Consider the following 121,896-nt stretch of genomic DNA (forward strand, 5'->3'; position numbering starts at 1 on the left):
ACACAACTCAGGAGGACAGGGCAGGGAGATCTCTGAGTATGAGGCCAGCCTGATCTTCAGAGTGAGTCTAAGACCGTCAGGACAACACAAAGAGACCCTGTCTAGAAAAACAACAATAACAGAAAAGTATATTGGTTAAGATTCTCTACAGTAACAGAACTTATTAATATATATGGGATTTATTAGAATTACTTACCCATTTATACTAGCTGGCTGTGAACAGAAAGATAATCCAGTAGTTGCTCGGTCCAGCATGCTGGATGTCTCCGCTGGTCTTCAGTAGATGCCAGAATCCCAAAGAAGTAGGCACCAAATGCCAGTGAAAGAGTGGATTTGCTAGGAAGAACAGAGTAAGGAAGAAAAAACAAAAGGGTCCTTCTTCCACGAGCTCCCACAGGCTTCTAGTGGGAGGCGTGGCCCAGATTCGATCTGAATTAAAAATTTGTCTTCCTGCCTCAAAGATCCGGATTAAAGGGGGCTGGAGAGATGGCTCAGTGGTTAAGAGCACTGGCTGCTCTTCCAGAGGTCCTGAGCTCAATTCCCAGCAACCACATGGTGGCTGACAACCATCTGTAATGAGATCTGGCGCCCTCCTCTGGTGTACATCCGTACATGGAGGCAGAATGTTGTATACATAATAGATAGATAGATAGATAGATAGATAGATAGATAGATAGATAGATAGAGATAGATCGATCGATCCGGATTAAACTAGATCTTCCCACCTCAAATTAAGCAGAAATCCCTCACACGTGTGCCTTCCATTTTTGGGTTTTAGTTAATTCCACATATATTCGAGTTGACAACCAAGAATATCCATGCCAGAAAGAATGAAAAGAAGAAAAGGAAGAGGAAGAAGAAGGGGGAGGGCCTAGGGGGTGGTTTGGGTTATGTGAACAGCCTTGGAGTGTAGAAGACAGCGGGACCCTAGGCCTTCTTCCTCCCTTTGCTCCTGGCCACGAAGTGGGCATTTTTGCCTCACTACCTGCTCTTGCATGATGAGCCCCATCACCATGGGTTCACAAACAAAAGGGTCACTGGTCATGAACTGGAACCTCAGGAAGTATGGGCTGGCTCAGCAGATAAGACCAGAGTTCAAATCCTTAGCACTGATGTAAAGAGCCAGGGCTAGGTCTGGCTGTGCCTATAATTGCAGCATTGTCGAGGGTAGAGACAGGAGGATCACCGGAGCTTGCCGGCTACCAGTCCAGCTCCAGGTTCAGCGAGGGACCCTGTGTCAAAAGAACAAACCTGGCGGTGGTGATGCATGCCTTTAATCCCAGCACTCAGGAGGCAGAGACAGGCAGATGTCTGTGAGTTCGAGGCCAACCTGGTCTACTGAGCTAGTTCCATGATAGGCTCCAAAGCTACAGAGAAACTTTGTCTTGAAAAGCAAACAAACAAAAAACCCAAAACAAACAAACAAAAAGAATAAGGTGAAAAATGACAAAGCTAGACACTGGACATCCTCCACTGGCCTCTGCACACATGTGTGGACATGCATACCTGTGCACACACTTGTGAGCACACCACACACATACATTACATTATGTATATGTATACATTACATATACAAACATCTCCTTTCTTCCTCTTCCACATCTCTTGTTACCCAGACTGTCCTCGGACTTGACACGTTGACAAGATGACCTTGAACTTCTGAGCCTCCTGCCTTTACTTCCTCAGAGCTGGGATTAGAGACGTGTATCTTGGTGTTCAGTTGTTTGCAGTGTATGGGATCGAGTCCAGGCTGAACATGTTAACCATCACTACATCCCTAGACCTTTTTTAAAGCATGGAGAACAGTTGCCTTGTGCACACCACACACTCTAATTTGGACAGGAACAAGTCACCCTTTCATCTCTCCCTTTTCCAAACCATCCTGGAAGTTCCGGTGATATTTATAGACTCAGACACTAACATGTCTTCACGATGATCAAGTTGAGGACACCCTGGCTTTTGTCACCTTGGCTTCCTTTAAAAACAAGCTCTGGGGGGTTGGAGAGATGGCTCAGCGGTTAAGAGAACTGGCTGCTCTTCCAGGGGCTCTGAGTTCAATTCCCAGCAACCACAGGGCGGCTCACAACCATCTAGAGTGGGATCTGATGCCCTCTTCTGGAGTGCAGGTGTACATGCAGACAGAACACTCATACGTGAAGCTGGAGCCAGGAGCAGTGCCCTTGCACTCACGGTTCCAAGTATTCAGGAAATGGAGTCCAGAAGCCCCAGGCTGGTCTGAGCCACACGGTGAGACCTCATTTCAAATGATGATGATGAAGGTGATGTGGTGGTGATAAGCGGGAACAATGCCCTTGCGTGATTCGTAGCATTGATAACGTCTATAAAACAGCCAATACAGAGAAAGGATAGATAAATGCAAAATATACTTTGATTTGTAACCTCCATCTCCGTAGTCTCTCCCCCCCCCCCCCCCCCGGTGCTTTCTTAGAGCCAAGGAACTCTCCAGAACATGCTAATACTCGGGTATCGAAGAGGCACCCCCTCGGTGAGATTCATGTTCCGGTCTGTTTTGGAAAAGTGTGTTTTTTGAGCTGCAGCTCAGGACACCAGGAGGTATGGGTGCGGTGGGTCATCCCTGATAGAGGTGACTCATCACTTCCAGGCTGAAGAATTCTGCTTCATGGTGGCAGCTTCTCCTAGCAGGCAGCATTGTCCTTGTTGCCCCCACAGAGCCACCATTCAGGCTCCGTGCCCAGCTCTGCCAAGCTCCCAGAGAGCACTGGATCCCCTTCACCAGTCTTCAATGCCAACCGTGTGAAAAGAGGCTACTTTACATCTGGTACAAAGCGTCGACCGGTCTCATTCACGGTGCCCGGAACATACCAAGCTCCGGACGTAGGGCTGCAAAGCACTTAAGCACAAAGTCCTTTTCCTGCCCCTGGCTGGCTGGTTCTCACACACCGAGACCAACACACAGAGGCCTGTGTTTCTCACCCCGTGTCTCCCCAGATGTCAGCTCGTGTCGTTCCGGGAGAACGGCTTGAGAAAAGCCCTATTCTCTTCTCTCCTCACCTGCCAAAAATGCTCTGTTCTGCAGGTGCCTGGCGGAGGCCTCGAGAGACCGGGCGGCATCTGCCATTCAGAGCATTTGAGAAGCGGCCTCCTAAGAGCCAAGTCCCAAGCTTGGCAGTTCTGTTGCAGGGTCTTGTTCTCTTTAGCAGTCATGTCTGCCTGCCCGGGTCTCAAGTCTCATGTCCCACCCCACAGTGTTTTCATATAGATGCAGGTGATCCTGGAACCAAAACCTCCCTTGGGGTTCATGGATCTTCTCACGAAGTCCCATGAGAGGCACTGTGCCTTAGACAGTCAGAGAAAGAGCAAAGCCAATTAGGAAGTTCCCACCCAATGTGCTCCCAGTATGTATGGAGAGACTCTGGTGGGGCTGGGGGTGGGATGTCTCAGGGAGGAACATCTGGACTCAAACAGGGCAGGGACCTGGAGGCAGGAGCTGATACAGAGGCCATGGAGAGGTGTTACTTACCGGCTTGCTCACATGGCTTGTTTAGAAACCGGTACTGCCAGCCCAGAGATGGCACCACCCACCACGAGCTGGGCCCTCCCCTACCAATCACTTATTGAGAAGATGCCTTACAGCTGGATCTCATGGAGGCGTTTCCTCAACTGGGGTTCTTGCCTCTCAGATGACTCTAGCTTGTGTCAAGTTGACATAAAACCAGACAGCACACCCTTGCTGGGAGAAGTATGTGACCAGAGGCAGGTTTTGAGGCTGCTAAGGACTCCTGTGATTTAGAGTTTGTTCTGATTCCTGTTTGTAGTCTAAGATGTGTGCTCTTGATTGCTGCTCCACCCACCTGCCAGCTGCTCCCTCTGACTCACCATCACGGATACTAACCCTCTGCAACCCGTAAGCCCCAAATAAACCTTTTTCTATAAGTCACATTGGTCATGGTGTGCTATCGCAGTAATAAAAAAGTAATTGAGACAGCTTTCTGTTCTCTCGCTCTTTCCTTTTACGGTGTGTGTGAGTGTGTGTGTGTGTGTGTGTGTGTGTGTGTGTGTGTGTCTGAATCTCACGATGCACCCTAGGCTGGCCTCATCTCTCAATCCTCCTGGCCCTTGGGTGCTGGGATTACAGGCATACGGCACTTTTCCCAGCATTAAAGTATGCTTTCCGGGGTTCTGAGTCTTTTTTTTTTTTTCCTGCAACAGAATTTTCCTGCTTTATATAAACCCTAAGGATGAGACCGCTGACCACAGGGTGCCTTTGACTTGTTTGCCTAAGTAACTCCAGATTATTCTCTAGAATTGCTGCACCGGCCGCCAGGGCACCAGCTCTGCTTAGAGGATCCACTGAGCCTACAATTCAGGCTACACGGGCTGATCCCGCTTTCTGGCTCCCCCAGATTCCCAGTAGGGAAGTTTTAGCCTTTCCTTTTCCTCCTCATCTGCCTGTTGGTCCCAGCGAGCTCTGAGGGCTTCCATGGGCCTAGCATCTGAGCCACCTTCCTCTAGGGTTCTCTGGAAGCAAGAAGTGTACACTACTAGCCAGGTTCACCGTGTCAGTGGGCGGTAGAAAGAGCCCATGATGCCGCAGCCTGCAGTTTAGGTTCTCCTTGCCCTTCCTCCAGCTTCCTGTTTTCCAGGATGTTCAAAGCCATCCTCACCTTCAGGGCGTGGACTCCTAAGTTTGCCTCTGCTTGTGCTCCTCTCCCTTGGGTTTCTGTGCCATGCTGTCTCGTCAGTGACCTCTGTCTCTAAGGCATCATTCTGAGGAGGTTCCCCTCTTCAGCTTTCTTCTGAATACTTTCTGTTAGCATCCAGGATCCCAGCATCCCCCCAACTACTGTTACGTGCTTACTGGTTTCCCTATTAAATATCTCTTTCCACGGTGCTTCAGAAGGGCAATCCGTTTACAGCTAGATTCTGAGTGCTTCAAAGGCTGCCGGGCACATAGCAGTTGTTCAATAATCATTCATTAGATTAAACACATTTGAACATTCATCAATTTCCTAAGGAACGATTTTAGATTCTTAAAGTGTGGAGGGTAATGCAAGGAGAGGCATTGTATACTGAGCTCAGAAAACAACCACAGAAAGTCTCCTCCATTAAAACTGTGTCTTGGGGGCTGCTGGCTACGATAGCACAAGCCTTTAATCCCAGCACTTGGATCTCTGTGAGTTCAAGGCCACTCTGGTCTACATAGTGAGTTCCAGTACAACTAAGGCTATGTAGAAAGACCCTGTTTCAAAAACAAAACAAAAACACAACACAACAAAACCAAAAAAAAACCAACCCAAAACAACAACAATAAAATCTTCTAGGGCTAAAGAGATAGCTCAATGGTTAAGAGTTCCCACTGCTCTTGAGAACCAGAGTTTGGTTTCCAGCAGCCACATTGAGTAACAACTTCACAACCTCTGTAAGGTGATCAGACACCCTCTTCTAGTCACCTAGAGGGCCCGTACCCGCGTAGACACACCCACACATAGATAAACCAGAGTACCTGCTTCCGTGTGCACACACCCATACACAGATACACAAGGGTACCCACATCCATGTGCACACACCCACATACAGATACACGAGAGCACCTGCATCCATGAGCACACCCACACACAGGTACACGGAGGCACCTGCACACATATCCACACACAGATACCCAAGATACACACAATTAAAAATAAATAAATCCGGGCTGGAGAGATGGCTCAGCGGTTAAGAGCATTGCCTGCTCTTCCAGAGGTCCTGAGTTCAATTCCCAGCATCCACATGGTGGCTCACAACCATCTGTAATGAGGTCTGGTGCCCTCTTCTGGCCTACAGGCAGAAGCATACAAAATAAATAAATAAATAAATATTAAAAATAAATAAATCCTTAAAAATTATTATTTCTGAGCTGAGTGTGGTAGTTTATGCCTGTGATCCCGATACCTGGGAGGCTGAGGCAGGAGCATCACCGTGATCTCAATGCCAACATGGGCTGTACAGTGTGTTCCCGATCAGCCTGGACTGTGCCGTGAGACCCTGCCTCAAATAAACAACAAAACGGCTCATTTACAAGAACCCATTTCATTACAACTGCCTTGTCTATCCTGTGTGGCTTGCTGTCTTTAGGCATAAATGCTAATTATTTTCTTATTTACAAAGATCTTTCTGTAAAAAGCAGTCGGTTGTAGGCTTACAATTTCAGCCTGCAGGAATGGCAGGCAGTTTGGCTAGTACCTATTCACAGCTGTTTCTATAAAACCTAGCTCCACTTGCTTCTTTAAAACTTCAGGGTGGGGGGAATACGTTGTTAGGAAACACTGGGTCTAGAATTCAGCAGTTTCTTTCAAAAAAAAAAAAAATTCGGCCGGATTGCCAGTTGTATTGGCAGTGTCCTTTGTTTAAAAAGAAAAAAAAAAAAAGAAGTTTTAACTCCACAGTGGAAAAACTAACATTGTCACTAGGATATGACGAAACCATGGAGAAAAACCTGAGACCGCGGGGCTCAGCAGAATGGCCGGCGGCATCTGGTCCCAGGGCCTTTATCCGCGGCCTTGTATGGTCTATTCAGGACTCTCAGGACGATTGTTGGCGTGATGTAGACAAATTGACGCAAATTAGTTTAGCACGAGTTAGGCAAAGTTTAAGCTTGTTGAGCAACACACGTGGACCACATAGCAACAGCGATGCAAAACGTACTGGGTGCAAAGCTGGCCTGGACCCTGCCCAGCCAGACTGAAAACAGTATTGCGAACCGCGGTGGAAGCGGGAGCCCCCTCACTGACCCTGAAGACCAGGGTGGGTTGAGAAAAAAAACGGTCTCCTGAAAGTGCCGATAGCCATGCCTAACCCCGGCCACCGGTTATTTCAGCCACAAATCCTCAAAGGTCTGGCCCCAAAGATTAAGGGGATCTTGCCACTTTGCTCTTTACTTTGGGTTCAAATATCTCAAGACAATTCCTTTGGGGCTGGTGTCACACAGACCACCTAGCGGGACCTTCTAATTGTATTTACAGTAATTTAATTACAGCGGGGACAGCTTCAGAAGGCAGGATTTACCAAGATGGTTCTGTGGGTGCCTCTGCTAGGGTTTCAATCTGTTAGATCAACAGGAAGAAGAAGAAAACAAACCACTTCAGAGTTCGGAAACCTTTACAGATTCCCGTTCTGGGAGCAAGGCTGGGTGGGCGAAGGAGACATTTTCCTGGCGTCCACAGATTTCCCGCTTTTGTTCAGATTACTCTGTAGTCTGTGCATGCGTTCAGCCCACCTGATTTCCCACACACTCGCGCACACAGACACTGCATCAATTGTCAGCATGAACTTAATTCAGGTATCTCTGGGTGAAATAGTCAGGGACTTGGTCGATTCTCTCCTGGGACGGGAACCGAGGGGGCAGCTGGGTCGATTCTCTCCTGGGACGGGAACCGAAGGGGCAGCTGGAGGGACCCTTACTTTTTTTTTTTTTTAATCATTTTTTTTTTAAGATTTATTCATTTATTATGTATACAGTATTCTCAGTACTCTGCCTGCAGGCCAGAAGAGGGCACCAGATCTCATTACAGATGGTTGTGAGCCACCATGTGGTTGCTGGGAATTGAACTCAGGACCTTTGGAAGAGCAGGCAGTGCTCTTAACCACTGAGCCATCTCTTGGACCCTTACTTTTTTAAGTCATTTGTATCAACTCTCAGTTTTATAAAATGTTTTTACACAAAATATTTTAAAATCGTTTTTTTAAAATGTACCCATAAGGAAAAAATGCTGCAAGTATTAAATCAGAAAAAGTAGATGGTCTATATGCAATCCTGCTTTTAAGTTGCCTAACTGGCATGCAAACTCAATGATTGCCGTTCCTTTGGGGGCTGCAACCTTCCTGTTTGAAATCAGAGAGAAGATTACCTTCTGCAGTTGTGAGATGCAGCCGGAACTCTAAAAGCAGCATGTACCTCTACTGCCATCTAGCGGTCTATCTGGGTTTGTGCGCGTCTAGATTCACGGAGGCATTCGGAAGAATTCGGGGGACGACCGAATCACAAACTTCGCTAGATACGTGGACGTCTTCCAGGCTCTTACATTCTGAGCAACAAAAAAACCTAAATATCCAAACAAATGCTTAGACACTGAAAAAACAGTCATGAAGATGATGTATATAACATTAAAATAAAGAGACTGGAAGTAAAGAGGAGAATGGGAGTCCTGGGGAGGAAAGAGCAGGAATAAATACGGTCAAAGTACACGATACACCTAGACGATACTATTTATGAAACCTGTATCTGTGTAGAATGAATAAAAATTACATTAAAATAATATTAGGGAACATTAAGAAGAATAGTTAAATTATATGGAATTTGGTTGGGAAGTAGTGCTATCATAAATGAATGGCTGACCTGCACTCGAATTCATAAGATAGTCCTTGTCCCTGATTGTGGAGACTCAGTACCACAACAAGGGACCCTGCTTCTATCAAATGGAGACCACTGTAAAGGGGGGCAGGAGGTCTCCACATTCTGAGGGTCGTAGCATTTACTGTGTGTGACCATGGGGTGTGTTCTTTGTCCCACAAACTGAAACCTCCATCCACGCTAACAAGTGTTTTCTGTTGTGTGTTTGACATTTCCTTGAGCAGCTGACTTCGAGACCTTGGACATAATTCAGATTAAGTGTGTCTCCCTGCCTCCTTCCCCACTGTCCTGTGCTGTTTGCATTTACGTCACCTCCAGGTTTCCATACATCCTCGTTAAAGGCAGTGAAGCAAACGCTAGTGCAAATCCCAAGAGTTGCTGTTGTAAAGAAGCACGAGATACTGCCACCTGCTGGTGATGCCATGAATTATTTGCATTCTAAACCAAACAGCTTCAGCATTCAAATCCAAATTCAAATTTCCAAGTTCAGCTGTGGTCTCCTAATGAATTTATATGGTGTTGACTCTTTCTATTTAAAACCCTGTTCGTCAGCTGGGCAGCGGTGCCGCACGCCTTTAATCCCAGCCCGAGGCGGAAGCAAGCAGATCTCTGTGAATTCAAGGTCAGCCTGGTTTACAAGAGCGAGTTTCAGGACTGGCTGCAAAGCTACAGAGGAACCCTGTCTCGAAAAAAAAACCAAACCAAAGCAAAACAAAAAAACCTTTAGGTCTCTCTGTTTGCTAGGGTCCTCTGAGCGGTTTCTCTATAGCTAGTTCTGAATTTGGACAGTTGAGTCAGGAGGAATCGAAATTCAAGGCCATTCTTAGCCTCATAGTGTGCCGACCTGGGCTAGATGAGACCGTGTGTGCATGTGTGTGTGTCGTGGTGGAGTGCTCCGCTTCTTGGTCATGAGACATAAGCTGCTCTGCTCTGCTGTGCCCTTCTGCCATGATATTCTGTCTCATCACAGCCCAGAAACATGAACCCAGATTACCACGGCTTAAAACATCTTAAAGTAACAAAATAAATCACCCCTCTCCTTAGAAATACAGTTGCTACAGTGTTCCTCTCTGGACACGGTACTATTCTTCCTGTCACTCCTTCATTGCCTCGTTTTGTTTACACTACTGGAAATGGATTACTCAGACCACCTGTTGCTCTGGTAGGTGAAGGCTGACACTGTTTCCCGTTTACCCACATCGCTTCTTGTTTGTAGCCATTTTCCTGTCCATTCTCTGAGCTCCCTGAGTTACAGTTACTAGTGATGCCGAATGTGTGAATGGTACTTCATTTTCATCTCATGTTTAATTTTGTTTCCTTGTATTTACATCCCTCTTGAGTTTGATGGTCATCTTTGACTCTTTTGTAACTTTGGTGTGACACTTCCAGGAAACATGAAGTTGGGAGCTGTAAAGTCGGAGTTCTTAGTTGCTGTTGTTTTGAAATACATATGTTGTCTCTGTGTGTGTGTGTGTGTGTGTGTGTGTGCGCGCGCATGCACACACGGATGCGTATGAGTGTGCTAACCATGTCAAAAAAAGAGTACTCCAATTTTATTGGCTTTTAAAAACAAGAATGATGGGCTTGCAGTATAATTCACTTGGTAAATGCTTGCCAGCATTTGTGAAGCCCTGAGTTTGCTTCTCAGCACAACATAACCCAGGCACGGGGCACAAGCCTATAAGCTCAGCGCTCTGGAGGTACAGACATGACGGGAGATACAGATCAGTTAAAAGAACTTGCTCTAATCATGAGGACCAGAATTCAAGCATTTACACCCACATTACAAGCCAGGCGTCCTGAAAATACCTGTAGCTCTACCTGTGAGAGATCCAACTCCTTTTTCTGGCTTCCTCTTGTGGACATGTGCTCACACACACATGCACAAATAAAATACATATTTTCAAATTTATTTCTTTCTACTTTGTGTGCATTGGTGTTTTGCCTGCATGTGTGTTTATGTGAGTGTGTCAGATTCCCTGGAACTGGAGTTATGGACAGTTGTGTGTTGGCGGAGGTCACTAGTTCATTTCCCCACTGCCCTGACTCTAAATAATCACACAGAAACTATATTATTTAAATCACTGTTTAGCCAATCACTTAAGCATATTGCTAGCTAACTCTTATAACTTAAATTAACCTGTTTCTATTATTTTATATTTTACCATGAGGTTCCTGGCCCACGGGCAAGGCTCCAGCTGGCAGCTTGCCTCTTCCTCCTCTGAGGCTCCATGGCTCTTCCTACCTTCTCTCTATATCTTTTCCAGCCTGGCTATATTCTGTTAAGCCATTGGCTGATAGCAGTGTCTTTATTCATTAACCAATAAAAACAACACACATACAGAAGGATTTCCCAGGTCCTCTGGAAGTTGAGCCAATGCTCTTAACCATTAAACTATCCGGTCTCAAACAAAATAAACCTTAAAAGAAAGTTCAAGGTCATACTCAGCTACATATCAGGTTCAAGGACATTCTGGGACGTGTGAGACCTTGTTTCAAAAACAAAAGACAGACAACCATGGCAAACCCCAAAATTGTTCTTTATCCAGGGCGTACTATTTTGAATGTGCTGATATTATTTTATTTGGAATTTTCACTGATATTTATAAAATACTGACCTGTACTTTTCTTTTTTTACTCAGGTTTTGATGATGATATATTCGCTTCTTGAAAATAATCAGAATGCTTTCCTCTTTTTCTAGGCTCTACGACAGTTAAATGTATTATAATTCTTCAAGGATGTTAGATCTATCTTGTAAAGTTATTTTGGCCTTGAGCTTTAAGAGGAAGGAAGCCTGTCTCAATTAAATATTTTTGTTATTTCTTCCATGAAAAGTAGTTGGTTTAGATTTGTTTATGCTAAAGTAGAATTCCATATTTCTATAATTAAAATAATTTTAAACCTAGGCCTTCAAACTCATTAGCATAAACTTGGTCAAACGTCTCTATTTAAACAATGTTATGTTCCTGTTACTTCCCTTCTGAATTTTATTCTGTATTTTTAATTTCCCCTTGTTTTCAGCTTATATACACTGCATTGCATGGGTTAATATCAGCTGCCCTAGACTGACCATCCTTTCCTACCGAGCTCCTGACCCTTTGTAACCACTGGAATTTACTAACAGAAGATAAATAATATTCTATCATTAAGGACTCTGGGTTGTTCCAGAGTGAATGTATAAGCCCGTCAGCATTGATTAGTAATAACAATTATGTTTCAGTGGGTGGGTAAGCGCTGGATACAGTATCTGTGCCCCTGGAAGGCAGAAGCAAATGGGTCGGGAGTTCAAGGCCAGGCTTGGCTACAAATCCAGTTTAAGGCAATCCTGGGTTATAGGAAACCCTGGAAACAAAAATGTATCTATCTGTTGGGAGCAGATCCTGAATTTCTTGTAAACAACTTGTTTTCCTCTGCTCTGATACAGCCTGCAGCTGCTCTGAGTACGAGGCCCTCAGGAGTTCCTGATGGCAGAGGAGTGGTTTCTGATGCGTTTGGCTGGGGCGTGGCTATCAGTTAAGGATCCCTATTTAAGATGCCCCTGGACACAAAAAAGGGGGCATTCCTGTTTCAAGGATGACCTGTGTCTCTGTCTCTCTGTCTGTATGTCTTTGTGTGTTTCAATCTCCAGCCCCTTGCCCGGCTCAGGAACTGTGTGGTAGCGCATAGAGCGCAGAGGGGCGTGGTATGCTACATTTATCAGACAATCAGAATATAAGGCTCACTAGAAGCTGGCTTTGAGTTCCTGGATCTAAGATGCTCCCTTCCTGACATTTAGAGATGGTTGAAGAACCAGACACCTATTATTATCTTGTGTGATTGGATCCTTCCACAGGAGAACCAAGACACCTGTGCCCAAGACCTCTGGATGCTGTTGAACATACGTCCTTCTGTTTCAGCCTGTGTCTCTTCAGCGGACACACTGAATCTTAGCGATGGGACCCTTAACTGACTAGTGTGCTAATACTGATTTGTCTCATTTGTCAAGTTTGTACCTGATGAGGATTTTACAAAGACACCATCGGTTCATCTTTTCGTCTTTTTTTTTCAGTAGAGTGTGGTTCAGTCATAGACTGCTTACCTAGCATGGCTGGTTGAACCCCCAGCACTGTAAAAACTAAACTAAAAACTAAACTAAACAAAAAACCAAACAGTTAATGATCTGTTTCCTCTCTACTAATACCTGTAATTCTACTTTCCTTTAGATCAGTTGTTCCTCCTCCAACTTCTTAAAAAAAAAAACACCCAACAACTTTATTTCATGCACATTGATAGAACGATGTCAGATTCTCTTGAATTGGAGTTACAGACAGCTGCGAGCTGCCATGTGGATGCTGGGAATTGAACCTGGGTCCTCTGGAGGAGCAGTCAGTGCTCTTAACCACTGAGCCATCTCACCAGCCCCCCTCCTCCAACTTCTATTCTTTTTTTTTTTTTTTTTTGAGACAGTGTGTCTCTGTGTACCAGCTCTGGCTATCCTGGAACTTGTTCTAGTAGACCTGACTGGCCTCAAACTCACAGAGATCTGCCTGCATCTGCTTTCCAAGTGCTGAGATTAAAGGCGTGCCCAGCTCTTATTATAAGTCTTTACAATAATAATAAGAGTTTAACCCTTACACATTTCTCTTTTTTTTTTTGTTAGTCTTTTCTTATTCTGTCTTTATTAGATGGGTGTTTTGTTCCATGGTTTCTGTCTCCTTTTTGGTTTTCTAGTCTTTGCAGCCTGGATTTCTGTCCATGTTGGGGGCTGGCTTTCTGGAGGTTAGCTTGGCCTTTGGGGCAATAGGGGGTCTCTGTTCTGATTGGTGTGGCCTGCACCTGGTCTTCTGACTCATTTATTCTTCTGTAAAATCTATTTAGAGGTCTGAGAGATGGCTCAGCAGTCGAGAACACTGGCTGCTCTTCTAGAGGACCTGAGGTCAATTCCTAGCACCTACATGCAAGCTCACACCTGTCTGCAACTCTAATTTTAGGGTATCTGACACCCTCACACAGACTTTATGCAGGCAAAGCACCAATGCACATAAAATTAAAAATAAATAAATTACTGAAAAATTTTAATGTACAATCTTTATGAATTTATAGCATGATTAATAAAAACCCAGAGACAGAAATTGGGGTTCAACCTGAAGGTCAGGAAAGCAAAACAGCCAGCCACTGGCTCTTACCTCTACCTTAGTCTGAAATGGTGATCCTACCTCCAGGAATCTCAGAATGAGACTGAGCCTGAGAGCTGTCTCCTCCTGTCTTATATTCCTCTCCAGTGCTGGGATTAAAGGTGTGCACCACTACTGCCCGGTTTCTATGGCAAACTAGTGTGGCTACTGGGATTTAAGGTGTGTGTCACCACTGCCTGGTCTGTAAGGCTGATCAGTGTGACTGTTTTACTCTCTGAACTTCAGGCAAGTTTTATTTATTATAATACAAATGAAATATCACTACAAATCTTTTATAAAGAGTGTATCTTACGTGCATTTTGTTTTTGAAAAGAACATATTTACCTTTTATAATGCCATATTATAAACCTTGAAAACATTTTTTTTTCTAAATGAAAGAAACCAGATACAACTGGCCATAAGATTCTACTCATATGTACTTTCTAGACTAACAAACTCAAACAGAAAACCAGTTTATGGCTGCCTGGGGCTGAAAATATATATAAAAAAATGGGAACGGGGTTAAAGTGGTTATGGTTAGTGGACACAGGGTTTCATTTTGAGGCGATGAAAATGTTCTAAAAATAGATAATGAATAGGATTGCACCACTCTGAGTATATATATAGAACTAAATTGTACACTTCAAATGGGTACAATCAGTGTGTGAACTGTATCCCAACAAAGCTGTGACTAAAACCATTTTCAGACTCTGTGGTGCTGCCACCAGCTCTACTTCCCTGGAACACAGTCCTCTCAGCTCCGCTATGGAGTCTCGTGAAGGCTAGAGCCTTGCCAGAAAGATAATCCGGGGAATTTCTGTAGCAGATTCGCGTTCCCTACCCAGGCCACTGCTGTGAGCAGGACACAGCCTGTAGAAGCTTCTTCAGGCCTAGGGAGGACACGAGTGCTCTGCCTGCGGTGCTGTGTGGTGTCCCATCAAGTACAGCGCTCTTCTGGACAGTCTCTCTAGGACTGCATCCCTCTGGGCCCTCCACTGCAGCTCAGCGCTAGGACTGCATCCCTCTCTGCCTTCCACTGGAGCTCAGCCGCTAGGACTGCATCCCTCTGCGTCTTCCACTGGAACTCAGCGCTAGGACTGCATCCCTCCGCGCCTTCCACTGGAGTTCAGCCGCTAAGACTGCATCCCTCTGTGCCCTCCACTGCAGCTCAGCGCTAGGACTGCATCCCTCTGCGTCTTCCACTGGAGCTCACAGCACCACCCCCCCCCCCCCCTCCAGTTCTGAACTAACCATGCTTACAGTCCTTGACCTCATGTATCGTATCTCCTACCAATTATGTCCTTTCCAGATCTTCCCAAACCACATGGTGCTCTCACAAGGATCCAGCTAAAAGTGCTGTTTCAGATTCGGGGAGATCCTTATTTGTGAATCACGGACTCTGGGAACTGCAGGTGAATCTATGAGCAGCTACAGGGCCATATCTTGTCCCCACAAGCATCAGGACAGCATCACTTGTTCTAAGGGATCTCTGTCCCACCTGGCCCCTGGAGACCATCATTACAATGTGTTTCCCAGAAGATGGTACCCACACCAACCTCTGTTCTACTGATAATTCTTGTCAAGAGCCTTTGAGACTTCCCGCTTACAGGCTCTAACAATGAAGAAATGACATTTTGCTTTTGAAAATGTGTGTGTGTGTAAATACATGTGTAAAATTGACTGGTTTTCCTCTTTTCCTTCCCTTCTTTCTTGTTTTCATCTATGTTTTTCCTTTTCTTGTTTATTCTTCTATCATATACCTCAATCACATCCTCTCCTCCCTCCATTCCTCCTAATCCCCCAAGCCCCTACCCCACAGATCCACTGCCCCCCGCATTTCCCTTCAGAAAAGAGCTGTCTTCCCAGGGATAGCAACCCAACATGGCATAACAAAGTGCAATAAGATTAGGTGCAAACCCTCATATCAAGGCTGGATGAGGCAACCCAGTAGGAGGAAAAGGGTCCCAATAGCTGGGCTTGGAACTCTCTGGGTAGAGCAGGCTTCTCTCAGTCTCCTGAATTTTAGGATTAAAGGCAAGTGCTGTCATGCCTGACCTTAAGAGTTTTTTGTTATTATTTTGTTTGTTTGTTTAAGACAGGGTTTCTCTGTGTTGCCTTGGCTTTCCCGAACTAGTTCTGTGGACTGGGCTGGCCTTGAACTCCCAGAGATCTGTCTGCCTCTGCCTCCTGAGTGTTGGGATTAAAGTCGTGCACCACCACTGCCTGGATATAAGACTTTTTTTATATAATTATTATTTCCATAAAAATATCTTTTGGGGAAAAAATAGATAGGCCTTATCTAGATAGTTGTTTAATAAATATTTTTTTAGATTACATTTTGAAATAAACACTTGAGAATATTCATTATTGTTACATGTTGTGCTTATTAGACAGTATTCATTTAAATTCTTGAGATTTGGTTAGTAAACTGTTCTTTTTGATTTTCACCCATGTTGCCTTATTTTTAGACACTCTGGGTCACCGAGTTCTTAAAGCCCTCTATTTTTGGAAGCTAACGTTCACATCAAAATCCAGGGCAATACATATGTAAAATGTGGCTGTCCTATATGGAGACAGGTTGTTCTGCCTACAGGGGTGGAATTTAAAGGAGACATGGAGCTGCCTTACCCACACCTTCTCTAAATACAGCGCTTATGGAGAGGAAAAAAGAACTTACATCACCTCAGTACTTTAGGTAAACAAATTTCTTATAAGAAATGTGACGTCTAACCCATGTTTATAATGTTTCTTTTTAAATTTAGTATTTGAGTCATTATCCTGTTGAAATTGTGGGTTTTAACTAGCATTTTAATGACAAATTTGATGTCTTTGTCTATGTATTTTAAATTAAAATGCCCAAGACAGGACTTAAGCATCCAAGCTTGCATAAAGAGCAAGCAAGCAAGCTGAGAGGTTAGGGGTTTGTCACTAGCTGTGTTTGTAAACAAAGACAAATGTTTCATGAAGAAGTAACTACGATTCTTTTTAATTGAACATAGTTTTTTATTTATTCTTTGGGAATTTCACACCACGCACCCCAGTCCCACTTATTTCCCAGGTCCTCCATATCTACCCTTCACCTTGTAGCATCCACTCCCAAAGAAAATTTAAAAAGGAATTAAGACGAAATAAAAATAAAGACATTAGTTTAACAAAAACATTAGTTAAACAAAAACAAAAAAACAACGCAAAACAAAACAATAAGAACAAAAAGCAAAACAAAAACAAATGAAAAAAATTACTTTGCTCCTCCGCCTTCCCCGTCTCTCCATCCCTCTGCGTTCGTCTTAGCGGCAATGGGAGTCTCGCTGTGTCACGCAGTAGGGCCCTCAGCTTTGCTTCCAAAAGTTCATTGCAATGAGTTGTTGGTCTGGTCCAAGGCCTCCAGCTGCTGGCACGCCGTCTATATTGGACCAAAACTCCTCTAGAATATCCTGCTGTTGCCCTGAGTCATGGAAATCCTGCCACCACGGTTCTGTATGATCAGACCCTCTGCACACTCCAGCAGGCCATAGATGGGGTAAATGTTGGATTGGGCCATCTCAAAGCCCTGGATGTGGGTCAGGGTGGTAGCTGATTTGGTCAGTCCAGGCTGCTGCGCTCTGTCCTCAGGTGCCGGGCAGAGACGGCTTTTCCACAACTGTGGTTGAGGGGTGGGTCCAGCTTTCCCCAGTGTGGAGGCCAGCTCTTCTGTTCTGGGGTCACTGGGACCAGCTCTTCTGTGAGGGGTGGGGCCAGTGAGGGGCGGAGCTGACTCAGCATGGCCCTTGGACTTCAACATGCAGGTTGCAGGTTCACCTGCCCCCCCCCTCCCCTGTGTTAACACAGACAACAGACATCAACCCAGACTTCAGCTGCAGTAGGACCACGGACCCAGACATGGTCCTCAGCAACAGCTTGGGCCTGGATGTCACCATGGATCTGGGTAGCAGATTTTAAGATTTTAAGACTTAGAATGACTTGGCCAGATTAATGGAAAGATTTACGATTTTAGAACCACAGGTCACCATAAAGCTGAAGGAAGCTCAGGAACTAATGCAGAGCCAGACGGTGGTGGTGCAGGCCTTTTATCCCAGTGCTCAGGAGGCAGAGGCAGGAGGATCTCTGAGTTCGAGGCCAGCCTGGTCTACAGAGCGAGTTCCAGGACAGCTAAGGCTGCACGGAGAAACCCTGTCTCAGAAAAAAGTGACTATAGTTTAGTATAGATTATGGATATAGTGTTTGATATTTTAAAGTATGAACTTGTTTGTATATTTGTTAAGAACGTATTTTAGCCGCCCCCCCCCATTGCTAAGTTCCTTCTTCTCTCTTTTTTCTTTCTCCCCATTTGTTCCTCTTTCCTTCTCTTTGTGCAAAGCTCAGTCTAAGACCCTTAAGGTCACATTCCATGGCCACTCTGAAATCCTGAATCACACACGCACAATTCCCAACCCTGCCTTCCTGCCCTGTTTGTCACTTCCTCTGTCACGTCCATGGCGCTAAGGCAAAGGGGACAGGAGGGTTGTCCATGCAGAGGAGAAGGCAGAGAGCTATTGTTTAGAGTGGGATTGGTTACATGAGTGCATTAAAAGTGATAGTAACCAGGTGGGCCACTGTCACAGCAAGGCACCCAGTGTGGAAAGGCAGGGAACAAAAATGAGCCATGTGGTGATGATTCAGAACCAGAGATGTGGACTCCTGGTTGTCCATATGGGGAGAAATATTACACACCTTTCTATGCGCCCATGTATAATAAAGAGTTCTGTCGACCTGAATGGACTCTCACTGTTCAGGTCTAGGCTTAGATGAGCATCAAATAACAACAGTAGTGGATACAAAATATCAAACAGAATATAAAGCCAAGAGTCTGTATTCATTTAAATATAAGAAAACAAATCAATTGAGAATTAGATGATTTACAAAGTCTCACACTGTATCTGAAAAAAACTAAACTTATTGTAATAATGAAAGACTAGCATTATGGGATACTGGATTAAATAAGCTATTGAGGGGGGTATGCTGAGACAGACGGGGCTGGAACACGGTACCGCTCTGGCCTGCTGTTGCCCTACGGTTGTCTCTTGATGGCTAACAAGTTACTCCAAATATGTAAGAGAAAACACAACTGTCTACCATGCTCATTTTTTTTTTATCGTAGCAATAGAAACCCTAAGATATGGTCTCTCCAGATGGTTTTGTGCTTTTCACAGGTTGGTACTGAGTTCTGAGACACAGCATCCATGTGGAAGAGAGAGAGTTCAATAGGCATCTGAAGGAGCCACCAGACTTTTATAAGCTCGCACTGAAAGACACACACCTTCACTTCTGCCTCATTCTGATGGCCATGAGGATAGCTAACGTCCACTCCTTCCTTCCTTCCTTCCTTCCTTCCTCCCTCCCTCCCTCCCTCCCTCCCTTCCTCCCTCCCTCTCCCCTTTCTTTCTTCTTTCCTCTTCGCTTTGCTTTTTTTGAGACAGGGTTTCTCTTTGTAGCCTTGGCTGTCCTGGAACTAGCTCTGTAGACCAGGCTGGCCTCGAACTCACAGAGATCCGCCTGCCTCTGCCTCCCTAATGTGCCACCACCACCCGGCTTCCACTATTTTTATAGTCCAGGCTGGCCTTGAACTTGGGATCCTGAGTGCTGGGATGACAGGCTTGGGTCATCTTGCTTGGCTTGAGGCCCCGTGTTTTATTAACAGAGTGGTAGCCGGGCAGTGGAGGCCCACGTCTTTAATCCCAGCACTCGGGAGGCAGAGGCAGGCGGATCTCTGTGATATTAACAGAGGGGTAAAGCCACACTGCAAAAGATCATGGAATGAGATGAGAAACTAACGAAAAACTCATTCTTTCTCCTCCTACAAGTGGGTTAAGGTTTTCTGTGTGGCTACTCAAATATTTCCTCTTTTTAAATCAACAGCTTTAATGAACGAAATTTATATAATTCCTGTCTGTTGTTTTTTATGTACAACACAATAAACTTTACTAAATTTAAATAGCTTGGAATCATTTTGTCAAAATTTACTATGAGAAAATTTTCATCCCCCTGACAAGGTCCTCATGCCCCTCTGTGGTCAGTCTTTAGCGCCCCCTCCCCGTCCCAGATAACTGTGGATCTGCTTTCTGTCACTCTAGGTTTGCCTTTTCTGGACATTTCATACAAATGAAAAAATACAATATGCAGTCCTTAGCATCTGGGTTCTTTCACAGGTAGGACACCACTCATTAATATTTTACTGGAGAAAGTTCAAGCATGTGAATTAAACACCAGCTAACAATGGCGGGGAGCCAAGGGCAGAACATCAGGTCAAGCCCAATAATTGTAGAAACCAGGACACCAGAGTGTTGTAAAAGGAGTGGTGGGCTGGCTGCTTCCGACCGCCTGGCTCACGGCTAGTTTACACCAGAAACAATTACACAGAAACTGTATCCATTTAAACATTGCCTGGCCCATTAGTTCTAGCCTCTTATTGGCTAACTCTCACATATTGATTCAACCCATTTCTAATAATCTGTATCGCCACTTGACTGTAGCTTACCGGCATGAGTCTAACCAGCTCCCGTCTGGGGGAAAGAGCCATGGTGTGCCTCACTTCCCTTCTTCCCAGCATTCTGTTCTGTCTACTCCACCTATCTAAATTCTGCCCTATCAAAAAGCCAAGGCAGTCTCTTCTTTTGACCAATGAAAACAACACATAGAAAAAAGACCCTCCCACGCCACCAGAGCAAGCTGGGTGAGAATCAGGAGATTTTGAATCAGCTCACTGGGATTGCTAACACGTGTTGACAAGGTTTAGTTCTGTCTACTAAACATGAATTAGATGGGACAACAGGAGTTTTGATTTCAGAAAAAGTGAGCTCAAAATCCACTATCATTTTGTATTCCCTTGAGCGTTATGCATTCTGGTATTTGTTTTTTATTCTGGTATTTTGATCAGTAATACAGTTATGTAATCCTGCATATTTATGAACTGGAATGTTCCACTGAGTCTCAACTTCTCATTTCTCCTCCATGAGTAACATACGGTTTTTGAAATTTGTATACAGTGTACTGCACATGAGAAATGCTTCTTTGTATGGATACACAGTTAATTACCTTTATTTTTGTCATTCCTGAGGTTGCTGTGAATACTGAATTATCAAATGCTATCCCAGAGGGAATATAAAATTAAATTCCTGTCACATGCTGAAGCTGGTGGTTTTGTTACTGTTGTTTAAAGACTTCCTGTTTAAGGTGAGCTGGGTGAACACAGCGAACAGCACTTTTGAGGCACTGTCCAAAATGACAGTTTACACCCCCACCTCCTGTGTCTTCAGAGTACATTTCTCCACATCCTCACCAAGCTTTATTACTGAGTTTCTGCTGTGAAATATTATTTTAAGATGTGTTACATTTGTTTATGTTGTGGAACATTTGTTTTAATGATGCAAAAATGTGTTGCATTCTTTTATATTGCATTTTTTTTAACTCTGTGTTTGGGCAGTAAACCCACCCTAGTCCACGTATCCTGCAGGAGCAGAAGGATGCTTGAATCCTTTGACCTTCAGTCAGGGTGAAGTGGATCTACCTCTGGCCCATCCTAGAGTCTAAATCACCAAGTAATCACAGCGTAGGTCAGGGTGTGTAGCCACACTTGTTTTTAACAACTTTGAAAAGGCAAAAATAAGGGGGCTGGAGAGATGGCTCAGAGGTTAAGAGCACTGGCTGCTCTTCCAGAGGTCCTGAGTTCAATTCCCAGCAACCACATGGTGGCTCACAGCCATCTGTACTGAAATCTGGTGTCTTCCTCTGGCATGCGGGCATACATCAAGGCAGAATGTTGTATACATAATAAATAAATCTTTAAAAAAAGGCAAAAATAAGTCCAAACTCTCTGACCTTCAGACAAGGTGGAATAGGTTCACACTTTTGGGTCTGCACACATTTGGAGTTTGTTTCCATGCCTAATCATGTTACCGTGTTTCATCCTCTCAAGGTTCCAGAACTCTTGAGAGGCGACCAAAGGAGTTGACGCTAAAATATTTTCTAAAATATTAAGAGCTGATCCATATATTCTTGTTGGATTTTGTTGTTTCTATAATCCACCCTTCTATGAAACAATGGCTGTGTGACTGGTGCGTTCTGGGGCCGTTAACTAGCACAGCACAGAGGTGCTGAGAAGCGAATTGCTCTCTTGGAAAAGAAATGATTCGGCTCATATAAGGGTGTGCCCTGAAGGAAGGAAGGAAAGTGGGCCAAGTAGTCACTGATACAAATTTCAGCTTGAAGATATTAATGTTGACTTTGTCATACCCATATAAGGACTGGTTGCTATTTCCTTCACACTTCAATGTGAATGTGAAGACAGACTTTAAAAATACCCTAAGAAAGAGTTCCTATCATCCTTAGACTCATTTGAATCTGCAGACTGATTGATATTTGTGTTTCAGATTGGTGGGAATCCATCTCCACTGTCTAGGCCTGATGCAAGATGCCAGCCATGCTTGGCTTCTATCTGTGAAAGGAAGACCATTTTAGAGTGCGGACTTCAATGCCTGAATGAGATGATAGGCAATTGCTCATACGTAGAAGCCAAACCAAAAAGATCTCTTACTTGAAGTTCACTTGGGAGTTTTCATGATGTGGGATAACATGAAAAAAATGTAGACTCACTTCTCAAGGTGACCATGCCTGCGCCTTCTTTACAACTAGCTACTGCTCGTGGCACCAAAGACTCTGAGGGCTAGTTCTGAAAGACTATTGTTTTTTTAAATAAAGCTCCATCTTCCTGGTTTTCACCAATGTCCATTTAGCTCTTTACCTTTTGTACTTGGTGATTTTATTTCAACTTGACACGAATTAAAGTCACAAGAGAGGAAGGAGCCTCTGTTGAGAAAATACCTCCATAAGATTCAGCTGTAAGGCGTTTTCTTAATTAGTGATCAGTGGGGGAGGGTCCAGAAAATTTTGAGTGGTACCATTGCCAGGCTAGTGGTCCTGGCTTTATAAGAAGGCAGGCTGAGCAAGCCATGTGGAGCAAGCCGATAAGCAACATTCCTCCATGGCCTTTGCATCAACTCCTGCCTCTAGCTTCTTGCCTTGCTTGAGTTCCTGTCCTGACTTCCCATCAGTGATGAACAGTGATATGGAAGTGTAAGCTGAATAAACCCTTTCCTCCTTGTGGTAATTTGAAAGAAAATGGACTCCATAGGAAGTGCCATTATTTGTTGGAGTGGGTATGGCCTAGTTGGAGGAAGTGTGTCACTGTGGGGGTGGATTTGGGGGTCTCCTATACTTAAGCTTTATTTCCAGGGACACAGTTCACTTCCTTTTGCCTGCAGACCAAGATGTAGAACTCTCAGCCCTTCCTGTTCCAGCATTCTCTGTCCTGGGGCATGTTTACTTTTAGAGGAGCCTTTATATTCGTGGTGCCAAATGGCCTCACCTCATTTCATTCCATTTCAACATTTTTTTCTATTTTATATCAAGCTTACTGAAGTATCAGTTATAAATTAAAAATTTGTTAGCATAGTTTTGACAGATACATTGTATACCCATATCACAATCTACAGAATTCCACTGCTTCTCCCAAATCCCTCAAGCCCCTTAGATAACCACTCCTACTTCCTAGTCAATGTTTTCTATGTTTTTTTGTCTTCTCCATATGGGCTCATACTGGACGTATACTTTCCAGTCTTAAGTCTTTCACTGAGAATGGTACCTATTCATTTTGTGTAGTTTTGTTTCCAGGTGGATTCCACTGAGCATATGTACTAACATCTGTGTATAGTTTCACTAACTATAGGGTATTAGTGTTTCTAATTTTAAGTAGTTATGATTTATTTTTGTATATGTGTGTATCTGCTTGGGTTGATATCTAGTGGAATATCTGGGTCATAATGTATTATTTTGTAAGTAAATGGACTCTCAAGCCACTCTCCAAGTGTTTGCTCAATTTCTACTAAGTGTTTCGGCTTCTCTCCCTTAAAGTTTAGATAAAAAAAAATTAACCAGGTAGATGTTTACTGAGGGGCATGTATGTGTGAGTGTATGCACATATGTGCATGAACACAGGTAGAGGCCACAGATCTACTTCTGGCCTCTCCCTGGATTGCTCTTCATGGATTGGCTAGGTTGGCAGGTCAGTGAGCCCTAGGGATCTGCCTGTCTTTGATGCCAGCCCTGGGGTCACAGAAGCATACCACCAGTAGAGCTGTCCATCTTCTGGTGCTAGACAGCCTTTTGCAGGGGTGCTCAAAATGTTTGCATGGCAAGCAAGCATCAAATGAACCATATCCACACCCCCTCGCTATCACTTTGGCTTCCATTTCCTTCCCTATCACTACACCGTTCACATTTTGCAGAAGTTATATGGAGCAATCAAATATTAGTATGTGGAGAAGATTAGCTGAGGATTACAGCTAAATTCAAAATGTTTATTTTGTGTAGTTTTGTTTTCAAAGCAGGGTTTCTTGTGTAACCCTGGCTGTCCTGGAACTGTTTCTGCAGACCCGCCTGCCTCTGCCTCCCTAGTAGCGGGATCAAGGTGTGCGCCAACACCGCCAGGCTCAAAATGTTTATTTTCTGTTAATTCGTGTACTGTGAAAGCACAAGTGTTGATGAAGAAGTTAATCATGCAATCTGGAAAGTTCTCTGTTCACAGAAGAGGGTAAGAGGTGAGTTGGAGCAATTGCTACAACTCTTGCATGTTGTGTGACTACACAGAGGAACCCAGCTGAGCCTGGGATATCTCAGTAGAGGCATTACCGCTAATGCTTCTTGCTTAAATCATGTGGTTACATGGTTAGTGCAACAGAGAAATGATTTTTGCCGCAAGGTTGTTCTACGTTGAAGCCTAACATGATCACCGTGTGCCCTTAGCTGAACACTGAAATGTGAGGGAGGACAGAGGAGCGACTTTGTAGAGGTGAAGGCCCCGGTCCCCCTGTGGCTGGTGCAGGGCAGAAAGAGAAAGAACACAAATCATGGTTCGAATGCTGTTTTACAGGATCGCAGCCCTTGTCAGGTTACAGCTTTTTGGCACAGTCGGGACAATACACCTGCTCTTGGTGAAAGACGAAGCGCTTGTTGGCCAGATTTGCAGAGCACGTTCTGCAGTTGAAGCAGTAGCCGTGCCAGCACTTTTCTTGGTAAGTTACCACACTAGAGCCTTTACCAAAGCCAGTGATGGGGTTCTTGCATCCAGTGCACTTCTTGGCCACGAACTTCTTGTAGCATTCCACGCAATAATACTGGTCATCCACCGCGGTGAAGCGCTGCCCACTCAGCTCCTTAGAGCAGGAAACACACACAAAGCACTCAGTATGCCAGGGCTGATCCTGGTAACTGATTCCTCCCGATGTGATGGGTTTGTTGCATTTCACACAGTGCTTGGCAAACTTGGTATCATGGCAAGCCACACAGTAGAACTCATCGTCTTTAGGGAAGAAACTTTGGGTCCCGATAATTTGCTTGCAGTTGCTGCAGGTGAAGCAGTTCTTATGCCAGATGGTGCCCTTGTACTCCACATTCTGGTCTCCTGCCACAATATGCTGTAGGCACCCTTTGCATTTGGGGGAGGTCTCCTGAGTGGCACAGACTTTGCACAGGATCTTATTGTCCCAGGCCACAAATGTCTCACTGGCCAAGTGGTGAAGGCACTTGTCACAACGGAAACAGGTGCTGTGCCAGTAGCGGTCCTTATAACGTACCTCCTTGGAATCTGCGCCTATGAGCTTATGGCATTTCTCACAGGCATTGGCACAGTGCTTTTCAAAACACTCCAGGCAGCAGTTGAAGCTCTCCCTCTGCACATACTTCTGCCCCAGCAAGGAATTTTTGCAGTAGTGGCAGTTGAACTTCTCAGACATGGTGCCTTATAGCTGGGGGGAACCTCACATTGGATGTGCAAAGAACAGGCTGTTTGGGATGGGTGGGGCACAGTTGAGAATGGCTGTCAGTTGCTGCCTAGAGGTGCTTGCCCATGCAAGCGGTGCAGGCTGTCTGCTGGGTGGTGGCTATGAAGCCAGAATTCTACAGCAGCTTATCAGGCTCTGTGAAAGGAAGAGGGCTTGGGCTGTCTTCTACCTCACTGCATGTCGTCCACTCCATAGAAATAGTTGATACAGAAGAGACAGAAAGAATTCTCAGTGTATTTTAGCAAAGATCAAGAATTCCTGCAAGCTGAACAGGTTGCAGTTATCACTCACAGAGGAAGGCAGAACACACATCCCAGTCAATCAGATGGCATCTCAACAATAGGATATAAAGCAGGGCTCTTCAGATTTAGGGTCAAGTTAGATGTTTTGGAGGAGGGTTTAAGGAAACAGAAACTTCTTGCCTTTCTTTTGTGATGAGGCAGGAGTGATTGTATGGTTCGTTGTCTTCATAAATGTCACCTAAAAAAAGGAAAGGCTAGAATGTAACCAGTGAAGAAGCAAAAGCCACTTAACCAGTTCACCTTCTCATTTTGTGTATTCTGCTTGGTGACCTGGACAGCACTGATGATTTTGTTCAGGTTCAAGTAATTAGAAAGTAGTTGGGTTTTTTTTGTTTTTGTTTTTGTTTTTTTTGTTTTGACCATTACCAATTGTGAAGTAGCCTTGCCTCACGCTGTTTTGCTTAACTAGAAAATACCAAGGTCTAGTTATGCCAGGCCAGCTCCTACCAACATTACAGCCTTGTTGATAGCGCTAGGTCATTTGCTGGATTTCAGGGTCTGCTTTTCCCTCAGGATGCAGTGGTTAAATCGAATGTAGTGGCTTATACCTTAAGCCCAACACTTGGAAAGAACATAAGTTTCAGGTCAGCCTGTCGCATAGAAAGATCTCATCTCTCAAACAAGAATATGACAGTTGGGGCTGGAGAGATGGCTCAGTGGTTAAGAGCACTGGTTGTTCTTCCAGAGGACCTGAGTTCAATTCTTAGCAACCACATGGTGGCTCATAACCATCTATAATGAGATTTGGTGCCCTCTTCTGGCATGTAGGAATACATATAGGCAGAATATTGTATACATAATAAATAAATCTTTAAAAAAAGAATCTGACAGTTAACAACTTGGGTTGTGGTCACAACATTGGACTGTAAAATTTTATCTTCAACAGTTGTGAAGATAGACTAGATTAACAGATTTGCTTCAGCTCATACGATTATACAAGTGTTTGCCTCGTCACGAGAGAAATGGGATGGCACACCCTAACAGTTTACGTCAAATTGTGAGTCAAGGAAGAAGAAAGAGTTAAGTGTGCAGAGCCCAGTAAGAACACGAGAATAATAGCATTTATTATTTATGTTGGATGGCAACCTATTCAAAGCTGCTATCATTCATTTCAAAATAACAAAAGAATGTATTACATAGAGAACGTAAAAAAAATGTTGCTGCCGGGCTATGGTGGTGCATGGCTTTAATTCCAGCACTCGGAAGGCAGGGGCAGGTGGTTCTCTGAGTTCAAGACCAGCCTGATCTACAAAGGAAGTTCCAGGACAGTCAGGGCTACACAGAGAAATCCTGTCTGGGGGAAGAGGGCATTTAGGTCAGCCTATAAAATAAATAGGGCCCGATCTCACTGGGGCTCCTTCTGGTTGCATCAAGATATCTGAAATCAGGATCGCATCAAGATAGAAGCAATCTCATCAAGATCTTCATACGTACCCTCATATAGACCGGAGTTGGTGAGAACTGAGTGGGATGCTATTCATTGTCATAGGTAAGGAGCCTGAGGCAATAGGAAATGACTGCAGTCAGGATACAGGACTACCTCGACTTACAGTTTGAGACGGAGCCAAAGCGCCCCAGTATCTTCATTAGTTTATGAAACAGAGAGAACCACAGCTTTGAATTATGGCCTTAATAACTAGCAAAATCATTGTCAATTTTGGGAAGAAAGTTATAAAGTGTAATTTTGCACACTGTAATTTTGCCTAGATATTAATCCTTCACCTATTAAAATCCTATGAAGAATTCAGGATTCTGTGACAGTAAAAGAACACCCCAGTCAACACCCCAGTTCAGACTCTCCTAGTCATCCTACTCAAATTAAAGTGATAAGATCAGTACACACAAGATTATCACGATTCGTTTCAGTACAGTGATCTAAATAGATTTAACTCGATGATTTGATAACGATTAAGAAGTCATATTCTAGTCCATTCTACTTAAGAAATGGAGCAAAGCTAGCTCCCTCCCGGGATCTTTCTTTCTTCACAGTCCTTATTTTGAGACCTGTCAACACTATTCAGTTACACCAAGCTATTGTCCTTTAAAAACGGAGGTTCCCCACCCTGTGAATGTGTCCGCATGGCTAATGAGGTTGTGAAAAGACAAACCTCACATTTGGGGAAGATTCCAGTTTATAAAGCCCCTTTACACCCACCATCTCTTCTTAGCCTCTCCAAAAGCTTAGGGTGCATTTATTGTCATCTCTGCCTTAAAGGTGTTGAGAGCCAAAGAAAAGCTAACAGCATTTTTCTACTCAAGCTCCTTTGCTCCCCCAAACAGCCTCCCAGGTGGCTATTATAAGGTCCCTCTGAAGCTCAGAAGAGTCCTGCTTCCAACCCAGGCTGAGGCAAGGCTGGACTTGCAGGACTCTTGGGTTCCCGGGTCCCTACCAGGCACTTTCTTCCCAAGGCAGGTATGAGCGTGGAGGGTCGGGGAGTTGCAAGTGACCGAGGGCAGCCTTTTCTCACTCCCAGTTCACGCCTCACAACGAAGGACCAACCTTTTTCTCCGCCATCAAAACTCCAGACTCCCTGCAAGGCCTGGGCACGAAGCGCTGCGGGATGAGGGCAAACCTGGCAGGATTATTATTATTATTATTTTACTCCCAAGGAATCCGGCTGTAGGACAGACAGGCGGAGGGTGAAGCAAACAAAAAAGCCCCCAGAGCAACTAGCAGGGCCTCTCCCTCCCTATCCCTTGGCTACACAGGCACGCAGGCTGCCCCCGAGGAGAACCGCTGACAGAAGGCTACAGAAGGATGACTGGTGACACCGGCGACTACGCCGCCCTCCGCCGGGGAGCAGCTCCCCGTTCCCAGAACCGTTACTCCCCTCGCGCTCTCCCAGCGCTCGCCCAGGCGCCGCCGACCAGGGAGCGACTGGCTGGCGGCCGGCTCGCCCCTCGCCCGCTCTGATTGGCCATCCGGGGCGGAGGGGGCGGGGAAGACCCCGGATGAGGCGCGCGCAGGCGAGCCGGGCCGGGGGCGGGGGGCGGGGGGCGGAGAGGGGGTTGCGCGCGCCGAGCGACCGGTGGGCGCGGGAGGGAGCGGAGAAGGAGGGGAGGAGGGGGCAACGGGGGCGCGAGCGCGCGTGCGCGTAGGAATCCGAGGCGCGGGAGGAGGCGGGAGCTCGGGAGGCTGCGGAGGGGGCGGGTCTCGCGTCAGGCGCCACGTCCGCAGCCGGAGGCCGCCGCCGCCTCGGACCTAGTCTTCCGAGTCCTGAGCCCGAGGAGAGCGAGCGGAGGAGAGTGAGCATCTGGACCGCGCAGCCGACCCCGATCGCGTCGCCGCCTCTGCAGTCCCCGGTGCCGCCGCTCCTCCCCTCTGCCCGGTCGCTGCCCGCCCCGACCCCGACCCCGCGGTGAGTGAGTCGGTCCCGTGTCCTGGGGGGAGAGACGCGGGGCCTCCGGGGTCCTTTCCGTTAGCCCCTCTGCATCTCACCTGCGCGACCCGGGGGGGCCTGGCTACCCCACCCTGGCCTTTTGGGGGGCGATCGAGCGGGAAGGGGGAGGGGCGGGGCGGGGCGTCGTTGGATGGAGGTGGTGCGGCCGGGTCGCCCCCCGGTTGGGTCCGTGAGTTCGCGGACCAACGCGGTGTTGGGAGATCAGGGTGTTGGATGGCGGGGAGGGGGGTGGCTCGCTCCTGGAAGCCCGGGTCTGAGCTGTGATCAGGCTGGCGTGGAGGTGGAGGAGGTGGGGAAGGTGGGTGCATCAGAGGAGGAGCCCGGCTTCCGCGCCCCACTTCACTTCTGACCTGTTGATAAACCATCCGGGTGGGTTCTCAAGTCCGGGGCTGGGCTCCAAGCGGAGATTCCCGCTGCTCTTCCTAAATTTGGGAGCTCCACTCCCACGCCTCTTCTAAACCCGCAGGCGTGGGAAAGAAGGGGGCGGTGGTAGTGTCAAGGAACGACTGGGGAGTCCAGGAGCACCCCTCTCCGGGTAGTCACTACCGACCCCAGGCTTAATCCAAAACCAGAGACCGCCGTGCACACGCAGCTTGTGCACTGGCCCCGGAGCTCCTACTCCGGATCAGATTGGATGTCTCCCTTTAACACGTCTTACGTTGGAATTCTGCAGGAACTAGGGTGTGCTAGGTGGACAGCGGAGGAAGGAGGTGCCCAAGTCAGCACTAGCCTCTAGGGTCATTTTCTGCCTCTCCTGCCACGTCACTCCCTCTGCTGATAGAGAGAGAAAAAAGACTTGCTTGTGCCTAAAGGCTAAAGGTGGATCAATGAGGGGGAGAAAGGGCTTCTGGGAAGTTAGAAACACCTAGTTTAGGAAGCGAATTCTTATTTGATTGTGTCTTTGTGAACGCTGCTAATCCAAAAGGAAACATTGTGTTTATTTGTGTCCGCTGTTGGTTAGTGTTTAAAACTTCTGCTTGCCTTCAAGGGCTATCACGCCAACAGGTAAGTGTATCTCCACTCCTGCTTTAGCAACCGTTAATGAAGTCATAGAGATCTGCTTTCATTTTTCACTTTCAATTTTTTGGGCTTTGTTATACCGCTTATACCAGAAACCAAGTTCAATGAAAACATCCTTAGAAAAGCTTAAGTGAGGCAAGTATTTGATTTTTTTTTCTACCATTTCTTGGAAAATCTTAACTTTCCTGTTTCAATCCTTGAGTTTTTGCCCTTTTCCTACTTCCTGATGGTATTGCATCAGATTACATACAGGTAAGAGTAGGGTCTTTGTGTGTATGTTCATTCGTCGTCTCCACAAGATCTCGCACGAAGTGGGATGCCAGCATCTCTTGAGCCAGTGAAGTGTATTTTAGTGAGGACGACTGTTGTACTGGTTTTCTGGCTTGGCAGAATATTTTAATCCTATTCTATGTTTCATTTAAGGACAACACTTAAACTTTTCTGAGACTGTTATTTGTCATTTTGTATGTGATTTTTAAACTTTCATGGATAAATTTTTCTACTTTCTTCCTCGGTGCCTTCCTTCTAGTCTAGCTGCTGTTAGCAATGTTCAGGACTGTAAGCTACAGAAGATAAAGACTGGTCTAGACCTCACTATGCAGCTAGGCTGGTTTAGCTTAAGGCAGTCTTTCTGCGTTTCACAAGAGCTGAGATTATGGATGTGAGCCACCATGCCTAGCTTAGTCTCTTTCTTACATAGGAAGACTGTTACTTGGGTAACAAATGTCTTGAAGTGACTTTGAAGGTGAAGTGTTGCACTGTATTTTGTAGCGGAGTTTTATACTGTTAACTTATGTGACTTTAGAGGTTTATACCCAGAGGATTTTCAAAAAACCATTTTATATAAAATGTTGCTGAAACCCACAAACAGCATTTTTTCATGAGTGATTTTATTTTTCATAAAGCACACACACACACACACACACACAACAGAGGGAAAGGTTTCCAGCAGGTGTTTGGTTGTTTCTATTATTGGAATAAATTACTCTCTAGGGAATAGTGGTATTGATATTTACTCAATATATGTGCCAGCTGTTGTAGTATTTTGTACGATAAGAAATATCCCTTTCCCATTAAAGTCTCTCTTGCTGAATTTACTGTCATGTTATACAGTCCTGTAGTAAAGAAGTCTTCTATAGTTGATATTATAATGGTTTGTCCATGTCAGGACCAAAAGATAGAACTGATTATGTTTCTAAAATAAATCATTTTCTTTGATCTAAAGACTGCCCTCTTTAGAAAGCTTTTTTATAACTAGACACTTGTATGCTTTATTAACTTGTATGCATCATGAGCTCCTAAAATACAGATAATATATTTTGTTTCTTAAGGAATGATCAAAGTGGTAATTGTTTGGAAAGTGTGTTCCTACTGAAGTAAGTTCTGGGTTAGAGCAGTGCCTGTAGCCTGTATGTGTCTAAATGCATCACAGGATGCAATGCTTAGGGTTCAAGTGTATGTTACACCAATGACTCAAGGAGTTTACAACAGAACGGCTTGTACAGAAATTAGTAATTTGTGGAGGGACTGGAGAAATGGCTCAGTGGTTGAAAGAACTGGCTGCTTTTCCAGAGTACAGGGATTCAACTCCCAGCACCCACACGGGGGCTCACAATCAACTGTGATCCTGTTCAGGGGATCGGATGCGTTCTTCTGGTCGTAAGCTACATGGTGCACACACACACATACACACACACTTTGCACAAGGCCAAACACATAAAATAAGAAATTCTCACTAAAGGGTAACTTTTATATATTTATTTCTTTTTGAGATATGATCTTGTTTCCAGCTCTGGCTGGTATGGAGAACACCGAGGACAGGCTGGCCTCAAACTCATGGCAGTCCTCCTGCTTCAGCTCCAGGGTGTTGGAACTATAGGGCTGCTTGACACCTGGCTTCCTGCTTCAATCTTAGAACTTTAGGATTAATTTTTGTGTGTGTGTGTGTACATTGTAAAAACACCCAGGCCATTTGAAACTAATCTTTTATATTAATCTCTGTGATAATTAACACTTCCCTCTAGTATTCGATCCTGATAAATTGTTTTAATGTCTGCCTTATATTTTTAGAACTCTTATACATTCCTTTCTTGCCCTCTATGAAGCTACATTAACTGTTCACTGAGTACTGACTGTTTATTTGAAGGTTTGTTTTGCTAAATTCTCTTCTTCAGCTGGCTCTTAAATGCAAACAACCTAATGAAGGCTGTAAGTCCATTCTCACCACTCATTAGCATGATCACATCACACATCCTGTATAGATTAAGTTAGAACTTAGAGCCATGGTCTAAACCTCACTTTGTCTCAGACTGTCTCCACTTCTTAAGTACAATTGCCTAATGGATGTCTTCTGTATATTCCCTGAAGGTATCTCGTTCAACTTCCTGTGTATGTTTTGATACAAAGGCTTGTTCACAAACCCTTCATTTTTCGATGAAATGGTTTCTTTTCTAATATATCCTGTCTTTGTTATCATTTCTGCATACTTAATTGCCCATATTAGAAAGCGAACACCCTAGATCTTTCCCATAAGCTTGTATTAATATCCAAGTTGACTTTATACAAAAATTCAAGTATTTGACTTTATGAATCTGAAGATAGGCCAGGTGATGGTGGTGCATGCCTTTAATCCCAGCACTTGGGAGGCAAAAGGCAGGCAGATCTCTGTGAGTTCGAGGCCAGTCTGGTCTATAGTGTGTTCCAGGACAGCCTCCAAAGCTACCCAGAGAAACCCCATCTCGAAAAACAAAAAATCAGAGAGAGAAGAATCTGATGGTGAAATCGTAAACAAAACCCAAGCCAGGTGGTGGTGGTGCACGCCTTTAATCCCAGCAGAGGCAGGCAGATCTCTGGGAGTTCAAGGCCAGCCTGGTCTACAGAGCTAGTTCCAGGACAGGCTCCAAAACCACAGAGAAACTCTGTCTCGAAAAACTAAAAACAAACAAACAAACAAAAAAACCCAAAACCCAAACCCTTGTCCTCAGAGTGTACATTTTAACAGGAATACACACACTTAGATATTCTAATAAAAGCTATGCAGAAATCAGACGAAAGTGAAAACAATAGGCAGAGTGGGGGAGAGTGCTTGCCTAGAGAGCTTACAGGGAGGCATTTATACCAGGACCCCTTAGTCTCCTAACCCTGACAGGATTCGAGTTTTGATTTTTGTTTTCTTGATAGCCATTCTGACTGGGCTGAGAGGGGATCCAGTTTTGATTACATTTCCTTGATGGCTAAGGATGTTTTTAATGCGCACATTGGAAATTGGCTAGTTTACTTGCCTACTTACTGATTACATTGTTTGCTCTTTCAGTGTTTAATTTTATTTATATATCCTGGATATTAATCCTCTATTTGATGTCTAACTGGCAAAGATCTTCTGTAGGCTGTCTGTTCACTCTGCTGGTGTTTCCTCAGATGCGTTAAAGATTTTAGCTAGTGGCTTCTTCTTTTTTTTTTTTTAAGGGAGGTGGAGTTTGGTTTGGTTCAGGGGTTTGCAGGGTACATAGTCTTCCATGGCAGGGTTAGTGGTGACTTGTGGCAGAGACTCCTCACCTCGTAATGGACAAGGAGTCTTAGCTAGGTTTTAAAAGCACAGATCTGGCATTGTTACTCTGCACTAGTTCCTCACTGTCTGTCCACAGTAGGAAGGGGTGAGTTTACGTTTAATGACCATGTCTGTAGGCTATTGTAAAGCAGCTATGATCTATAGGTGGTGGTGTTATCTATTAGATGCAAGATCCATACAGATGAAGTATGAAAAATAATTTTAAAAAAAGTTCTGTAGTAGGAGGAAAGTGTAAAACCATTAGTAGTGATTTATGAGATAGGGACACTTTTGAAATGAATATAGTTGGAATCACATTCACATATATTTTTGAATTCCAGTTAAAATACGTAGGCTGAACCTGGGGGTGGTGGCATATTCCTGTGATCCCAGCCTTGTAAGACTGAGGCGGGATTAAGTTCCATATCAGCTTGGGCTGCACAGGAGACGCTACCTAAACAGAAAAAAAGAAGTAAGATGTATGTTTTCATGTCATTTCCAAATTACTATAGCTTCTATTGATCATGTTGGCCATCAGCCGGTTTATGGTGTGTTTCTATGTATAGGTATATAAATTTGTGCATTATTTAGTGGGATATAATGAATAGTTTATACAGAAGTTTGTCTCCTCTTGAAATTAAGGAAGAAATTGGCTAGAATATAGTAATTTTTTCCACAAAAGGAACATATATTTTCCAGGATTTTCTGTATGTTTTGCTGTACAGTCTGTTAAACAATATTCTCACTTTAGCATCAGAGCTGGGATATCTTAATTTCTATTTGAAATCTTAGTTGTTTTTCCTTTGCCATATATTTTATATCAGTTGGGATTCAAACTTAGGCTTTCTAATTATTGAACACTATGCTGAATAATTTGTTAGGTTCTTACCATGATTATAGATAGAAATGAAAATAAATGTAGCTTTCTAGTTTGAGGGGGTTTTCTAATTAAGTTAGTCAAGAGTTTCACCTTGGAGTAATGCACCAGATGATACGCTTTGTTCATCTTTGTACAAGATTTCATAGCTTCATTATTACTTTCTTTAATCCTATGAAATGATCCTCAATTCACAAGTCAGACAGACTAGGTGCTGCTGTATCTGAGTCAGGACTCTCACCAGAGAAACTAGAAGGTATTTATCAATCACAGAGCAACTAGAAGGTATTTATCAATCACAGAGCAAATAGAAGGTATTTATCAATCCTATGATCTGTGCTGTTGGGTTTTAGGCCACTGAAGTCTGTTTTAGGATTTAGGTTGTAAAGTCATAACAAGATAAAATATATGAAATCAAAGTTAGCTTTGAAAGTCTCTGTTTTTACAGTCTGCTCTACCACCACACCCAAGTTGACCGCGAGGCTGTAGACATAGGACGGATCTTATTTTTTCATCCTTTTTGTTATTGTCCAGCTCTCTTCACTAGCAATTTCAGGTGAAGTTCCACAGTAGAAACAACAAAGGAATACTTGCACTGTTGCTGCAGCTCTTTAGTGTTGATGCTAAAGTTTCTAGTGTCCATTGATGTAATTTCAAGTCCTTTGTAAACTCTGCAGTTTGAAGTAGGACATAGTAGGATGAGGTACTTTTGTGGTAGGTATTTAAAAATGTTCTCTGTTTAAGTAAAATTGCGTAAATTGATTCAATGCGGCATGTGAGAAGTGGCAATCTTTACACTGAAATATGTTTTGTTTTATAGGTGATCATGAATCAGGCAGATAAAAATCAAGAAATTCCATCTTACCTTAGTGATGAGCCACCCGAAGGTAAGCTTGTACCCGAGAGTAAGAATGGAAGGAATGTCCTGGTAAATTAATGCTGTAGTGAGGAGGCCACTGTTGGTTCCCAGCTGCTCAACCCCCAAATAACCACTCAGAAACTGTATTAATTAAATCACTGCTTTGCCTATTAGCTCTGACTTCTTATCAGCTAACTCTTACATCCTAATATAATCCATTTCTATTAGTCTGTGTATCACCACGAGGTCGTGGCCTACCAGCACAGTTTTAGGTTGTCTGTCTCTGCAGCAGCTCCATGGCTTCTCCCTGACTCTGCCTCCTTTCTCCCAGCATTCAGTTTAGTTCTCCCCATCTAGCTTTACTCTTTTGCCCTATCACAGGCCAAGACAGTTCTTTATTAACTAAATGGTATTCACAGCTTGCACAGAGTACCCACATCAAATTAAAGTTATGATTGTTTTTAAAAACTAAATATAAAGAATCATAACCTTTTTATCTGGTCAGTAACATGCTCCAAAATAATTGAAATAAATACTTTTAGCCTTTAATAGGAAAGCACAGCCCTTGGTGGATAGACACACTTTCCATTATTTAAGGTTTATTTTCTTGTTACAGTTTTATCTTAAGACCGTTTCACAAGCAAGAGCATCCATGTGTTTATTTACAAAGGTGTGCGAGGTACAGGATGCTCTGTTTATTTCTGATATCCTACATACAACTGCACCCAATTTGAGACTTGAGATTTTTGAAAATTCTTATCATTCTTTGTTATATTTGATACCTTTCTATGTTCTTACATGACCTTGGACTCTGCTAATTTGTCTTTCTAAATAATAACTATTTTAGCTTGAAAATTGTGACACAAATCACTCTTAGCACTTGCTTCTGAAAGCTTTGGAGACATTATCTCCTGTCCTTCGATATCCTGACTCCTACAGAAAATGCCTGAGGTCACCGCTCACTCATGTCTTTTGGTATAGACTTTCTAAGCTTAACATAAACCACAACCTCCTTGGGGCAGCATGTGACCCTGGGCTAAATGGCCTAACTCTAGGTAGTTCATTTTCTTCCCAGAGTGTTATGCACAAATCAAATTTCTGGGCCAATATTAAAACAAAACAAAACCTTCAAAATATAAAAATAACAGTAAAATTCTTATAGGTAAGCCTCAAAGAGGATGGATGTGCTTGTCTGCCTTGGTGACTGATTAATATAATTCCAGAATTGTGAGGTAGAAGCCAGAGGACATCAAGCTCAAGGCTTGGCTACATAGTGAGACCCTCCCCCCACACACACCTACAGAGGAACTATCTAATTGGTTTTAGTTTAATGAAAAAAAATCCTGAAAATTATTAGCTCAGTTTTGATTTTTTTAAAAGAACAATTTGTATAAGTTTAATATATACTCTGGGTATATGTAATTTACAAATATATATTTTTTGAATGTATGTTTCTATTTCTGTGTTTTGCTTTTTAAAAACTTGTTAACGGGCTGGAGAGATAGCTCAGTGGTTAAGAGCACTGTCTGCTCTTCCAGAGGTCCTGAGTTCAATTCCCAGCAACCACATGGTGGCTCCAAACCATCTGTAAAGAGATCTGGTGCCCTCTTCTGGCATGCGGGCATACATGGAGGCAGAAAGTTGTATACATAATAAATAAATCTTTAAAAAAAATAAATAAAAAATAAAAAAATAAAAACTTGTTAACCAGGTGTCATGGAACACGCCTTTAATTCCAGCACTTGGGAGGCAGAAGCAGGCAGATCTCTGACTTTAAGGCTAGCTTGCATAGTGATATTTCATTTGTATTTTAATAAATAAAGCTTGCCTGAAGGCCAGAGAGTAAAACAGCCACATTGGTCAGTCATACAGACCTGGCTCACACCTTTAATACCAGATCTAGAGAAGAATATAAAGCGGCATGAACCAGGAACTCACTCTTTCAGTTTGAGGATTTCATAGAGGTAAGAACTCTCTAGCGACTTGGCTGCTTTGCTTTTCTGATCTACAGGTTGAACCCCAATATCTGTCTCTGTGTTTTTATTTTTTGTGCTACATTTGGCATCCAGTATATAGCTCAAACCCACAACCCTGAGATTAAGAGTCTTATGCTCTACTGACTGAGTTAGCTGGGCTAACATAGACTAAGAATTACCGTTTCTTTAAATTGTAAGAGTTAATAATAGGCCTGAACTAATGGGGGCAAACAGGCCAAACAGTTTATAATTAATATAAGCCTCTGTGTGTTTCTTTGGGGCTGAATGACTGCGGGACTGGGTGGGACAGGAACTTCCATCTACAAACCTAATCTACAGAGTTCCACAATAGCCAGGCATACATAGTGAGACCTTGTCTCAAAAAAAAGAAAGAAAAAGAAAAAAGAAACAAAGCAGCTTTGTTCTTTTCTTTGGAGACAGGATTTTTCCTGACAAGTATGTTTCACTGTTCCCTTGTCCTCATCTCCAGGAAAAGATTGTGTATTGTAATAAAGTTAATCGTACAGTTTTGAGACAGGGTCATCCTGTGTAGCCTAGGCGAACCTTACACTGAGGCCCTTGTGCTTTCTCAGAGCGCTAATTACAGGCATGTCTGATGACACCAAGCTCCTTGCTTGCTTTATTTTTCAGGATTTAATAAAATTTTATAACTAATCTATTCAGGTTCTTACCTCTATCGTAAGTCATTTGAAATTTTAAAGTGTATCATGCTTAGTAGTTTTACTATTTGTATTTTAAAAACAAGTTTAGCAATGGCTGTACTTATCCTTGTGTAATATTTTGTTCATTTTTAAATACTCATCTTCCATATTTTACATCAGTATCATGGCATTTCAAGCTTATTTCCCTTTCCCCATTTCTTACCTCCCTTTTCCTCTCTCGTTTCTGTTTTTCCGGTCACATGAGTTCCTTAACCTTCATGTCCCCTTTCCTCGACATCTTTTTCTTTAACCCTCTTGATTTCCTTTTTAGATTTTTAGATTGTATCTGCATTTCCTCTCATTTGTATATACTGTAAGCTGGGATCCAAATATGAAAGAGAAATGGCAGTTACTTCTTTCTGAGTTTGAGTCATCTCACTTAACATAATACTTTCCAAATTTATTCATATCCCTGCACGTTTGTAATTTCATCTTTTTACAATTTAATATACGCACAACACTTTGAATATCATCTCTTGATGGGCATCCAGGCTGCTTCCATTTCTTTGCTGTTGTAGATAGAAAAGCAGTGAATATGGATGTGAGTAGCTGTGTTAGGGTGTGCTGCCTTTGAGTCTGTGTGCCCAGGATGGCCTGTTTTAGCTTCTTGAGGGACCACCATACTGATTTCCACTATGGCTGTACTGGTTGGCATTCCTTCAAGCAGTGAACAAAGGTTTCTCTCTCCTCACATCCACACTAGCATCAGCTATTAGTTTCTTATTTTTGTTTGCTTATTTCGAGACAGGGTCTCTCTTGTAGCCTTGGCTGGTGGTGAACTTGTATGCTGATGGGGGAAATCAGAACCAATTTTGTTTGCAAATGCCATAATGATACTTTGTGTGTCCATGTGAAAAATAAGTACTTAGAAAAATAAAAATACGCAGGTATATATCAGCCTGCTTCTGCCTTCTGAGTGTTGGGATTAAAGGCATACACCACTGCATCAGCCTGATTAGTGGGGATGGTAGCCATTCTGACTTGGGTGAAATGGTATCTCACAGCAATTTTAATTTGCATTTTCCAGAGGGCCAAGGATATAAAATACTTTATTGGCTCTTGCTTTTTATGTGTATGATCTTTGTACTTTAAGAAAACAAAATCTGGATATTAGTTGTCTGTCTGATGTTCTCCTGTTCTGGAGGCTGTTGCTTTTCTGAGTATTTCTTGTGCTGTACAATAACCCTTTTTTTTTTTTAATTTTTTTTTTTTTTTGGTTTTTCGAGACAGGGTTTCTCTGTGGTTTTGGAGCCTGTCCTGGAACTAGCTCTTGTAGACCAGGCTGGTCTCGAACTCACAGAGATCCGCCTGTCTCTGCCTCCCAAGTGCTGGGATTAAAGGCGTGCGCCACCACCGCCCTGCTAACCTTTTAATTTCATGTAGCCCCAACTGTTAATTCTGGCATTTATTTCCTGCCTGATGTACTAGTTAGAATAATCAGTAAGATTTTTCCAGTTAGAATGTAGAACAATAAAAAAAGTGTAAAGATGAATTTATGCTTTGTGTCTTAGAAAAGCTCAATTTTAGAACTTTCAAATAAGAGGTCTGTTACCTGAGTGATGGTGTTTGCGTATTTTATAAACCTCTGCTGTCTGGAGTGAGAGAAGACAGGCGCATCGGTGTAGCTGCTCCTGCACTCATTCCGCTGCATCATCGCGTTCCGGACCTCTGAGTTGTCATTGTGAGAAGGAAGTGAAAAGACAGTAATTCCCCCCGTAGTCCTTAGAGATCCCCAGAGCATCTCGAGAAACACATTTAATAAAGATGATTATTTTAGTAATTATTGATTGAATCCTGCATAAGAAATTAAGGGATACATATGTTTATAATTTTATTTTTTTATACTTCCAAAGGTAAAATCTAAGTAACTGAACTGAAGCAGGTTAGTCTCTACAGTATGTCTTGTTGTAGACAAGACTTAGCCCTGGCTGCACTTGCTGTGTGATACTGTTCCAAGGTAGACACAGAGACATCTGCTCACTCCAGATAGGGAGCCACCAATAGACCAAAGTCCGCCTCAGTGAACCAGTGAGTATAACTGGAGTTACGTATAGGAGTAGGAACTGTTCAAAGGCAGCTGCACCACCAAAGTCCACTCCAGTGTGGGTGACAGCTCACAGCAGCTGGAAACCTGGAGCACATCACACAGCCCAGAGGCAGCTCAGCAGGTTGGGGAATGCCCTGTCCAGTTTGCTCAGCTGGTCTGTGCGTCTCCAAGCCCTCTTTACAGTTTACATATGCTCAGGAAGGGAGGGGCCTAGTGAATCTGGTCAATTTCAGGAACTTCCAGAAGCTATTTTAATTTGTTTGCTTTTGAGCTTAAGGAGCTTCTATGTAGAATGGACTATTTCATCTCCTTTTTAATAAAATAATCTGTGTCTTAACCAGCTTCCTTCCAAAATAGAAGATTTTTCATCTTGAGGAAATTGCTACAGAACACTAAGTGTGCTGGTCCATGCCTGTAATCTCAGCATTTGTGAGGCAGAGGAAAGTGTGGGTTACATTAACAAGACTTTGCTTCAGAAGACTTAGCTCTGGGCCAAGGTATAATATAAAATTTGTGCAGCTATACTTAGGCAAGAGCTCCTTACTGCTCGCTTGGTAAAGGGGCTTGTCAGATGGAGCCCCTGGTTGTGAGGAAGGTGTTTGACTGTCGTCTGCTTTCTCTCTCCAGGGTCAATGAAGGATCACCCACAGCAGCAACCAGGCATGTTGTCTCGTGTGACTGGAGGGATCTTCAGTGTTACCAAGGGAGCTGTTGGCGCCACCATTGGTGGTGTGGCTTGGATTGGTGGAAAGAGTCTGGAGGTGACCAAAACAGCTGTTACAACTGTGCCTTCCATGGGAATAGGGTTGGTGAAAGGCGGCGTGTCCGCTGTGGCTGGAGGTGTGACGGCTATGGGTTCTGCTGTTGTAAACAAAGTGCCCTTATCAGGAAAGAAGAAAGACAAGTCTGATTAAGGGACAGGAACACGCGTGCACTTGTGCACTGGCACACGTGTGCCACAGACTAGGATGCCAGTGGCGTTGAACTACTCAACACAGACTACAGCCAAGCCCACTGCTAAACTGTTGTGCTCAAAGTATTGACGGCTGGCTTCTCTAAAACAAGACGAGACCAATACTCTCTCAGTGTGTGGAGGCTTTTCACACTTACGTCCAGCTTTTTATCTGGTAAAATGTTACACTTGCTCCGTTGTAACTGAAGATATGGTATGTTTAAATATTTGCTCTGAGTCTTTCAGTTTGACTAAACATGTGAAAGTTCACCCTAGTAGATGACTGCAGTCCCACGTGTGCAGTGTGCCAGGTCACTCATGTGCCCCTTAGAAGGGACTCTTGAACCACATAAACTGTACCTTTGATGTGCCTAATAGTTTCAGATGTCTTAGTTTTTTATAACAATAGTGGTTTAGGCCAAGAGGCGTTCTTATTTAAGCTGGCAGAAAAGTCGCAGGAATTCAGAAGTTTAGAAGATAAATGGTTTTATGATACTGTTAATTGTTTTTTGTTAGATATACCTTTTGTTTAATCATTGATGCCTTACAAAAGAAAACATCTTTTCTAATACCGTAAATATGCGCAGTTCTTATAATTATCAGTGAATTCCTTTAAAGGTTGTAAAACTAGTTTTCCCTCTTAAGAATCTCAGGAGTATTGGGTGAAGGCGTTTCCTGTGTCGGTGAGTGAGACAGTGCTTGTTTGCTGTCAGGAGTTAACATCAGACATAGGCTTCAGCTGGGCTCATGGTCCCATCGTCAATACGCCCCACAGTGCCTAGGGAATATTTCTTAGCTGATCAGAAGCTGTGTGGGAAGAGTTTTATATTAAGTAGGAACAAGTATTAGTTTTTAAGTTCTTAATTATCTGAAGCATCTACGATAATCCTCCATGCATCTCTGTCTTCAGGATGTCTTAAATTATCAGTAGCAACTCCTTTAAAAATACAATAGAAGCAACCACACATATATGAGGATTGACTCTTCAAATGAGTGAGATGGGCTGCACACAGTGCTCTCAGTGACTTCTATAGGTTGTTTGTTCATCTGTCTTCTGAGATAGTAGCTCCTGCAGCCTAGGCTGGTCAGGAACTGGATACACAGCGGAGGGAAACCTGGAGCTCCTCCATCCTCTTGCCTTCACTTCCCAAGTGCTGGGTCTATGTGATGCTGGGGATGGAGCCCAGGGCTGCATGCGTGGTAGGCCAGGACTGCACCAGCTGAGCAGCACTTGCAGCAGAATTCACTCGTGCTTTAACGCATGTTCTTCTGCAGCCCTTTAAAGCGGATGTAGACAGTTTTCAAGCCAGTGTCAGGTAGGGAGTTGACTTTCTTTGGCATGGTGGTGAGTGTGTTGTGTCTGAATGTTCATCATAGCTCATTTACTCTCACAGAACCGAACTCAAAAGTCCATTTGTTTTGTTTTAGTGTTCAGTTTCATGAAAACTTTAGTAAGTGAAATATGTATTTGGGATTTATCTTATAAGCTAAGCCTGGGGAAAACCCTTAATTTTCTTTATACCTAAAACTAGAAATCTGTCTCCATTTTGTCCTTTCTAATTCCCTGGAGAGGAGAGTGGTGCCTTGGCATAAATAAGTCAAAGTGTAGTGTCTGAGAACGTGAGAAGACCACCCTCACACGCAGGCTTCAGTGTTTGTAACTTGTGCGTCGACAACTGGATAAAAGTAGAAAATTTAAAAGCATTCATAAATAACAGCAGGAATTTCAAGCAAATCTATAAATGTTCTTGGACCTTTATGCTTACACAGAACTGAAAATCACTAAGGAATTAAATTCAGAAGGATTAAATGGCCATTTATCTCATGCAATATAATGGAGGAGGCATTTGTTGGTACATCTGGTGAAATGTCTTAACAAATGATATTTTTTTAATTCCAAAATTAATAGACCCATTCTCAGTGATGTAAATACTGGTGTTGGAGAACTCGATTCCTGCCATTTAGGAATTACTGCTGGTTTGTGTTTCTAACTTCAAGACTGGTTTATGTGAGCTTGCATATTTATTTTCAACTTTGCTTGTCTTTAAAATCACTTAAGGAAGATGGCTGTGATTAATCTCTGCTACAGAAAAGCCACCCGGTAAATTTTCCCCATTCTCCTAAATGCTAAAGTGCAATGTTGCTCAGAGGGGCTTTTACAGCAGTAGCAGAACTGCGCAGATGTGCAGTTATATCGTTCCGTTGAGATGAGCTTACATTTGATGGTGTGTACAGCTGTACATGTCTCTCCCGGTTTATTTACATAGACGAGCAGTGTGATCTGTTAAACAGGACTAGCTCACTTCCGAAACTATGGTTGTTGTATGCATCTGGAAGCATCTGGTATTTAGCTCCTTTTTTTTTTTTAGTGGGTTTTGGCACAGTGGAGATAAATTTGTGTGATCCACTTGAATAAATGACCTAATGTTGACATATGAATACTGTATTTAGTGACATGTCACATGAAAGTAGCTGACTGAATAATGCGGGTTGTTCCTTTTTGTATTAAAGGGATGGGGAAGGACACATGAATCTGATAATAAAGGACTATGATCTGCAAAGATGGAATGTTTCATAAAGATCTACAGGAATAAAGGCAATTCTTAAACAGGATCTTAAAACTTTCGGTTACATAGCAGTTCAGGAAGTGCTGTAGTCAGGTTTTTGGTGGTAGCTGACAGACGTGATAATCTGGAAATAGACAGAACAGTAAATACAAACACAATTGTAGAACTAAGACTGAGAGATGTCCAGGTTTTGTCAGTCTCCAGGGTGGGCCAAGTGTGAACGCTGAGTTACACCTGGGGAGCACGTCTAGTGTATATTGTAGGGGTCCCATGCCCACTTCTCCAGGGCTGGCGTTATAAGTGTTACCATAATTGGCATTTTTCATGTGAGTTCTAGGAATCAAACCTAACTTAGATTCTCATGTCCCAAACGCTCTGCTAACTGACGTGTGTCCTGAACCCTCCTCTCCCTCACACCAGTCCACCCCACCATCCCACTCCACACAGCCCACTCCACACAGCCCACCCCACACAGCCCACCCCACATAGCCCACTCCATTCCACACAGCCCACCCCACACAGTCCACCCCACACAGCCCACTCTACTCCACACAGCCCACCCCACGCAGCCCACCCCACCATCCCACTCCACACAGCCCACCCCACGCAGCCCACTCTACCCCACACAGCCCACCCCACCATCCCACACCACATAGCCCACCCCACGCAGCCCACTCTACCCCACACAGCCCACCCCACCATCCCACCCCACATAGCCCACTCCATTCCACGCAGCCCACTCCACGCAGCCCACCCCACACAGCCCACTCTACTCCACACAGCCCACCCCACGCAGCTGCCTCACTTACCTACTCCTCCAGTCACCCAGTGACTGCCCCCCTCCGGATTGATTACTCACTGCTCTGCTATTGTGGGGATCTCATCTACAGTGTAGCTTCAGATGCTACAGTAATGCAGACGGTGCTACTGTTTATCTCCTCTGCTGGCTCCTCGCTGCTCCACACTTGGTCATTTGCCTGTTACCAACCACCTCACGGTTGACAGGTAACTGTAGAAGGCCACAGAGCCTGTAATGTATTCCAGACCTGCTCTGAAAGAGCGATGAGTGCATGCGTTACTGCTCACGGCCAGGATGGAGCTCTGGAGGTCCCCACCACACTTGTGATTGAATCTGAGGTGAAGTGTGCACTCTGCCACTAAGCTGCCTCTGGCGTTAACATTTTTCTTGACAGTCCTGAGCGCTTTGGGTAATGCCTTACACTAAGCCCACTGTAAACAGTGAGTATTCTTAACTTCCTGAGCACTTGTGGCTACTCAGTATCCCAGCTAAGAAGCTGAGCAGATTTGGATAGTGTGAGATACTTGCATTTGCTAAGAGAATAAAAAAGGGTACTGGCTGCATTCTTAGTATGTTTCAGAAGCTGTGCACACTCCATAGTCAGCTGGCCATGTGTTATCGCCAGTGAGTATTACAGTTGTTACGAGTGGTACAGCTGAAAGCGAGCCAGTCTTTATCTGGGTCATGTTTATCTTGGGACAGGATTTAGAAACGAAGTGGAACACTACAGCTGGAAGTGGTACCACATGAGGTAGATTTTCATGCTTTCTAGGAAGCTGCATTCATTTCAGATGCGAATGAAGTTTGAAATGACCGTTTCCACACCCCTCCCCACAGTCTGATTGCATTCCTTCCTGATTGCATTACTGTGCAGGGAAAGGTGGCCATCTTCCCTATTCCTGAGGCTGGACAGAATTCAGATCTTAATACATCTGGACTCTTTGTTAGGTTCCTAACGGATGTGTGTGTTCGTAGAAGTAGGTGCTTGACTACATCCCTTTGGATGAGCAACACTTGTAGAGACACTCCTTCACACACAGGTGAGGCTGGTTCTCTCTGAAGGCCTGTGACGTTGGCCTGCTGGTGCCTCAGGGCTGGCAGTGAGGAATTCCACTTTGCCAGCAGCTCTGGGACCAACAGTGTGCATGGACTCCCAACAAGAGTGTGTCCTCGTCAGTTCCTTCCAAACAGTCCATATGAACTATCAAGCTATGTGATGCTTTGGAGAAATAGGTCAAGTCAATGATTTTATTCAAACACAATTTATATTTATTTTATATTTTAAAGCGCAGCAATTGAGTCAGAGGCCATCAGTTGTGAGGTAATTCGAACACAACTCAAATCTCAGTAGGTCCTGAGACTCCCTAGTACTCACAAGCTGAATCGCTTGTTTGTGAATCGGTCACTGGTCCACATCTAATGGTGCCACAGGGTTAAATAGCGGCCTTCCTTGCTTGGCTTGCATTTTGCTAAAGTTAGCCTCAAACTCCTTTTTTGTTCCGTTTAGACTTGCTAGATGGCCATCCTTTATTCTGTAGCCCAAGGAGTTCAGCTTTCTTATCCTGTATTGGACTATCTGTGGCGTTAACTCAAGGACCATTGGGGACTCTCTTATCTGAGCCATGGAGATGCCTTCCTTCAGAAGGGCCTGGATCCTCTCTTCTAGAACTGGGGCAGGGTAACACAGCAGCACAGGACAGTCCACAACTAACTGCCGCAGCTCACGGTCTGTGCATTCAAAAGTCGTCTTAGCGAAGGAAATACTGTTGTGGATGCTTCCTGGCTGCAGTTGAAAAAGAAACCCTTTCAGTCTGGACAGCAGCTGAAGAACTTGAGAGTCTGTGAAACCTTGCCCTTGAAGAAATTTTAGTATTTGGTCTACAGCCATGGGAGAACTCAACACAATGAATGGATTTTGGCTTAGTAACTTCAGCAGCCACACTTTGGCGTTGGCCAGAGAGCCGCCCAAGTTTAGGTAGCTCTCCTGGAGAGCCCCTATCATCCGCCTGTTGTTCACTACAGGATTATGGAAGATGCTAGAGGCAGTCGTCAGAAACCTGCTAATCACCACATTCTTGAGCCCCAGCTCTTGAAAGAACTGAACATTGAGCTTCTGGTTCTCCTGGTCCTTAACAGTAAAGAAAGGCTCTGGGAACTGCTCTATTAACCGGATTAGCTCTGCTTCGCTTTTGCAGACCATCTGCCAGAGTTCCCTTTTGGCCTTAACCGCAGCAGGGCTGCAGACGATCGCTTCTGGACAGCGTTCCAAGATACTGGCTACCACAGTCTTGCTGGCACCTAGTTCTTTCAGAATGTCTGCAATCTCTTCAACGTGGGTGTCATCCTCTAGAAGCACCCATGGTTTCAGTCTGCGGATCTTCCTGATGTCCATGGAGAACGCGTGGAGCCCAGCCACTGTTCTCGTGTTCTCTTGGTTTGACCGGCTGTCCGTTTCATAGGTGACACACGCCAAAGGTCTGATTTTGAGAGCTGGTGGCGGTGTTCTGTAAAGACGCAGCCTGCAGAGCTGGGGTCCCGTCAGCACCTTCCACGACATCCTCCACAACATGCTGTAAGCCCTGGCTCGTTCCCGCATCCTAAACTGAGAATGTCCACATTGAGCCTGCAAGGAAGATGAAGGCTTTAAAGGAGCACTGACTTTTGGGACAGATACTCAGAAACCTGCGTTCCGAGCAGTAACTGGAAATGAAAGATTTAAGATAGCAGGGGAAACCACCCCATTCCAAGCCATCTCCTAATTGAAGGCATCCTGCCCTCTATGAATAAACATCGTCTGCCTGAGCCCTGCATCCATCCATTTACAGGTCGGAAGGCATGGGGTTCAAGGGCCTCAACTGATCAGACACAAATCCCCTTCCTACTACAGTTATATTTCTTTTTAGGTGGCAGATTACTGTAGTGGCATTTCCATTGTATTTTAATAAAGCTCACCTGGGGATTGGGAAAGTAAAACAGCCCCTGGTCAGCCTTGCAGACCAGGCAGTGGTGACACACTAGTTGCCATGGAAACCGGGCAGCGCATGCCTTTAACCCCAGGCCTAGAGAGGATTACAAAACAGGAGGACACAGTTCTCAGATACAGTCTCCTGCTGAGATTCCTGGAGGCAGGATCGCCATTTCAGACTGAGGTCGTGGTAAGAGCCAGTGGCTGACGTTTTGCTTTGCGGATCTTCAGGTTGAACCCCAATTTCTCTCTTTGAGTTTTTATTAATTGTGCATCATATTACACAGGTAATTGTCTTTTCATGTTGATGTTTAGCTCGGGTAGACACTTAGGAAGGGAAGATGTCATCTTTTATTGTATTTTAAAGTATTTTTTGCTGATGAGCTGACCTTGTTTTATTTGAAATGAGTTCATAAATGCATATTTGTTTTTATTAGAACTATGTAAATGCAACTTTTTTAAAAAAATAAATTCAGGATTAAAGTCGATCTTAGCCAAGCTAAGCGAGATGTGCTCTGTGACAGCCTTAGAGAGACCCCTGGAAATCAGGTCAGAGTGTGACGGTGACCCTTTCACCTTGTGCTACACCAGCCATGCTGAACTTGGCTCTAACTGACTGAGTAAGGCTGGATGAGTTAGCTGAATCCAGCTGAACACAGTGGTGATCTGAGCAGGACCTCACATCTACCCAAGTAGCCCTTGCCTTCTTCACCTATTAGAAGATGCTACACCGTCTGAAGCACTGCTGCCCCTGCCCACTTCCATCCTGGAGTCCTAGCTGGGCCCTTGTGATAAAGGGACATAAAAGGTCAACAGGAGAGCATGTCAGTTTATTTCCTACGAGTTGGACATGTCTTGGACGCCCATATAAAGACAGGACCCAGAGCAGGACAGGCTACATGGAAGGGGAAGGACACAGCGAGACGTGAGGAGCTTCAGAGCTGAGGTATTCTGTAAGACTTGGTCTAAGAAGGGTTACTCCTCAGTACAGCAGGCTCTTGGGGAGTCAGCCCCGCCACAGAGGCCTTGTGTTTACAGACTTGGAAGGGTAAGTCCAAAGAAGGCCATTTCCAGTCCTCGCTACCACCAGTGTTCCTGCCACGCAGGCTGCGGACTGCAGACCTGTCCTAGCCAAATGCTTACTCTGCGGAATGTTGGTTTGTAGTGGGGGCTCACACGTAGATGGCTTGTTTTACTCACAGTTTAGCTTGCTTCACATTGTTCCCAATGCCACAAGGCAAGATAAAATTATTATCTTTAAGATAGTTTCTGTGAGAGCTGTCAGTTTTAGCGGGAAAGAGCTGGTGAGTATGCTGGAGCCCAGGCAGATGGAGCCCAGGCGGATGTGGGTTCTCACCATTGCTACTCTGCAGGTTCTGGCCTCTTGTCCGGACCTCATGCTGGGCTGGGACCAAGGCTCTGTGGCTGAACTGCCTGTGCCAGCCCTGGATTGAACTTACGGAGTGATCATGAAGTTTGTTAGCTTCAGACTAAACAGTAATTCAAAAAATACCTCATGGGAAACGTGCTGGTGAGCATTAGAAACAGGACAGCCACCCACACCTTACAGGGCACTGTCGGAGTGAAACACGTTTCAAGTCCTCTGAGTAAGTATCTAATAAGTGGTAGTTATCACTGGGAACTACGGGAAGCCAAAGTCTTGTAGTGATACAACTTTAAACTGAATTTCGAGGTGAATTTGGGAGGGGGTGGGTCTGGAACATGAATTAGGGTAAGGAGTCGGGTGAATATGACCAAAATACACTGTATGCCTGTATAAAATTCTCAAAGAATAAAACTATAAAAAAGCTTTGAAAGATTGCTTGTCTTCTCATTGTGAGACACATAACATATGGCATCTGTGAGGAGCAGGCTCTTCTCGGACAGAGCCTGCAGGCACTTTGGTTTCAGCCCCTCCAGCCTCCAGAACTGAGGAATAATAAGCCGCTCTCATGAGTGGCCCGTCTAAGCTGCTCTCCTGTAAGAGCCCACATGCATTAAAGCAAAATACTTTCTTCTGCTAAACAAACCCCAATCCCAAGTTTAAGACAGAAAATCAGTTTACAAAGGGTAAATGAAATGTTTAAGTATGTCAGCTTTCCAAAATAACTCCATAAAACTAATACACCCTCTGCAGAGCTGCTGAATTGTGAGGAACAGACGCAGGTAAAAAACCTACAACCCTGCCATTTATAGATAACTTAATGCTTCGTTATTTTTGAGGTGGGGTCTTGCTATATGGCTCTGGATGTGTAACCCAGGCTAGCCTCAAACTATGGCATTCACGCCTCAGCCTCTTGAGTTGGAATTGCAGGCATGTGCTTGATGGCAGCCGCTCATAGCTTACTGTTTTCTTCTGCTTCTCACTGCCTTGTCACAAGCTTTGAATTACATCCGAATTCTGTCTACAACTCTGACAAAGTCCCAGAGAGCCAAGGGTCCCATGAGTGTCGGGGCAGATACTGTGTAGCTCGGATACCGGATAAAATAGCTAGCTTGGTGTGAGGGGTCTCATCCTGCAAAACGAAAGAACACTGCAGCCCCATTTCCATGTCAAGCCACTCCCACCGACCGAGGCACCCATCAAATGAGGAAAGGGAAAGGGAGGCTGTACCCCAGTTTCTGCTCACTGAAAGGTGAGGCTGGAGGTAGTCATCAGGACAGTCAGGCTGCCTCTTGCCCTTTTGCTGGGCAAACACGGTTCACAGCAAAAACAAAAACCTGAGTAATAAACACAACTCGTAAAGCCGCTGTGGCACTAAAACGGCAGACAAGCATTGAGAATGAATGGAGCTCGGCACAGGTGTGCCGACTACAGCTCACTCCTATTGCCGGGCAGCCACCTGCATTTCCCGTTTGCCCCTTAAAGTGGGTTTCTAGAATCCTAGGGAGGAGCGGAAAGCTGCACACGAGGTTGCTAAGGTTGGATGGCATCCTAAGGAACACAAGCATATAAGCAATTCCTGGCTCTGAAATGTGGACCATAACTCACCAGTGAAGTGTTTGGTCACAAGGCTGACCTTTGGCTAATATGCTACTTTTGGCCTGATTTTCTCTGTGCCTTTTTGTCCTTCGTACATCATAAAAATTAACATGCAAAAACTCTCCATAAGGGGAACAGCATCTTTTTTCTAGAATTGCATTCTCTGATTCATTGTCAGTTGCTGCTGTCTTTTAGCATTTCAAAGTAACGACCTTTTGGAGAGAGAGATTGACAGACAGACAGAGACAGAGGCTCCCACACGCTGGTGTTACAGGCACGAGTTAGAGCTCTCACTTTTAACAAGTTGTGGTAAGATGCTAATAAAGGCATGGCAGTATTTCAGTGGGTAGGGTCCTTTGACAATGCTGTACAACTATAAACCTCTGTATCTAGGACTTTTCTTGTCAAACACAAGTGCTGTACCCATGAAACAATAACCCTCCATCCCTGACCTCACATCTGGAAATCTCTACGCCGCCTCCTTTCACCCCCATTCCTGTTCCAGTTGGTTAATAAATGAAGTCATATCACACATCTTTTTAAATGTCTGGCTTACTTCATTCATTTAGTATCATGTTTTCAAAGTCCGTTCATGTTGCACCAAGTGTCAAAACAAGGCAGATTCTTTGTGTGACTGTGTGTGTGTGTGAGAGAGTGAGCACCCACACAGAGGTCAGAGGACAACCTTCAGTGTTTCCACCTCGTTTGGAGCAAGGTCTTCCCATAATTTACGATGCCTCCTTCAGCATCCATCCGCCTGAGCCTTGTTAGCAGGCCTTCCCCACCCTAACTTGGCCAGGCTGCTCCGCCCCTGCCCATGCTGCACACTCGTCTTCTGTCAGACCATCTTAATCGATGGTAACACCCTTTTCTGCACTGTCCACCGACAACCTGAATCCTCTCAGATCTGTAGCCTGCTGCTGCCCTGCCCAGCCCTCCCTTCCCTCTCTGCCTTGTTCCTGCCTCACCGAGTACACCAGACCTCCCCTTAAACTTTTTGGTTTTCTAGGACATATAAATGCTATGTTTACAACACTCTACACTCTGTTGACCGTGTGTAGCATTATGTATACAAAATACCTTAATTTTAAAAAACACTCCATTGCTTAAAATGCTAATGACCATCTGAGCCTTTATTGGTTGCAGTCTTGGTGGCAGATGGCTTTGCCGTCCCTGAAACTGATGACTGTGGAGTGATTAACGCTGAATGCTGGAGGCTGGGATGACTTGAAAATGCTTTCTGTTATTATTATTGAATGTGTGTGAAGGCACCTGATGTGGTCCGAGGACAACTCAGTGGGGTTGGTTCTCTGTTTCCACTTTTATATGTTCTGGGATTATCTCAGGCTGTTAGGTTGACTCACAAGTCCCTTGATTTGCTTAAGCATCCTGCCAGCCCCTGCCAAGTTCTCAGAATAAGGCAATGCAGTCCGCTGCTTCAATTGACCTTTTCCCAAAAGACTTCTTTGTAGCATTCAGTGCTGTTTGATAGTATTTTCCTCAAGTAGAAGTGCTTCAAATCCAGAGCCAGGCTTCTCAGACCAAATGAGTGCTTTATCCACTAAGTTTATGCGACTCTAAGTCCCTTGCTGTCTGTCATCTTCACCAGGAATGGATTCCGCCTCAAGAAGCCGCTTCCTGTCATTCATAAAAAGCAACTCCACATCTGCTAGAGTTGTGTGTGCGCTTGAGCGATGCAGTCGCCTCTTTGGCTCCGTGTCCAACTCTGCTTCCAGCACATCCTCATTTTCTTCCTTCACAAGCCTCCAGCCCATCAAAGGCTGACTGCTTCCTCTAACTCCAACAATGCGACACCTTGGCTCCTCCCAACTGGAGTAGGGGATCCTTGCCAGAAGATTTTCTGATGAACTCTACCCATATCCCACGACTTTGCACCTCAACAAAACACTAAAGAAGCCGGGCGATGGTGGCGCATGCCTTTAATCCCAGCACTCGGGAGGCAGAGGCAGGCGGATCTCTGTGAGTTCGAGACCAGCCTGGTCTACAAGAGCTAGTTCCAGGACAGGCTCCAAAGCCACAGAGAAACCCTGTCTCGAAAAACCAAAAAAAAAAAAAAAAAAAAAACTAAAGAAAGACCAGCGAGATTGCTCTGCAGGTAAAGGCGTGAAGCGCGGCAATTAAAAACTCAGAGACAGGTACTGGGGTTTAAACCTGAAGACCAGAAAAGTAAAGCAGCCCGTCACTGCATCTTACGTTGACCTCAGTCTGAAAGGAATCTCGGAATGAGACTGTGTCTGAGAGCTGTCTCCTCCCATCTTATATTCCTTTCTAGTTCTGGGATTAAGGGTGTGCACCCCTACCGTCTGGTTTCTATGGCAAGTTAGTGTGGCTACTGGGATTAAAGACGTGTGCCATTGCTGCCTGGTCTGTAAGGCTGGTCAGTGTGGCTGTTTTACTTTTCTGATCCTCAGGCAAGCTTTACTTACTAAAATACAAATGAAATGCCACTACCAAGGTGCTTGTCACCAAGGCTGCTGATCTGACTTTAAACTTAGAGACGAACACGGTGCTCCGACCTCCACACATGCACCTTGGCGCACCCCTCCCCACCGCCCCTAAATACTTTTTTTCAGCTAATTAAAAAAAAGGCCAACACATTATCTACGAAGAGCAATAAAGGCTATAACATCCAAATGCGGTCACTCACATTTACCCCTTCAGCTGTACCCTCTCCTTCTCCACCTCTCCTTTCTGCAGTTCGGACATTCACTGCCACTCCTCCCACGGTCCCCTTGGTCCCATCCTCTTGGCTGATTCTTGCAGATCCTTCCTATTCTGCTTATGGCTCTCACTAAAGGCAGCTGCCCTGCAACCAGAGCTGCTCAGTAGTTCCACGTCCTATTTCTCTTGGCTTTTGTAGCTTTTGGCATTATTCGACCACTTGTTTTTCAAAATGTTCTGTTTGACTTCCAAGCTACCTCTCCGTGTTCTTAGGGCTCCTCCCCCTGTCCCTCCACAGTCTCATCTGTAGGCTTGGTAGCCTGAAATTCCAGCCTAGGAAGGCTGATGCATGAGTTCTAGGCCAGCCTGCTCTACCTCGAGTTTTTCAGGTTAGCCTAGGCTGCAAAGTAACAACTTGTCTCAAAAAACCAAATTATATTACAATTAAAGAAACACAGACCACGAATTGGAGAGAGTAATGTGTATGTGTACTTGACAAAGGGTTGGGAGAAGAAAAAGGAAAGGGGAAATGATATATTTTAATTAAAAATACCTTAAAAAACGGGTAGGGTTTTCCAGTGGCGGGGGCGGGGGGTAAGGGGAAGAAACCAAATAAGCAAGCATCCTTTCCTTCTTACCTTACAGTCCCCAAAGAGCCTGTCCCTGCCTAGAGCTTCAGTTACTTCAGCTGGGGCTTCCCCACAGCTTCTCAGATGTGACCCTGTCACCCTCCCCCCACAACAGACTGTTCAGTGGCACTTTAGGACAGACACACAGCCATTTGTAGAAAAGACTCTGGGCTTTGGTGCCACCTGAATCCCCACCTCCCACTCTTAGAAACCACAGTCACTTTCTGAGCCTGAGGCAATAACTGTTCCCACCCCGGCCTTCAAAGGCTCTGGGCTACTCTCACGGTGCTAACTCGCAGAACTGAGGGTCACTTTCTTAAGGAAACGTCTCCCTCTGACCTTTTAGGTGAAACCTTATGTCCCCTTTATAGGCTTTTATGCCACCAGGGACTGCAACTCTACCTAGGACGGCTATGGCGATCCATGTTTCTGTGTCGGTATCCCAGAAGAGAAGACCCTTCACGTCACCATGCTCTAATGGGCTCCATCTCCGCCCCTTCGCAGACTGCCAACACTGACTTTGCGAAGGAGGAGCAGGCGCCTTCCCCTGTGCTTGCGACTTTCACAGAAGCATTTATCAGCAGTTTCTTTTTGTTCTGCTCTGCTTTTTTTTAAAAAAAATATTTATTTATTATGTACACAATATTCTGTCTGCATGTAGGCCAGAAGAGGGCACCAGGCCTCATTACAGATGGTTGGGAGCCACCATGTGGTGGCTGGGAATTGAACTCAGGACCTTCGGAAGAGCAGGCAATGCTCTTAACCTCTGAGCCATCTCTCCAGCCTTCTGCCCTGCTTTTTAAGCCCAGGCTGCCATCAGGGGTGCTATGCACTAGGTCTCCCGCACACACTTCTTCATATAGACTTTCCAGAAAAATAAGGCCCACACCTTTCCCACTTCGGAAATGGTTTTAGCAGCATCTGTGAGCAGCCTGTAGTCATCGCGGGGGGTGGGGGGGTGGGGGGACAACGACGACGACAGTGGACCCTGTTGTTTACTTTCTGTAACGAGCAAAGAACATGGCCCATGAAACAATGAAATCAAATTAACAGAGCAAGGCCATGGAACAATGCAGAGGGAAAAAACTGAGTTATTTCTGCACAGCTACACCGCTTTGGGGTTAATTTCCAATTAGCCATAACTTCGGGAAGCTACTTCACTTTCTGTGTCGGCAGTGTGGGCAACAGGAACATGGGACGCTGCTCCTCGGTGAAAGTGCGTATTAAATGAGTTAATATTACAAGTCATTAAGAATATTTTAAAAAAACCCTCACATCTACGCTCACTAGACCACAATCCACCTTAAAGACGGGTGCAGGAATGGCAGCTTTCCCAAGGCTGCCATCCGATAGAGGTAGTCCTACTTTCGGCCCTGGGTTCTATGTCCGGGGATGCGGAGAAGCGCTTCGTAAATAAGTCACATGATCTGCTCTATGCAGGTTCGCGTTTCTTAAGCATTCTTGAGGTGTGAAATGCATTTTTTTATACTTAAAACAGTCCACCCGATAACACCAATTAATTTCTGATCTAAAGTTTTAAGTGAATCCTATTTCTGCAAGCAAAATCGCAGCTACAAAATTGCTCAGAGGAATTAGCACTGCCAGGGCCGATACAGGGGCCTGAGCAGCTTCCCTTCTGGAAAACTCATGGTGTTCCCCGATTGGAGTGTCTGTGGGGACGTTCTCGGTGGTTAGCTGCTAACCATGACCCTGGTGAGCTGGCTTGGGGCTCAGTCCGAGCTGGAGGAAAAGGGGGTGGCTCACCTGTGGGCGGCAGTGCGAGCACAGGGCGCAGCGGGGATCCCCTGGTCCTGAGTTCCCACTCAGCTCCACAGGCCTCTCCTCCCTGGAAACAGGTAGGCGGCTGCGCTTTGCTCTTGGCTGCTAACCAATCAGAGCTCGGGAAACTGATGAGCAAGTAGTCACGCCCCCACGCCCTGAGCGCAGCCAATTAGACTACGGGATACGGTAGCGTAGCTGTCCCGTGGGAATTAGCGTGGCACAACCGGACTACTGTTGGCCAGTGCCACCTGGCGCTTCCGTCTCAGCCAGCTCGGCGGTTTGCTCGCTTTGCCCCTTGGAGAAGTCACAGCCCCTTAGAGAACAGTACCAGAGGCTGTAGTCTGTAATGTAATCTGATGGAGTCATTCAGAACTCTCAGAACAGTTTAAAACTTTGAAACCTGACCTCCCTGCGGCGCTCCATCGCTGCTGTGAACTGATAAACGGCCTAGAGCTTTACGGTCTCTCATCGTGATGCCCGAACTCATAAAGGCAACAAAGCCAGAATCTTTCGTCCACCCAACCAGCCTCAGCGCCAAGCCTGTGGAACTGCAATGCAAGGGCCAGAAACGAATCACATTAACAACGGATCAATCGCAATGAGAGTTGAGCGCTACCCCGGACAGAGTACCCTGTGCCCACTGTTGTCTGCAGCGGAGCAAGGAAAATGGTGTTTCCCAGGACCTCACACACTAGGCTGGGATATACTGAGGCTGCTGCCCGTTCCCCACCCCTCTTGTAGAGCAGAGGCCCGTGGTTACTGATTATGTTCCCAAGAGCAAAGCTTGACCCACAGTCAGGACTCAGGAAATGGTAATCAAATCTGATTGCAGCCTTGCCCCTTGAGGTTTGTGCTCTGGGCGTTAGTTGGAGGAACCAATGACTTGCTCTTGAGTTTCACGGAAGCAGAGTGAATTCTCAACTCAAGATTAATTCCGTTCTGTAGGACACTCTGGAATTTACTGAGCAGCTATTACAGAGGGTAGGCTATTTTATGTCCAGTAACCCTTCTTGGTATATCAACACTATTCGCGGATTTATTACAGTCCTTCTTAGAATTCGGGATGTGCTATTCTCATTTGGAAAAAGGAAATTCCTGTAAGACATAGAAGAGGAATAAACAGTCGTCACACCTGTAATCCTAGCATCCAAAAGGTGGATGAGGGAGGATTGGTGTGGGTTCAAGGGAAGCCTGGGCTACAGTAAATTCCAGGCCAGCCTAGGTTGCAGTATAAGATCTCAAAAAACAAACACAAACCAAAACCACCACCACGAAACAAACAAACTCAAACAAAAAAGAAACAGTTACAGGTTGTGAAGTCAAGACTTGGAATCGCACGCCATGCAGTCACTGTCGGGAGCTGGGGAGCAGAGGCGAGCACCAGGGCACGGGAGGTTTGCACCAGCGCTCCGCACGACTGGAGGAGGAGTATGGACCCTGCACACTGCAATCAAAGGGGGGACACTAACTGCGCCAACCGTATCAAATGAATGCCGTCAGACTTGGCCATACAGCACACACAGAAAAAGCCTTAGGAGGAACATCATGAGTCTACTACTCTGCATATTTTCAAGAAAATTACAAAAATGAGACAATTCTGAGGTCTCTAAGATATAAGCAATGCGTGGAAATTATAATGGTTACAGTGGTTTGAACGCTCACTGTTTGAACACCCAGGCCCCAGCTGGCAGAAGTGTTTGGGAAGGATAAAGAGGTGTGCGCTTGTTGGAAAAGGTATAGCATTGGGGCAGGCTTTAAGGTTTCAGACTTTTGACATTCCCAGACATTCAGACACTCTCTCTGCTAAATCTTAGTTGTGGACCAAGATGTGAGCGCCCAGCTGTTCCTTTGCTTTGTTATCATGGAGTTTAGCCCTTTGGACCCCTAACCCCAGCTAAATGCATTCCTTTATAAACTGCATTGGTCATGGCGTTTCATCATAGTAGCAGAACATTAAATTAAGGAAATGAGGAAACTTTGTAAGTTAATTCAAAAGTCTGGCTCCCTCAATTCAGTTTTCCAAAGTGTGTAGTCACAAGAATTCCAGGATTCAGGAAGCTGGCTCTTTCCTCTGCTCACTGGCCACTTGTGCTCTTGGGTGTGCCTTTTCCTTCCTCAATCATCTGTCTACATCCAGCTTAAAAGGCATGGTTTTCTCTCTCTCCCTCTCCTGGCACTGCCAGGGGTTTCACCTAGCCTGTACTATGGTTTCTCCTAAACTCTAATAAAGTTGTTCTTTTTTTTTTTTTAAATAGATTTTTATTTATTTGTTATGTATACAATACTGTGTGTATGTCTGCAGGCCAGAAGAGGGCACCAGACCTCATTATAGAGCTACCATGTGGTTGCCGGGAATTGAACTCAGGACCTTTGGAAGAGCAGGCAATGCTCTTAACCACTGAGCCATCTCTCCAAGCCCCTAAAGTTGTTCTTAAGCTAAAAGAATAATTCAGGAGATCAAATAAATAATAATAACTATTATTATTGAGGCAGAGTTTCTCTGTGTAGCTTTGGCTGCCCTAGAACTCGCTCTGTAGACCAGGTTGGCCTCAAACTCACAGAGATCCTCCTGCCTCTGCCTCCTGAGGCAGGATTAAAGGCGGGCACCATCACCACCTGGCTTAAATGAAAGATTTTTAATACTTCAACCTCTGGTAGGGTTTCGATGACTTAACTCTGCTTTTTTTGCAGGGAGAACTCTGTATTCAAGGACAGCGTGAACTGGCCTTTTTTTCTTCTTCTTTTTTTTAAAGATTTTATTTATTTATTATGTATACAACATTCTGCCTCCATGTATGCCTGCAGGCCAGAAGAGGGCATCAGATCTCATTACAGATGGTTGTGAGCCACCATGTGGTTGCTGGGAATTGAACTCAGGTCCTCTGGAAGAACGGTCAATACTCTTAACCACTGAGCCATCTCTCCAGCCCCCTGGCCTTTTCTTTAGTGATTCTTTCTTGCCACAGTGTAGACCAAGCTGACCAGCTTTCAGGAAACAGCACGTGGCGGCAGCGTTCCTATGCCAAGACACTCACCTATGTTAACAGTGAATCTTTCCCCCGGGATGGCCATAACTCTCAGGCCACTGACTTCTGCAGTTCTGCCGAGCACACTCATCAGGCAGCCCACAGGACGGTTTAGTGAAGACAACTGGAACGCTACCGTTTGTGACAGCGGTGACAACAAAGCTGAGCCCTTGCCTTCTTGACTTTTTATTATTATTGAAATTTATTGAGCATTATTCATTTACTATCCAATATACATTTTTAAAAGGCCTGTCATATAAAATCATGTTTATGCATCTTGACTCAAATTTATCCTTTTAGTTACCTTTAAAATAAAATCACTGACTTTGTGTTTGTGCATGCGTGTGTGTGTGTGTGGCGTGTGTGTGTGTGTGTGTGTGCGGTACTGAGGATGTAACCCAGGTCCTTCCACATTCTAGGCAAATGCTCTACTACTGAGCCACACCCCCACTACGCGGTGTCTGAGGAAAAGGAAAAGCCAGTGGCTGTAATAGCCTTTAGTTGAAGGTGCCTAGTGGAACACAGTAAGGGGGTGACTGGGAGCGGCCCTAGTCCACACAACCCGGGGAGCCAGGCTAACATTCGTGGGTGTGGGCTGTCCTGCAGTGCTAATGAGCACTCTGTATAAAACGGGATATATATTATATATATATATATTATAGTATCTATAAAGCAGACACTGTTCTCTTTCCCATTTAAGATGGTGAAATGAAGACGGATAGGTAAGCTTTTGCCCACTATCTCAAAGCTAACAACTGGGAAAAGACAAGCTTTGACTTCAGAACCACACTCTTAACTGCTGCTCACACAGCCTTACAGTGACAAAACCCTTTATGTGATACAAACAATGAGATTTCAAATCTTTAAGATAGTTCTGAAAAATACCAGTTTGCTAGATTGATAATACTTGCTCTTTTATTCACAATGGTGACACGTGGCTCTGATTATCTGTGTCTGTATCGCGTGTCACACTATTCTCTTACCCAGAACAGAATGAAAAGAGACACCAAGTACACACGATTCCATATTTGCATATACTTTAATAACAAAAGCCACTTTAGCTATAAATGAGCAAACAAATGGGGAGACAGAAAGAAGTGAGCACACCCACTCGTGTGAGTCTGAGCAGCTGCACACGGCTGGGACACAGAGGCAATGTCCACCACTGGATCTCATGTATTCTCTAAAGCATTATTATCAAACACTGCAAAATTAGGTTAAACAATGATGTCAAGAAAAACGTGTCCTAAACTTTTAACAAAGTCTTTTAAGAAAGTCTAAAAACTTCCCATTTTCTTGCAATGGCTCTCAAAACTTGAGTTTTATATCAGAATATCTGTTAACTTTAACCATACATGAAAAATTATCAAAAATATACTGATGAGTCTATACTAACTGTGACTATATTTACATTAAGCAAATCTTTTACCAAGTTCTTTATATACAAATTAGCACTTGTCCTATGTGATATTCATTAAAAAGTTAAAAACCACAGAAATGTTATTAGAAATAATATGTTCAAAATCTAACTGCTTTCCACAAATGAAGGACATTTTAAATAATATAAGTGAAGCGAAGTGACTTCCCGCCAATCTCAGGTGCGCCAGAACTCCTCCTGCTCCTGCATGCTTTCTGTGCTTTAAAGGGAAAAAAAATCAATTAAAACTTCTGCAAAGAATTAGATAATAAAAATTGATGAGCATTTACTGACTTTAACTTCAAGAAAATTATAACTAGGTAGTATAAAAACTATGTGATAATGTAAACAGCTTAAGATAACCAAAAGTATGAAAAATCTTTCAAAACTGGCAAAGTAGCATGCAAATATTTTTTAAAACAAACTCCAGAAGTACATCCATCCATCTATCTATCTATCTATCTATCTATCTATCTATCTACCTACATCTATCTATCTATCTATCTATCTATCTATCTATCTATCTATCGTGTATACAGTGTTCTGTCTCATAGATGATTGTGACCCACCACGTGGTTGCTGGGAACTGAACTTAGAACCTCTGGAAGAGCAACCAGTGCTCTTAACCTCTGAGCTATCTCTCCAGCCCCAGCATGCAAATATTTTTAACACAAAACAGAATCACAAATTTAATTAAATTGAATGTAGTACCATTTTTGATACTTCTAAAAAGGGTCAGCATTGCTTAAAAAGGAATGATGTAGGTTTCAGAACCAGTACACCAGAGAAGGCAGGGGCATGACCTGAGCATATGACGTATCTGTGCAACACTAGCACGCAGGAAGATGACACAGAAGGATCACTGCAGTTTGGGGCTAGCCTGTGCATGTGGTCACAGGTAGCCTCGACTACACACCGAGACCATGTCTCAAACCTCTTCCCTCCTTGATGATCAATGTTGAGAGTAAAGGTTTAGAGAGAGCATATTAAAGTTACTGAAATGAGCGGGCTCCTGTGTTTTAAGCTTACAGTCACATCTCAAGAAAATCTTGTCTTTGTCAAAACCACAGTGTTTCAAGTTGAAACACAGCAGCAGGTTCAGGGAGCAGTACTCCGAGTGCAATGCTGCCTCCCGTTCAGCCATTAACTGGGTTATAACAGCTGCATATGCATCCCAGAGACCAGACCGCCCCCCAAGTATTTACCACATCAGTGACTGCTCTGCCGCTGGACTTTGGGACCAGCACTCTGGGTGTCCTCTTCCTGACTAGGGCGCTTCCCGTTGCTGAGGCTGGGGCCCACGGAGCTTCTCCCTGCACATGTACAAAGGCGTGTGAGGTGGGCGAGGAGCAGGGCGCAGTGTGCCCAATTGCTTTGTCCTTACCTTGCTGACCGTCTCCGTGAGCATAATGCAAAATACCACTTCCTTGAGAGCAACCTGCATTTCAAACAAAAGAAAATATCTAAAAACCCAAGATGTTTATTTTAAAGACTTTTTTTATTTTTTAATATTTGTATTTAACTTTTCTCAATCTTAACTCTGAGCCAGAAATCACATCTCAAAATCCAGAAAACTGAAGTTGAGGCTGACCACTGACAGTTCAACTACTGGTGGTACTTTATTTTTATTTTGTGTGTAGTGTTTACGTGTATGTATTGTGTGTGTATGTACATGTCATGTATGTGCTCGTATGTATGGAGCAGAGGTTGTTAGGTGTCTTTCTCTATGACAGGGTCTTGCACTGAACGCAGAGCTCACCAACTGGATGACTGGATGGTCCGTGGGTTCCAGATATGTGTAACCACACCTGGTTTTTACATGTGTGAGCCTCTCATTATTTCTTAAAAGGTTCATTTTCTGTTTAATTATGTGCTTGTATGTGGGGATGGCATATAAGTGCAGGTGCCCATGGAGGCCAGAGGCACCAGAAGCCTATGGAGCTGGAGTCACCAGGCATCTGTAAGTCACCCAAAGTCTATCAGTTCCGGATGGTAACTGAAATCGTGAACAAAGCACATGGGCACCAGTGAGAACAGATGCCCTTCCTTCAGCCCTGCTGTCTTGTCCATCTCCTCTGTCAGAGCCTTTAACTGTATTTCACTGGAGACGGGAATAAGGATCTCCTGACGGGAGTTAAACAATTCAGGTCACGAAGACAAGACACAGACATGAAACAGTTCCCTAAGCAATTTTATTAATGCTTTCAAAATGAAATTGACTTCCTAACACAGGGGAGCTTTAGAAGTCATTTTTTTTGTCATTGTGCCCAGGTTATGAAAAGTCTATGCAAGCCAGATGTAGTACATGTTGGTAAGCCCAGAAATGAGGGATGAGGCAGGAGGCATAAGAAGTTCAAGGGCATCCTCATCTACCGCAGCAAAGCCAGACTTTGAACACAAAAACAAAACAAAGAACTCAAAACATATCAGAGAGAGAAAAAGAAAATACAGCCACACGGCCCATGGGGTAGGTCAGGCCAAGACTACACTTATTTCTGCTGGGCATAGTGGTGTGGACGTGCAGTCCCAACAGTAGGAGGTCAAGGCAGGAAGACTGCCGCAAGTCTGAGGTCAGCCTGGCTTACACAGCAAGTTCCAGGCCAGCTACGACAAAAGACTACTTATTTCTTTTTCCCTTTTATTGAAAATAGATTCTTTTCTTATACAATGCATTCTGATTAGTTTCCCCTCCTCTATGCCTCTCAGTTCCTTCCCACTTCCCCTCCCGTCTGGATCCACTCCCTTTCTGTTTCTCATTAGAAAGGAACAGGCTTGGGCTGGAGATATGGCTCAGAGGTTAAGAGCATTGCCTGCTCTTCCAAAGGTCCTGAGTTCAATTCCCAGCCACCACATAGTGGCTCACAACCATCTGTAATGAGGTCTGGTGCCCTCTTCTGGCGTGTGGGCATACAGACAGAATATTGCATACATAATAAATAAATATTAAAAAAAGAAAGGAACAAGCCTCTAAGAGATAACAACCAAACACGACAAAATATAATAAGATAAAACAAAAACAATCACATTTCTCGACAAGGAAACTCAACAGAAGGACTCAGTGAGTGTTTTAAAAAGAGGGCAGGGATTTGGAAGAGCGTGTGTGAGGGTGAGGGACTGGAGGAGAGGGAAAGGGGGTGAATTTGATTAAAACATTATATGCATGTATGAAATTCTCAGATTCTGGAAAGATGCATTGAAATTGTAGTAAGTCTATGTTAAATGGAACTACACAAGGCATCTTTTCTGCTTTATATTTCTCTGAGTTTTCTACATTACACTGAGAATTATTTTATCATTCCCCCTAAAATGAATCATTTATGCCTACTGTTCACTATAGGCCTATGTGCAGTCTGGGAAAAGAGCCTGTAAAACGCCTTCTAACACAGTTACCTGAATGGCTATGGTGGTTAACACTGTCAATATGACAGGGTCTAGAATGACCTAAGACACAATCTCTGAGCACCCCACTCTTGTGGGCAGCATCTTCCCATATGCTGGGGCCCCAACTAAATAAAAGGATACAGCAAGCTGAGCAGCACCCATCACTTGCTTTTCCACTGTGGATGTCACGTGACCAGCTGCCTCTATTCCTGCCACCATCGCTTCCTGGTAATGGTAGATCCTATCCTTGACTATGAGTTAAGATAACCCTCTCTCCCTCACATTGCTTTTGTAAGATACTGTTCACAACACAATGAGCAACTAATGGTTGAGAATATAGTTTCCAGTTTTTGTTGTTACATTAATAAAAATTACTTTGAGATGTATGTGTATGTATGTGCATTGTGTTGTATATATGTGGCCTGTGTGTGCTCGCTTGCATGCATGCATATGCACCTGTCTAGAGGTTACTGGCCAACTTTTAGGATTCCTCCTTCTCCCAGTGGATCCCAGGGACTGATCTAGTTCATAAAGCTCTGGGAGAGAACAGCTTCTGATTTTTAAACAAATCCAGTTTCCTATAAGATCTCCTTTGCAAACAAACACCAAACCTGCCACCTGTTTATCATGTCCGTAACCCCAGCTCCCTGGAGGGAAGATGAATTTGAGGCTGGCCTAAGACCAACTGCCAGACTGTGTCAAGTAAGATAGGAGGCAGGGCAGGGATGCAGCTCAGGTGGTAGAGCACTTGCCAACATGCAGGCAACCCTGGGTTTAACCCTCAACTCATAAAAACTAGGCATGTGGCTGTAATCCCATCACTCGGAAGGCAGAGGCAGGAGGATCTCAGAGTTGGAGGCCAGCCTGGTCTACAGAGTGAGTTCCAGGTCAGCCAGGGCTCCACAGAGAAACCCTGTCTCAAAAGAGACAATGGTTCTTGAGCTTAGCAGCACAAGTTTATTACAACCATGACTTCTCGTTCAGATCCACTTCACCTGAACACATAGAAACAACTGGTGTGGGAAGTCCTGTCTATGTGTTGTTCTACTGGTTAGTGAATGAATCTGCTTCGGCCAGTGGCTTAGCAGAATAGGACAAGGCAGGAGTTCCAAGCAGTTAGAGGAGGAGAGAGGGGAAGCCATGGAGCTGCCAGAGGAGAAAGGCACGAGCTGCCAGCTAGAACCTTGCCGGTAGGCCAGGAGCCTCGCGGTAAAATATAAAATAATAGAAATGGGTTAAGCGAAGATGTAAAAGCTAGCTGGCAATACTGGTGATTAAGTGATTGGCCGATCAGTGATTTAAATAATATAGTTTCTATGTGGTTATTTTGGGAGTCTGGGCGGCTGGAAAATGAACAAGCAGCCTCCCCCAACAAACAACTGCTTATAGGGAATTATATTATCAGTAAATCAGTTTTCCAGATGCTAAGTTCATTTCCCTAACTCATATTTTAAAAGGCACATTAAAATGAAACAAAAGCATGCACACTCTAGAAATAAGATGCCAACCACACACGTGTCTACCGTGAGTCTGACGGGCACGGACACACTACTTATCTGGCTGAGGTGACTCAATTGCACAAGCAGGGCTCGCCGAGGAGAAAGGCTCTCCTTACTCTCCCATACAGCGCTACTTTGAACAACTTACAGCTTGAGTTCTTGCTACACAAGCATATATTAGTGTCTGCCTGGCTGGGCGATTTATGCTCAAAGGCAGTGGAAGGACTGCCCCAGGACGTTCTGAGATTTTTGGGCAACAATGACCGGAGAGTAAGCCGGCTCAGAAGATCAGGCAGTAAGTGCACAGCACTGCTGCCCTAACCCTGAGGGCTGCCAGCAGCAGGTGCATCTCGGTGTCACTGGATTCACCTGTTTTGAGTAGGCCCAGGGCTCTGTTTTAAAGTTAATTTAGCTCTGTGCAGCCACAGCCACGCGTCCTCGCACCCACTGCAGACACCCTCAGTCCAGAGTGAATGCTAACTTACAGCTTATGTAAAGCAGGGCTTCTCAACAAGGGGCTGCAACCCCTTCGTCTGAATGATACTTTCATGGGGGTGGTGCATAAAATCATCAGAAAACACAGATTATGATTCATAACAGTAACAACATTAGTTATAAAGTAGCATGAAAATGATTTCATGGTTGGAGGTAACCACAATATGAGGAACTATCTTACAGGGTCACAGCACTAGGAGGGCTGAGAACCACTGCTCTAAAAATAACATTTGCAAGATGTTATTTTTCCTGTCTAGCTCACAGTGACACATGTTAACATACTGTTCATTCTTTTATAAATAACATTTGATTGCATGGGCACACAAGTCAAGTTGTCACAATCAGTTGTTAGCCTGTGAGGAACGTATGTTTTCTTCTGGGAAACTAGTTTGGACTGGGATTTGGGGGCTGTGCAGTAAATTCATGCCTTTTCACACTCTGCTCTCTCTCCACAGCTTCCAGGGTTTTCCTCTGGGCACCTGTTTTGTCTTTTTCACAGCACTAGGATTTCTCCCCTACTCTAGCAGGCATCTAGGAACCATCCTGCCCCAGTCACTCTAGGTGGTGTGTGTCAAGCATCACCTCACAACACTTTCAATCTGCACTTCTCTGACAAAGGTAGTTTTTTATTAGAAAAAAATGTATCAAAAATTAAATTAAAACTAAATCAGTTTGGTACTAGGAACAGGTGGCAGCTATTTCACTCTGGGTCTATAGCTAATTTCCTGAGCGTAAAAACAACAACAAAAAAAGAGTTATTTGCATTTCAGAGTTAGAATTTGCCAGTCATTAAAAAAAAGGAAAAAAAGCAATCCCCAAAAGAGAGCTGCCTATTACCTCAGAGGTAGAACACAACCCAAACGCCAACGAGAGCCATGACCTTGGATGAGCCTGGTGGCCCACAGAAAGGACAGGGGCTGGGCATGAGCAAAACCCTAGAGATCTCCCCACAACATACGTGTCTAGCTCTAAAACGTTTTCGTCTCCACCTGACAATTAAAACACTGTCAATCCACCATCTTCTAAAAAAACTGGCCCTAGGTTTGTCGGCTCTCAGGGATTCCTCCCTTGCACCCACTCAACCAGTGGCTGGAAGTGTGTGTGTGTGTAGTTCGTCACTTTTTCTCCTCTATACTTCATTTAGACAGGAAGTATTATGTAGGCTGTATATTCTGCATGTCTTTTAAATGTTTCAGAGAATGAGCCCAAGAAACGGTGTAGGTAAACATTTACATGAATATAGTAATTTCATGATTAATTCTATCCATAAAAATGATCTTATTTTATAAATTCATGAAGCAAAAGGAGCTCGCTTAACTTGCTATCATGATTAGATTTGGGTTATCCCAAACAAAGTGGACTCGGGAGCACTTGGAGCCAACTGGGCCACCTGTCATCCTTCCGGCCTGTCATCACAGTGCTCCCCAGGGGCTGTCTCTCACACTTGTGAGTTGAACAAGAGATCTGAAAGACTTTCAAAATGACACACCAAGACCTCCTTCCAAGGAACCTTTCTGAAGTGGATCTTGGCAACTGTTTGGGGTTGGGTCATGTCCCAGCAATGAAATATTCACCCCACAAACAATGCATACAATACCACACCTGCAGAGGAGATGGGAGAGAGCTGAGAGCGGCCGTACAGTCCCGTGCAGTTCTTACGAGCTGGGAGAGCTTGGCTAAGCAGCTTAACCTTCCAAAGACGGATTCCTCAAGTACCAAGTGAGGACCCCACCACTCACCCCATGAGATCACTGTCACCACGGAGCCAACCCCCTATTTCCCGGTGCATGACTGGCAGGAAAAATAGGTTTTTCTTCCCTAAAAAATAATCCTACAAAGACAGTATAAATGTGGCTTTTATAGAGACATAGGAACTTTCTGGTTACAAATATTTACTTTTTAAAGGAATTTTATTCTCGGATTGTGAAAATAGCTCAGTGTGTAGAACACCTCCTCCCAGCATGAAAACTCTGGCTTTAATTCTCAGCACCACAAAAAAAGAAACAAACAAAAAACAGAAAAAAGCTTTATTTTTAATACCAGCTTAGAACATGTACCTAAAAAGAAAGCACTTCTGAAATGATGCTTTCTTTTGAATCTAGTTACTTGGCCTCATGTGATTTTTGGCTGTAACTTTAGAAAACTAATATAATGCCTTAAATTTCCAATATACACTGACTTTTAAAAAATACAGATACCTATTTTCAATTTATGTTTGTCTGTGTCTGCTTGTCTTTATGTACACAGTGTGTGTGCAGGTGTCTAAAGAGGCCAAAAGAAGGTGTCAGATTTCTGAAGATGGAGTTAGACACAGCCAGCTGTGAAGCATCTAGCATGTGCTCTGGCAACCTGACTCGGATCCTCTGCAAGAACAGCAAGTGCTCTTTTTTAGATACTACTGTTACATACATTTAAAATTACTAACCACCATCACAGAGACTTTGTAAGAACTCGTGTGCAAAAGCATGAGGCAGCCATGTGACAAATACTTCAGCTACTCGCGCATCTTTAACACGTCACCAATGGACAGAGGGGACTGTATTATGTGTGGTAGGTGGAATGTGACTGGCCCCAAATCTCACAGGGAGTGGCACTATTAGGTGTGGCCTTGATGGAGTAGGCGTGGTCTTGCTGAAGGAAGTGTCACTGTAAAGGCAGGTTTTGAGGTCATGCTCAAGACACCATCCAGTGTCCTGCAGGCCGCCATGCTCCCCACCATGATGATAATGGACTGAACCTCTGAACTGTGAGTGAGCCAGCCTCGATTAAATGTTTTCCTTTGTAAGAGCTGCCATGTCATGGTGTCTCTTCACAGCAACAAGAACCCTGTCTAAGACCCTGTATGCACATATGGACATAAACAATCCATAATTTCATACAGTTTCTAAGCAGTGGTGCTTATTCCAGTAAGGCCACTAAACAGTACAGCATAGAAACTTCTTACTTACTTCCTCCAGTGCTGCAGCCTGGGACACTCTCTCCAGCATAGCCCATGAGCCCTCCGTTCCCATTCGGATTAGAGGGTACCGAGGCAAGAAGACCTAAAGGGAAAAAAAAAACACATTTTCCTATTAAACTTACAACTAAGGCAAAATCCAGCGACAGTTGCACAGCTGAAGGAGACCAGCCAAACGTAGCCCGTGACAGACATACCTAGCCCTCGGTACCGGGAAAGCTGTTGATAGATCTGCTTCATTCTCTCAATATTCAGGCGGCTTGCCTCAGCGTGGTTCACCATCGGCTTGGGGTAATTCACTCCTATTAAACATTTGGCGACCTTCTGGATACCTTCGGGTGCGTTCCAAGGATCGTAGATGTACTTTGCAGGGAAGCCTCTCAGGACAGGCAAATAACGTCTTTTGGGAGAAGAGATGTTTTAATGAACTGCACATTATAACAGAACATGAACCATGAGTGACACAGAGCAAAGCAGTATCACTTGAATGACGTGTTTACTCTCTCTGCTGCTCATCAGAATTCAGAGAGGAGCCTGCCTTTGCCTCCTGGGTGCTGGGATTAAGAGCGTGTGCCACCATGCCCCTAAGTGCTGCATAAGCAGGAAAAGCTCTCCTTTGGAGCAGCTCTTTCAAACTGTACAAACATCACCCTTCCCTTACCTGATATAGTCTCCATTGGGATCTGTCCTCCTACCAAAACCAACAGGGCAGTAGCAGTGGAAAAACTGCTGGAAAAAAGAACTGCAGGACAGCCACATCCAACTTCCAGCATTTATGCTCCAATCTGCATCGAGCAGCAATTCTTCAAAGACCTGCAGAAGTAACAGTAACCAATCAACATTTTTAAGGTCACTGTGGATTAAAAGACAAGAAATCTGAATAGAACTGTAAAATTAAACATTACAAAATAGATGTTCTAACAAGCAATTTCAGGGAAAGAATATACTGTAAATACAGATTTCTGGATAGAAATTACTTCTATAACCGTGAAGGTTGAATGAGAATGGCCCCCACAGGGGAGCATGTACGCTAGTGCATGCACACACGCGCGCACGCACGCGCGCGCACACGGTCTGTAGTTGGTGAAACTGTTTGGGAAGGATTAGGAAGTGTGGCTTTGTGGAGACAGTGAGTCATTGGCAGTGGACTTTAGGTTTCAAAAGCCTACTCCAGCCGGGCGGTGGTGGCGCACGCCTTTAATCCCAGCACTCGGGAGGCATAGGCAGGCGGATCTTGTGAGTTCGAGACCAGCCTGGTCTACAAGAGCTAGTTCCAGGACAGGCTCCAAAACCACAGAGAAACCCTGTCTCAAAAAAAACCAAAAAAAAAAAAAAGCCTACTCCATGTCCCATGTATGCTCTCTCTCTCTCTCTCTCTGGCCATCACGACAGGGAGCATAGCAGCAGGTAGGCAGGCACGAAACTGGAGCAGTAGTAAAGAGCATAATCTGAGCCACAAGTACAAAGCAGAGAGAGAGAGAGAGAGAGAGAGAGAGAGAGAGAGAGAGAGAGAGAGAGATTGGCGACTTGTCAGACCACCAGTAGTTGACAGCCTCCTACAGAACATGCTTCAACTTCCATAGGTACTCAATGAGTTGAACACCTTTACCCATTCAGTTTCAAGTGAGTGTATGAACACAACTTCCCTAGGCAGTGCACAGGAAGAGTTCTTCCTAGATGAATTCTTGCTGAGGGAACATCATAATAAACTTTTATTAAGCTGTACGTTAAGTTTCAGGCTTCAATGTATGTATTAAAGCATGTATGTAAGTCTTACGCATAGTTACAATGGTGATGTCAGAAAACACAGTATGCTTCAATGTATGTGTATTAAAGGCTTACTAAGATGAGGTAAGATGATTGATAATCCCATGTAATAGGAATTCACTATTTCTAAGAGCTCACGGATAAGTATGACAGAAACTCTCACCTATAAGTACATCTATCCAATAAATTGCTTTTGTTATTCTTAAAGACAGACAGTAGCCCAGGCTGGCCTTGGGTTCCAGACATTCTCATGTCTACATGCTGCATGGGATTACAGACATGCACTACCACACAAGGCCAGAGCGAAAGCGCTCAACAGTAACAGTTTTCTTATGGGAGGCTGGCTTGGTCACAGAGACGACTTTTGGCTACAGTTTAACTAGGTCCTGCCTGAGTCTGACACCATGCGCGCTCGAACTATTTACATTGTGGCTATGCCTGAGTCTGACACCATGCCTTCGAACTATTTACATTGTGGCTATTGTATGCTTTATCCGCTGAAAAGCTAAACTACAAAACAGACAAGTGCTCCCTCTCCCCACCATATACCACCCCACCAACCTCTTCCCCACCTCACACTGCAGCCCAAGATGGCTTCCTCCGTCCTCGGCCTCCCAGGCTGCTCTGATTTCAGACGTGCCCTAGCATGCATATCTAGGTGTAGACCAGACTCCAAATGCTTCTGTAATAGTTACAGGCTCCTTCAAAGGCTACATTAGTCATGACACTCACCTTCATCCCTTCTTCCCAGCTGATCCACAGGTCACCACGCGACAGGAAACATGCAACTGCATGTCTGGCTAAATGGTGAATCCAGCCCTCCTGACGAAGCTGTGTCATGATGGCGTCAATCCATGGAAAGCCTGTCCGGCCTTCTGCCCATTTGGCCAGAGCCTCAGGATTCTTATCCCAAGGGATCTGAACACAGATGGGGTTCCCTTCCATTTTATCAAAGCGTGGGTTGTTTGTTGCTGCCGTATAGAAAAATTCACGCCACAGAAGTTGCCCATAAAGAGAGAGGGGAGGGGAGCTATTTTTCTTTACCTGCAATTAAAAAGCATAGAAGTATTATCAGAAAAAATGTTAAAAGTATTTCAAAAAATAGGCTCTGACTTTAGATAATACCTTCTTGTAGAGATCTGTTAGTTTGAAATAAAACAGTCGACATGATAAGCAACCAAACCGGAGATACGGGCTGAGTCCAGTGGGGCTTGCAAGCAGGGAATTCGCGTTCATCCGAGGTCTTTCAAAGTTTGCCACCCAGGCCTGGAAACAAGGGACAAGCACATGACTTCCTCAATCACGTCAGTGTCAGAACGACTCTAGTGAGACAGCCCAGCAGTTTGGAGAGTACCTGCCACCACGCCTGAAGACATGAGCTCAATCACCTCGCCCCACGCGGAAGGAGAGGATCTATCTCTGGGGCACGTGTGTCCCAAGAGTTCAGAGGCTCATGGTCACATGAAGGGAGTTGGAGAATCCCACAAATAACTTACAGGTCCTAACTGACCTACTACAGAATGGATCATAACTATTCTAACTTACAGGTCCTAACTGACTGACCACAGAATGGATCGTAACTACTCTAACTTACCATTAGTGATTGCATTCATCTCCTCATTGTCTAACATCAACAAGCTTTATTAAAAGTGATCTCAGAGTATATGGGTGAGGGCTTATGGGGGTGTGTGTGAATAAACACAATACACGTGAGCCTTGTTAATTTGTATCATCAGTATGTGCTGACAGTAACAATAACAAATAAGTGATACTGCATCGTGATACAGCCACAAAGGCACACACACGGTAAATACAGGAGTCTTGTGGACAGGGGAGCGTGACTATAGGTACAACCCTGCTCTAGCTCCAGTGAGGTTACCTGACACAGGAGTGAGGATCAGAAGCAACACCATGGCACTAGCAACAGAGGGAATAATCAAGAGGAAGGAAAATGGATTTAAATGATGGCTAACAGCGATTTCACAACTGTTCTATTTGTGCTGTTTCTGCCATCTCTGTGGGTCCTTTTCCAGCAGTCTATGCTTTGTTTTCAGCCTGTGGGTGAGCCACCCTGGATGTGCCTGACGCCACTAAACAAGACTGAAATCATTCTGAAAGCTCATTTGGAATTGTGAGCTGGGTACATGATCGACATTGTACCTTTCTTTCCAAATGCCTTTCCAAACGTGTAAGTGCTTCAGTTTCTCCTCCTGGCCACACTGCAGAGGACAAACCATCTGTATCAAAGCCTATGGGAAAAGATAGAAAAGAAAATCAGCATGATTATTGTTATTATCATGAAACAAAAATAATATGTATCAGGAGTACACAGGAGTGCACAGGAGTGCACAGGAGTGCACAGGAGGAGTACACAGGAGTGCACAGGAGTGCACAGGAGGAGTACACAGGACTACAGAGGACTGCACAGGAGTACACAGAACTGCACAGGAGTACACAAGCCTACACAGGAGTATACAGGCCTGCATAGAAGTACACAGGACTGCACAGGACTGCTTAGACTTGCACATGAAGGCCTACACTGGCCTCACCAGATGTGAGACTCCTGCCCAGAGACCACAATACAGCCGGGACAACAAGCCCCTCCCCTAACACTTATCTTCAGAATGCACTTCTTCACAAGGACAGCAGGTCACGTGTTACAGAATATACAAAATATTTAGATTCTGAGGTTTTCCCTTTATTTTCCCCTTTACTTTTCTTCCAATTAAAATTACATTAAAAGTAAATTTTCCAAATGATTTATGATATTAACTCTTTTAAAATATATTTTAAATTATTTGAGTTTCATACAATGTATTTTGAGCACACTCACGTCCCTTATCCCCCATCCCCTAAAGCTTCCCATCCTGACTTTGTGTTCTTGTTCATCTTTCTTAACAAAGCCATTCAGGTCCACTCTGTGCTGCCCATTTACTCTGGGTGGATTTTTAACTCCTAAGCACCGTGTTTCTAAAGAGCTGTACCCACCTAGCTCTTCCAGGGAAGGGACTCCATACTTTTCATCATGGTCATCAGACAGAGGGGTCACACACGTTCCTATCACATCTGAAGTGATGGTCTCTGCTGGCATCTCCAGCGGCTCCATTTTGCTGACAAGAGTCTGAAATCTTTTGTAAGTGAGAGGTGGCTGTCCACCATTGAGCTCGATGATCCTATTGCAGGAGCGAGTAAAACACAGGAAATGACAATAGACTTTGATAAGCTCAAAGACTTAAGATTAGAAATCTATCAATTAGGACCTTTGGCATGACCAGAAAATGTGTTCAAAATAGTTAATGAATCTAAAAATCATTCTTTCAAATTCTTAGATATTTATTATGTGTCAAATAATAGAATATGCAAATATCAAAACATTGATGTCAAGTTAAAAATAACAGTGGCTCAACTAGCCTACAGGATGTGTATATAATAACTACCATCAATGGACAAGTGAAAAATGAGCTCAAGGAATCTCAGAGGCTCTATACAACTCAACTAGGCTGATGATTACACCAAGAAATTGTCAGTAAAATTAAATTTGTTGTGTGTATGTGAGGTTTGCACCATGATGCTGCAGGAAACATACAGATACTAGTTTTACTGAAGAGTAAATGATCTCACTGGTAACCTGTTCCTGTTTTGTGGCTAGAATAGCTAAAATCCACTGTGCAGCACAACTCTCAAGCCATCAGCACCTCTTCAACTACAGCCCGCACGCTGTGTCTTCCACCCCCAGACATTCTCATTCTGTTCCTGTATCTTTTCTTCTCTGTCTTCCCATTTCCTTGATCAGTTTTCATTAAGACTATATAGGTGTTTTCTGTTGTATGTGTGCCTCTGTTAGACAGCAGTAACCCCTCTCTGAGCTTCTGTTATCTGTGGTTCAGTTATGTTCATTTGTGCTGCAAAATATTACATCTAGACGATATAACTTATTGTAGAATAGTGTGTTAACTGTTCACTACTGCTGTTAACTTCCTATGGTTTATAATTTCCAAAGCAAGCTTCATCGTTGTGTGATATTTAGACAGAAAGTGCAGGGTACGCAGGGCTTGAATTGGTGGTTTAGGGGCATCTATCTACCAGGGCTTTTGGAATGTCATCCTCATGGATAAAAAGAGAAATACCAAAGATATATGTACACCAAATTCCAAATCATTACATTTTTTCCAAGTCATTTAGACTTAAGTACATTATGTCGTGATTGCTGACCACGATGCCTCGGTCCAGTCACACTTCCAGGACACCTGCGAAGGTCTGCTGTCTAGACACTTTCACAGTAACTAATTATGCTTTTTCATTCCAGCTATCTGCTTACAACTACAGGTTAAAGCAGCTTTATCCTTTAGGTAGATTAGCAAAGATCACATAACTGATAACATTGCTAATCAAGTATATCTTCATCCCAAACATAATGTATTTTTCTTTATACCTTAATATCAATTATATTTACAGAAAAAAAAATCAGGAAAGCTAGTCTTGCTGTAAGTAAAGTTTGTTTTGGTTTAGTGTCCTGAGATCACACCCAGGACTATAATGAATTTTGCTGAGTGCAATGATGCTACAATGACACGATCACATGTCTCTTAAATATCTACTAGAAAACTGGAACCCATAGAAACATTTTATACATAACATAAATATGATAACCTTTAATATGCATTCATAAACAATCCAATAAAAATTAAGTTCACAACACAGCCGAGTCTCCCACTTAGCAGCAATTTCTCTTATCCCATTTGCCTCCTTATAATCACTCGCTGCAGTTAAGAAAACTGGTAAACTAGAAGGCACATTTTATTACCAAAAGGGCTGGGCACTTCTAGGTTTATAACAAGGTAAGACATCTGTCTGAATCAAATCATGATTCTATTCATCCACTTGCAAACAGAAGTTAATTTAGTTTGATATGTGACTTACAAAATTATTTTGTTAATGGTAAAATGTGTACATAATTTAAAAGGTGAAATCATTTAATAAGTACATAAATGGTGATCTTTTCATATTTATAAAGACGATTTCATGCCAGCAGTTACTGTAAACTTGCACAGCTCATGAACTCCCTAGAATTTTAGCACATGCTACACGCTAAGCTCAATTTGGCCACAGAATCTTTGCTGGCCAAAGTGCCTCAGAGACTGGATAGTGTTTCAATAAATACACTGACCAATAGGGGATGATACCATGGTCAGAGGACCCTAGCTGGGTAGTTACATTACTTCTATTTTTTTTATTCCTGCCCCCCATTACTTCTATTTTCATCTCAGCTAAACGAAAGGACAAAAGAGTACCCACATAGTAACACAAAATATATCAAGGTAAACTATGGCTGTGTGTCAAACACATAGCTGTAAATTTAGAAATACTGACATCCTAGAAAGGCAATACTGGGTAAATCAGTAGTTGGATAAAAATGTGTAAATAACATTTCTTAGTTTAATGCTGAAAGGCTAAATACTTTTTTTATGCACTATATCTATAATTTTGGTATTGCAACTGAGCAAATGAAATCACAGCAGCTGAGTAAAATGCTCAGGGCTTGGTGTACATTCTGGTTTTGTCATTTCCACTTTATAGCCTTACTCAACTATGCACTTAACGTCACCCAACAGAGTACTTAACAATGTCACTGTATATTCCTCGCAATAAGAAGCTCGCCTTACTTGTCCAGGTCGTACAGGGTGTGTGAAATGCGCACGATGACTTCCACCCCAGCCTCGGTGGCCAGCTTCTTGATAGCCGCATCGCGCTCCTTCCCAAAAGGCTCTGAGTCATACTCAATGGAAAGTTTAGTGATGCTCCATTCCTAAAGCCAGATGAGAGAGGGGGCAACAAGACATTATGGTTTTATAAATGTGTTCTTCTTCTAACATCAAATAATGAAAAGCTCAACATCTACATCAAACAATATACATAAACCAAACTTCAAAAATGTGGGTGGAAAATAAACCATTTGTCAATGTGAAAATATGACAAATATATGCTAACTAGATTCTGGGCACTGTGCCAGGCATGAGCAAATTTAGCAACATACTTATTGTACTCTTCTATACTACAGTGTTTAGGTAGTATTTATTTCAATTACTTATATTGCTTTATTTATTTCTGAATGAAAACCACCTCCATTTGCTTTTTTGCAGATAAGGTTATTATTTTTTTTTCTAAAAAGGGACATGTTCAGGCTTACAGAGACACATGAACTTATATCTGGTGATTCTAAGAACTTCTCTTTAAAAAGCCTTTGATAGCTGATATGATATGAACTGTTTTGCTTAGAATGACTTATTTCTGACTATTAAAATGTTGACAGCAAACTGGGTGGTGGTGGTGGTGCACCCTTTAGTTCCAGCACTTGGTAGGCTGAGGCAGGCAGATTTCCAGGTTCTAGGCCAGCCTGTTCTATAAAGTGAGTTTCAGGACAGCTACTCAGAGAAACCCTGTCTTGAAAACAACAGCAACAACAACAAAAAGTTGACAGGAGAAAACTTGGAACGAGCAATAAAACAGCAACTATTGACTACTATTGCATCAGTAACTCACGTCTTTATAGTTGCTATAAATAAGGAGACTATGACTTAAGGGAATTAAATGATTACCTCAGGATGGTAGTCAAGTTTTGTTGAATTCTAAAATCTATTCTGATTTACTTCTGTTATTTAAATGACTAAATGATACCACATGAACAGACCAAAGGTGTCACCGATGGTACAATGCACATAATACATTTGGCAATTGATTACCTTTCATAAGGATTTAATTTATTAATCTTTCAGATAAAGAGATTTAATTTTTTTTTTAGTGTGTACATTTGTGCTCGTGTGTGTGGATGCCATAGAAGCCGAAGAAGGTATCAGATCCTCGGGAGCTGGGGTTATGGAGCACTGTGAGCTGTCGTTGTGGTGCCGGGATCTGAGTCAAGTGTGCTGGAAGAGCGGTGAGCTCTCTTATGGCTGGGCCACCTCTCTAGCCCAGTGCATACATTTAAGATGTATTTAGTCATTTATCATACCTTCCTAGAAATAAATCCTTGAGAGAAAAATGATGAATTAAACACAAGCACATTTTAAGCTTAGATGCTGGGCATGTTCTCAGCTGCTGTGCCTTAAATTCCCATCAGCACTGCCCTAGAGTGACTGCCAGCTGCACGTATTCATTATCGTTCAAAGGCGTCTTTGAAACTGCTAGGAGAAAAATAATACATTTAAAAGTTTTTCCTTTCTTGAAGGTCTGGAATGTAACAGCAGTTAACAGATGATTACCTTAAAGTTCGTATTTGCTAGTACAAATGTCACAGTTTTGAAATTTAAGGATAAACTGTAAACGAGAGTAGGAACCATAGTGTATACACACTTATGTGTTTATTTCATGCTAAAGTGTACAGTCTAGCAGTAAAACACCCCAGGACTGGAAGCTGAGGGTCTCCTAGTGAAGACTGCTCACACTGCAGACACACTGTTAGTGAGCAGAGAGCACGGGGGAGCATGGTGAACCCTAAGCACCATGGCTTCCACGTGCACGCTTCTGTGCATTGCAGCCCATGTCCTCTTGATTCTGTTGTAACTGTGTGGTTTCTTAGAGCTCCTGTAATTTAACAACAGAACCCTTCATTGTGTAAGTCATGAAGACCTTTACCCTAACGAGTACCTTGCAATTAGTTCTGTGTATTTTTTGAGAAATAATATTTTAGCTGTTAAGTGTTTGAGGTGAATTAATAAATAATACTCCCTGTTATTTTTGCTTTTTGAGTTCAGGCACATTCAAGAGCTAAAGGTAAAAATATAAGCACATTATCAGTAAAGCTTAGTTGGAGAAAGTATCGTAGGGTTAAGGGAAATCAGCTTGCTGATGTCACTACTGAAGTGGACAGTGGTACTTAACATTCCCTACTCTGCCAATCATACGGAGCGCCTCCCTTACGTTATGGGCTCTCGCTCTAAGACAGTATACAGAAGAGGAGGGTAAAATGTATGTGAAAGAGAAAAGGAACTGTCTGAACCATACTTACCCAGCTCTTTCTCCTCAACTCCTCAATACATCACATCTCTTCCCTGGGAATGAATTAGTGAACATTCTCCATAAGAAAAACTGAAAAGCCAGGGAGAACATTCCTTGAACATTAGATGTATTAATTTACACACCATTTTCTTCTAGGAAGCACCTCTGAAATATCCTTGAAAAGAACAACCATGAGTGGCTACTGTCATGGCAACGAGTAAAAGAGACATGCTTACAGTGCCCAGCTCACGTCACAGTGCTGGGCAGAGTCAGAGAGCAGGCACAGCAGCCGATGCCTGCACCATGCCTTCCCAGGACAGCTTTGTTTCACTCATATCCAGTCCTTTACCGTTTCCTTTCCTCTACTTTGTGATAGCTTGATTTATTCTTTTTCCATCTTTGAGGCAAAAAGTTACTTATTTGTCTCCTTCATATCTATAACAATATAGAAAGCTATGAGCTTTCCCGAGTACTTCTGGGGGCGGTTATCCATACTTGGTATTCTGTTGCTATTTATTTTAAATTTAATTCTATTGGACTCAGAGAGTGTCAAATGTATTCTAACCTGTGTGAGAGAATGCATGTGCACGTCTCATTGCCGTGGAGGTCAGAGGACAGCTGCAGGAGCAGCCTACTTTCACCATGTGGGTCCAGAGACCAAACTCAAGTGTCAGATCTGGTGACAAGTGCCTTTCCCTGCTAAGCCATCTCACTGACTCTGTGTAAGGCAGCATGAAACAATATGATGCTATTCTATCCAGAATTAAAGTTTAAAATTATATATTTAAATTTATTTCTATTTTATGTGTATGGGTATTTTGTCTGCATATATGAAGTTCTTCACAATGCATGGTGTCCTCAAAGGCCAAAAGAGGGCACTGGATCTCCTGGAGCCGGAGTTAGACCATCATGAGCTGTCATGTGGGTGCTGGAAACCAAGTCTAGGTCCTCAGGAAGAGCAGTGAGTATGTCAGTCACTGAACCCTCTTTCCCGTCCTAGGGAGGAAAATCCAACACAATACAAAAAAGTCGCTGGCCTGAGAAAAAGTCTGTTTAAAAACAAAATAAAAAACTGTGGTATTTGTAATACCAAAATCTCAGAAGACATTTTACTTCTGCCAAACAGATTTGGAGGGAGGACTGATGTACTTATCTCCACACACTGCGGTTTGTATGAGCTGTGGATGAGGTATCATTACTTTCAGTCTGCTTTCTTGTCAAAACTCTTCCACATACCTAGACTAAATGAGAATTCTTCAGGAGTAAACAGTCTCTTCTAGCTAAGACTGCTACATTAGGTAAGCACTAACGTTTCTTCCATACTAGGAAAGTTAGGCAAAACTGATTTACTTCCCAGCACTGGAGACCTTCTCATTCAGGGAAAGCAGCGTCTCTTTTGCATTAGAAATATTGCTATTTTTGCAGATATCTTTAATCCCAGCACCGGGGAGGTAGAGGCAGATGGATCTCTGAGGTCAAGGCCAGCCTGGTCTACAGAGTGAAACATAGAGAAACCCTGCCTCGAAAATGCAGGTAAAAAGCCATTTTAAAAACTAAGGTATATCAAATAGCTGCAACACGAGCAGATACACAGCTAGAAATCTATGTGTAGTAGGGAGGGGAAGAATTTAAGACTGCAGTAACATGAGTGGTCTGAGATGCTCAGATCAGCTAAACGTCTCATCTTGGGCAACTCATTAATTTCCTTCAGACCTTGAGAAGTTTTCTCTGCAGTAAGACAAGGAAATTAGGAAGATTCTTCCAATTCAAGTCAAAACAAAATCCCCCAATACTATAATTCTATACTACTGGTAAAATGTGAGTGTTCATTCCTTTTCCTGTTGCTGTGATGGGACTCTCTGAGGAGGGGGGACTGGGGCTCAGAGTCGAGCATCAGGGTGCAGGGAGTGATGAGCCACGCTGTTTCTCAGCTCCCCTCCTCCAGTCACAGTCCAGGATCCCACTAAGCAATGGTGCCGCCCACAGTGGGTGGGTCTGGCCACCTCGAGTAACACAGTCAGGACAATCCCATCCCAGTCATGTTCAGAGACCCATTTCCCAGGTGATTTTAAATATCAAGGTGACAGTGGAGATTAACTGTCACTGCCCTCTTAAAAAAAACTCACAAAGGAACATAAATGTGGACAAGGAGGTTCCCTGGCAACACTGTGTTAGCCAGAGGCCTATGGGAAGAGTAACTAAACATTCAATAGAAAACCAGTAGAAGAAATCTAACATACCCATACATGTTACTACTACAGAATCATAGAAAAGACCAGGAGATGACACGAAATGTCCTCCAACATATGAATAACGCATAGAACAGAAGATTGTCTATAATGTGTTCTCATTTGACTATTAAAGCAGAGAACAATTAACACAGACACAGACACATGGATAGACTAAACACACACAAATTCTTGTTCATACAAAGGGTATTAATATTTGCACATGCAGGAAATGGAAATAGTGCTGCTTTGGGGAGAACTAATAGTCTGAGGCCAAAAAGGAACTTTTCATTTTAACCTTTCTAATGTCTAATTTTACTATATTAGCACTGTCAATAAAGAAAAGCCACATTTTTTTTTTAATTTAAAAATACTATTTCCTTTGGACACCACAGTAGGGCTGATCCTGTTGACAGGGCTCTGGTGAGCCAGCCTCAAGAACATGAGCATGGGAGAGCTGGCCCCACCCATGTGGTCCTGGCACAGCAACCTCCTCCCCGCAGCACGTGGGAGTGATGGCCCTGGTGTCATGAGAGCAGAGAGCTGGCTCTGGTCCTCACTGGCTGCAGCACTTGGGAGAGCAGGGCAACACACTGGAGCTGGCTGGCCCTGGTGGTGCGGGTGCAGGAGAGAGCGGGAGAACTGGCCTGGCCCCTTGCTGCCTGCTGCACTGATGAGTTTGCCCGGGGCAGTGCTGGAGAGCTCACCTTGATGGTGGGGAAGAGGGGGAGCTGGTGGGCTGACCAACCCAGCAGAACTATGAGTTGACCCACCCAGCATCCACCCCATCCATGAACTGCTGGAGCACATGAAAGGGCCGGACCTCAGATCCAGAGCTGCAGGATCTCCACGAAGAGTCCCAGTGAGGATCCGGTATTGATAATGTAGCAGAAACCAGAGGCCTCATTGCAATGAACACTCACAAGTAAAGATGTGTGGACTAAAGGGCACTGTGACTTCTGTGTCGCACTCTAGCTTCCATGATGAGGCTTTTTGTTTTTTAACTTTTATTTTATATTGAGGGGGAGGTTGCAAGGGCAGAGGACGCATACAAAGGGACAGGGAGATGAATGGGATCAGGATACAGGATATGAAATCCACGAAGAATCAATAAAAAGCTTAAAAAAATACTACCTCCCATGCTTTCGCAAAAAGGTATTTGTCAAATATTTGCTCTGGCAAAGATTATTATTCATGCATATATTTTCAAATTACCTTGAAAAGCCTGGGGAACACATCAGCTGGCTGTCCACGAATCACAAACAGACGAGAATTCAGCTTCCGTAGATTGGAATCCAGATCCTCAAGACACTGAAGCAAAAATCTAGAGAGAAAATATTATAAACCTTAAGATATGTATCTACAAGGTATAAAATATTGTAACACTACATTCTACAAATGACAAATGTGGACTCATCATTTTATTTACTGGTGACTCAGTATTCTCAGAAGCCATACTGACAAGAGTTTTTTTTATTACATCATAATCTCTAACATTTTAAGCAAGCCCTGAATTAAATCACTTATTTTCACTAAATAATCTAGTAAAAAATTAACTTGTAATCATAAAAATTATGTAAATAAATATCAAAGCAATTAAATGAACTAGTTTCATTGTTCAAATCTAATAAAGTGAAATTTTTTATGGAAAAGTTACTTCAAAGAATCTAGAATATCTTTTATTGGGAAAAATGGAAACGTTCTACTTGGTAACTCCGGATGTCTGAATAATTTAAGCATCTTGGGTGTGGTATGGTGCTACACACCAGAAAACAGAGCATTTGAAAGATGACCTTAGGGCCACAAATTCAAGATCAGCCTCAATTATGTAACAAGTTTGGGGTCAGTCAGGTCACATGAGACCCTGATGCCGAAAACAAAACAGGCAAATGAGAGAAAATGAATACTTTGCTAAAGGACATTGCAATCACCTAGGGGAAGCTATAATGTCCTTTTCTAAATCTAATGAAGCTTCTAATATAAGAAAAAGGAATAGATAGATGCTAAATCATATGCCATTATCGTGACTGTAGAGAATACTATGTTAATTTGAAACAAGCAAAGGTTTCATGGAGTGGGTGGGATCACACGGACATCTTCAGTGAAGTAAGCAGAAATAAGATTTACACATGAGAGACACCTGGGAAGATTCTGGAGCAGTAGGGAAACTGCTTATTCTACATCTTCTGTTGTGAGGACAGAGCATTTCCCAGAAACACATCCAAAAGGGAGGCTACTCTGGAAAGTCCAAGCTCTATCCATTAATTCCACCCAGATTCTGCTCCTCTCAGCTGGGCAGATCTCAGTTTGTCTCTACTTTGTTTCTTCTATGTTCTTCGGGTTAAGGTTTCTTTTGTCTGCCTTTCCCATGAGTTACAACCTCACTGAGAAGCAGCTGTGAGGAGGAAGCCAGGCGGAAAGGAAGGACACATGGCAGAAACAGACATTACAGGACGGTAGCCAAGGGTTAAGTGGAGCCGTGGTGTCCAATCTCCAGCGGCCAGCAGCCAACACATTTCTACCTCTGGAAGGTCACACACGGCACTGTCCTGACAGACTGCTCCGACTAGGGACTGTCTGTATTCTTTGTGCATCTCTGCCTTCAGTACCTCAGTCTTGCTGGTATTTCATAACTCCAGTCATCAGTGATGTAAGTGCACTAGTTAGTCTGAGATAGCCCCTCTTTATCAGTCTTGCTGGTATTTCATAACTCCAGTCATCAGTGACGTAAGTGCACTAGTTAGTCTGAGATAGCCCCTCTTTAGCAACCTCCCACAGCTTTGGAGAACTTTGCAGAGCTCTCTATATCCATAGGTATACCCATGTAGATATGAAAGATAATCTTAGCATTTCATCTTAACAAGTCTCATGGTGTTGTTAAACAAACAGGAAATAAAACATTGTTCTTTTTTTTTTTTATTTCAACTATCCCCTTTCTGTCTTGGTTTGGACTACTTCCTAACACCTGAACCCCACCCCTGCGCACTACTACAACATGTCTTACTATTGTGAGAAAAGATTGCTGTTAGTAGATGCAGTGATACAAAAAACATCTGAGGTTCATATTATTCACAAATATGCATAATTTAATAAGTGAGAAGTGTTCTCCGGCAGTCATGCAATTTCTTGTGTTTTCTTAGCAAGATTGTTTTGGAGTTTGGGAGGATGTGGTCTTGTAGTTCAGGCCAGCCTTGATCTTGTTGTGAAGTCAAGGATGGCTTCTAACTTCTGATCCCGGCTGCTGGGATTCTAAGTAAGTGCCACAATGCTAGGCTTCTTTATATGGTGCTAGAGATTGAATCCAGATACAGCTGCAGCCCCAGAAGAGATATTTAATTTTTTTTAAAATTTTTTTTATTTAAATTTATTTATTTATTAAGGATTTCTGCCTCGTCCCCACAACCGCTTCCCATTTCCCTCCCCCTCCCCCGATCAAGTCCCCCTCCCTCATCTGCTCGAAGAGCAATCAGGGTTCCCTGACCTGTGGGAAGCCCAAGGACTGCCCACCTCTATCCAGGTCTTGTAAGGTGAGCATCCAAACTGCCTAGGCTCCCACAAAGCCAGTACGTGCAGTAGGATCAGAAACCCTTTGCCATTGTTCTTGAGTTCTCAGTAGTCCTCATTGTCCAGCAAGTCCGGTTTTATCCCATGCTTTTTCAGACCCAGGCCAGCTGGCCTTGGTGAGATCCCAATAGAACATTCCCATTGTCTTAGTGTGTGGGCGCACCCCTCGTGGTCCTGAGTTCCTTGCTCGTGCTCCGTCTCCTTCTGCTCCTGATTTGGACCTTGAGATTTCTGTCCGGTGCTCCCATGTGGGTCTCTGTCTCTGTCTCCTTTCATCGAAGAAAGTATGGAATATATACATATTAGAGTATTACTCAGCAGTAAAAAACAAGGACTTCTTGAATTTTGCATACAAATGGATGGAAATAGAAAACACTATCCTGAGTGAGGTAAGCCAGACCCAAAAAGAGGAACATGGGATGTACTCACTCATATTTGGTTTCTAGCCATAAATAAAGTACATTGAGCTTATAATTCATGTTCCTAGAGAAGCTAAATAAGAAGGTGAATCCAAAGACAAACACATAGGCATCCTCATGAATATTAACCTTCATCAGGCGATGAAAGGAGACAGAGACAGAGATATTTAATTTTTACAACAATGGTTAGAGATTATTTATTTGCAGTATATGGCTCTGTGAGTAGACAGCCATGTGTGGGGTGTGTGCACCTGTTCATACCCATGAAGGACAATAGAGGGTGTCAGTGCCCCCCGAAAGTCTCCTCCTATTCCTTTGAGGCAGGGTCTCTCCCTGAAGCACTGGCATGACTGGTATTTGAGGGGCACCTTGTTATGTGTTGCTAGGATCTGAACTCTGGTCCTCATAATTGCGCAGTAAGTACTAATGAGCCACATCTCTAGCTCACCACTTCCCAAGTTATATTTGAGATATCTCAGATGTAATAAAGATCATCAAAGAATTTTTTGATAAAAAGAAATGGAATGAACTAGTTTGCATTAAGTAAAAACAGCAGAAAGCTCAAACATCCCATAGAGACAATCCAAGGCAGATGGGATCTCTAAATCTTTGCTGTATTACTGAGCCCACATTTTCTACCAAAACTGGAAGTAAGCGTTCTTCATACTGAATGTAATGATGGGAACATATCTATAATAGGAAGGTGGGAAAAGAAAGAAAAATACCAAAAGGATATAATTAATTCATAAAATAAACAACCAAGTCTATATTAACATCATGCATGTGAATTCATATTCATATACCCATAAAAAATGATAAACATGTATCTACCACAAATACAGAAAAAACTATATGCGTATTTCTTTGGTTAAATAAAACCTATATATGTATCAATTTATGTTTAGTTGTGCATAAGGAAATAACTGGAACATTACTTACCAGGGTACTTATTATATCTACCCTGAGAAATGGAGTTTGAGTAGAGATAAAAATGCAGTAATCTCAAAATTGATTCCAGCACGCATTCCTTCGGGGTAGGATGGGTGAGGCCTGATCTCCTGCACCTGGTTTACTGGCGCTAAACACCTTTAGAGAGCAACAGGTAATTTCATGTTTTCCAGCATGCACTGCACAGGTGTTCCATATTCTTAACAAGTCTAGCAGTACGTATTATACACTGATGACCTACAGAAAATCTTGAGTTTCCTTGTCTATAAAATTAGAGTATAATAGTACGGACACACATGGGAATTTTTGTGGAAGCTGAGTAAATTACCGTATGTGAGGCTCTTAGAACAGTGTCTGTACATGGTGAGCATTATTATGTGTTACTGAATACTTGGTGTTCTATTTTTACTACAATAACAGTAGTTTTATCTCTTGCTTGTATTTATTGCAGTCTTAAAATAGCCCTGCCTACCAGCAATCTCTGCCGCCATAATCCACCTCAGTGCACATTATCAGATTGCGTTGAGGCACATATTCTTGTACAAAGATCTTTGAGACTCATTTTTTATTCAATAAAAAGCAAAGCATGTTCTCAGTCATCATCCAATGGCTCCAGGTTCATCATCTATCCCACGCCACTACTGTTTGCACTACACCAAGCTACTACTCTTTTGTACACAACCGTTCTCTTGAACATGTGATATCTTTCCTCAGTCTGAAGGATTTTTGCCAATTCCCATCTCAAGTTTATACCAAGTCTGAAGTCTTAGAGCTGAAGTCACTTTCTCTCCTCTCTGAACTGTCAAGAATGTATTCCATCACAAGCAAAGTTCAAATCATTCATTTTAGCAGAAAAACCTGCATGCAAACATGTATATGTACACACACCCCTCTCTTCTGTGCATCTCCTGTATCTAATTTTTCATGCCTTGGCTTCCCTAACCTAAGTTTTAGTTTATGTACCTGGCAAATGCCATCGCCACATGTCTTGTAGTCTACTGAAAAGACTGGAAGTAGGACAAGATGCTAGTCCGGCTGTTTTACACAGGTCCTGAGAGGATTAGAAATACGTAAAGTCAGCTGGTAGCACATGGCTGATATACATTAAATGAAGTCATTGTTACTTTCCCTTTAGAATAGTTCTATTCTTAAGATGGGCAGGGAGGTGTGCACTTGTAATTCCAATACTCAAGAAATGAAGTACAAGGATCCCAAGGCCAAGGGTTATATAGGCAGTCCATCTGACCTGCCTTAAAGGAAAAAAGAGAAAAAAGAGAGTAATATCTACTTCTGAAAACAAGCCCCATGTATATACATTAATAGGAAGAATAAATTAGTTGGATGCCCAGGCCTATACAGAATCTCACTGAATGTATAACTCCATATGAATGTGACTGTGAACCAAGGTTTTATCTTCCCCAGTGACAAAGCCACTGCTATACAAATACCTATTTGTTAAAAAGGGACGATACAATTAAAACTCAAATCGACTTGATCTCTAAGCTTGTAAGTCTGTGGTGGTGCTATATAAAAATTAGCCATAAACAGTATAGATTCAGAGCACCGAGTCACTGAATAGAACAGTTTCTCTTTAGTGATAAATGAAAACCAGTATTTGAAAACTACACAAAATCTAACCCTTTGTCCTTAGTTTGGAATAGGATTACTCAGAGTTCAGACTGTGTGCTCCACAGAACACATCATTTAAACACTCCTACACTATAAAGATATGTGCCTTAAAACAGCACTGAACACTGAGCAGACAATTTCGGCATATATTGCAGCCATGTGCTCCCATTGGAAGATCTGGCTGAAAATAGACTGATTTTTAAACAGGCCAACTGTTAGTAAACTCACTACAATCCCTCACTGTACAAAGGCACAACTTAATTATAACACTGAATGAACCACTCTGAAATAAAGAGACACTAATGCACCTCCTTATTTTAAATGTTTTAAGGAATTTTCCTCTAAAAACCACTACCTTTTACTACTATAGAAGCGTACATGTAGTAAGTTCCTTATGCTACTTCCAAAAGATGATTTCAACATGAATCAACAGAAATAGTTTCTAAAGTAGGTCATTGCTATAGCAACCAGTGGGTGGTTTAGCATACTCCCATCACAATGACCTACTTTCTAGTCTGTGCTAGAATAGCTTATATAACTAGTATTTCTAGTTCTGTCCATAAAATAGTCTGAAAAAAGCAAGGGCAAGATACAACATAATCCCACTGCTACTGAAAACAAGGCGTTACGAAGTCACGTGTGCACACCAGACGAAGCCATCTGCTAACGCTGGTGTTTCCATACTGTATTACACACTTGTCAGTGCAAACTACTCCTAGAACTCCTAAACAAAACCATACAGTGTTGACCCTACAGAATATAAACTAAAACCACACGAAGAACATCTCCTCTACATATGAAATGAAAGTTCAATATAGAAAAAATTAAAGATCTAGACCTACTATTATAAATAAAAAACGAGATTCTCAACCATACCAAATCTTTTATCAGAGATTTTAAAATTAAAAATCATAATTTGCATCTCTAAGTATGAAATAAGGTTTTTATATGCTCCATTTTCAGAGCTTTTAATAAACTAGTGCTTTCATTTAGTCTGTCAAATACGGTGCACATTTCCTCCAAAGACAAGACTTTAGGATTTAATACAGATAAAATACACATTACGAAGGCTAATTCCCCAAGGATAACACTTGAGTACCTAACATAGATAAAATGTATCATGCAGGTGAGTTCTGCACTTGCTAGGCTCAGAATTAAGAGCACACATCAATAGACTCATATAAGAACCCAAAGTTATTTTTAGGACAAATCCTTTTAAATGCCTTGATTAAAATCTTAAAACAAAATTATTTATAGCTACCCCTTACAGACCTTCCTACAAAGAAGTCAACAGAGACAGAACGGGACTTTTGTGTGGGTGGTCAGGCGCACTGCAACAGTTGAACTCTTCCTTAACATGGTCAAGGCTCTAGGTTCAAAAGCAAAGAAATTAAAGTAATGAATAAAAATCAGAAGGCCAGGCCTGCAGCGCACACTCACAATGGTGGCACACAGGCGCACACTCGCGACGGTGGCACACAGGCGCACACTCGCGACGGTGGCACACAGGCGCACACTCGCGACGGTGGCACACAGGCGCACACTCGCGACGGTAGAACACAGGTGCACACTCGTGACGGTAGAACACAGGTGCACACTCGTGACGGTGGCACACAGGCGCACACTCACGACGGTGGCACACAGGCGCACACTCGCGACGGTGGCACACAGGCGCACACTCACAATGGTGGCACACAGGCGCACACTCACGACGGTAGAACACAGGTGCACACTCGTGACGGTGGCACACAGGCGCACACTCGCGACGGTAGAACACAGGCGCACACTCACAATGGTGGCACACAGGCGCACACTCGCGACGGCAGAACACAGGCGCACACTCGTGACGGTGGCACACAGGCTACTGACACAGAATTTAAATTCAGGGCCTGGAAACAGTGGAACCTTGACTGAACAAAGACATTACATAACAACTTTAAGTTCAAAAGCTGCAAAACCAGATTGAAGCAGTTGTATCACTGGCATTTTAAACAGGATGAGCACTATCATTATTGGTGATGCGATTCCCTGGAGCTTTAAGAAAGATTTATTACAGCCTGGTCTACAAGAGCTAGTGCCAGGACAGGCTCCAAAGCTACAGAGAAACCCTGCCTCGAAAAAACCAAAAAAAAAAAAAAAAAAAAAAAAGAAAGAAAGAAAGAAAGATTTATTAAAGCCTGAAGCTTCCCTAATGTGTACAAGTAGTACATAAAATCAGAAAAATCTCCATATAAAACAGTGTTTTCATACCTGCTGATTTGAGGTACAGTGAATTTAGGCTTCCATTCAGAAGATGGAAAACTTTTTTACTGCGAGACACTACGTGCAGTTCTAAGGGCAGCACCCTACTCTGGGCCTCTCTGCACCAGACCCCTAGCTTTCTCCAACCATCTTAACAACCAACATTGCCTCTGAAAAAACTCTAAAATGCCTTCTAAGAAGTGATAACTAATTTAGGAGAGAGTTTTAATGTCCCCAGAACTAGGAAAGGTATTTGACCATGTACATGATATAGAGACGCATCACACCTGTTATGATGGAAGACAACATGTGTAGCACAAAAGGGTAATAAACCAGAAGGGAGAAAGCATTCTTGGCTTTTCCTCCTTCTCTAAGGTAGGGAAGATATTAAAATTTCAAGAACCTAGTGATGGTTGAGGAGTACCTTTTAGTATCAATACAGTAATAGAGGTAGAGAATGAGAAGGAAAAACCTGGATTTCAACAAAGGCCAGGTTTACCACTTTCCAATGTCCAGATAATTCCTGACGTATAGCAGAAGTAACATACATAGCTACCTAATTAATCATCAAACATTAAGTAATGAGAAGGATTTTAAAGGCTTGACTCAATAGTCGGTGGAGAAGTATGACAGGGAGGGAATATTTGTTCCATGTCTATTTTGCTAAGTACTAGTCATACAACCCTATAAAATATCCCATTAAAATAACTACAAATTTGGAAACTCATCATGTATGTTTTCCAACATCAGCTATGAAATGAAATAGAAACTTTAATTTGGGGCTAGTGAGAACCCGAGTCCCACCCTGAGATCCAGATGGAAGGAGACAGAGGACTGCGACACAGCTGAAAGGCTGTCAGAACACCATGTGTGGAGCCGGGCGGTGGTGGCGCAGCCTTTAATCCCAGCACTCGGGAAGCAGAGGCAGGCGGATCTCTGTGAGTTCGAGACCAGCCTGGTCTACAAAGTGAGTTCTAGGACATCCAGGACTGTTACACAAAAACCAAAAACCCTGTCACGAAAAACCAAAATAAACAAACAAATAAAATGAACATGATGTGCTTTTATAAATGGATTAGTTCAGTGATATATTCATAAGTTGATGGAATTATTAGGAAGTGGTAGAAACTAGGAAATGTGGCCTAGTTGGAAGAAATACATCATAGATTGTGGGGTGTGGGGGAGATGTGCCTGAAAAGACAGCTCTTTCCCAGGTGTTCTCATTCTCCTAAATTATTGTCTGGTCTCCTAACACGGCTATGCAGTGTATGCATGTGTATATGTACATACACACAAATAAATGTTAAAAAATTGGCTAAAAAAAAAAAAGAATTTAAGGAATGGAAAGATGGCCCAGTAGTTAAAAGCCAAGTTCACAACCAAAAAAAGAAAAGAAAAAGAATCCAAAAAAAAATTTACTATGGATGTGCCTGACTCCAGAGCTGTGCTCTCTGCTTGCACAGCACCACTTCTATAGAGCATGCACTAACACAGAAGAGACTGAGGCAATGACATCGTACCCTGACTCCATCTGTGTCCACTCAGACAGCTCTAGATCTAGGCAGCAACCTGAGGTTTCTGTGACTTTGGCCATGGTCCAAATGTATTAACCAAAATAATTCATGCAAACCAAAATAACTAAAGAAGGTATATGTCAAAAATAATTGTCATGTGATGTCTAAAGTACTTACTATGCTCTGCCAGGCATGAACGTATAAGGTTACTCTGACCCTCATCTAACTCTGATATAATTATGGCCATGTGGTTTTTGGCTTTATAAAAATGCCAAATCCCTGAGTTTAGGCACCAAGAGACTCTGAGGCACAAGCCTGTTCTTTGTTATTGGTAAATTAAGAACTCATATGTTGACAGAGGTTTCTGTCCTGCCTGGTCCCGCAGCTATTTAGTCCCAAAGAAACACAGAGGCCTACATTAATTATAAACTGGTTGGCCTATTAGTTCAAGCTTCTTATTAACTCTTATATCTTATATTAACCCATAATTCTTGTCTGTGTTAGCCAAGTCTTGGTACCTTTATCAGTGAGGCATTCTTATCTTGCTTCCTCTGTGTCTGGGTGACAACTGCTGCTGAGCCTTTTCTCTTCCCAGAATTCTCCTGTTCTGGTCCCCCCCCCCCCCCCGCCTATACTTCCTGTCTGGCTACTGGCCAATCAACATTTTATTAAACAAGTACAAGAGACGACTCTTTAGAGGTAAGGACCACTGTCCCATAGCACTCATATAATTTTAGTTGGCTTAGCCAGTGTGTTCGTCTTTATCTTTCCAACATGGAGTATTACAACGATACTTCAGAAAAACTAACCTGACGGCTTTAAGGACATAAGATGACTACAACAGTTTTCTTTTTCCCTCGAGGTTGGGGAAGATGGGCGCTGTATCAGTTCACTTTTTCTTTTTGTAATAAAATACCTTCAAAAACAACTTAGGATACGAAGGCTGCATTTGGGCCATAGTTCCAGAGTTCAGTCCACAGGCACCTTGCCTAAGTTAGAACATCATGGTAGGCAGCATGAGGTGAAGCAAAATGAGGCAGAAAGAAGGAAGACACCAGGAAAAGAACTGTCTTTTCAGGGCACATCCCACCCCTACTCCATGACGTCCTTCTTCCAACTAGGCCACGTGTCCTAGCTTCTACCACTCCCCAATAATTCCATCAATTTATCAATCCATCATTGTATAAATCCATGTATATAAGCACATCGTGTTCTAATAGCCAGAGACCAGCAGTTCAACACCTAAGCTGCAGAGGTGTAAAGTAGAGGAAGAGTGAAGAACTTCCTCATACGTAAGAAAGCTCCTCCCCCAGGCTCCAGCCACTCCACAGGTCACTCACTCCTCACTCATGCTGTGTGACACATCTGCTGAGGCTCATCTACTCACAGAAGAAACCTGCATGCACATGCCTGTGTGTGCATGTGTGTGTGCATGTGCGTCTGTATAGGTAGAAAGAATGATAGATATCAACCAATCAAGACACTGAAGTAGGAAAGGCAATCAGAAAATATCATGCCTAAATCAAGAAAACTCCTAAAAGTTGAGAATGGTGGGGAATGTGTTATTAGAAAAATGACTACAATAAGCACCATACTTTCTAAAATAATGTGCATGTCCCTCAAGTTTTAACATATTGAAAACTCAATGCCAAGTGAAGTCTGTTACTACCCCTGCTGACAGCACTCTGGGTTAAGGCACTCTCCAGAGAACAGTTGATAAGCTGGCAAACAAGAGAACTGAACATTTCTTAAAATAATTCCCTGGGCTGCTCTAAAAGCAGGTGCTGGAGTCAGCATTAGCCTGAGGATTTCTATAAAGCTCTGGAACACAGAAGGTAAGAGTCCAAGGCCCTCCAGAGCAGGCGAGCTAATAACAGACCCTTCTCCTCCAGTCAGGGTACCCACAAGCTTCACTCCCAGTTCAAATCTAAGTATGGCAAGGATTAAGTCACAGAATAAACTGCCCGTTCTTCCCAGTCCCAGAAAGAAGCAAAGTTTACCCTTGAGTGGAAAGAGTAAAACAGCAAATGTACAGTGGGCAGCAGAGTCACCACCAGAATAAACCCCATGACCAGCTCAAACACACCAATACTAAGTCAGACATGTCGTTATCATGTGCACTCTACGCCAATGAGATGAGAAGACCACTGTAGTTGTTTTAAAGTTTTTTTTTTGTATGTGTGAGTGTGTGTCTGCATGCATGTATGTATACCATGTGTGTGCCTGGTGCCCATGGGGCCAGAAGAGGGCACGAGCTCTCCTGGAACTGGAGTCGCAGATGGTAGTGCATTCCCATGTGGTGCTGGGAACAGAACTGGGTCCTCTGCAAGAGTCCCACGTGCCCTAACCACTGAGTCAACTCTCTAGTCCAGGAAGAACATTTTAATAAGACATTTTTCCTAATCCTATAACTCTAGTCTAATCATGGAAAAAAATCAGACAAACACAAACTTAGGTTCATTCTACAAATTACAGAAATAATATTCAAAATCATGAAGGCCATAAAATGCAGGAATAACCCCAGCAGCACAGACATTAAGCGCCTCATTGAATAAATGGGACCTCCTGAGACTGAGAAGCTTCTGTAAAGCAAAGGACACTGTCACTAAGACAAAAAGGCAACCCACTTACTGGGAGAAGATCTTCACCAACCCTGCAACTGACAAAGGTCTGATCTCCAAAATATATAAAGAACTCAAGAAACTAGACCGTAAAAGGCTAATCAACCCAATTATAAAATGGGGCACTGAGCTGAACAGAGAATTCTCAGCGGAGGAAGTTCAAATGGCCAAAAGACACTTAAGGTCATGCTCAACTTCCTTAGCGATCAGGGAAATGCAAATCAAGACAACTTTAAGATACCATCTTACACCTGTCAGAATGGCTAAAATAAAAAACACCAATGATAGCCTTTGCTGGAGAGGTTGTGGAGAAAGGGGTACACTCATCCATTGCTGGTGGGAATGCAAACTTGTGCAACCACTCTGGAAAGCAGTGTGGCGGTTTCTCAGGAAATTCGGGATCAACCTACCCCCTGGACCCAGCAATACCACTCTTGGGAATATACCCAAGAGAGACCCTATCATACAACAAAAGTATATGCTCAACTATGTTCATAGCAGCATTGTTTGTAATAGCCAGAACCTGGAAACAACCTAGATGCCCTTCAATGGAAGAATGGATGAAGAAAGTATGGAATATATACATATTAGAGTACTACTCAGCAGTAAAAAACAAGGACTTCTTGAATTTTGCATGAATGGAAATAGAAAACACTATCCTGAGTGAGGTAAGCCAGACCCAAAAAGAGGAACATGGGATGCACTCACTCATATTTGGTTTCTAACCATAAATAAAGGACATTGAGCCTATAATTCGTGATCCTAGAGAAGCTAAATAAGAAGGTGAATCCAAAGACAAACATATAAGCATCCTCCTGAATATTAACCTTCATCAGGCGATGAAAGGAGACAGAGACAGAGACAGAGACCCACATTGGAGCACTGGACTGAAATCTCAAGGTCCAAATCAGGAGCAGAAGGAGAGAGAGCACGAGCAAGGAACTCAGGACCGCGGGTGCACCCACACATTGAGACAATGGGGATGTTCTATCGGGAAACCACTAAGGCCAGCTGGCCTGGGTCTGAAAAAGCATGGAATAAAACCGGACTTGCTGAACAGAGCGGACAATGAGGACTACTGAGAACTCAAGAACAATGGCAAAGGGTTTTTGATCCTACTGCACGTACTGGCTTTGGGGGAGCCTAGGCAGTTTGGATGCTCACCTTACTAGACCTGGATGGAGGTGGGTGGTCCTTGGACTTCCCACAGGTCAGGGAACCCTGATTGCTCTTCGAGCTGATGAGGGAGGGGGACTTGATTGGGGGAGGGGGAGGGAAATGGGAGGTAGTGGCGGGAAGGAGACAGAAATCTTTAATAAATAAATAAATTTAAAAAAAATAAATAAAATCATGGAGCTCAACCCTGAAAAAAAAATAAAATGCAGGAAAATCCCAAAGAACTGTGATAAAGCAGATGAAGGAAATTGCTAACTGGAGTCACTGCTGTACCTTGCATAGAATTCTAGAACAAAAAATAAATCAATAGTGAAATCTGAATAACGCATGGACTTTGGTAAATAATGTACTATCTCAATTTTGAAGAAAAAATATGTATTAGTATTAGAGAACTGGAGACGGAGAGCACAGGACTTTTCTGAATTATTTGTCATATTTTCTATGTATCTAAAATAATTAAAAATAAGTTTTATTGACAAATATCTGCCCTAAGAATGTGTTACTGGATTGAAAATTTAAGAAATTGGGCTGCTGAGATGGTTCAGAGGTTAAGAGCATTGACTGCTCTTCCAGAGGTCCCAAGTTCAATTCCCAACAACCACTTGGTGGCTCACAGCCATCTATAATGAGGTCTGGTGCCCTCTTCTGGCCTGCAGGCAAACATGCAAACAAAACACTGTATACATAACAAACACATCTTTTAAAAAAGAAAGAAAATTCAAGGAATTTATGTGTTAGAAAACACTTCAAGTAAAGCCTTGCATTTAAAGTAATAACAAGTTCATAGTAATCTAGAATGCTAAAGTCTACCTATGCCTCTCTGTGATGCCCCAAACATCAATGCACAAGACCCCTCCCTTCCACAAACATGCATGCACAAATAACAAATCCTATCAGATTCCTAAATTCAATACATGCTATAGAGAAATCCCATCAAAAGTTCCACACAAAGAAAAGATCGATCACAAAATAGAGAATCACTTGAGTTGCAAATAAGAGATCTAAAAATAAATGAGAACTTTTTGGAGCTCATGAAAGGTACTAACTAAGAAACACATGAATCTCAAGCAAGGTAAGACAGGGAAAGATTTAGGAAGGTGTTTGGGGAAGGGAAGAACTAGAAGAAATAAAAAGAAAATCAATATAGAAAATGAAGCAAGATATGGAGAGGAGGATGTGGTGGTAATTTAGAAAAGGCCTAGATCTGAAAAACAATGAAGATACACCTAAAACTTGTTGAACGTACTGTAAGTGGTGCTGTATTAGTCAGTCTTACCTCACCACAACAAAATGTCCACGACAACTAACTTTATAAAGAGAAGCGGTGTATTTGGATCACCTGGTGGTTGAGGTGTAGACTGGACAGCTCTAGTGTTTGGGCCTCTGCGCTATGGACCGTGGTGGGACTGTAGAGGACCACGAGCATGGGTCAGAGCTGGGAGGCAGAAAGGATGATAACATGGGTGTGGCTCTACACTTGTCCCCCTCCCAGGACTTCCTACTAGACGCTACCCCTTAAAGGCTCCCACCTCACAACAGCATCTGCCTGTGGCCTAAGTCTTCAGCCATGGAACTTTTTGGGGAACACACAACCCAATGTCTACATCACAGCAGAAGGAAGGAAATATATCAGCTTAAATGCTAACTAGGAAAGATTTTAAATTACATTAGAAAAACACCAGGAACCCCTAAAAAGTAGAAAAAGGAAATTATAAAGATGTGAAAATAGAATACAAATTTATAAAAATAGAAAAAAGGTCAAAGTTATCATATGAAGAAACAATATAAATAGTAAAACAAAAGTAATATAAAAAGCATGGTGGCTCATGCCTATAATCCCAGTACTTGGGCAGCTGAGGCAGGAGTTACTATGAGTTTGAGGCCACCTTGCACCTTGTCTCAAAAAAAAAAAAAGAAAAGAAAGAAAGAAAATAAAAACAAAACAAAATAATAAACTTATGGTAAAAGTAATTAAGAAAATAAGAGAGGGCAAAATAAGCAATATTAAGGAAAAAAGGCATAATCTCAGATACAGGTGGCTTTAAATTAAAAGATACTATGAAGAAATTTTGTGCAAATAAATTAAAAACTTAAGGGCCTGTGGGAGATGGCTCACTCAGCAGTCATGAAGACTTGAGTCTGACTTCCGATATCTGTGGAAAAGTGTGTTACAGTCTGTGCCTGGGGTCCCAGTGCTGTGGAGCAGGGAACACAAGGACCACCCTGTCTAACCCAATTGGTGAGCTGCAGGTTCAGTGAGAGACCCTGTCTCAAAAAACAAGGTGGAAAACAATTCTAAAGGATGTTCAGCATTGGCCTGTGATCTCCATATGCACATGTACACATATGACACACACACACACACACAGAGAGAGAGAGAGAGAGAGAGAGAGAGAGAGAGAAAACACGTGGATAAAAATAAAAAACTTAAGATGAATAAGTTCCTTACTAAACATGACCTGAAGAAATATAAAATTTACCAAAATGAACTTGAGTGCACAAGAGCATGTAAAATGGCCCCAGTATCTATAAAGGACACTGAAGCCAGGGGTGGCGGCACACTGAGGCAAGAGAACTGTAAGAGACTAGACAGTGTGGACAGGATTCCATAGCCAAGCACAACAAAGAGCAAACAATCACAGCTGGCATGGTAGACTGTGCCTCAATCCCATTTCTCAGACAGAAGAGACAGAAAGACCAGGAATTCAGGGTCAGCCTGGTCTGCCTGCATGAAACACCTCAAAAAAAAAAACAGGGGAAAAATTAAACAAAAATCAATAGTTAAAAAGTCACAAAGAAATCACAGCTTTATAGGCAAACTTCAATCAAACATTCAAGGAATAGATATTTTTAATTTTATCGAGGTTCTTGTTTCATACAGAGGACAGATAAAAATCTAAAATTTTCTTATTCCTTTGTGATCTCAAAAAAACAACACAGCTATTTATAATCTAGAAATCATATTCCTTGTCTAATTTTAGACACCACTGCACTGACTCCGAAGTCAGGTTACAGCAAGTATAACACGCACTTCTAGGCTTCAGAGGACTTAGTACTAAAGAACATCTGCCTAACGTGCTTAAAAGCATGCTGCCCTAGATCTAAGTCTGATGCTTTCCGTCTGACTTGACATCTCTGGCCTTCAGGTTAATAATAATACAAATATTCTACTTTTAAAAATCCATAACCAGCATAAGTTGGTTTGCTGAAGATTTGACAGATGGCCAAGATATTAAAATAAAAAGTTCTCCATCAGAGAAATATAAATCAAAACTATAATGAAATATCATCTTTCTTACTAGGTAGTGGTGGCACATGGCTTTAATCTCAGCACTGGGAAGGCAGAGGCAGGCGGATCTCTGAATTTGAGGCCAGACTGGTCTACAGAGCTAGTTCTAGACAGGCTTCAAAGCTACAGAGAAATCTTGTCTCGAGACCCTCCCTCCCCCAAAAGAAAAATTATCTCCTTTCCCTAAATAGAGTCGCTATTATCAAGAAGATAAAAATAAATTCTGAGGCAACACAGACACCGCATCAAGTGAGATGACCCAGACACACCGAGATGTATGTGGGAACTGAACAGTTGGTTCACACAAGTGCAGGCTAGAACAATGGCCACAGAAGGACAGCTCCGGCGTGCAGTCAGGTGTCTACAGCTTATAGTAATTATTGTATAGGTCATAAAGAGACAAAGGGGAAGAATTTAAAGGCTCTCAACATAAAGAAACAATAGATGTTGAAAGTGTAAGTATGTTAGTGTGATTTGGTCATTACATACTGTATGCATGTATAGTGATTTTGTGCTATTATTTATATAACTTAATTTCCTAATTGAAAGAGGCTGGCATAAAACATTTTACAAAACAAAATAGAGCCAATAGACACAAATGTGAAGAAGACATGAAAAATACAGTAAAAATATTTAACATAAACAAATGGATGTTTAAAAGGAGAAAAGAGAACCATCAGGGTTGTATCAGAAAGGCGGTATCTGGAACATGTTCTACCTGACAAAAGACACTGACACACAGTTTCAGAAAGCTGGACACGTCCATACGGAGTTAACAGAGTAATACACAAATTATCATTTAAAATACTGTACAGCATCAGACAAAGGGAATTTTTAAAACCAGACGAAGATGGTATGCTGACCTCACAGAATTAATATTGGGAGCAACAGCTGATCACACACTTCTAGTATGTAGGGAAAATATAACTGTCAACTTATAATTATTCTATACCATACTGTAAAAAAGATGGGATCTGGTATGGGTGAGAATTTATGACCATCCATAACTCTTATGTTAAATGCTTGATTACCAATTTATGGAACTATTGGGAGGCGGGAGAATTTTTCGGAGATTGGGCCTTGTCATAGGAAAAGGTTACTAAGGGGACACTTGTGACCTCTCCTCCCCTCCTCTCCCTCTACTAAGGGGACACTTGTTACCTCCTCTCCCTCTCCCTCTACTAAGGGGACACTTGTGACCTGACCTCCCTCCTCTCCCCCTTCTAAGGGGACACTTGTCACCTGACCTCCCTCCTCTCCCTCTCCCTTTACTAAGGGGACACTTGTGACCTTCCTCTCCCCCTACTAAGGGGACACGTGTGACCTGACCTCCCCTCCTCTCCCTCTCCCTCTACTAAGGGGACACTTGTGACCTCCTCTCCCTCTCCCTCTCCCTCTCGGGGCCTCCTAGACACCGTACGGTCACTGCCCACTTTGCTCTAACACACATTCCCTTCCTGCTATTCTACAATGACCTAGGTCTGATCCCTGGGACAGCAACTATGACCTGACATGTCTGAAACCATGAGCTACAGGCAAACTTTCCTCAGCTAACTGGTTCTCAGTGTGTTGTGGTATGATGGACTCAACGGCAGTAGCTTCAGACAAAAGATGAAGGAGCGTGCCCCTAGATCCTCCGCTAGAGTGAACTCTACAGTTGGTGCAGTAAAGGAAAGTGATCCCAGGTTTCCATTCGAGGTCTGACATGTGAGGAGAAAAAAGAACAAAGAACATGGTGAGTGCACACAGAGGTCCTCAGTGGCTTTATAAACAAGGAGAAGACCAGAATAACTAGAAATACATACCCACCAGAAGGAGGCCAATCAATGCGCAATTTAAACATATTTTATTACCCAATAAAGGGACAAATTATTTATTAACTGTAGACATGGAGCTATATGAATTTGATATTAACAGTGAATAGTTAAGATAATGTATACTTTCCAAAATAGAAATATTATTAATAAAATTTAATTCAATAAAATTAAAATAACAGAGATAAAGCAACAGAACGTGAATGACAAAAAAGAAAATATGAAATAAGATCACTGACATATAGCTGCAGAGATGGCTAATCTTCATGCCAACTTTGACTGAATTTAGAATCACCTGGGACACTGTGAATCATCTGGTGTGTCTGTGAGGCACTTTTAGTAATGCTGATGAAGACCCAGCCTAAATGGGAGGAAAGAAGCAGTGGCATCCCTGTCTCGCTTCCTGGCTTCCACCATGTCAACTGCTCTGAGTCATCCCCCTTGCCACGATGGACTGACACCTGCTTAGCCAACTCCTCTCTGACGTTGTTCTGTCGGGACTCAGTCACAACAGTGAGAGAGTAAAGACGACACTGAGTGAAGCCCACCAACACTAGGTAGAGAAGATCTGGACAATACACGACCAACCCTGGCCTAGTGGGGGAAAAAAATCAAAGCATGTCCTCCTTAATAACCACCGTGTGTGTGTGTGTGCGTGCACACACACATGTGTATCTGGAATATATGAACATATTTCCATATATATGGAATAAAGTATACATATAGGCCATTTTATCTGAGTATATGTTAGATCATTAAAAGCAAAACATTTGTCAAAGAACTGAAATAATACATAGCAAATTTCATAATTTCTTGTACTTAAGTTGAAAAATCGTATTAAAAAGTTAACTAGAAGGCTGGAGAGATGGCTCAGTGGTTAAGAGCATTGCCTGCTCTTCCAAAGGTCCTGAGTTCAATTCCCAGCAACCACATGGTGGCTCACAAACATCTGTAAAGAGGTCTGGTGCCCTCTTCTGGCCTTCAGGCATATACACAGACAGAATATTGTATACATAATAAATAAATAAATAAATACTTAAAAAAAGTTAACTAGAAAAATATGTAATAAAAAAGAGAAAAATTTGTAATTGGTGGGGCAACAGTGGCGCACGCCTTTAATCTCAGCACTCGGGAGGCAGAGGCAGGCGGATCTCTGAGTTCGAGGACAGCCTGGTCTACAGAGTGAGTTCCAGGACTGGCTCCATAGCTACTGGGAAACCCTCTCTTAAACAAAAAATCTGTAATGTTATAAAAAGTTTAAGAATATAATCAATTTTTTCTAAATCACTAATCAAAGGAAACAAGAATAATAAACTTTACAAAGTTATTTGGAAATTCTTAACAATGAAACTCTCACATAAAAGACTGTGAGCTACAGTTATAAAGTCAAGCAGAACACTAATGCTGACCCTAGAAAAATAAAAAGGCTAAGAACTTACCTTAGTAAGCATAATAGGCTATTTTAATCCTAACAGCATTTCAGTAAATCAGAGTACGAAAAAGAAGTAAGACAGAAGAGCCTAGTGAGAATAACAATGCCTGGGGCCTACGGATGCAGCTCAGTGGTAGAGTACTACTGCCTAGAGGCGCAAAGATATGGATCCAACCCTAACACCAGGAAATAAATGAGGAAGAAACAACGACAATAAAACCCAATAGAAAAGAACAGGAAATTTAGTTTTTAAAAGATCTTTAACTAACATCAAATCAAAACAAAAAGAGAAAAACGTAAATAAAAATTACTAAACATGGAAAGGGGCCAAGCTGGAGGTGCATGTCTTTAATCCCAGCAATGTATTCAGGATGTAGAGGCAAGTGGATCTCTGTAAATTCAAGCCTTGGTCTACAGAGTGAGTTCCAGGACAACCAGAGTTTCATGATGACTTCTTAAATATGAGCTGAACAAGGACAACAACAGCAGCAGACATGCTAAGAAAACCCACTAAGAACTACAGGCAACTAAGGAACGTTGAGCTTGGGAGAAACAGTCTTACCCAAGGAAGAGCACACCCACTGGTTACCCAATACCAATGGTCATTCCTAAAGATCTACATCCAGGTAACATCACACAGACAGAGCAAGCAATATTTATGTATTTAGGAATGGGTGTATACACACACATGCATACACATATACATAGATGTAAGTAACAACAATTCCTGAAATAAAGAGGCCATGGGGGAGGATCTGGGGGAAACTGGGGACTAGGAAAACATGATCAAAATAAATGCAAGCAAATTCTTTCATAAAGAAAGAAGGAAAAAAGAGGCTATAAATGTGAAAGAGGCTATCAACAAAAGGGTATATGGGAGGGTTTGGAGGAAAGGGAAGGGGAACATGTTGTAATTATATTATGATCTCAAAAAATAAAATAATTAAAAATTTTATGATAAAAAAGAAAATGAAAAGGGAAAAATAAGTATAGATAATACATTTAAGTCAAACACATTAAAAAGTCAAATGTATTCAATTTTAATAATAACTAGGTGATTTAGGGCAATCTTGGCACTGAAACAGAAACTACAATAGATATATAAAACACCTCCTAACGGCAGCTAAGAGCTAACAAAACAAGGGGTCACAATCAAAGGGTGAGCGGAGTGTGCACTCAGTGTCTGCCCTGATGGGTGCTGATCCCAGAGGACCTGAACTGCTGGCTCTCTCTGAAGGCTTCACAACACGAGGGGGACAGAGTCAAGACTGAGCACCAGAGTAGACATAAAGTCTAAATGAAGGCGTTTGAAACATTAAGCCAACACTTCTAAAAGCCACACATACACAGTAGGGAAGGGTGAGGCAGACATAGCATCTCCATGCTTTATGGTGAGATTTCCTTGGCTCTTTGAATCAAGAGGGAGGGGTAAGTAGGAAAGCACTGACCAACTCTAGAGTGAATTTACAGCCCAAAATTTAATTTTCAGTGTGTGACAAGAACTTTAAGTCTTTGAAGAAAAAAACAAAAGAAGATACTAGAAAGTGGAAAGATTTCCCATATTCTTGGATAGGTAGGATCAACATAATAAAAATGGCAATCCTACCAAAAGCAATCTATAGATTCAATGCAATCCCTATCAAAATCCTAACACAATTCTTCACAGACCTTGAAAGAACAATAATCAACTTCATATGGAAAAACAAAAAAATGAAGGATAGTCAAAACAGTCCTGTTCAATAAAGGAACTTCCGGAGGCATCACCATCCCTGACATTACAGCTCTATTACAGAGCTACAGTAATGGAGACATTTTGGTATTGGCAAAAAAACAGAGAGGTTGAACAATGGAATTAAATAGAAGACCTGGATATTAATCCACAGACCTATGAATACCTGATTTTTGACAAAGAAGCTAAAATTATACAATGGAAAAAAGAAAGCATCTTCAACAAATGCTGCTGGCGTAACTGGGTATCAACATGTAGAAGAATGAAAATAGATCCATACCTATCCCCATGCACAAAACTCAAGTACAAATGGATTAAAGACCTCAATATAAATATGACCACACTGAACCTGACAGAAGAAAAAGTGGAAAACAGCCTTCAATGCATGGGCACAGGAGACCATTTCCTAAATAAAACCCCGGTAGCACAGACACTGAGAGCAATATGTAAGTTGGACCTCCTGAAACTGAGTAGCTTCTGTAAAGTAAAGGACACAGTCAGTAAGACAAAAAGGTGGCCTATTGGATGGGAAAAGATCTTCATGAATCCCACATCAGACAAAGGACTGATCTCCAAAATATATAAAGAACTCAAGAAATTTATAGACAAAAAGATTCTAAATAACCCAATTTTAAAATGGGGTACAGAATTAAACAGAATTCTCAACAGAATAATCTCAAATGGCTGAAAGACACTTAAGGAAATGTTCAACATCCTTAGCCATTAGGGAAATGCAAATCAAAACAACTCTGAGATACTATTTTACACCATTCAGAATGGCTAAGATAAAAAACACCAATGATAACCTATGCTGGAAAGGATGTGGAGTAAGGGGAACATTCACCCATTGCTGGTAGGAATGCAAACTTGTGCAACCACTTTGGAAATCAGTGTGGCGGTTTCTCAGAAAATTGGGAATCAACTTATCTCAGCACCCAGCAATACCACTCTTGGGAATATACCCAAAAGATGCTCAATCATATTACAAAGACATTTGTTCAACCATGTTCATAACAGCATTACAATAGCCAGAACCTGGAAACAACCTAGACACCCCTCAACCAAAGAATGGATAAAGAAAATGTGGCACATTTACACATTAGAGTACTACTCAGCAGTAAAAACAATGTCATTTTGAAATTTGCATGCTAATGGATAGAACTAGAAAACAACATCCTGAGTGAGGTAACCCACACCCAAAAAGATGAATATGATATGTACTCACTCATAAGTGGCTACTGGCTATAAACAAAGGACATTGAGCCTATAGTTCATGATCTTAAAGAAGCTAAGTAACAAGCTGAACTCTAAGAAAAACATATATAGGTCCACCTGGAAAGTCGAAATAGACAACATCACCTGACAAAACTGGGAACATAGGGGTGGGGGGAGATGGGAGGGTGGAAGGGAAAGAGGAGGAGAGAAGGGGATGGGGAGGAGAACTTGAGGGAACGGGATAGTTGAAGTGGATGAAGGACAGAGATGAGAGTAAAGAAAGAGATACTTGGATTGAGGGAGCCATTATGGTTCTAGCAAAAAACTTGTTTCTAAAAAAATCCCAGGAATCCACAAGGATGACCCCAGCTAAGACCCTAAGCAGTAGAGGAGAGGGTGCCTGAACTGGCCTTGTCCTGTAGTCAGACTGATGAATATCTTAAATATCACCACAGAACCTTCATCCAGCAACTGATGGAAACAGACATAGAGACCCTCATCAGAGCACTGGACTGAGCTCCCAAAGTCCAGTTGAAGAGTGGGAGGAGTGAGAATATGAGCAAAGAGGTCAAGACCATGATGGGTACACCACCGAAACAGTCTACCTGAGCTAATGGGAGCTCAGCAACTCCAGCCAGACAGGGAAGGACCCAGCATAGGACCAAACTAGTCCCTCTGGATGTGGGTGGCAGTTACATGGCTGGGTCAGATTGAGGGGCCACTGGCCAGGGCACCAGGATTTATCTCTACTGCTTGTACTGGCTTTTTGGGAACCCATAGAAGGGAGGGCCTTGGACCTTCCCCAGAGCAATGTGCCTTACCCTCTCTGAGGAGTGGATGGGGAGTGTAGGGGAGGGGGAGAAAGGGTAAGGGTGGAGAGAATGGGAGGAGGAGAGGAAGTGGGAACTTGGGTTGGCATGTATAATGAAAAAAGATAGTTTGTTTTCTTTTTTAAAAATATAATAAAAATAAAATAAAATAAAGAAAAAAATAAATATATACATTTCTTATTTTTTTTTAAAAAAAGAGAGAAACTTAAAATGCCCTGGAGTCGGTAACTCTACTACCTCTAAGAAGTTTAAACTCTCTCCAGTTTAAACACCCTCTGTACCTCTGTATATTTCCAAATTTTTTCAAACATTGTATGAAAATTTTCAATGTGACTATGGGTTTGGACGCAGATGACAGCTTACCTATTAAGTAGCAATCATTCTTGACAGTAACAATGGAATTTAAGAAAGGATACAGTATTTTTAATAAGCTGAAAACAAACCCAGCAACATAAAGCTTTATATTCATCAAAATAGCCTTCAATAATTAAAACAAATACAATATGACACATTTTGATAAAAAGCATTTTTCTTCAAAAGATGTCACTGAAGTAAATTCTATGTTTCAAGCAAACAAAAAGATCTTTTTCAAGAAAAAAGATCACAGATGATTATAAGGTGTGCAAGAAAAGATAAAAAGGAAAGAAAACCACCTTCCAAGTACTCACAATATAGCAAGAAATAGTTACAAAAGCACCCAACACACTATAAAATACGGCACAATATTTAATACTTCTGTAGACAAGACTAAAAAACATGAACTGATGAGACAATCATAAAAGCAGAATAAAAAAGCTTAAAAAAATGCCAAGTGGAACAATTCCTGTGCTGCCTGCCGGCCCGTGTATGTAGGCAAACACGAGGACGATATTCTGTGCTCTGGTAAGACCTATGTATGTTCTGAGTTCATATCTGGAAGCGTGTCATCTATCTGCTGGCATTAAGTGGTAGCAGACCCTAGGAGGAAGGCCCTGCTAGAAGCTAAGTCACGGGTCCTGCACCTTCACAGGGATTAACTTAGCTCTCCTAAGATCAAGTTGGTTTTCATGAGAGCAGGCGATCACAAAGCAAGGCTACCTGACACACGTGGTCTCTTCTGCTCTTCACCCAGGTTATGACACTAGGCAGGGAAGACAGGTGCCCTGTGAGAACAGCACATACCTTTATAAAGTATAGTGTCGGGTATTTTATAATACCAATATACAACACACGAAGATGGATAAATCGGCAAATCAGAAAGCAGTATAACACAGCTTAAAAAGATAAAGTCTGTCTACCGAATTAGGAATGAGAAGATGAGAAAACTGGCTGAGATGGAGAAGTAACACAACACCTCTTTCTATCCCCATGAGCTTCCTTATAGCCCAAAGCTCATAATCAAGTAAAACTAACAGGAACTTTAATGTGTTAGGAATTTTAAAAATGAATTTTAAGTGTAAAATTGCTAATAATGCTATTTATTTATTATGTGTGTTACATACATACATGTGCGTGTACAAGTCAGAGATCAACACTGGGTGTCTTGTTCTACTGCCTTCCACCTCGTTTGAGACAGAATCTCTCTTTGACCCTAGAGCTAACTAAAGTCATGTCTAGGCTGACCAGCCAGCAAGGTCCAGAGATCAGTCTGTCTTACCTCATCTCTTCACTCCCAGCCATGGGTATACAGATACATGTGCTTGGCTGTTAACATGGGTGTGGAAGATCCTTTGACCCACTGGCCCATCTCCTCAGCACCTAGGGGCACAGTTTTTAATCAGGTAGGGGAAGGAGGGGAAGCCTCACCCTAAGGAACTATTTGGTAGACAGAGGTCTGAAACTGAAGGAGTACAAACTGAAACAAAGTGTTGGTTTGTTTGTTTTAAACACTCCAAAGACTGGAAGAGGGCTCTGAGTAAATTTTCTGTGGTAAAGAGATATGTTGTTTATTATAATTGGAATTGTTGTTACCTGGACATTATCAGTTTATCAAAAGCCATCAAATTATATCTATTTAGGACCTGACGCAGGCAAATGTAAGAGACCTGCATTTGGTTTCAAGTCACGCACTTGCCAGCCAAGTTCCTTCAGCTGTGGGTAGCACAGTCTTCTTCAACAATGCAGCTCCCAGTTCATCATCTCACTCCCTGAATAACCAACTTAGTAACTGTTCTGGACATTACTCTACACCTTTACATCGTGTGTGTGTGTGTGTGTGTGTGTGTGTGTGCGCGCACGCACGTATAGCTATAGTCTATACTTTGACATCCACAGTACATATGGCTCCTCTCTCTCTATGCGGCTATCGTCCACACTGGTAATCACTCCACTTCACTGGGACGTGGCAAGGTCATTCTAACCTGGATCCTCGGTGCTGAGTGAGGTGGAGCTGATCGTCTTAGAATGCAGGCTTGTGACACGGTGACACAGTCAGGCAGATCCAGACATGGACTTTGACCTCCTGCAGCCAGCTGTTTACATGAAAACTCAGGAGGAGTTTCTCTTTTGCAGAAGGAATTATAGAGAGGTTGAAAACAAAAGGAAGGAGTTGGGGTAGCAAGGAGCAATTTCTAATTAACCCTTATGATCATGTTAGAAGAGAGATTAGAATTTCACAAAAGGTTTGGGTTTAACTATTTATTTATATGTGCAGAAATGGTTCTCCTGCACTTGTGTGCAGCAGGTGTGAGTAGTGCCCGTGAAGGTCACAAGGGCATCAGATCCCCTAAAACTAGAGTTACAGATGATCTGTAACTCTGTGATCTGCCATGTGACTGCGGGGAATCAAACCCAGATCTGCAAAAAGCATTCTTAACCACTGAGTCATCTCTTCAGCTCCATAAGATGACAATTTAAAAATTCTCATTTCATTATTATTTTTGTAGTGTTGATTATCAAACTCAGAGCCTCATACCTGGGTAGGCATTTTGTAACTATAGCTACCCTAGCCCTGTGACATGTTTTTAAAACTGCATTCATCTGTAATGGATACGCTAGTTGTTTTCAAACAGACACTGATGCATATATTCTGTAGCAGATGCTCTGTGCCTTTTTAAAAGCTGCACCCCACCCCTTTCATCCTACTTATTCAGCACGAGACTGCTTTCTTGCTTTGTTTATTGAGACTAGGTCTTGCTATGTTACCCAGAATACCCTGGAAATTGCTTGAAACTTCCTGCCTCAGCCTGAGTGCTGGGACTACAGATGTATGTGCACCACCGCACCACTGAGATTGATTTCTTGAAGCTTTATGGAAAGGTGTATTTTGGCCTCAAGCAGTGAATGTGAACAAAATGAAGTTAGTGAGATGCAAAAGGCGACGAGCTTTGGAATCTGTGCTAAAATGCCCGCCTCCCAAGGCAAAGGTGCGGACAGAGCTCTCCAGTACCCCACTGTGGTTTACTCATGATGGTAAAGACGTGAGGTGAAAAATAGCCAGGCCTGTTAAAGTTTCTACAAGGCTGAGTGGCTGAACTGTGCTACTACAGAGAATGACCATGTCATAGGCCATAGACAAATTACCCTGGGCAATTTTCAGTCCCTTTGAAGTCAGTGTTGCCTGTCTGTAACCACCAAAACTTTTAAAATGTGCTGACAGACCACCAGCTCCTATCAACCCAAAAGCCAAGCATGTCCCCGGCTAGACTCTGAAACCTCTAACAACTGTAAAATTTCCTGTGGTCCCCAGCGGTGCTTGTTAAATTCCTTGATTTATGACTTTATTTGTTCTGTAACTAATAAAATCTCATGTAATTACTTTCGCAGTGAAACATGGTATTGGGGCAACTTGAATCTGTGCTCCAAGGCCATATTACTCATACTTGGCTGCAGAATAAACTCTTTTCTTCCCTTTGAGGTGAAAACTATTTTTTTATGACAGATGCAGTTTTTAAAGCTCTCCGTCATTTTATAATCCTAACAGGAAAACCAAGAATACATGAGCTTCCATTATTGTTAACAGAAGTTCCTGTCCCACCCAGTTCTACAGTCGTTAAGTCCCAAAGAATCACACAGAGGTCTACATTAATTATAAACTGGTTGGCCAATTAGCTCAGGCTTCTTATTAACTCTTAGAACTTACATCAGCCCATAATTGTTGTCTATGTTAGCCACGTGGCTTGGTACCTTTTTCGACAAGGCAGTCACATCTTGCTATCTTGTTTCCTCTATGGCTGGGTCAGGACTGCAGACTGAGCTTCCCTCTTCCCAGAACTCTCCTGTTCTCATTGCCCTACCTCTACTTCCTGCCTGACTACTGGCCAATCAGCATTTTATTAAAAATAATACAAGACACAGTCATTGGTTCAAATGGCTGGATTTGGGTGGGATCCTTTCCTTGTCTGTCAATGCCCTCCCTGAGAAGTCAGTAGATGTTACTTTATATCTCCCTGAAAAGTCACTCAAACCTAACTATGAAACTATCTGAACCCTGGACCTCATGCTTTTTGTGAAGGTGATTTTTTATTGTTATTGTTGTTTGTTTTGAGACAGGGTTTCTCTGCAGCTTTGGGGCCTGTCCTGGAACTAGCTCTTGTGGACCAGGCTGGCCTCAAACTCACAGAGAACCACCTGCCTCTGCCTCCCAAGTGCTGGGGGTAAAGGCACACGCAACCACTGCCCAGCATGAAGGTGATCCTTTTAATATTACTGTTATTTATTATATTTCTAGGATGTTTTTTGCTTGTTTCTCTTTGAGGCAGCGTCTTTCAGTGGAGTACAGGCTGTCCTCCAACTTTCAGCAACCTTGCTGCCTGAGCCTCCTGAGTCCTGGGATTACAGATGTGTATCATCATAAAGCAGCGAGCAAACCAAGACACAAAGACTCCAAGTACCTAGCAGTAACATGAGAGCAAGGCTAACAATAACTGTATTGAGTTTAAATGTACTATATATTTCAGTAATACATATAAAACCAGAAGTTGTAGGTTAAATACAGACATTGAAGAAAATACGAATATAAAGTTAGATAAACTAGAAGCTATGGGATTAAAAAGTATGTTAAAGATGACCTACATGTTTCCCATTGAAATCATATACTAGAAAGAAAATGGGTAAACATGGTAGGCACTTTTGTAGATTTGGTTTTTAAAAATTAAGAGGCCTTATATGTGATAGTTTCAATTAAGTAGTTAATGTTTAAATGATAAAAGTAAAATATTCACTGAAAAAATTTTAAATTTTGTTTTCTGTGATAGGTTTTAATATAGTCCAAGCTGACCTCAGAATTACTCTACATAGCTGAGGACGACTTTGAATTTATGATTCTCCTAGCCTCTATTTCCCAATGCTGGAATTATTTATAAGCATGTATCGCCATACCTGGCTAAAAGGTTTTCTCAGTCATAATTTTAAGGTATGCATAAGTATCTAAATTAAATGGAGTAACTGCCTCATTCTTAAACTCTAGATCTGTAAGGGAAATTGAATCAATATTTCTCAGATGACTACTATGTAGTCACCATGCTATGAAGAACGCAGGACCACACCCCTGCCCAGCATGTTTTCTCACTTCCTTTAGGTCTATATTTTCACATTCAGCTTTATTTTTCTCTCTATTACACGTCCCCTGCACACACGTTCTGTCCTCTACACGAATGGAAACTCCTCACAGCAGAGACTATGGTTTAATTTACTGCTGTAAATCCCCTAGGAATAGAGCCTTCTATGAATAGGAAGAAGAGGGAATTGATTTTTGATTAAATGAAACTATAGCTTATCTTCAGGAAGGTACAATCTGTTAAATGGAAGAGAGAAACGAACACATATTACACCTGCTATGGTCTGAATGTTGCATTTCCATCCCCACAATTTTTTTTTTTTGGTTTTCTGAGACAGGGTTTCTCTGGAGCTTTTGGAGCCTGTCCTGGAACTAGCTCTTGTAGACCAGGCTGGCCTCAAACTCACAGAGATCCGCCTGCCTCTGCCTCCCAAGTGTTGGGATTAAAGGCGTGCACCACCACTGCCCGGCTCTCCCCACAAATTCTTATGATGAAACCTAATCTTCAATGTGATGGTATCATGGGGCAATCTAGGAGAGCTCTACCCTAGACTGAGTAACCCACCCAAAAGCGGTTTAGACCTGTCCCTTTCTGGGAGTTAGTGCACACCCTGATGCAGTGTGCACTAACTTGAGTTAGACTACACCACTTCTCTGCTCCTAATCCCGTGATCACTTCCACTTCACTCACCTCACAACTGCGTATCCAGCTCTATTCATCTGGCCCTTATTACAGCTCCAACCTCGTTACCCTGCTTCCCCCACTCCTTTTGCTCCAGTCCTTCTGACTGGCTGCTCCTTCCAAAGGTCAAGTGCACTGTCACCTCAGGGCCCTTTCCTGTAATGTTCTCACTTAGACAGCTAAAATCCCATCACTTCTTTCAAACCTGCTGTCACATTCTCTGCTCTTTGTACACCAACTGACAGTTTTCCCCATGGTTCTGAGGACTGAACCTCACACATCCTAGGCGAGTTCTCTTCCAGGGAGCTCTATGCCCAGCTACCTAACAGCACTTTCGATTGTGGCTCCATCTCTACTCCTGTTTACCTCGTCTCTTTGCAGCACGTCTCACTACCTAAAAAACTATATATTTTTTTCCTTAAAGTGCAGACTTCGTTCACACCCATCTCTCTCATTCAAAGCTATGCCTCACACAGACACTATCAAGACATCTGCCAAACTCTTCAGCCGCACAATCATCTATCCTGTTTTTGCAGGAACAGCTCCTAAAAAGTCCTGAGGGGTTTCTTCCAGTGTAGATTCCCTAGAAGGATTATATTTTACCTCGAAAGAAAAAACTGTGCTTAATCTTGTCAACCACAAGGAGGAGTTGAGAGAGAGAGCGCGCGCTGAGCAAAGAGAACTCAGGTAATCTTTTCCCTTGCTTTTCCTCCTCTAACCTCAAGGGGGACGAGAGCTGGATTTGGAATCGGCTATAATAAATGAATGGTTTTTCTCCGCATTGTGAGTTACCTAGACACACACGTCAACAGTAAAGATTGCAACCCTTTCATAGGCAAAAGGAACCGAGGCCTGGGAGTGTTTCATTTCCCTGATGTTCACAAATCAGGGAAAGAGTTCCCATCAACACAGACACATAACTTACCGATGGCGTTCCGGGTCGAGAGTTCTCTCTATTTAATATTAAGTCTCTACCATTTAGCAATGACCACATCTACGATTCTTAAACGACGTAAGCAATTCGGTCTCTGGACTGAAAAACCAAATCTCAGATCTGCTAGTAACTAACTCATCAAGCCCCGATTCGTGAACACCGCGATCAGTGTCCCCAGCGCTCTTGGACTCACCGCCACCTGTTGATGCCCACGTTGGAAGAGCCGGCGAACCAGGGGTCGAGGATGTAGACACAGCGGATGGTGTCGGCGCCCTGGATGCACTCCTTCAGGGCGGGGTTGTCGTGGAGCCGGAGTCCCTTTCGGAACCAGTGCACGGCGTTCACCCCCATGCCTGGGGTGGGGGGCGCAGAGGGTCACCCCGACTTCTTCTACCGGGAGCTTCAAAGGAGGGAAGCCGGGTTCATAACCGGCACCTGCGCTTCCAGGAGAACCTCCGCACACGAGGAGCGGGGAAGGGACGGCAGAGGGGGGACGGGAGGAGGCGGCGCCCAGGCCGGGCGCGGAGGCGGCGAGCGCGCAGCTGGCAGATGAATGGAGGCTGCCGAGGCGCTGTGGTCCACGGGCGACGTCCTTCAGGAGCCCGCGCCCGCGGCCGGCGTCCGGAGGACACGCATACCTTCCAGGGCCTGCGACCCCCGGAGCGCAAGCAAGCGCGCGGGGCTCGAGCCGCCACGACGGCCCGAGCTGGCCGCAGCCGCCCCGGGAGGCTCGTCACGGAGACCTCGCCCAAGCGAGGCGGCCCGCGGGGGAGACGGTGGCTCGCCCCGAGCGGCCTCCCACCGACCGACTGACACGCGGCCCCCGCGAGCCCCCGGAGTGGGCAGGCAGCTCGGATCGCGGCCGGCGGGCGCTGCGAGGCCGGCTCGCTAGACGTTTCTCTCAGCCCGGCCCGGTCACCGGTCCCGAGGCTGCCCGGGTGACTCCGCCGCGTCAGCGGCCTCCGCCCCGCCCCCGGCTCCTCATTGGCCGGCACGCGCCCCACGTGACCACCGGCACCTCACGTTTCTGAAGTGTGTTTACTACGCCGGCCCGGGATCCCGGCGAGAGCAGCGGTGCTGGGCGCTCCTGAACCGGTTGAGGCCGCTGGGCACTCGGGACCTCAGTGCTCGCCGGGGAGCCGTGCTCGCCGCCTCAGCGGGTGTCCTCCACTCCCAGGATGATAGCCGGGGATGCAGGCCTCGGGGAGGGGCAGGAGGCGCGGCCCCGCTCCCCCCGGGGGGGCCGGGAGCAGCTTCCATTGGCTGAAGCTCGCCGAGACCCGGATGAGCACGGGGCTGCGGGGAGCTCGCGAGCGCGCGCTCTGCTAGGCTCCGGCGCGCGGGCACGCGGGAGCCCTGGCGGTGTGATCGAAGGGACCAGGTTACGGGAGCGCGCCCAAGGTTCTTCCTCAGCGGCGTGCGGGAGGTCTGGGGCCAGTGTGGTGTACCCCGAGAGTTCCGGCAGAGCTGGGTGAGTCGTACAGGAGGAGAACCACCGCCGTCCGGCGTGAACCGGAGTGCCCTGCTCTGGAAGGAGCGGACACCACCCCCTTTAGCCCTTGCTTCTGTTTGGCACAGACACTTTTACACAAGCTCCGGACAAGACAGGTCCAGTACCAGCTAATTCAGCACTTCCCGGCGTTTCATAATACTGTCGGTACATCGTCAGTTTATCAACCCTAATCTATTGCACGAGGTGTATTTAGAGGATATCGATTAGTTTTTTTGTCAGCTGGAGTTAATCTGGGAAGAGGAACCTCAACCGGGAAAGGCCTCCATCAGGTTGCCCGTCGAGAAGTCTGTTGGCATTTTCTTGATTAATCACTGATGTAGGAGGACCCGGCCAGTGTGGGTGGTGCCACCGCTAGGCAGGTGGTCCTAGGCAGGTTGTATAAGAAAGCAGGCTGAGCAAACCCAGGGGAAGCAACCCTGTAAACAGCTCTCTCCATGGCCTCTGTTTCAGCGCTGTCCCCAGGTTTCTGCTTCGAATTCCTGCCCTGACTTCTTCTCTCCATGAAGGACTAGTAACTGTAAACTTCCTGCCCAAGTTGTTTCCGGTCATGGTGTTTTATCCAAACAGTTGAAATCTAACTAGAACACAGGGCTACGTGTGTACCTTTGCCAGACTTTCCAACAATAAACTACATGTAATGCATTAGACATATAATGCCTTTTTTGTTGCTGCTGGGTCTCATGTAGCCCTGGTTTATTTTGAACCCGCTATGGAACTGAGAATGACTTTGATTCCCATGTCCCCATCCCTGAGTCCTAGCATCGCCCATGTGCTTATATTATTCATGAGATTTGAAACTATGTACATGAAAACCATAGAGAAGTAAGCAAATTGTTCATTTCTGCAAAAAGGCGTAAAAGTTTTTGTGATCACTGCTAGGGACCTTCCGCCTCTCATCGCCCATGCAGAAGACCTGATAACAGAGCTGTGCCTTCTTCACTGGGACAGTGCTGTGTCCTAGGACCTATTTTTGTACCTTTAAAAGATACAGTGTTTTGTGTTTGGCTTTGAACAATCTGAAAGGAAGCAGATTGTATCTAATGACATAAAAGCTGTTTTCAAGAATCCAAACGAAATGGTGGGAAGTGAAGAGAAAGTTGATCCATGTAGAGTTGACTTCTGTTTATGGATTGTTCATTCAATAAAGATGAATTTTGTAACAGACAGTGTGTGGGTGTTTGTGTAACTTTAGCATTGAAGTATTAATCTGTTATAAAAGTGTATCAACAGTGCATTTCTCAAATACAAAAGGGTTTTAATGGCACATCAGCCATGACTTTATTATATTTGGATTGGGCAATGGAGATTGCCATTTAATAACAGCCATGACTTATTGGGCAAGTGCTATATTCCATATACAGTATATTAGTAATCTTGTGATACTTTTTTTCTCTGTAGCATTTTTGTGGGTGTTAGGGGGTTATGCTGTGGCATCACAGAGAAGGTAGTTTTTCACTTCTTCACACTGAAAACCAGTTCTAGGTCTTGGCAGTAACTTTTCTGTATTTGATGCAGTCAGTAGTTGGCCAAGTTGTGTCTTCCAGGGCATTTCCAAACCACCCTGCAGGTCCAGTAGGTGTTCTAAGATACTATGGGTATGGGGACAGCCTGGGCAGGGGCTGGGCTTTCCAAAGTGGTGGACAGGACCGAGAGCCTCTTAGGAGCTGCATGGGCACCCTGTGTCTGTGAATTAGTGGCAGGACATGTTGGGTGTGATCTTTATAATGCTATTGGGATACAGTTAAATCTATTAGGGTAAGATAATTTTCTTTCTTTTTCTTTTTTTCTTTTGGTTTTTCGAGACAGGGTTTCTCTGTAGCTTTGGAGCCTGTCTTAGAACTAGCTCTTGTAGACCAGGCTACAAACTCATAGAGATCTGCCTGACTCTGGCCTTCCAAGTGCTGAGATTTAAAGGTGTGTATCACAGCCGCCCAGCAAGGTAAGATAATTCTTATTGATAAGAAACTAAAACTCTCCGGGTGGAGCTGGCTCGTGCCCTTAATCCTGGCACTTGGGAGGCAGAGGCAGGTGAATCTCTGTGAGTTCAAGGCCAGCCTGGTCTACTGAGCAAGTTCCAGGACAGGCCCCAGAACTACAAAGAAACCCTGTCTTGAAAACCAAAAACCAAAAAAAAAAAAAATCCTAAAATCCCAGGACATAAGTAGTAATAAAACTGGATGAAAATCCCAACCTGTTTCTAAATCCAAAGCTCTTTCCTTGGTTTACAACTCATCACTGGCCCTCGTTCTTTTAGAGTGAATTTTAGTTACAGTCATAGTCAAGAACTGACTGTGGTTTCATGCAGTTAGGAGGCTGAGTCAGGGAGATCAGTCTGAGTTCAGGGTTAGCTAGCCAAGGCTACTTAGTGAGGCCCTTTCTCAAATAAAACAAAACCACACACACACACACACACACACACACACACACACAGAGAGAGAGAGAGAGAGAGAGAGAGAGAGAGAGAGAGAGAGAGAGACAGAATTACTGGTTAAATTCTTGTTGGGTTCAGCATCATGATAGAAGCAGAAAGAAAATAGGACCAAGAGGAAGAGACTGCCTCAGTCTCTTGCCATTAACTTCGTCAGGACTGCTATGGTTTGGGTGTGGTTTGTACATTGAGGGCTCATGTGTGAGAAGCTTGGTCTTCAGTGTGGTGATGTAAAATGCTAACCCCATCTCTCCAGCCCTGTAATAAACTCTTCTAGAGACTCTGCTCATACATTTAACGCTGAGTTTACTTCACACATCAGTTATTAGTTATTGCATCTCAGCTCCAAATTCACATTTCATTGCCTCTTGATAGTAGAACAAAACCTTATAAGGGCATCTCCTTTGCTTCTGGCATTGTTATGAATTGCCAGTAGAACGCAGGATAGAAAGCTGAGACACCATCTCTTCTGAGATCTGCATGCTTTTGTTTTCTTTTTTCTGACCCCTACTCTGTGGTTGGCAGCAGCCCTTGGAGAGTGGACATTCATGAGCCAGTTTTTATCAGGTTTCAGTAGCAGCCTGGTTGGTGGCTTTCCGCCGAGTCTCACAGACAACCTGACATTGGGTACCCTGTCCCAGCCCCAGTGCATTTTAGGAAAGCATTTCTTGTGATCACTGCCAGCAATGACTTTCTGCCTACCAGCCTCTCAGTGAGTTCTGGCTAATTTCCTTTTCCAGTGTCTGTCGTGGCCACACATGGGGGTGACATCCATCAGGGTCCAGCCTCGACGGTTTCCTACGATCCAGAGTAGGGGCGTGTGGGTTAGAAATGTTAGGTAGAATAAACAGAGATACAAAATACAGAGACTGTACCAGGAGGGCAAACCAGTAAATACTGAATCTATCCACATTTATTTCTTAAGATCTTTAAATACCCCAATCCAAAAACAGGGAAGAAAGCCAAAGACTTCTTTTTATCATGATACAGGAACAAAATGGTTATCATCTAAATACCAAAACACCGAGTAACTATACTTTAGGTCAAGATTTCTTTGCTAGTAGCCACACCTTAAGTCAAATCTCCTGTCAATAACCAGAAGGCACAAGAACAGGTTTAAACTCTCTGACCTTTAGTTAAGGCAAAAGGGATCCACTTCTGTGGGCTTCCACCAGTGTCTGTAGCCACACCTTCTCTAGTGAGGTGTAAATCGTACCCTTGGGGAAGATCCCTGGCTTCACTAAATGTGTCCTTAGTTCTCAGGCACAGGTTTGGGTGTTCTTTGGAGTTCTACCTATCTTAGTCAATTATTATAGCTCATAGTTCCTCTTACTAAATATTGTTGGTTCCCAGACATTTAGCCCTGAAATAATCACACAGAAACTGTATCAATTAAATCACAGCTTGGCTCATTAGCTCCAGCTTTTTATTGGCTAGCTCTTACATATTCATTTAACCCATTTCCATTAATATGTGTATCACCACAAGGTCATGGCCTACCAGCAAAGTTTCAGCACATCAGTCTCCCGCAGCTCCATGGCATCTCTGTGACTCCGCCCTTCTTTCTCCCAGCATTCAGCCTAGCTTTCCCTGCCTAGTTCTGTTCTTCCCTGCCATAGGCTCAAAGCAGTTCTTTATTCATTAACCAATAAAAGCCACACACAGACAGAAGGACCTCCTACACCAAAATATTCCCATTTTATATGACCAGTCATTTTGGTTTCCTGGCTGTAGATCAATGCAATCCACAGTTGACCCAGTTAATAAGGATGTACTTGTGAAAAGCCCTCTCCCTGGTTCTTATCCTCCTTGCTGACCCAGTACATTTACAAAGTGTAAATAGTTACAAATGTAGCAATATGATATTGTGAAATTTAGCCAATGTTTTTTTCCTTTCCACAGACTTTTTTTTTTTTTTTTGGTCCTATGATGATCCCCTGCAGGTCACTGGATTCAAGGCCAGCATTAGCATCACTGTTCTGGTCTGGTCTCAGAGCAGCAGTGTTAGAGGACAAAGTCTTGTCCTGAACTCAAGCCTGATCCCAGTGCCAATCAGGAAAGCTTCACTGTGTCCCATTCCTCCCACAACACCGTATAGACACTCTCCATGCTGGACAGAGACCTAAGAACAGGAAAATAAGATAAAATGTGGTCAAACAGTATCTGAAGTAAGCAGGTAATATCTTAACATACTTTTTATCTAGTGTCAGCTTCAGATTACCGAGATAAACATTGAGTAATCTGACGATAGAAAAGATTTAGGCCAATTTCCATCTGAAATCAGGAGACCAAGTCCCTTTTGTAGTAGCAACCAAATCGCCTGTGTGGAACACCACGGGGCAGAGGAGGCCCAGGAAGCACAGGCCAGACCCCCGCTGGCTCCAGAGAACAGGCAGACTTTCACTTGTAAGCTGGATGGCCTCTAGAATCACTTAGAAAGCAAAGGGCTGGGCACGCCTAGGCGAAAGTTTTTAGATTAGGTTAAATGAGGTGGGAAGAGCCCTGTGGTAACTGTAGATGGCATCACGCCATGGTCTAGGAGCCTGGATGTAATAAAAAGGAGAAAGCAAGCTGAGCTCCAGCTCTAATCCCTCCTGCACCATGGGTGCAGATACAAGGTGACCACCTGCCTCACTTTCCTGCTGCCAGAACTTGCCCATTACCATAGACTGTATCCTCCTACTACGAGCCAAAACAGACCCCTTCCCTCCCCAAGTCTTCTGCTTGTTTTCTCAGGCATTTGTCATAGTAACATAGTAACGAGCAGAGGAACAAAGTCACCGAGATAACTGAGGCCCAGATTCCTCAGCTTCTTTAAAATGGAGAAGGTAGGGAGCAGAGCCTCCCCAGGGCCTCCCCCAGAGTGGCATTTAGAGGCTGTTTCAGAGGTGCAAATCAAGACCTCTTGGGACATGGGGAAGGCAAGGGATGCGGGTTAACAGGGACCTCAGAAGGCTGTAGAAATTTGCATCCATATTAAACAGAACCAAATATTTAAAAAGGAACGAATGGGAGGTTCCCAAGAACTGGGTAGTGGACAACATATGGCAGTGTATTTACTTACAAGGCTTATGTCAACTTTTGTGTCTTAGAAGAAGTATGTTGACTGCACATTGAAAACATAACGAACAACACAGAAACCTGGGGTGCGGAGGTGTGGGTTAGAAGCATAGCATCAACACAGCCAGTGAGAAGGAAGGGATAGAAAACACAGAAAGATGCCGTAGGGAGGCTGTGTTTCATGTTGCTTGGGGCTGTAGAAGTGCTTCCTAAAGGGCGTGGGTCCGTGGAGCTTGGACATTCACTGAGGAATAAACCTGTGGCTGTTGGTGTTGTTATGCTGACACGCCGGCACTTGGAGAGGTGTCTGTATAGACAAGCAGATTTAGAGATTGCTTCAGATGGTAACCAAAGCCACGAAAGAACTGAAAGGAATGCTTTGAAGAAAACACGCAAAAATGACAAGTATTTTGAGCTCAAGGTATTAAAACAGATAGGACGGCCTCTGTGTCTGCAAAGCCAAAGGCTCTAGTACTGTTAAGACAGGGTCTTGCCAGGCAGAGGTGGTGCACGCCTTTAATCCCAGCACTCGAAAGGTAGAGGCCGGAGGATCTCTGTGAGTTCAAGGCCAGCCTGGTGTACAAGAGCTAGTTCCAGGACAGACTCCAAAGTTACAGTGAAACCCTGTCTCGAACCCCCCCCCCCCACACACACAAAAACAAAAAAACAAAACACCCCCCCCCCCCAGGGTCTTACTCTGAGTCCCTGCTCGCACTAACTTGCCATTCTATGGCTTCTGCCTTCTGACTACTGGGATTATAGGTGGGGGCACCATGCCTGGCTAGATCTTTAAGTAAGAAATAGTTGTTGAGCAAAACTGAGAGGTAACCAAAGGAAGGCAAGCTACAAACACATGCTGACTGGGAGAACACTGCCCAGCCGGCACTTCCCTCTCACCCTTAATGGCTCGAATTCCAGGAGAGCAATGAAGTTGCCTGGTACTGGGTGATGCCACCTGGAGGCATGTGACAGAAAAAAAGAGCCGTGAGAATCTGTGCATACCTGTATGGACTATTCTGCAAGACATGCAGTTAAAGCCACAAGGTCTATTAAAGATGAGGTTGAACTGGACATTTAACTGCCCACAATTTAATACCTGCAGCATCCAAAGGATGATCCTAACAAGTTTAATCTCCATGTGAGCAGTTAAACATGGGTCTTTACTTCTAAAAACCAAAGCTGACTTTTTGTAAAGGATATAGGACAAGTTAGCCTGAGATAAGAATTCAATAAACGCCAGCCAAGTACATCCACCTGAAATACAGACATAGGCTACATGCAGACAAGAGGAAACACGGATGAATCATGGGTATTCCATACAGCACTGTATTTCTCTATGGCTCACAATGATGCCTACAGCTGTGTGCCTTTCAGCTGCTGTTACTGGGGGGAGGGGAAGGTTGGAATATAGCATCAATGGAGAGGCAAAATACATATGACAGGTTTTGCCTTTCGTTGACATCATTTCTGCTTTAGCCAATCATCTGTAAACTGATTTGCATATTACAAACACTGTTGGAGGGCTGGAGAGATGGCTCAGTGGTTAAGAGCATTGACTGCTCTTCCAGAGGTCCTGAGTTCAATTCTCAGCAACCACGTGGTGGCTCACAACCATCTGTAATGAGATCTGGCGCCCTCTTCTGGCATGCGGGCATACATGGAGGCAGAATGTTGTATACATAATAAATAAATGAAATCTTAAAAAAAAACACACAAACCACTGTTGGAATGGAAGTACCTTAATCCAACTTTCTTATCCCAGCCCTCTAGGAGATCCTGACTTATTGAGTATTCTGTACCTAATCTCCCACAATGCACTGGAGTTGCCTCTGTTCCCACACATAGGTTTTCAAAATTTCCACCCCAGTCAAGCTCTTTATTACCCTTATTTTGTTGCTCTGAATCTTAGCCCTTAAAGGCATATATAAAGGAGAATTATTTTCTTTCTTTCATCTTTCTTTTGAGACAGGGTTTCTCTGTGTAGCTCTGGCTGTCCTGGAACTCACTGTAGACCAGGCTGGCATTGAACTCAGAGATCAGCCTGCCTCTGCCTCCCGAGTGCCGGGGTTAAAGGTGTGCACTACTACCACCCAGCTTGAAAAATTATCTTCTAGGAATCAATTTAATCTCTTTTCAAAAACAGATATATATATATATATATATATATATATATATATATGAGTGTTTTGTCTCTGTGTGTGTGTGTGTGTGTGTGTATCACATATTTACAGGGTCCTCAGATTTCCCTCAGAAGTGGACCAGAACTAGAGTTATAGATGGCTGTGAGCCGCCATCTGGGTGCCAGGAGCTGACTCTGGTCCTCTGAAAGGCACCCAGTGCTCTTAACCTCCTTTCAGTTTCTCATGCCATGCCTCTACTTTGCCGAATTGACAAGAAACTTACCCGTTATTCTTAAAGCTTCCCTAATGTTCCCTGGGAGCTTTATCTAGGCATGTGGCACAAATGGTAGACACAGTTTGGGCCCTTGGTGTGTCCTGACTGGCCTCTGCAGAAATAATGGTCATCTGCCTATAACGTGGGATGTCCTTCTGTAGATGTGTTGTTTTTATTGGGTGATGAAGAAAGCTGTTTCAGCCAATGGCTTAGCAGAGTAAAGCCAGGCATGAAATCCAAACAGAGATAGAGGGAGACAGTAGGCAGAGTCAAGGAGATGTCATGTAGCCCCCGAAAGAGAAAGATCCCATAACATTACCAGTAAGCCACAGCTTCATGACGATACATAGATGAATAGAAATGGGTTAATTTAAGATGTAAGAGCTATCGAGGAATATGCCCAAACCATTGACCAAACAATGTAATTAATATAGTTCATTTGTGATTATTCGGGTCTGGTCATCAGAGAAACGAAAGCACAGACTCTGTTCACATCCCTAACATGGCCCTTTCAGATTTCCGTCTACTTGCTGACTTTGTACGCCATATGATACACAGTAACAGTTTGTTCTGATTGGATTGGGTTTTATTGCTCACATCCCCATCAGTTTTGGCAATGATCTGTCGTCTCCTGGGGGCACTACCACTATGCAGTGTGGCATTCTGCTGTTCCTCTGTTGAGGGTGGTAGCTCCTCCTAACATCTGGTGATGTAGA

At 43.5% G+C, this 121,896-nt stretch overlaps 4 protein-coding genes across 5 annotated transcripts; 1 reads left to right on the plus strand and 3 right to left on the minus strand.

The window, feature by feature from the left end:
- Positions 1 to 23,966: 23,966 nt before the first annotated feature.
- On the minus strand, positions 23,967 to 28,529 carry LOC121461228 (four and a half LIM domains protein 1-like). Its single transcript, XM_041672189.1, has 2 exons — positions 28,201 to 28,529; positions 23,967 to 25,878 (listed from the first exon to the last, which is right to left on the minus strand). Exon 2 carries the CDS (start codon positions 25,348 to 25,350, stop codon positions 24,508 to 24,510), a length of 843 nt encoding a protein of 280 aa, XP_041528123.1. The 5' UTR covers positions 25,351 to 25,878; positions 28,201 to 28,529; the 3' UTR covers positions 23,967 to 24,507.
- Positions 28,530 to 28,722: 193 nt separating this feature from the next.
- Tmem263 (transmembrane protein 263) lies at positions 28,723 to 46,221 on the plus strand. 2 transcript variants are annotated; one of them, XR_005975655.1, is made up of 4 exons: positions 28,723 to 29,059; positions 35,366 to 35,432; positions 40,777 to 41,315; positions 45,975 to 46,221. XR_005975655.1 is itself a non-coding variant. In XM_041665147.1 (3 exons), the coding sequence occupies exons 2-3, from the start codon at positions 35,372 to 35,374 to the stop codon at positions 41,061 to 41,063; spliced, it is 348 nt and encodes a 115-aa protein (XP_041521081.1). In that variant the 5' UTR covers positions 28,723 to 29,059; positions 35,366 to 35,371; the 3' UTR covers positions 41,064 to 44,143. The 2 variants fall into 2 exon arrangements, 1 of the variants encoding a protein (XP_041521081.1); XM_041665147.1 differs by lacking the exon at positions 45,975 to 46,221 and having other exon boundaries at positions 40,777 to 44,143.
- Mterf2 (mitochondrial transcription termination factor 2) lies at positions 45,701 to 47,063 on the minus strand. Its single transcript, XM_041665135.1, has one exon. The coding sequence runs from the start codon at positions 47,061 to 47,063 to the stop codon at positions 45,870 to 45,872; it is 1,194 nt and encodes a 397-aa protein (XP_041521069.1). The 3' UTR covers positions 45,701 to 45,869.
- A 12,491-nt stretch (positions 47,064 to 59,554) lies between these two features.
- Positions 59,555 to 112,859, minus strand: Cry1 (cryptochrome circadian regulator 1). Its single transcript, XM_041674912.1, has 13 exons — positions 111,979 to 112,859; positions 81,488 to 81,596; positions 75,713 to 75,855; positions 73,038 to 73,222; positions 72,210 to 72,298; positions 71,175 to 71,315; positions 70,782 to 71,093; positions 68,944 to 69,095; positions 68,480 to 68,682; positions 68,275 to 68,367; positions 61,336 to 61,389; positions 61,157 to 61,264; positions 59,555 to 60,171 (listed from the first exon to the last, which is right to left on the minus strand). Exons 1-12 carry the CDS (start codon positions 112,134 to 112,136, stop codon positions 61,161 to 61,163), a joined length of 1,743 nt encoding a protein of 580 aa, XP_041530846.1. The 5' UTR covers positions 112,137 to 112,859; the 3' UTR covers positions 59,555 to 60,171; positions 61,157 to 61,160.
- Between the last annotated feature and the right edge of the window lie 9,037 nt (positions 112,860 to 121,896).

The sequence above is a fragment of the Microtus oregoni genome, unplaced genomic scaffold (genome assembly GCF_018167655.1).
Source record: "Microtus oregoni isolate MIOR12 unplaced genomic scaffold, Mior012 000001F_ref0000356, whole genome shotgun sequence".
Lineage (NCBI taxonomy): Eukaryota > Metazoa > Chordata > Mammalia > Rodentia > Cricetidae > Microtus > Microtus oregoni.

What these genes read in the sequence shown, in the direction of transcription:
- LOC121461228 (XM_041672189.1), bottom strand. Translation starts at nt 25,350, where the DNA reads ATGTCTGAGAAGTTCAACTGCCACTACTGCAAAAATTCCTTGCTGGGG.
- Tmem263 (XM_041665147.1), top strand. Translation starts at nt 35,372, where the DNA reads ATGAATCAGGCAGATAAAAATCAAGAAATTCCATCTTACCTTAGTGAT. An exon ending in TAGTGATGAGCCACCCGAAG is followed by an intron (nt 35,433 to 40,776) that starts GTAAGCTTGTAC and finishes TTCTCTCTCCAG; the next exon opens with GGTCAATGAAGGATCACCCA.
- Mterf2 (XM_041665135.1), bottom strand. Translation starts at nt 47,063, where the DNA reads ATGCGGGAACGAGCCAGGGCTTACAGCATGTTGTGGAGGATGTCGTGG.
- Cry1 (XM_041674912.1), bottom strand. Translation starts at nt 112,136, where the DNA reads ATGGGGGTGAACGCCGTGCACTGGTTCCGAAAGGGACTCCGGCTCCAC. An exon ending in GCTGGGAAGAAGGGATGAAG is followed by an intron (nt 69,096 to 70,781) that starts GTGAGTGTCATG and finishes TTACTTCTGCAG; the next exon opens with GTCTTTGAAGAATTGCTGCT. An exon ending in TTCCCGGTACCGAGGGCTAG is followed by an intron (nt 68,368 to 68,479) that starts GTATGTCTGTCA and finishes TTTTCCCTTTAG; the next exon opens with GTCTTCTTGCCTCGGTACCC.